The sequence below is a fragment of the Doryrhamphus excisus genome, chromosome 18 (genome assembly GCF_030265055.1).
Source record: "Doryrhamphus excisus isolate RoL2022-K1 chromosome 18, RoL_Dexc_1.0, whole genome shotgun sequence".
Classification (NCBI taxonomy): domain Eukaryota; kingdom Metazoa; phylum Chordata; class Actinopteri; order Syngnathiformes; family Syngnathidae; genus Doryrhamphus; species Doryrhamphus excisus.
The window spans coordinates 13,834,992-13,973,873 of record NC_080483.1 but is presented as its reverse complement, the minus strand read 5'-3'; the positions used below and the strand labels follow the sequence as shown (position 1 = coordinate 13,973,873).

At 41.3% G+C, this 138,882-nt stretch overlaps 18 protein-coding genes across 35 annotated transcripts in view; 9 read left to right on the top strand and 9 right to left on the bottom strand.

The window, feature by feature from the left end:
- Window positions 1-2,970, top strand: part of LOC131106182 (transcriptional regulator Myc-A-like) — a 3,554-nt gene extending 584 nt beyond the window's left edge. Inside the window, exons 2-4 of one of the 2 annotated variants that reach the window (XM_058055006.1) lie at window positions 18-92; window positions 575-1,003; window positions 1,081-2,970. In XM_058055006.1, coding sequence (XP_057910989.1) covers window positions 592-1,003; window positions 1,081-1,646 — 978 coding nt within the window. In that variant the 5' untranslated portion in view covers window positions 18-92; window positions 575-591 and the 3' untranslated portion in view covers window positions 1,647-2,970. Of the gene's footprint in view, window positions 93-574; window positions 1,004-1,080 lie in introns of both variants that reach the window. The other variant, XM_058055005.1, reaches the window with a different exon arrangement.
- A 1,652-nt stretch (window positions 2,971-4,622) lies between these two features.
- On the bottom strand, window positions 4,623-11,942 carry ergic3 (ERGIC and golgi 3). Of its 2 annotated transcripts, XM_058055701.1 has the most exons (14): window positions 11,756-11,942; window positions 11,115-11,185; window positions 10,780-10,867; window positions 10,590-10,709; window positions 10,296-10,392; window positions 10,043-10,208; window positions 9,082-9,139; window positions 8,290-8,304; window positions 7,815-7,846; window positions 7,138-7,234; window positions 5,963-6,027; window positions 5,752-5,888; window positions 5,577-5,632; window positions 4,623-5,507 (listed from the first exon to the last, which is right to left on the bottom strand). In XM_058055701.1, exons 1-14 carry the CDS (start codon window positions 11,841-11,843, stop codon window positions 5,428-5,430), a joined length of 1,170 nt encoding a protein of 389 aa, XP_057911684.1. In that variant the 5' UTR covers window positions 11,844-11,942; the 3' UTR covers window positions 4,623-5,427. The 2 variants fall into 2 exon arrangements, with proteins under 2 accessions (XP_057911684.1, XP_057911686.1); XM_058055703.1 differs by lacking the exon at window positions 8,290-8,304.
- romo1 (reactive oxygen species modulator 1) lies at window positions 6,175-7,035 on the top strand. The gene is made up of 3 exons (XM_058055704.1): window positions 6,175-6,333; window positions 6,586-6,716; window positions 6,796-7,035. Exons 2-3 carry the CDS (start codon window positions 6,586-6,588, stop codon window positions 6,902-6,904), a joined length of 240 nt encoding a protein of 79 aa, XP_057911687.1. The 5' UTR covers window positions 6,175-6,333; the 3' UTR covers window positions 6,905-7,035.
- A 536-nt stretch (window positions 11,943-12,478) lies between the features above and the next one.
- LOC131106616 (homeobox expressed in ES cells 1-like) lies at window positions 12,479-13,190 on the bottom strand. Its single transcript, XM_058055839.1, has 3 exons — window positions 13,041-13,190; window positions 12,851-12,952; window positions 12,479-12,770 (listed from the first exon to the last, which is right to left on the bottom strand). The coding sequence occupies exons 1-3, from the start codon at window positions 13,188-13,190 to the stop codon at window positions 12,621-12,623; spliced, it is 402 nt and encodes a 133-aa protein (XP_057911822.1). The 3' UTR covers window positions 12,479-12,620.
- A 1,434-nt stretch (window positions 13,191-14,624) lies between these two features.
- Window positions 14,625-17,520, bottom strand: LOC131106193 (B9 domain-containing protein 2-like). Its single transcript, XM_058055033.1, has one exon. It carries the CDS (start codon window positions 17,258-17,260, stop codon window positions 16,733-16,735), a length of 528 nt encoding a protein of 175 aa, XP_057911016.1. The 5' UTR covers window positions 17,261-17,520; the 3' UTR covers window positions 14,625-16,732.
- Window positions 17,521-17,777: 257 nt separating this feature from the next.
- pnp4a (purine nucleoside phosphorylase 4a) lies at window positions 17,778-20,352 on the bottom strand. The gene is made up of 7 exons (XM_058055007.1): window positions 20,312-20,352; window positions 19,728-19,891; window positions 19,550-19,653; window positions 18,858-19,033; window positions 18,595-18,785; window positions 18,229-18,308; window positions 17,778-18,153 (listed from the first exon to the last, which is right to left on the bottom strand). The coding sequence occupies exons 1-7, from the start codon at window positions 20,332-20,334 to the stop codon at window positions 18,007-18,009; spliced, it is 885 nt and encodes a 294-aa protein (XP_057910990.1). The 5' UTR covers window positions 20,335-20,352; the 3' UTR covers window positions 17,778-18,006.
- A 6,010-nt stretch (window positions 20,353-26,362) lies between these two features.
- Window positions 26,363-41,048, bottom strand: LOC131105962 (uncharacterized). The gene is made up of 7 exons (XM_058054542.1): window positions 40,687-41,048; window positions 38,836-39,267; window positions 33,476-33,702; window positions 33,175-33,277; window positions 32,989-33,084; window positions 31,830-32,344; window positions 26,363-30,684 (listed from the first exon to the last, which is right to left on the bottom strand). Exons 2-7 carry the CDS (start codon window positions 38,875-38,877, stop codon window positions 29,322-29,324), a joined length of 2,346 nt encoding a protein of 781 aa, XP_057910525.1. The 5' UTR covers window positions 38,878-39,267; window positions 40,687-41,048; the 3' UTR covers window positions 26,363-29,321.
- Window positions 41,049-41,132: 84 nt separating this feature from the next.
- Window positions 41,133-52,063, top strand: atrip (ATR interacting protein). 3 transcript variants are annotated; one of them, XM_058054545.1, is made up of 18 exons: window positions 41,133-41,442; window positions 41,757-41,995; window positions 42,803-42,885; window positions 43,110-43,280; window positions 43,350-43,462; window positions 43,786-43,925; window positions 44,003-44,101; window positions 44,864-45,002; window positions 45,110-45,280; window positions 46,661-46,886; window positions 46,962-47,012; window positions 47,831-48,024; window positions 48,214-48,350; window positions 50,577-50,668; window positions 50,836-50,922; window positions 51,012-51,093; window positions 51,174-51,368; window positions 51,443-52,063. In XM_058054545.1, exons 2-18 carry the CDS (start codon window positions 41,758-41,760, stop codon window positions 51,514-51,516), a joined length of 2,292 nt encoding a protein of 763 aa, XP_057910528.1. In that variant the 5' UTR covers window positions 41,133-41,442; window position 41,757; the 3' UTR covers window positions 51,517-52,063. The 3 variants fall into 3 exon arrangements, with proteins under 3 accessions (XP_057910528.1, XP_057910526.1, XP_057910529.1); XM_058054543.1 differs by having other exon boundaries at window positions 43,786-43,946; window positions 44,006-44,101; XM_058054546.1 differs by having other exon boundaries at window positions 44,006-44,101; window positions 51,443-52,062.
- On the bottom strand, window positions 52,062-56,862 carry LOC131105964 (tribbles homolog 2-like). The gene is made up of 4 exons (XM_058054547.1): window positions 56,515-56,862; window positions 54,248-54,514; window positions 53,872-54,164; window positions 52,062-53,167 (listed from the first exon to the last, which is right to left on the bottom strand). Exons 2-4 carry the CDS (start codon window positions 54,512-54,514, stop codon window positions 52,693-52,695), a joined length of 1,035 nt encoding a protein of 344 aa, XP_057910530.1. The 5' UTR covers window positions 56,515-56,862; the 3' UTR covers window positions 52,062-52,692.
- An 11,171-nt stretch (window positions 56,863-68,033) lies between these two features.
- LOC131105968 (transcription factor HES-5-like) lies at window positions 68,034-68,921 on the bottom strand. The gene is made up of 2 exons (XM_058054553.1): window positions 68,496-68,921; window positions 68,034-68,411 (listed from the first exon to the last, which is right to left on the bottom strand). Exons 1-2 carry the CDS (start codon window positions 68,547-68,549, stop codon window positions 68,034-68,036), a joined length of 432 nt encoding a protein of 143 aa, XP_057910536.1. The 5' UTR covers window positions 68,550-68,921.
- Window positions 68,922-71,322: 2,401 nt separating this feature from the next.
- Window positions 71,323-82,134, top strand: LOC131105966 (transcription factor HES-5-like). Of its 7 annotated transcripts, none has more exons than XR_009120035.1 (4): window positions 71,323-71,420; window positions 71,985-72,077; window positions 73,476-73,538; window positions 73,609-76,552. XR_009120035.1 is itself a non-coding variant. In XM_058054550.1 (4 exons), the coding sequence occupies exons 3-4, from the start codon at window positions 81,222-81,224 to the stop codon at window positions 81,747-81,749; spliced, it is 444 nt and encodes a 147-aa protein (XP_057910533.1). In that variant the 5' UTR covers window positions 71,323-71,420; window positions 71,985-72,077; window positions 80,213-81,221; the 3' UTR covers window positions 81,750-82,134. The 7 variants fall into 7 exon arrangements, 3 of the variants coding, with proteins under 3 accessions (XP_057910533.1, XP_057910534.1, XP_057910532.1); XM_058054550.1 differs by lacking the exons at window positions 73,476-73,538; window positions 73,609-76,552 and adding exons at window positions 80,213-81,275; window positions 81,360-82,134; XR_009120036.1 differs by lacking the exon at window positions 71,323-71,420 and adding an exon at window positions 71,435-71,831.
- LOC131105965 (transcription factor HES-5-like) lies at window positions 73,387-74,056 on the bottom strand. Its single transcript, XM_058054548.1, has 2 exons — window positions 73,985-74,056; window positions 73,387-73,896 (listed from the first exon to the last, which is right to left on the bottom strand). The coding sequence occupies exons 1-2, from the start codon at window positions 74,045-74,047 to the stop codon at window positions 73,507-73,509; spliced, it is 453 nt and encodes a 150-aa protein (XP_057910531.1). The 5' UTR covers window positions 74,048-74,056; the 3' UTR covers window positions 73,387-73,506.
- On the top strand, window positions 76,782-78,490 carry LOC131105969 (transcription factor HES-5-like). Its single transcript, XM_058054554.1, has 2 exons — window positions 76,782-76,926; window positions 77,011-78,490. Exons 1-2 carry the CDS (start codon window positions 76,873-76,875, stop codon window positions 77,356-77,358), a joined length of 402 nt encoding a protein of 133 aa, XP_057910537.1. The 5' UTR covers window positions 76,782-76,872; the 3' UTR covers window positions 77,359-78,490.
- Window positions 82,135-91,589: 9,455 nt separating the features above from the next.
- On the bottom strand, window positions 91,590-92,573 carry LOC131105967 (transcription factor HES-5-like). Its single transcript, XM_058054552.1, has 2 exons — window positions 92,377-92,573; window positions 91,590-92,296 (listed from the first exon to the last, which is right to left on the bottom strand). Exons 1-2 carry the CDS (start codon window positions 92,428-92,430, stop codon window positions 91,907-91,909), a joined length of 444 nt encoding a protein of 147 aa, XP_057910535.1. The 5' UTR covers window positions 92,431-92,573; the 3' UTR covers window positions 91,590-91,906.
- Window positions 92,574-96,709: 4,136 nt separating this feature from the next.
- LOC131105970 (transcription factor HES-5-like) lies at window positions 96,710-97,471 on the top strand. Its single transcript, XM_058054556.1, has 2 exons — window positions 96,710-96,917; window positions 97,005-97,471. Exons 1-2 carry the CDS (start codon window positions 96,864-96,866, stop codon window positions 97,332-97,334), a joined length of 384 nt encoding a protein of 127 aa, XP_057910539.1. The 5' UTR covers window positions 96,710-96,863; the 3' UTR covers window positions 97,335-97,471.
- A 766-nt stretch (window positions 97,472-98,237) lies between these two features.
- pank4 (pantothenate kinase 4 (inactive)) lies at window positions 98,238-108,921 on the top strand. 3 transcript variants are annotated; one of them, XR_009120033.1, is made up of 19 exons: window positions 98,238-98,382; window positions 98,677-98,759; window positions 99,091-99,299; window positions 100,199-100,382; window positions 100,517-100,609; window positions 101,218-101,371; window positions 101,633-101,814; window positions 101,890-101,971; window positions 102,048-102,148; window positions 103,007-103,162; window positions 104,278-104,390; window positions 105,332-105,419; window positions 105,554-105,705; window positions 105,769-105,839; window positions 105,924-105,973; window positions 107,046-107,155; window positions 108,178-108,278; window positions 108,357-108,425; window positions 108,495-108,575. XR_009120033.1 is itself a non-coding variant. In XM_058054541.1 (19 exons), exons 1-19 carry the CDS (start codon window positions 98,256-98,258, stop codon window positions 108,745-108,747), a joined length of 2,358 nt encoding a protein of 785 aa, XP_057910524.1. In that variant the 5' UTR covers window positions 98,238-98,255; the 3' UTR covers window positions 108,748-108,921. The 3 variants fall into 3 exon arrangements, 2 of the variants coding, with proteins under 2 accessions (XP_057910524.1, XP_057910523.1); XM_058054541.1 differs by having other exon boundaries at window positions 105,784-105,839; window positions 107,046-107,150; window positions 108,495-108,921; XM_058054540.1 differs by having other exon boundaries at window positions 107,046-107,150; window positions 108,495-108,921.
- Window positions 108,922-112,009: 3,088 nt separating this feature from the next.
- On the top strand, window positions 112,010-128,266 carry draxina (dorsal inhibitory axon guidance protein a). Of its 5 annotated transcripts, none has more exons than XM_058054763.1 (8): window positions 112,011-113,039; window positions 116,903-117,024; window positions 122,976-123,439; window positions 124,745-124,953; window positions 126,404-126,524; window positions 126,595-126,687; window positions 127,897-127,986; window positions 128,095-128,266. In XM_058054763.1, exons 3-8 carry the CDS (start codon window positions 122,995-122,997, stop codon window positions 128,205-128,207), a joined length of 1,071 nt encoding a protein of 356 aa, XP_057910746.1. In that variant the 5' UTR covers window positions 112,011-113,039; window positions 116,903-117,024; window positions 122,976-122,994; the 3' UTR covers window positions 128,208-128,266. The 5 variants fall into 5 exon arrangements, with proteins under 5 accessions (XP_057910748.1, XP_057910746.1, XP_057910745.1 ...); XM_058054762.1 differs by having other exon boundaries at window positions 122,973-123,439; XM_058054765.1 differs by lacking the exon at window positions 116,903-117,024 and having other exon boundaries at window positions 112,010-113,039; window positions 122,973-123,439; window positions 126,407-126,524.
- A 2,221-nt stretch (window positions 128,267-130,487) lies between these two features.
- agtrap (angiotensin II receptor-associated protein) lies at window positions 130,488-138,142 on the top strand. Of its 2 annotated transcripts, none has more exons than XM_058054767.1 (5): window positions 130,488-130,625; window positions 132,171-132,205; window positions 132,379-132,487; window positions 133,705-133,915; window positions 135,794-135,937. In XM_058054767.1, the coding sequence occupies exons 1-5, from the start codon at window positions 130,599-130,601 to the stop codon at window positions 135,865-135,867; spliced, it is 456 nt and encodes a 151-aa protein (XP_057910750.1). In that variant the 5' UTR covers window positions 130,488-130,598; the 3' UTR covers window positions 135,868-135,937. The 2 variants fall into 2 exon arrangements, with proteins under 2 accessions (XP_057910750.1, XP_057910749.1); XM_058054766.1 differs by lacking the exon at window positions 135,794-135,937 and adding an exon at window positions 137,747-138,142 and having other exon boundaries at window positions 130,495-130,625.
- The last annotated feature ends 740 nt before the right edge of the window (window positions 138,143-138,882 follow it).

Sequence of the window (138,882 nt, the reverse complement as noted above, 5' to 3'; positions counted from 1 at the left end):
AGAAAACTTCTTCCCAGATAGTTGTCATCATTTTCCTCATCTCTGTGGACCTTTAAGTGGAACTCCTGGGGACACTTTGTACACTTTTGCCGGTAAGGACGCTGCCCTTTTCTTTAACGTGTCTTCATGACGTACTCGCTGTCATAACATGCTTTAAATGGCGGCTGCACTGATCCTATAGGAAACGTTCACATTTTAAACCGCTTATTTGCACATGAACCATGTCAGTATATGTATTTTTTATATAAATTTTGTGTTTTTAATGTGTTAGAGAGTAGGTCGGCTTTAGGTAAAGTCTGGGAAATGGTAAAATAAATTACTTAAGGAGCCACACCGGTGTAAATGATGTCATGTTTGTGGACTGTCACGGTCCATAGAGGCGTTCTTGAACGCAGCACACATGGACAGTGTGGCTTTGTTCTGCATCACAACCTGCTATACATCCACGCACCATGTGATTTATGAATGAGTGCCAGTGTTCTTTTCTCATCAGCTTAAGATGTTTCTTTGTATATTACAGAAGAAAGTATGGAGGAAATTTCTTATATCTGCTCTTTTTTTTTTTGTGATGAAGTGTTCCGCTAAAGTTTGATGAAGGACCACCAGTCCCCACCAACGCCCCTCTCCAAGAGCGACCAGCTGAGCTACATGTCGGAGATCCTGCTGGAGGACCAAGACATGCAACTCAATTGGAACTGCGCCTTCTTCCAGTCGGATGGAGCCGAGAAGGACGCCGGATGGCCGCCTTCCCCTCTGGAGGAGAGCGGCGAGGACGGGCTGTGGCAGTGCCTGGCCCCGGATAAGACCCTGGAGGAGAAGCTGGTGTCCTCCATGCTGGGCTCCAGCCCGCTGCTGTCTGACATCGACACAAGTATCTTTGAGGGGCTAGCCGGGTCCACGCTGGACTGCCAGACTCTGATGGAGACCCAGGAGCACAGCGAGGCCACGTCGGACTACGGATCGACTGGCGGCGAGCTGTCCAATGAATCATCTAGCGACTCAGGTAAGATGAAGCACACACTTTTTATTACACTTTCATGCGTGTCAAAGGTCACTAATGTGTGTGCTTGTGTCTCGCAGAGGAGGAGATAGACGTAGTGACGGTGGGGCACTGCCCCCCCAGCACCTCCGCAGAGCGCTCGTCTCGCCGGCGGAAGCAAAATGAGAAGCAGCGTGCTCTCCAGCGCCACCACCTCGAGATCCAGCAGCAGCACAACTACGCCGCTCCTCGCCCGGCTTCTCCGCCGACTTCCTCATCGAAGAAGTTCTTGATCGAGCAAGGCAGCGACAGGTTCTCGCACCCGTCCACACACTACCACAACCACCACAGGGAACAGCGCTCTTTCAGGAGCTCTGCAGAGACGGATGATGATGATGATGACGACGAGGAGGAGGAGCGGCGGCGGACGCACAACGTGATGGAGCGTCAGCGGCGCAACGATCTGAAGAACTGCTTTGTACGACTGCGTGATAACGTGCCCGAGCTTTCGCACCACAATAAGGCGTCCAAGGTGGTGATCCTGAAGAAGGCCAGAGACTGCATCTATGGCCTGGAGGACCGCGCCTTCAGGTTGCGGGCCAAACAGGACAGACTTCGAGTAAAACAGGAAGAACTGAAAGCCAGACTGGAGCAGCTCCGCAGGTAATGGAGCCGACGGGAGGGGCCAGGGTAGACCATTTCCTGTGGACAAAAGTGACTTTTGGTTATTGTGTTGGTAACCTTGACTGCTGACTGTTGTAGGACGCACACACAAGCTCCGTTTATGATGTTTTCCTTCAGGATGCTAAACACTTGAATATATTGAGGATGTGTCGTAGCCATAGCAACCAATGATCCCTCATAAGATGCTTTTCAACTTCTTTGTTCAACTTGAGTTCCACCAGCCGGCAGACTCTCTGCACTTAAAACAGGGGTCTCAAACACACGGCCCGCGGGCCAAATGTGGCCCGCAGGACACTAGTTTGAGGCCCCCGCCTTGATATGAAAGTTCAATGTTAGTGCGGCCCGCGCAAGTTTGATATGGATGCTGTATGGTATCATGTACCCAGAAAAAAATATTACGTTTGATTAATGTTCATGTTAAAGGTTAAATAACTGCTAATAGTTATCCTCCCTATCCGTGTGGAAGTGGTAAGTTTTTGGCTTTTTGAGTTTAAAGGAAATAACTTGGAGGCTACCGTTTAGGTCGCTAGCTCTCTAGTTTGCGAGTTAGCATGTGTCTCAAGACCCTGCAGTTGCGCAATATGTTGTAAATAAAAAGAGTATAAATGTGACTATAGTCGTGTTTTGTCATGTCTACAGGGCTCTAATAATGCTTTGTTCATTTTAATCTTGTAAATTTTACAAAAATATATATTTTTTTAAAGTAAAAAAAGTATTAAACATGAATAAATCAAACCAAGAATCAATTAAGAATAATTCCATATATCAACTCCAAATATTTAAGCACTGATGAGTTTATGAACTCAAACATGAAAAAATGTGGCAACTGATTGCCTTACTTTTTTTGAGTTCTGCTAACTTATTGGGGTTTACAGTGTGGGGACCGGCTTTGTGTGTGTGTGCTCCACATGTTCCTCAGCGAGATCCTGTTTAGATCTTCAAGCCCCTTCCATCTCAAAGGTAGCCATCATCCTTATCTGACAGCTTGAACTCTGCCAAAGTTTGATTGTTGCCCCTTCAAAGTCCCGATGCTGCTTCCTCTTCAAGGACTTTTCCAGTTGCTTGTCAGCGGCTGGATGGTGTTTCCCAAGCAAACATGAGCTAAGGTGTGAAATATCACATTGGCTCTTCCCAAAATTCCCAGAATCTGCCTCCTGACCCCATTTCAGCGGGAACAGGAAGTTGATGCAAACCTGGACACTTTAAATGGGATCTTCTAGAACAGGGGTCAGCAACCCACGGCTCCAGAGCCGCATGTGGCTCTTCAGCCTCTTTGTTATGGCTCCCTTCATAATGCTCAAGTATTTAACACCCAAATGAGGAAAATACGCATCTCTGTAATGAGTTTTGAAAAAAAATCTGACTTTTTAAATTTTTTTACATTTTTTTTTTATTAAAAAATATTTTTTTGGATTTTTCAATTTATTTTATTTTTTTTTTTTACAAGGAAGTTGTAGCTTACACCTTACACCTTTCCTGACACAGCAAATCTGTTTAGCATGTAAGGGCATTTAGATCAACAATACTATCTGCCCCAATGGCTGGAGGGGACAAAAAAACAAAATCTGACTTTCTGTGAGACCATATACTAGCAAGAGTACTTGATCAACTTTGCTTTTTCTACTCCAAACTACTTTGATACCCCCAAATTCCCTCCAAATCTGGTAATCAATCCAAATTTTGAGAGAGTTGCAATTTGCTCTGGATGTGTGCATGTTGCTACACAATTCATCAGGCATCAGGTATTGAGGTTCAACCAAGACGATACTGTCATCACTCTATGAGTTGGCTTCCATTACACATGCACACTGCACTTCTATTTACTGTATTCTGCTGTTAAAAGTTGATAAGATATTGTTTTTAAATTATGTTTTGCGGCTCCAGTCTATTTTTCTTTAGTGAGCTAGGGGGGTAAAATGGCTCTTTTGATAGTAAAGGTTGCCGACCCCTGTTCTAGAACATTTGACAATGTTTTTCATTCATGTGCTGGTCTAAATGACCTCTTGTTTGGTAGCTGTCCTTCAGAATATGAAGTCTTATGCTATTTTTTAATAAATCTGCATAGACACAATAAAACAGTATTGCAGGTTGTAGCAGTAAAGAACATGATGGTTCCTCCATTGTCATATTATTTTTATGGTCATTAGCATAAATAGTAGACTACACAGTACAGCGTCACCAGCCTCATTTAACGCTCTTTCATTAAATGAAGCCTCCCACTGGGACTTAAAGGGTTAACAAAGTACACGAATAATACAGTGATGACATATCCAGTATGAAAGTGACACACCCACAGGAAGTTACATATTACACATAACCGTTTTCATTCATTTGTGGCCATTATACGGACATTGTCGCCATCTGGTGGCCGACAGCTGTCATTGCCAAAACCTTTTGTATTTATACTTTTCTATGGTAAAATTTGAGAATATAGTGAGTGCGTTACTGTAATGAAAATATGTTAGGGTAGGATTCCAGCTGGATTTAGAGTTTGAGCAGTGATGGGCGGTGGACCAGACAGAAGTTTAAGCATTTAGCATCGCTTAAAGCATTTTGCAATTAATATTTATCTCATAAAAAAATATTTTAAGTAAAATACATCTATGTTTGTAGAATAAAAACATGCTACAAAGTAAAATATTAACTGTTAAAAAATAGATACAATTATATCATAATACAACAGAATTAATAATGGAAGAAATACTAATTGAAGTTGTAAATGTAGGTCAGTGCTTCTGGTAGTGGTAAGGCCAGAAGAAGAAGCCTTGCTGACCCTATATCTATTAATATACATCTATGTTTGTAGAATAGAAACATGCTACAAAGTAAAATAATTAACTGTTAAAAAAATAGATACAATTATACCATAATACAACAGAATTAATCATGGAAGAAATAACACTCATCCAAACCTTAACTAACCTGCTGTGTGTGCAAATTAATTAGCACTATTCCAGTTGATAAGAGTCACGTTTATTGTTTATTGTCATTTAAAAAACCTGTGAGGACAATCAAAATATAAATACATATTTTCCCCCCCACGCACACACACACACACACACACAACCCCTGATTTTCACAGTTTAAAATGTACAACCACTAGACTTTATCATTCAGTTGTTCTTCAGACAATAGTGTGTCATAGCTGGAGGAGGTCTTCACTGAAAAAATACAAAAATGTGAGTGTGTCCTTATTAAAATGAAATTGTCCATCATGGAGGATTAATGACATTAAATCAACAGAACCCTTAAGAAGACTCCAAAAGAGAAGAGAAGCACCCCTCCTTTAAACAATTAACATATAGTGTTCTGGCACGCTGCCCTCGTTCTTCAGTGCAGCCATTAAAACAACTTTACAATTCTCATACTTTTCTTGGTAAGTGGCAATAAAAATGAACAATTTTCCTGTGCAAAAACATGTTGAGATGACCCCTGACGTCAATGTGACCACAAGACAAAGAACACAAAGAAAGGAACACAGCCGTAGGACGTTCCATGAGGATGAACTGAATTGGGAGCGCCATCCTGTGTTCGGTTAGTTGAGGTGCAGTTTCTCTGTCCCGTCATCCTTCCGGGAACCAGAAAGGAGGACGGAGAACCCGGCTGATGCTGAACATCTTTCTTTGTAATTCCGTCTCTATACCGTCTCTCAAAGATGTTCGGTCCTCTGCCTGCCGCTCGCTAGCCGGTCCAATCCATCCGCCGACCGGCGTTGCGTTCAGGGTTGCGCCACACAGAGGCCAGCAGGAGTGGATGGAGCGTCACTAGGAGGCTTTGCCCAGCTCTATCTTCTTCTGGATGGCGCGGGCTGAGTAGTAGATGAGTGAGTCGATGAGACCCGCCACTGTAAGACAACGGGGGGAATCCAAGTCACACGAGGGTGCGGTGAGGAAGGCGGTAGGCGGTATCTTACCTGTAAAAACGCCCCCGATGATGGCGCACACTCCAGTCAGGAAATGAGTGAAGGATCTGATGGAGAGGAACATTATTAAACCTTAAAGTTTTTTGTAGTGTTATGGGGTATAATTTCCCGTCACTATTATCCTTGTGTTTTGATTTAAAAATTCTGGAAATCTGGTATGTCCCACCTGTGTTTCTCCGTCAATTTCACCATCATAGGTGACAGCTCGTACAAAACAAAGACACCAGGCAAGCCCTGGTCGCCTATCAGGCCGTTGGCAACTTTTTCATGTCTGGTAACTGAGAACTGGTTGGTTTTAACAACCTATAAAAACAAAAAAAAAGCATATAAAGTCACCATAACAATGTAATCAAGCATATCACAAACATAGCACTCACCTCTCCATCTGTTTTCATATAAATGGTGGGAACAATTTTCACAAAATACTGGTACATCATTGAGGCTGTGGAGAGAAGAAAACACACAATTTAAAAATATTTGTAACCAATAAGATGATACTTTCAGTATCCCGTCACAATATTATATACGTACAAAACTTGCAATACTGAAATCATTCACCGTGTGTCGCTGTTGGTAACCCATGACAGCGAATCGGCCATCTTGGCTCGCTTTCCTCTGTCGCTCAACTTCCTACTTCCGGCTATGGAGGTCTGACAGATAGACATTTAAACGCTCCTAAGTTGAATTACGCGTTTACAGCCTCAATCGAAGACCAGCAGAAGTCTGTTCTAAATATTAAATTTAAAAGGTAATAATTTATTCGAGTGAGTATTTCCAACGTGTTGGTAACATTATTGTATCGTGTTGTTCCCGTTAAGGCTACAAGTGACATTAGCCAGCTCGCTAGTTAGCATGCTAAGCTAGCGCCACATACGATATAGTGTACTTTGCACCTTACCCAGTGTCTCTTAAACTGAAGTCCCAAACGGGTTGTGTACGGCAAAAAGCAACCAACAAATGTGTTCTCTTAATTCCGTCCTCCGCATATCTTCATTGTCAGATGCCTGTTGCTGTCGGACCATACGGACAGACCCAGCCCAGCTGTTTTGACCGGGTCAAGATGGGCTTCATGATGGGCTTCGCTGTTGGAATGGCTGCCGGTGCCATGTTTGGTACCTTCTCCTGTCTCAGGTGAGATCTCTGGTTTTGTCTACACTGCTGCAGACAATATGCATCTCTGTGCTCATGAGCGGATTCCCACCATCTGCAGAATCGGAATGCGAGGACGGGAGCTAATGGGAGGCGTCGGGAAGACCATGATGCAGAGTGGGGGTACGTTTGGCACCTTCATGGCCATCGGGATGGGCATCCGCTGCTGAGGAGCCAGAGAAACCTCAACGCAATCCAAATAAACCGATGGGACATTTACAATAGCAGCCACATCTTGGTGTCCACTCAGTCATGTCACACTGCAGTCTTGTTTCTTTCATTAAACCCCCCCAAAAAGTTGTTTTTAATGCGTTGTACTTTCTGACATTGACTTCCTGTTCTGCAGTCGGTGCCATACAACAGGTATGATAGAAAAGCCGTGAATGTTTCACGCTGAACTGACCTTGTGGTGCCGTGGCGTGTGTCCCGTCCAGGGGGTTCACAATGCCGGGGTAATCCTTCCCGAACGACAGGTGTTTGATCACATGGGTCATGTTGATCTAAAACACAGATGTTTTGATTGGACAATGTCAAATAAAAAATGTCTAATCTCTAAGAAACAATTCATTTAAATCCTTAAAGTCATACAATTAAAAATGAAGTCAGCAGTTACCGTATGCATCCTCACTTGTTAGCTAAATTAACACTCAAACTACTAACAATCTTCTTTTATACTGATAGCTAAGAATGTTATTAATTGCCTGTACAGTTAAATTATTTCCTGTGAGAACTTGGAAATGTAGGCTTGGATGACTGTTACATTAAATAAGTGAATTAATGGAGTTCCTACCAAGACGTTGCTGTCTATGTACATTATTTATATGTACATTATTTAAAAAACACAAAAAACCTTAAACTGTATTATGGAAAGCAGGAAGTGAACAAATGTAACAGTTACTGATTGTGGAGGGGTAGGATTTAATAAGCTTTGCTTCTTCCTACTCCTTTTGGACATGTGGAACTGTGAACTGATTATGGGATGCATTCAGTTGTAATCTGATGCATGTTCAAATGAAATAATACCATTACCATTAAATGTATATATATATATATATATATAGCACATAACGTATTACTTACATTGTCTAACCCAAAACTCTGTAGGTCATGAACTGCAAATACAAAAACAAAGCAACAATTAATTGGAAATGCCCCATGAATCACACGTATGTGGAGCACATGGAGGTCAACCTGTGTGAGAAGTTTCAAGTCAACCACAGGTTTGACACTTAATGACGGCGCCACCGTGTGGTTGACTTAGAAAAGTAATAGCACGGCACGCAGTGGGTACTTATGCTTTACTAAATCTCGGCGGTTCAGCAGGAGATAAAACCGGAAAAGGAAGTGGCCACTAGAATTACATTTTGTTTGTAATGCACTTACTTGCAATATGTAAAAAAATAAGTGACACTGACTAAAATAGCATTAGTTAAGCTTGGGTGAATACTCATTAGTACTGAAATGTCAACAGTAAAGGTTGTGGAAAAAGAGAAGCAAACATCAACAGCCATTGTGTGAAGGAATTTAAATAGTCTGCAAAGAAAGGAGGACTTACTTTCCACAGCGTGCACTGCAGAAAGAAGAGAGAAGAAACACCAAATGATGACTTTTGGAGACAACACACCATAGTCATGTACAAGCTGGGGCTGAACAGCACTTTTGTTATGGTTCACTTTCCTTCATTAGTGTGAGAAATGTTGCTTAAATTGGCCGTATGTCTAAAGTGTCAGTGCAGCCCCAGAGACATGAAGCAGGAGAGCAAAACGGGACCATGGAGGCTGGATGTTTTTTTTTTCCTCAGTGGTTCTTATCTCCTCATTTCTGCTGCTGTGCAAACTATAAGCGTTAGTATCAGAAAAAGCAAAACAATTCTCAACTCAAGGAACCTTAGTAGTAACAAATATAATAATAATATAATAATGGTGCCTGCTGAGGTTTGTTGTTCCTGTTGAAAAAATGAATGAAAAGTCTTGGTATATTCTCACTGATGTGATAAACATGTCTTGTTTTGTGTAATCCTGGTAACTAACAAAAGACAAACAGCAATGAGCAGAGGACAATGCCTTAGCCGAGGTAATGGATGAATGCATTAATTCACAATTTAGATAATCCTGTGTTATGGCGCCGATAATTTCTCATAAGGCAGCAAAACTTGCAGAGATGACGTTGCCCTTCCTTATCATATCGGTACCATTCACACAGAACAATGACACGCAGTAAAAAAGCGGTAAAATGCCAATAATTGGTGGTTATTAGAAATAATATCTCCACAAGCATGATTTAAAGAAACCTTTTACTGTGGGAGTGCATAAGCAAAGTGTATGACGGGCTGTGGGTCCTGTCTTACCGTGAACATGTGACTGCTGGAAACTCTTTCCTGGAGCAAAGTGGAAGTTTCCTGCCACCTGAAAGTCAAAGAGTTATGGTTTAGAGCAGGGGTCTCAATTTAGTCAATTTACTTGGGGGCCACTGGAGCTCGGGTCTGGGTGAGACTGGGCCGCATCAGGTTTTCAAAAAAACCCCACATTTATTAAAAACAGAAAAATATACAAACTTTTTCAGTGCTTTGGTTCTGACTTTCTACAATAAAAGCTGTGATAAAACATTCCACTGTTCTCAAATATCTTAATTTTTATTTTTCTGCACAAAATAAGATGAAAAATAAATAAATCAAGAATAAAGAAAATCAATCAATGAGTAATAAATAAATATAATAATAAAACGGCAAATAATAAAAACTTAAGAAACCACATATAGTTGGTGGGTAGACAAATTATTTTTTTCAGATTAAAATGAACAAAGCATTATTAGAGCCCTGTAGACATGACAAAACACGACGATAGTCACATTTATACTCTTTTTATTTACAACATATTGCGCAACTGCAGGGTCTTGAGACATATGCTAACTCACTAACTAGAGAGCTAGCGACCTAAACGGTAGCCTTCAAGTTATTTCCTTTAAAATTAAATAGCCAAAAACTTACCACTTCCACACGGATAGGGAGGATAACTATTAACAGTTATTTAACCTTTAACATGAACATTAATCAAATGTAATAATTTTTTCTGAGTACATGATACCATATAGCAATTATATCAAACTTGCGCGGGCCGCACTAACATTAAACTTTCATATCAAGGTGGGGGCCTCAAACTAGTGTCCTGCGGGCCACATTTGGTCCGCCGGCTGCGTGTTTGAGACCCCTGGTTTAGAGTGAATAATTACAACAACCTATTAGTAGAAGTATATATGCCCCTCAGACTTTTCTTACAGCAGGTGACACACACTTGGGTGTTATTTGGTACCTTGTTGACTTCCAGAAAGCCGTACACTTGGCAGCCTTCATTCTTCTGCTCCTGCATCTTCTGCGTGAAGCCCTCTCGTTTGCACTGCTCAATGGTGTCGGCGCTCTTGAAGGCCCAGCCTCGCCTACGGTACGCCTCTCGCACATCGTCGCAGGTGTTGCAGCATCTGTGGCATCAAACAAAGCCCAGAGGCGCTTTTTTAAAAAGGAGCCCTAAATGGACCAAAAGGCGCTGTTGGGCGTTGCCGTCTTACTTGAGTTCTTCCGTTTCTGCGCCAAAGCAGCTCTCGCAGCGATTTGGATCAAGTGTGCTGGGGTCAAACGTCACACCATCATCAGCTTGACCAAGTTCTATGTGGAAAATCAGCATAGTTAATAAAAACAATGATTTTCATAAACCATGATACAGTATATTTGCATTATTATGCCATATACAGGTATTATCATTACATTAATGGAAAATGGTCATTATTGGCAATGCGTACAACAGTTAGCGTGTTAAAACTGGCTGGCTAAAAAAAAAAATACAATTCAGCTAAAAAATTTACCGTGTCTTTCTGCCTCTTGGGCGACTGGCTTTAGGTCTTTGTCCAGCCGCTGCTTGTAAAGGTTGTGCTCGACGTCCAGCTGCTGCTCGCCTGCCACGTCCATGGCATCGATGCTGAGATCTGACAAGAAGAAAGGTGTCATCATCACTGAGCGCTTCAAAAATATTAGCAGTGCGTGTCCACTACTCACATGCGCAAGGCATGTGAGGGAAGATGATGTCGATGTTGATCTTCAGCTTGTCTCCTCGGGACGTGTCCACGTAAAGCTCAGGGTGAACCTGTGGGAAAGAGAACCGATTGTGTTCCATTTCTTGTGCAAACACAAAATTGGTTGTGAACGATAAACTGATGCGACCGGATATGCAATCTGACAAGCGAGCGACAGAGTTGCACGGGCAGAAACCTCCTGCATCGATAAGAATCAGCCATAAATCCTTACAATAATGGATTGTAGAGCACCGGGTGTCACAAGACCAGCACTTGGTTGACAACCCATCTCTTAAACAATATAAGACGCTCACTCACCTCTTTAGTAAGATAGTACTGCAGCTCCGAAATGAATAGGATTAACATGAAGATGCCACTGATGATTGTCACTGTAGAATACACACAAAGAGTCGGTTAGATTTAGACAGTTCGGTCAAGACACACCAATCACTCCTCAGGACACTAACTTAGTATAATACATCATGTACTAGCATTTATTATGTGTAATATACAACATTTACTACACAAAATAATGGAAGAGTATTGTACATGTGAAAAAAATGTCATTGTATGCATTTGTTGTGTAGGTTTAGACTACTTTTACTACTCATCTGCTGCACACAAAAGTGTATGTATCTGAATTAACTGCATATAAATAATAAACATATATCATTTCTATACAATAATGGCTGATAATGAGGTAACAATTCCTGAGAAAGTAAAATGTATTTCATGTCAACCACAATAGTATATTGAGGTCACATGTCGCGTTTTTAGCAGATTGCTGCAAACATTAGATTAATAATTTGAGCTCTGTTGTGCAAATGTTCCAATAGCGTATTGTGACTGACGTTAAAAACACTAACTTGACATTTTTCAATGGAACCGGTTCGCCTTGTTGTTGTTAGCCGAGGAAGCTAACTACTGTTTTCTCGCACAAACAGAAGGCAGCATCTCACCGGTCGCGCCGCCCCACGTCTTCACTCGGAAATCCTCCAGAGTTTTGGGATAGGCGTCAAATTGTTTCAGCTTGTTGAGCGTGTCCATTTTATTCAGGAAACAACAGGCGCCCGACGATACAAACAGAACCGCAGCTGGGCTCCGAACACCCACATCAGTCCTGGGGTATCACTTCCGGGATAGAAGTCAGGGCCTGCGTGGACCAATAAGCGCCGTACGCGTCAACCAAACTCCCGCCCTGTTGTCTTTTGTATGTTGATTGGCTGCAATTCAGTGCTTGTCAAATAAAGAACAAAAACAGCGCAATTTAAAAACACACGATTGTTATAATATACTTGATTGTTGGTATATTTATTTATTAAAAAAATACAATATTTTATAATTTAAAGAAGAAAGCGGTAAATTCTGGACCTGAAACTTCTAAAATATACCATGAAATTGTCTCATAAACACTTTCCATAATAGCTAATAATAGATTAATCATTGTTAGAGAGTCAAGAAGCCCGATCACAAGCCCATGTAAACGTACATTGAAACATTCCACTTGTTTGTATGGACATATTGGATTAGTCAAGCAAGACAAGACAAAAGCATGATTCAGATGCCTGATTTACTATGTTTATTTTGTTATAAATCAGAAAACAAAACATTTATATATATTCATATACACACACACTGATCCAGTGCAGAAAAAATATCAAAAAATAACATGGTGTCAACATTTTAATCATGGCAACATAACAATTTTACAACAATACAAATGGTGTATTTTAGTTAGCTAGGACAACAATGTGAATGTCACTGAGTCCTGTGATTGACAAGCCATGAGTCTAATATGAGCCCGCCCCTTTCTTATTTTCACTCTCATTCCTTCTCATCCTCCACTTGCAGATCATCGCTCCTCAACTGACCCATGACCTTCATCCTGAGGTCAGCAACGGCCGACTGTACCATCCTCAGTCTACTCTCTCTGAGGGATCGTTTTAGTTTGGCCCGCCGGTTCTGGAACCATATCTGAAGTGTTCAAGAAAATAAGTAAGAATACTGCAAAAACCCTAAAAGTTGCATCCCCTAACAGAGAATGAAGTGTTGACCTGTATGCGGTCCTCATCCAGATCCAGTCTCCCAGCCAGATGTTCCCTAAGCTGGATGCCTGGATAACAGTTGACGTGAAACACAGCTTCCAGAACATTCACCTGACACACACACACACACACATAATTAAGGCCCACTAAGATGCATGATCAATATACTCACAGGTTAGTTATTGATTTAATTGATTACTTGGTGATTAGTGAAGGCGGTTCGAGGTCTACGTCCGATATACCAGCTGGAAGTCGGACTCTGGATGTTCGCCCGGGAAGGATGATGTCCATGTTGTTGATGGTTCTCCTCGTCTGACTCAATGTCTGCATCTAAAAAGTCATGTGACATACTTATATACATCCATTTTGCTTGTCCTCGCTAGGGTGACGGGCGTAGCTTAGAGCCAATCACAGCTGACTTCGGGCAATGGGCGGGGTACACCCTGGACTGGTCACCAGCCAATCACAGGGCACATATAGACAAACAACCATTCACACTCACATTCATACCTAAGGATGATTTAGACCAGCGGTGGGCAAACTACGGCCTGGGGGCCACATGCGGCTCGTCAAGTGTTTAAATACGGCCCGCCCGTTCATTCCAAAGTATTTCATTGAAACATACAACCTGGTATCATGGCTTGAGCCAACCTTTTCATGGTTTATGGAGCTTTTTTTTTTAAAATAAATTTGGTTATTTGATGTGGTCTGCTGTTTACAAAGTGCTCCTGAATAAAGACACAAGCACATATAGTAGATTGCATGACACTTTTACAGATACAATAATTCCATGTGTAAAATATATAGTTTGGCCCCCCGTCAATTTTGTTAAATCAATGCGGCCCGCGAGTCAAAAACTTTGCCCAACCCTGATTTAGACTCTCCAGTTAACCTAACATGCATGTTTTTGGAATGTTGGAAGAAACTGGTGTAACCGGAGAAAGCCCCCCCCCCCCACACACACACACATGCAAAACGTGCAAAATCCACACAGAGGTTCTTCCCTATCTCATGACTGTGTGGTCAATATGCTACACTCACACTATACGCAGCATAAAAGAAAAAATAACGCGTGAAAGACCTTAACGGACTGCAGGTTCAGTTTGAAAAAATGAGGAAACCACATAGGGACTGTAAATCACATTTGTTGTGTCCCCTATGGGTTGTACTTAACATATTTTGAATACATGCTAGCATAATACAAAACTTAAAGTTTCATAATCTTAAATTAAAATGTCAAATTTTACAGACATGTGTTTGTCAGTCCCATAAAGGTGTATGCCAAATTTCTTGGTGATTCAACCCTCAACCTAAAGTGGGTGTTTAAGTAGAGTACATTCAGCTGTGTGAGAAATTTCAAGTCAATCCCACTCATGGGATTACATACATACAGAGTACCGGTACCTCTTTTTTTTTCCAGACTTCCAGGCTTTATTGTCAAGCAGCAAATCAAATATTAACTGTATAATTTGCTTTGAATTGTGACACAGATCAATAAATATTTTTATACGGTTTTGTACAGGTTTATGTGTTTAAATGTCAGAGTGTTATGTGTTCATTTTTTTCCCAATGTAACTGTTCAGGTAATGATATTTGTACAGAAAATGCAAAAAATATGGTATAGTATTGCTAGCATCATAGTTGCCAATTAAGAATGAATGAAACCCTTTTTTTGCAATGCATGGAAGTACATCTCATTTTGACTCACCTGTTCGATCCCAAGGCCTGTGGAGTTTTAAACAATTTCTGGGGTGTTTCTGCTCCAAGTCCAAAATCCGCTCAATGGAAAACATACTTTGGTTTGCAAAAACTTCGGCTTAGTATGAATGTTTTTTTTAACTATGAACTACAAAATAAGCTCTCCTTTCCAAAAGGTACACATTGAAATGTGTATGTTGAATGAGATGTTCCTGGCGTCTTCAATGTGAGCAAATGTGTGAAGCAGCAGGTCCACACCGCATGTTTAAATGAGAGCCAAGGACTTAATGACACCGGCTACCAATGAGAAAGAAGACGTGCTTCTTTTCCATGTGAATGAGATCCCCTGAGGTTCCAAACAGCAGCTAATCTGCTGCGTGTGTGTGTGAGAGAGAGTTTTAAAGACAACACGTTTGAATTCTTAGTGGGGTTAGTTCAACAAAATAATGTCACAACTCTGCAGGACTACAGGGGCATGCTAATCTGCTTTCATTTTAGTTTATATGAAATGAAATTAGGTTTTCTACTATCTAATCCATCTGATATATAAGACATACATCAAGACAGGTATCAAAAACTCCATTGTTTTCATTTAAGTATTCATTTAACAATATGTTTACTATTGTGCTTGTAGTTTGCAAGTTATGGTGTACTGTACTGCAAAATATAATATAAAGTAACCCTGCTTTTGAAATGGTCTAAATCACATAATTAGGGTAAATTAATGTACACCACTGAAAAAAACAAACAAAAAAACAAAACAAACAAAAAAAAACATGTTCTTGTAGTGACCAAAGTACAGCCCGGGGGCCATTTGTGGCCCGCAGTGACTTTTTCAATCACTCTCGGCATATTGTAAACATAAAATTAAACAGGAATAGTACAAAAAAACACAGGAAATATGGAAGAAAGAGCAATCATTGTATGAGAGTAAGGTCAAAACATGATTAAAGTAATAACATATAAAAATGGTAATCTTACGAGACAAAAGTTGTAATGTTATGTATTGCATTATTAGGAAACAAATATTTTAGTTTTTTATAATATCATGAGAAAGAAACAAAACAAAAAATACATTAATACTTAATTAATTTAAGTGTAGTGAGTGAAATGCTGCATCGAAATTAAACAAAAATATTGACAAAAGTTGTTGAGGTTCAGTGTCTTTGGGTCAAGATGTGCATAAGTTGCTGCACAACACAAAGCAGAATCACCATCCTTTCTTCAAAACTGCCAAAGTAGAAAATGAGCCCAGAAGAAGCCACGGTGATAAAGACGGCAATAATAATAATGATCCAGATTAATGCTAAGGCTATTAGTGTAATCTGTGTCACGTTGTCATGCAGATGAAGCGCATAGCATCTGAATACAGGTTGAAGCAGCGGGGAGGAAAAACCTTTTCAGGGGAAGATTAGTTCCTAATGAAGGCCCGGAGCAGCTTTAAACCAACAGCACACTTGTTTATTTAATCCCCCCCAGTCTGTGATGGGATGGCTGGCTCTCGCTAGATGAGCCCACCAGTGTAGGCTGACACACCCACCACTGACACACTGGTGGACAGCTTTGTAAAGAAAGCAGGCTTTGCTACACATCTTAAAATCATTAAAATGTGACACTATTGTGTGATATTTGACTTTAAATTGGTCAGAATTATTGTATAATGATAGTAGTAATAAAAATAATATATTATATCATATTATTATATGAATATTAACAGTAATAATAATAATAAATATTGTATGAATATAAAAGTAAAAAATAAGTACAAAAAAGACACATCTTTTAGTCCATTGGTCAAAATTATTGTATAAAAATAATAATAATATTAGATAATACATTATTATTATTATATAATATTATTATTGTATTCATATAAATTAATATTAACAACAACAACAATAATAATAACAATAATAAATATTGTATGAATATAAAAGTAAAAAATAAGTACAGAAAAACACACATTTTAGTCCATTGGTCAAAATTATTGTATAAAAAAATAATAATATTATTATATAATATATGATATAATATTATTATATACTATTATTATTATATTAATATAAATTAACATTAACAACAACAATAATAATAATAATACATATTGTATGAATATAAAAGTAAAAAATAAGTACAGAAAAGCACACATCTTTTAGTCCAAATAAAAAATCCGAATGGGAAATGTGATCAACATTAAGTGTCCACGCCATATTTGTCAAAGTGTCTCATGATGATGTTAAGCTCCAGCTCCACGGTCCCCATGGCGGCGGTGTGCAGTCTATACCTGTCCGCCTCCCCGTAGATAAGGTCCGGGCTCCTGAGCTGGAGTCCTCCGCCGACAAACATTTGCGATAGCTGCTCCTGCCAGGAACCGAGAGGTCTCCAGGTGGCACAGCTTATTCGATGGTGTCCCGGGCTGGATGGGACGTGGCAGTAACCGTACCCGAAAAGCTGGCAGCGGCCGAAGGAGTCCTGGTTCCATACCTGGAGGTGAAGCTTGGGCCAGCCTTGGAGCCCCTTGGTGGCGTAATGCACGTCAATGGGGTGGCTCCAGTACGCCATGTCTCCTGTTTGAGGGTTGTCCACTTGAGTCTGACCGTGCTTCAAGCCGGAGAGAAGACGCCATGCTCCTCCGGTGTGGACACCCCATTTGCAAAAGAGGCTGCTCTGAGGGAAACCCGAAGCACCGACGAGCTGACCGATTATGTGAAGCTCCGCCATGTCAGATAGGAGTTAGCGTCTAACTGCTAGCATCACAGCTAACGTCTCCTTGGTAACCCCGCCACTGTTTACCTGCACTCACTTAATAGTTCCTCTTGCTCCTCGATTCAGAACTCAATACACACTTGTATATAATATTTTTATATTTATATTAAATTATATTTTTATAGTTGGGATGGAGTGCTGAAGCCACCCCAAAACAAACAAAAAACACAAAAAAATGCTCCCTCATTCGTATCTTCTTCGGTGATTAAAGTCAAATCCAAGCTCTGCAGCGCCCTCATTTGGCTGAAGGGCGCAACTGCATCTTCACAGGTACACCTGACCTATTTACACTAGCTGCTTTAATCATTATTTAGCTAAAATACTTAAAATTGTGTAACCTTTATGGTGTTAGTGAGGGACTGCATTTGACAGAAGTGACACAAGTGGTTTATGTTTGTGTTTTAGTGAGATTAAATCAGATCAGGAATATGTACACAATAAAATCATACAACATATGATATGCTTGGCTGTTTTGTATCAAACCACAAATCTTATAATCTAATACATATTTGTGTTTACAATAACAATACACTACGGATTAATTCCTATAGTCTAATTCAGCATCTCCGTCATATTACATAAATCATTTTTCAGTTCAACAAAATTAAATATTAAATTACAGAGGTTGCTTTAAAAAATAAAAACTAAGTTAGCAATAAAATACTTCATCTATACAAAAAAAAGAAAACTCTTCTCAAATCTCAAAGAGTATTCCTGCTGTTGTTGTTGATCTCCATCCTGGAAATAAACTCAGTCACAAATTGCTGCAGCGTATGTGAACGCAGCCGGCCCACCTCCAGGACACCCTGGTGGTCCACGCTTTCCGTGTCCTCGTAGCTCTTCACCACCTGATGCAAACACAGGAAGTTGTCAGCGATTCACCAGGAAGTCAACTATTAGTGTTTGTTGTATGTTTATTTTACCTTGTTGGTGATGAGGGAGAGGCCAAAGACTCTCAGTCCGCAGTGAGTCGCTATGACGACCTCGGGAGCTGTACTCATGCCTGTAAACAGAAGACAATGCGGTTATGTATTTTTTGGATATATTTGACAGTTTTTAGTGAACATTTTTGGAATATGTTCCTTAATTGTGAAGCATCAAAACTCAAGACCTTTTGTTTACACATCAGTCAGAAGTCAAAATGGCCCTGTTATTTCCTATTGTCCTCCAAAGGTCTTAATGGCCCATAATATCATGTAAATCAATCTTTAGCATTTGTCCTCATTAGGGTCACATGTGTGCTGGAGCCTACCCCAGCTGACGTGACAGTGTTTAAATGTATGCCTTACCTACAGCATCTACGCCCAGTCGGTGCAATAGTCTGGCCTCTGCAATGGATTCAAAATTAGGTCCGCCCACCATAGCGTACACGCCTTCCTGCATGAGACCGGCCACGCCCATCTCCTTTGCGATCTCCCTCGCCAGGAAACGTAGTCCTTTGTCGTAGCATCCCGACATGGCCGGGAAGCGTGGCCCGAATCTGGAAAATAGGAATGTTAGCAAAGAAAAAAAAAAACAACAACAACACAAATCAACTGAACTTGCACCTCACTTGTCATCGTTGGGTCCGCAAAGCGGGTTCAGGCCCACCAGTCCGGGGAAGTTGACATGATCCTTGATGACCATGATGTCACCGGGCCGCAAGCCGTCAGCCAATGAGCCGGCTGCGTTCGTTACGATCAATGTCTCCACGCCCAGCAGCTTGAAGACTCGCACGGGAAAGGTCGTCTATAGGACACAGTGACACTTAGAACGTCAAGCAGCTTGTCATGGAGTAGCCAAGTAGTCATGTGACGTCAAAATCTCAGCTCAGTGAGCATCTAAAACAGTTGGGATCACTAACACAGACCCAAATACCAGACCTGGACCTCTAGTCAAAAAAGTATTATAAGTTTTAATGGGGTTCTTTTATTTATTCACTCATTCATTCATTTTCTACCGCTTTTCCTCACGAGGGTCGTGTGGGGTGCTGGGGCCTATCCCAGCTGAGAGGCGGGGTACACCCTGGAGTGGTCGCCAGCCAATCACAGGGCACATATAGACAAACAACCATTCACACTCACATATCAGGAAAATCCAGGAAATCCACTGACCAATTGCATTTAAATTAAGACATCACACATGATGCTACTCAGCCAATCAAATCTATGCATTCCAGGTACTCAACCTTTCAACTATAAATACAGAAACAGATGAAATAGGAAAGAAAAGAACAAGCAAGACAATAGAAACAAATTGTGTTACCTTGCATAGCGAATGTCCTTCATACATATGGAAGCGACCTTGCATGCACACGCATGTCTTTCCCTTCAGCTCCCCGAAAACCAGCCGACCCGCGTGACCTTGAACTGCAACACAACAAAAGGGCGACATCATGAAACCAAAACATTTTTGTTTGTTTTTGCTCCAAACCTGCGTGTACCTGTACTCTGCGGGAAGCCCGGGATATTAGCATAAGCGAAGGAGTCCTGACACTTAAGAGCGTCAGCAAGCATCCCCAAGCCGGAACCGCAGATGATGGCCACCTGGGGACGGTGCTTGGTGTGAGACATCAGCCAATCAGCTGACTTCTGGTATTCATCGTGACTGAGGGGAATTGTGAGGAACATTTTAATAATAAAACAATAAAACAGTGGATAAAAAGTATATCTGCATGCTACTCAATGCTAACCCTCACTGTCAGGTGACATAAGACAAAACTAAAATGTTAGGAATGTGACTAAATGTCAGTCAGGGGGCCTCCAGGCTTTAACGTCAATGCTGATGATACGGCATCACGAGACGAAGAACGTAAACATGGCATGTCATATGATAAATGTTATTTTTCCTGATGGATAAAAATCTTATATAAGCTGTGGAAGAACTAAATGTAAACATTAATAATTAAAAAGATGAACTACTGTCAGAAAAATGGAATACTGACTAATCAACTGAAAACGCAAATATTGCATTATTGTACAAACCACACACATTAAATAATATAATAAAAATGATATTTTCTCTTACCTGATCTGTTCTTTGCTGTGCATGATGGCTGATTGTTTATGTGTGAGAGAATGTTTGTGAGGCTGCTGCTGCAACTCAGACTACATATACACCAGTCACATGCCATGTCACCTGCCATTGGCCGACAAGCCATCCATTCATCGGCAGCAGCCAATGAATGAAGGCGCAGTGTGTGCGTGGATTCCTATCTAAATCAGAGTGTGGGAGACCATTTTCTCATGTTGTTAAAATGTGGTCTTTTTTTACGTCACACAAGATTTATTAGTTGTAAAATGAGTCTACACATTTCAGGAGTGGTTTTATTATACTATGTCAGGGAATAATACTAAGCTGGGATATGCTGTAATGGTAATGGTTTAATTTCATTTGAACATGCATCAGATTACAATTGAATGCATCACATAATCAGTTCACAGTTCCACATGTCCAAAAGGAGTAGGAAGAAGCAAAGCTTATTAAATCCTACCCCTCCGTCTGGTAATTTTACAATCAGTAACTGTTATATTTGTTCACTTCCTGCTTTCTTAATATAGTTTATTTTTTTATTTTTTTTATTTACATTTTTTTTGTCACGTACCGAAGTACGAGGGGTGATATGACCATCGGGTACCATGGGTACCATAGTAAGTGTCAATATAGTGATATATATAGCACATGATGACTGGTTCAAGACTCTTCATCCTTGTATTTAGCAAACATCAACTAGCTAATTGGTTATTTTTAGCCTTATGCATTATTTTAGCTGTTTGAAGATGAACTATATCAGCAAGTTGAAGTATTTTAGAAATAAGGAGTTAGTATGTTCTCTGTATGCGGCACTATGAATTATCCTTACTGACCTTTTTTGCAGTACATTTAGCGAGTGAAGATTGCTTTTATAGTTATTAGCCCATATTTCCACACAATAAGTAGAGTGTAGTGATTTCTTATTGAGAACAAATGTTGCTTTGTTCAATATTGAAATATACTCTAACTGTATTTTAGAGTAGTCAGTGTACAGCTTATATTTTCATTGCAAATGAGTCAATATCCATCCATTATCGTCTGCATGAGTGCTTCCAGCTGGAGGATGCTTCACAGGTGATCAAATGAGTTTGGTCAGTAGGAGTCATACAAATACTTAAGCACCCTTGACACTTGTTGGAGATGTATTTGGACTCGGAAAAAGCAATACTATACCTCCGCCATGCATACTATATAGTACTATACAGTTTTTAAACGCATTTGTGCCGTGTTACGACCCCTTCAGTCCCACAAATGAGTTGCATAAGGATCATCTGCACTGTCTCCACGTGCCGCCACCAACTTAACTCGAGGCAGCTCGTCGTTCTCTTCTCCCCTCAATCACATTCTTGTGTCTCCTGACCGCTAACGAACTGCACATGCTCTTATGATCAGCTGATCTAACGAGGCTGGCTGACCCCAAATGTCAGGGCGCCTTCAACTAGTAAATGTGACAAAAAAGAGCGGGATGACGGCAATAGAGCTCTCTTTTGTCTTTTTGGACATGCTACATCTGTACGCTATTATTATATGGTATATATCATTTATTATAAGGGCAGGGGCTAAGCAGAAGTTGCATTAGCTGCTTAATAAGCAAAGCGCTGCTGGTGGTTACATGCAAATTGAAGGCATTGCCGTATTAACAAGTCCTGTTGGCAAATAAGAAGCACATGTTTAACATTTCCAAGGGTAACATTTTGATTTTTTTAAATTGTGAGTAAAAAAAGACCGAATTGTGTTGAAAGTTCAAGCAGAAATCATCATCAAATTACTTCCAAAATGTACAATAAGATATTACAGGGGCTGCACGGTGGCCAAGTGGTTAGCGCGCAGACCTCACAGCTAGGAGACCAGGGTTCTGATGTACTAGCTTCTGATCCTATCCATCCTGGTCACTCCCAAAGAAATATGGCCTATTTAAATAAGGCCGGTTAGCGCACAGACCTCACAGCTAGGAGACCAGGGTTCTGATGTACTAGCTCCTGATCCTATCCATCCTGGTCACTCCCAATGAAATATGGCCTATTTAAATAAGTCCGGTTAGCGCGCAGACCTCACAGCTAGGAGACCAGGGTTCTGATGTACTAGCTCCTGATCCTATCCATCCTGGTCACTCCCAATGAAATATGGCCTATTTAAATATGGCCGGTTAGCGCACAGACCTCACAGCTAGGAGACCAGGGTTCTGATGTATTAGCTCCTGATCCTATCCATCCTGGTCACTCCCAATGAAATATGGCCTATTTAAATATGGCCGGTTTGCGCACAGACCTCACAGTTAGGAGACCAGGATTCAATTCCACCGTCGGCCATCTCTGTGTGGAGTTTGCATGTTCTCCCCGTGCATGCGTGGGTTTTCTCCGGGTACTCCGGTTTCCTCCCACATTCCAATAACATGCTAGGTTAATTGGCGACTCCAAATTGTCCATAGGTATGAATGTGAGTGTGAATGGTTGTTTGTCTATATGTGCCCTGTGATTGGCTGGCCACCAGTCCAGGGTGTACCCCCATATGCAATATATTTATGTTTACATGTAAATTACCTTTTTTACAGTACCCTCATAAGGATCTAGAGGTGATCCAGTGTTCCACGATGGACGTCATCAGGCTCTAAAAGACTCATAAAAGCGTCATGCATTTTAAACATCAAAAATCCAAAAGTTAAGGCGTTATATTACGCATTAATCAGGAGTCACTTGACTTATAAAATGTTGCTGTCACATGATGACTCCTCCATGCCACGATGAATTGTTGTCTGCATTTAGACATGTGAACAATGTGACCCTGAAGGACCCAGTCACATATTTGGGATTGTTGGATGTGAGTGACAAGCATTCATGCTTTCCTAACGGGTTTTTGTTGTTTATGTATTTAACACACCAGGAATCCTCCATGCCATCAGGAACTCATAAGAATGTCGTAGGAATTAGGACAATAACGACATTTCATCTTTGCCTCCAGGATGCTTTAGCAACAAAATGTCATGTTATGTCCTCCTTGTCCTATTTTGTTGAGGCCTGGCACATCAAGCAAGGAAGAAACCATTACCTTTTTGGTGTTGTTGTTTTATTTTAGTTTATTTTTAGAATATGCCAAAGGCCAATAAAAATACAGCTATGAGCTGTAAAAGGCCCCCAGGTCACACTTTGCACACCACTGTATTTAAGCTATATTCATTCATTCATTTTTGACCGCTTATTCTTACAGGGGTTGTGGGGGTGCTGGAGCCTATCCCAGCTGTCTTCTACACCCTGGACTGGTCGCCAGCCAATCACAGGGCACATATAGACAAACAACCATTCACACTCACATTCATACCTATGGACAATTTGGAGTCGCTAATTAACCTAGCATGTTTTTGGAATGTGGGAGGAAACCGGAGTACCCGGAGAAACCCACCAGCACGGGGAGAACATGCAAACTCCACACAGAGATATAGCCGAGGGTGGAATTGAACTCGGGTCTCCTAGCTGTGAGGCCTGCGTGCTAACCACTAGATCACCGTGCAGCCCAAAGACAAAACAAAGAAGCCAAAAACGTACCACTTCCACACGCAATAGGAGGAGAACTTCTTTTCACTCTATCATGTTTTTGGAATGTTTTTGGAATGTGCAAAGATGTGCATCGTTACAAACAAGCGTTTAACTCCATCCTATAGTGTAGGCCTTTACTTAGGAGACAGCTTACTAAACATTTAAAACAATTTCATTTTTGTGACAGTAATACTGTCTTTGTCAATAAAGTATAATTTGTGAGAAATTCAATAATTCAATAATAAAATGCGTGTCAGCAGGATGGATTTACTGCAGAACTGTCGCAAATCCTCTGTAGGTCCGTCACTGTCAGAAATAAATAACTATTCATCTACAACGTTGTCTAATGACAGGCGTAAAATAAGTTGAGTGGGCTTACAGTCACAGCGGATTATGTGTTCTTTATTCCTCTGTTTTAAGAATGGCTATTAAACGGCTATGCTTGACTGAGTTGATGTACTGTAGTTCCGCTGCTCAGCAATTGCACGGCACATCCACAGACCAGACCTGACTCTGGGGCGGATTTAATAAATGACTTTTATGTTTACATGCTAAGGAAACACACCTTTGCTAGCACACACAATCACTTGATTCATTCTTTACATCAAGCTTGGAAGAACCATTACTTTTTTGGTGTTGTTGTTTTATTTTAGTTTATTTTTAGAATATGCCAAAGGCCAATAAAAACACAGCCACGGGCCATAAAAGGCCGCGGGACGTGCTGGAGCCTATCCCAGCTGTCTTCGGGCGAGAGGTGGGGAACACCCTGGACTGGTCGGCAGTCAATCACAGGGCACATATAGACAAACAACCATTCACACTCACATTCATACCTATGGACAATTTGGAGTCGCCAATTAACTTAGCATGTTTTTGGAAAACAAAGAAGCCAAAAACGTACCATTTCCACACGCAATAGGAGGAGAACTTCTTTTCACTCTATCATGTTGGACATGCTGGAGCCTATTCCAGCTGTTAATTAACCAATTAATTAACCTAGCATGTTTTTGGAATGTGGGAGGAAACCGGAATACCCGGAGAAAACCCACGCATGCACGGGGAGAACATGCAAACTCCACACAGAGATGGCCGAGGGTGGGATCGAACCCTGGTCTCCTAGCTGTGACGTCTGCATGCTAACCGGTCTTATTTAAATAGGCCATATTTCATTGGGAGTGACCAGGATGGATAGGATCAGGAACTAGTACATGGTACTGAGATGGTTGGGACATGTCCAGAGGAGAGATAGTGAATATATTTGTAGAAGGATGCTACGTTTAGAGCTGCGTTTACAGCTTCTAAAGTTGTGTTGTCATGGTAACCCCAAGTGAAATGGTGATACGTTTGGGAAGCTAGAAAGTTTTTAATGTAGTCTTGAGGAGGACAGAAAATTGCGTGATAACAGAGATTTTCTATATATAACTATTTTAGAGTCTTCTATGTGTACTATGCTGACTCGTTGCCCACCATGTGTTGTTAGCGGCTCAGTGAACACAGAACAGAACCAGCGTCTCGTAGCTAATTAATCTTCATTACATCCACATGTGCATCATGGTATTCCAGAAGGTTTGCCATGCAGATGCTGCAGGGGAAAAAGTGTGCCTTTGCCCGGCAGCGGGACTCTCCGCTCCAGTGTGCTTTAAATTTCACATGGCATGAGGACACGAGCGCTATTTTCAGCCTTCTGTCCTTGTGGAAGCAAAGACAATGAAGGGGCGCAAAAAAAGGCATCCATTATTCAGAGTGTTGGCGTCACATCGCTGGCTAGGGAAGACGTGGTTGCTAAGCAGGTGGGAGTCCGCTTCATAGTCTTCTATCTAGAAAGGAAAATTCCTTGAAAAGGTGTAAATAGAGGGGCCAAATGAGTGAGATTAAATAGACAAACACATATAGACAAACAACCATTCACACTCACATTCATACCTATGGACAATTTGGAGTTGTCAATTAACCTAGCATGTTTTTGGAATGTGAGAGGAAACCGGAGTACCCGGAGAAAACCCACGCATGCACGGGGAGAACATGCAAACTCCACACAGACATGGCCGAGGGTGGAATTGCACCCTGGTCTCCTAGCTGTGAGGTCTGCGCGCTAACCACTCGACCGCCGTGCAGCCTGGTTGGAGATCCAGTACCATATAAATGTTATATAGAATAGTATTAACTATTCTTTTATCGCCAAGTCTCCATACTTGCCAGGTCAATTGGCTGTTTGGATTAATCCGCGGCATAGTTTTTTTAAAATTAACTTTTAAAATTTTTTTAATTATTAACTCCACAAGATGGCAGTATAGCTGCAGTTGAACTATCCATCCATCCATTTTCTATACCGCTTATCCTCATAAGGGTCACTGGCATGCTGGAGCCTATCCCAGCTGTCTTCAGGCGAGAGGTGGGGTACACCCTGGACTGGTGGCCAGCCAATCACAGGGCACATATAGACAAACAACCATTCACACTAACACATTCATACCTATGGACAATTAACCTAACATGTTTTTTCATTCATTTTCTACCGCTTATCCTCATGAGGGTCACGAGGTGCTGGAGCCTATCCCAGCTGTCTTCGGCTGAGAGATGGGGTACACCCTGGACTGGTCGCCAGCCATTTTGGAGTTGCCAGTTAACCTAGCATGTTTTTGGAATGTAAAAAAACCCACACATGCACGGTGAGAGCATGCAAACTCCACACAGAGATGACCGAGGAGGGGAATCGAACCTGTGTCTCCTAGCTCTGTGGCCTGCACGCTAACCACTCACCCACTAGTGTATCATTAATCTACCTCTACATGCGCTTTATAATGGCTCATGGCTATTACACTTACTATTGTGTACAACCAATTCTTTAGCAGTATTAATACCGGCTAGGCAGTTTGCTTCTTGCTGCTATTACAACATTGGTTCTGCTGCTGCTGTGGTGTGTGATTTGTTGTTTGTGTTACACTTTATCACGTGTTCCAAATCATTACTAGAGTAAAAAAAAAAAGGTGTTACATTCATGTTTACTTTAATATCTGCTAGCCATTGCCCCTGTATTTGATTTTTAGCACTCTGTAAAGCAATAAAAAAGCATAGATTGGGCGTGACATGCATTGTTTTGGCAGGCCTTGACTTTGACACCAGTGAACTGATACTATGGAATCAAACTTTAAACCCCACCTTTGTTGTAGGAAATATGCCAACAAAATCAACATGTACACAACCTGTGACACAAAACAACAGTGACATTTAATTTAGCCTTTAAAGAGACAAGAATATTCACAATTTGTTTTCACTTAAAAAAGCTAAATCCAAATAAATCACCAGCTTCCGGGTAACATATAAAAAAAAAAACAAAAAAAAACTTACAATAAAAATATTGAAATGTATTCAAACACATTGACAATAAAGATTTGTTTTCTTCCATAAATAACTATAATAGCTGATAAATAAAACATCAACATCAACACACACTGTTGTTCTATCTACAGTTGTTCCACTGGCCTCGGTCCCTGGGAGAGAAACACTTTGTATCAAAATGAACTGCAAAAAATTGTTTGTTTTCTTGAGGTCCTCTCTTATAATATTCATATTCAAAGACTTGTCCCGTGTTAACTTCATGGACAGTTAGTGCCTTCAACACTGAGACTGAGGTATTATTGCACTTGAACCCCTGGAGTAGACCTGGAATTTGGGCATATATATATACGTCACGAAAGCTGACGCGGTCACGATCCATGCAGCGGTTTTCGACCACAGTCTTGAGGCATATCTTTCTTTCGGTTAGTAAACACGTGGGCAGGTACGGTGCATTTGTAAACAACTAACAGCCTGTGGGAAGAGAGAATCACGTGTGCTGCGTTCATTGCATGCATCTCAGGCAGAATCCTCCGTAGTACTCATTTGTCTAGTACAGTAAACCTCGGATATATCGGATTCAATTGTTCCCACTGGTTTTGTCCGATATAAGCGAAATCCGTTATATGCCTATACTGGAAAATGTCCGTTTTACGCATATATCGGATTTATATCCGGTATACGCGTAAATCGGATTTTATCCGTTATAAAAAGGCACTTCCTTGACTATGTTTCCAATGTACCTGGACGCGCAGTCAATGCTGCAAACGCTGCAAATGACGTCGTATAGCGGCCTGTCACAATTCGGCGAATCAGAGCGCCACGATGCGGCCATCCGATATATGCGAGGGAAATTTAATGGAAATGCATTGGAACGGGACTGGAGATTTTGTCCGAAATAGGCGAAATCCGTTATAAAAAATCTGATATATGCAATGAATTTTTATTGGAAATGCATTACAGAAAAATCGGTTCTTTTTTAACTGTCCGTTGTGAGCGAATTTCCGATATATCCGAGTCCGATATATCCGAGGTTTACTGTACTAATTCTCCGCCGTTATGCAATTCCGATGCATCAAACCTCAAATCAAACATCATTGTCGTATCACATGTTACTTACTGTACCTCTGACAGGCTCTTTTCTATTGTTTGTTTTCATACGTGTCATAGCAGTGCTGTACAACGGGCCCGCACATAAAGCTATTATTGAATGTGATGAACTGCGGTCACAGTGAAACACACACATTTAAATCATAGGAAGTCCATAATCTTGCGCAAATTCTCTCTCATAAAACAAATGAGAATATTATGCCTTATTTTTAAACAGAACCCGGTGTGAAACGTTTGTGGAATCTAACTCTTCTGCTGCTGAACCGCTGCACGCAAACAAGCTAACAATGTCAACACCCTTTTTGTGTTGCCGTGTTTATTCATTTTCTGACAATCACACACCACACGGTGGCGCTGTTATTAAACCCCCCCTAAAATATGGCACCTACAAATCACTTGACTTGAATGACTTGAAATTTCTCGCACACGGCTCATCACGCTCTACTAAAACTCAGCCTTAGGATGTTTAGCCTATTCACGACAACATTTGGCACACACTTGAGGCAACTCACAAGCAAGGTTGATTGAAAAACATGGCCGCCGTTAAGCAAATGATTGTCCATAAGTCATTGATGATTTGTGTGTGTGTATGTGTGTGTGTGTAAAATACTGACTTATCTGGCAACACAACAGGGCGACAAGTGAGTGTTGGTGTTAAACTCCGTCTTTCCGGCGTTCCCTTACGCACAGGCGCATCTGTTCCCGAGCCGATGCTGTAAAAGACGCTTCCTAATAATAATACGTTGTGCACTTTTCTGGTACATGGGACTCAAACCCGCAAATAGTGGCGACACAGAGAAAAGATGCACCCGTTTTGTGTGTTTTTAACCTATAAAAAGGGCTTAAAAGTGACATCAGATGTTGGGTAAAATATTGTAACCTCCAGCCCCATCATAAGGATCATGATACGGTGAGAAAGTGTTTGATAGAAATATCTTTACGCCGCATGCTTCCAGGGTTCGAGTCTTTGACGCTGATGTGTTCTGTCTGAACAACGACCAGCAACGGTGAAGTGTGCGTCCATGCGGTTAGACAGTGGTGACCGTCAGCAGGGGGCTGGGACAAAGCATCGGGTGGTCCTGGCTGTCCAACCTGGTCCCGTGAGTCAGCAACTCTTCCACCGTCGTCCAGTCGTCCAACATCTTCCGATTCCTCAGCCGACTCAGCTTCCTCTGACTCAGCTCCAAAACCGTACTGCATCGTCCTTCCGTGGAAGCACTACTCGCTCGACCATCCGGCCCGCTTCGCTCCACCGCGGAGGCGCCGGCGGCTCTGCCGGAACCCTCACGTACCGCGCCTCCTCTTGCCTGTTGTTGCTTCTGCTCACGAGCTAGTAAGAAGTGTTCCCGTCTTTCTGTTCTGCTCCAGTAGCGACCCAAAAGCATGTCCGTGTTGGTTTCATCGTCGGTGCTCATGCCGCTGCGTTCGTCAGCAAGCTGCGAGGCCCGGTCCCTCAGGAACTGGCTCCTGGAGATCCGGGAAGTCATATTGGTTTTGGAGCAAGGGTTAAGTTTGGGGTTAGGGCTTGGCTGTGCATCCAGTTGTTCTTTCTTTGTATCCAGACCAGCAGAGCCGGTCCCAGTGTGGCCCTCCAGGGTGCTGTAAAGACCTCGACCTCCTCCACCGCCCTGAGACTGGCGACTGGCCGGTTTGGGCCACGTGTCATTGACGTCGCCTGGCTGGGCCGGGTGGACCATGCTCTGGAGGTGCTGCTGCTCTCTGGCTCGGTTCCTTTGCAGTTCCTGCTGTCTCTCTCGGTCCAGTTCCTCCTGCATCTCTAGATTCCTCTCCATTTGCCGGGTCTGTTCCAGTTCCCGTTCCAGTTCTTTGTCCCGCTCTGCCTCCAGTGCGTCTGGGATCAAGCTCCTTTGTTGCGCGTGCCACCAGTCGTGGTGGGTGAGCTGGCCATTCGGGTTGCTGTTGTAGCAGGGACCCCTGATGTGGCCCAGAGTACCGGGGTGCTGCTGCGTGGACAGGCCGACATCTGCTGGGTGGGAAGCCATCACGTCCGCCACCAGCTCAGTTTCTTCCGGCAGGCCTGGTTGAAAGACGCTATGAGACGTGACCCCTCCACAGTGGTGCAGGGTGGCCGCGCAGTAGGAAGGGGACGCCGGGTGGCTGGCCCGGCGCCGGTACTCCTGTGGTGGAGGACGATGGTGCAGCGTACGGCTTCTCCTCAGCATCCCCACTGAGTTGGAGCCCTGGTAGTTCTGCTGCATCGGGGCGAGCGGCCTCCGGTGGCTGGAGGGGGTGCTGCAGGTGGAGAGGACAGGGCCGCTCATTCGTGACACCATTGGGTGCGTGTGGGAGGGGTTAAAGAGGGCTCCGCTGCTTGAGCTGTGACGGTTCAGACAGGGTCGATCTGCTTTATGGAACTGGACTGACGACACCCTGGGAAAACAGTTCATGTACAAAGTTAGAACCCCTTAGAGCAGGGCTAGGGAACCTATGTATTTATTTTATTTTTTCGCTGACAGTAAAACTTGTAAAAAATTACAGAAATCAAAATATAAAACTTGAATTTTAAATATTAAAGAGTATTCATTCAGAGAGTTATTATATTCTAAAACTGTTGGTCTTGCATAAAAAGGTACGTATTTCGTTGTAAAAAAAATGCATGGCTATCATGGATGTACATTTGTAAATAAAGGTACACATGCAAGGACACATTACACAAGTTGACATATCCTCCTATAATAATAATAATAATAATAATAATAGTATAAATAAATAATAAAGGATAAGTCATGATAATAATAATAATAATTTTATTTTTTTCTTATTATTATTGTGAATAATAATAAGTATTTTTTATTATTAATAATAATCATTACTATTATTATTATAGTAATGATTATTATTATGAATAATATTAATAATTACTTATGATTCACAATAATCATAATAATCATAATAGTTATTATTATGATATTATAGTAATAATAATTATTATTAATAATATTAATAATTACTTGTTATTATTCACAATAATAATAATAATAAAAATAATAATAATAATTTTATTTTTTTCTTATTATTGTGAATAATAATAAGTAATTTTTATTATTAATAATAATAATAATTATTATTATTATTGTGAATAATAATAAGTAATTATTAATATTATTATTAATAATTATTATTACTATAATAATAATAATTCATTCATTCATTTTCTACCGCTTTTCCTCACGAGGGTCGCGGGGGGTGCTGGAGCCTATCCCAGCTGTCTTCAGGCGAGAGGCGGGGTACATGCACATGCAAACTCCACAAAGAGATAGCCGAGGGTGGGATTGAACTCGGGTCTCCTAGCTGTAAGGTCGGCGAACTAACCACTGGACCGCTGTGCAGTCCGAGACAGACATTTTTCAGCTGTTTCCATGGAGACGAGCTCAGTATTAGGTGACCCATATCAGCTTTGAATTAATCTTTTTTGTGATTATCTGCTCTGGTTTATCTGCTCTGGTTTCATGGACTTGGATACTGTGGATCCAATTACATTCCAACTCGTCTGAATTTTCCCCACCATCACATACCTGACAAGTCCTCGGGTCGGGAGGTCCAAAACTGCCCCGCTGGCCTCTTCCATCCCCAGCTGCATGCGCTGACACGGTGGCTGCATGCTCAGTGTCTCCGGGATGGCCTCCAGCAGCTCGCGGTGGCTCATGGGGCAGCTGTCGCGCCGTTCCCGTCTCTCGCATGTCTCCCCCTGATGCTGTAGCCGAGCGTTGTACAGACGCATTCGTTTCTCCAGCATTCTCTGGAAGTGCCGGAACTCCCCGGTGCTCACGCTGTAGAAACCTGAATCGCTGAGCTCTGATGAAATGAATGACTCCGAGGATGGGGAGCCGCCACCTCCAAAGGCCCCACAACCCCCTGGGCCAAGGGCCCCGTGGGGATGGCAGTCGTCCAGGCCTGCCTCTTCAGTCTCCAGGCCTGAGAGGTCGCCCTGGTGGAGAGAGCCATCTGTCCAGCCGAGACCGCTGTCCAGCTCATGGTGGAGCGGCAGGTAGCCCAGAGGCTTTTCCAGCATGAAGTCATCTTCATCCATCTGCAAGACCACACATCAGTCATTGCATATTTTCATAGTTACAGCATATAAAACCTTTTTATGACCTTCTAAATGCAATTTTTCATATTCATTAGAGACCTGTAGGCATGAAATAACACCCCTATAGTCACCTTTATATTTGGTGACTATACCCACACTATCAAAAGTTTGGGATCACTTAGAAATGTTTTTGTCCAGTCCAGTTTGACGGCTACTATTTAGTACAGCTGCCAGGTGACGACCTGTGAGGCGTCTTTGTCTTAAACTCCACACTCTCAGATATTTGTCTTCTTGCACAGTTGTGCAGCGTTTTTCTGTCCTTGTTAGACCCAGTTTGTGCTGCTCTCTGAAGGGAGTAGTTAACAGCATGGTAAGAGATTTATTAAATCCTACCCCTCCATCTGGTACTTTTACAATCAGTAACTGTTACATTTATCCACTTCCTGCTTTCCTAATATAGTTTAAGGTTTTTTTTTTTTTCATATCACATACCGAAGTAGGAGGTGATATGACCATACAATGACATAATGGTTACCACAGTAAGGGTCAATATAGCGATATATATATAGCACTGGTTTCTTCTTGGTTTAGGCCAAGAAGATGTACAATTTGTGTAATACTCAGCTCCAACACGGCCTCGTTACCTGGCTGTGATAGCCTTTGGGCTCATCCAGGTTGACGTTGCAACATCCCATCAGGCAGCTCTGGTCCTTGGCTCGATGGTTGCTCACTTCTGCATCCTGAGTCAGTGGTAGAGTGAACATGAGAACGAGGACAAAGCTTCTGTATTGTATGTAAACAGAACAGTGACAGTGGGCTGCGTGCATCACCTGGTGACTGATATCCACGGTGTCTCTTGGGGAGCTGGAAAGGTAGCCGTAGTGTCCTCCATCACAGTGATCTTGTGGCAGAGAGAGGTGGCTGTAGTAATGCCTGAAAGGAGCAAGTACAGCGGTTATGTAGACATTTACAGTACTGGTCATGGTTATAGTACTGATTGATCTTTTTTTTTTTTTTTTATTAAAAAACCTAACAAAACTTGGAAAAATTCTTGGAACTTGAATGTGTCCATAAAAGCAGCTTTAAAAAAAATAATCAGATTTGTAATGGAGTAATAAACATGCTTCTCACCTGTCCTGATAGGAGGGGCTTGGGGTGTTAAGCCCCGCTCCCATCATCGGGAGGGGCAAGTTGAGGTGTTGCAAGTTCAGGGGCAGGGGCTCCCAGGCTCCCCTGTCCGTGTCGGAACCGCGCCCCCTCAGACTTTTGACCTGCATGGTGACAGGAAGCTGACTCGCCGCCAGAATTCGCAGGGCGTCACGCTGGCTCAGGTGCGCTAAGCTCCGCCCACCAGTCAGCTGAAAACAAGCAGAGAAGAGGCAGAAAAATGAATAAAACACAATCATAGCAGAGTGGGCGTACCTAGAGGAGGGTCAGGGCTGGAGTAAATTAAACACACTGTTTCTATCAGACACAAGTTCAATTCCAGTCTCGGCCATCTCTGTGTGGAGTTAGCATGTTCTCCCCGTGCATGCGTGGGTTTTCTCCGGGTACTCCAGTTTCCTCCCACATTCCAAAAACATGCTAGGTTAATTGGCGACGCCAAATTGTCTGGTATGAATGTGAGTGTGAATGGTTGTTTGTCTATATGTGCCTTGTGATTGGCTGCCGACCAGTCCAGGGTGTACCCCGCCTCTCGCCTGAAGACAGCTGGGATAGGCTCCAGCACCCAGTGCGACCCTCGTGAGGATAAGCGGTAGAAAATGAATGAATGAATGTTTCTATCAGAAGTCCATGGAAAACAGAAGAGGGTGCAGAATCTTGAAGATCTAGAAAGCTTTCTGTGCGGGTTATTGTGTGTAGCTGCTCTATAGGAATCCACAACTCAATACAAATACTGTCATACTGTCCCCTTTAAAGAGTGGGACAGAACATAAATGTAACACTACAGTGCTCACATTCCGTGCATTCCGTTTTATTCCGCTTATCCAAGTCTGGGTTGTGGGGCAGCATTCTCAATACGGAATTCCAGAATTCCAGAAAAAAAAGAAAGAAAAGAGAAAGGGGGGGTACATCCGGATTAGATGTCCGACCCACCTCAGCTGTCTTCTCTTGATGTGAAGGAGCAGCAGGTCTACACTGAGCCCCTCCCTCATGACCGAGTTCCAACCACCCAACTGAGGTAATTCATTTCAGCTGCTTTTATCTACAATCTCTTTCGGTCACGACCCAAAGCTCATGACCGTAGGTGAGGGTGGGAACATCGGTAAATTGAGAGCTGTGCCTTCCGGGCTCAGCTCTCTCTTCAGTGGAGTACAGTTACTGTTCCTCCCAATCACGGCCCCTCCAGGTCACGCTGTCATTGCCCAAACGGGCGTTGAAGTCTCCCAGGAGAACTACTGACTCACCAGCTGGGGTGCTGTCCAGTACTCCGAACTGCCGTATGACGCATACGCACAGACGGTAGTCAGAACCCTTTTCCCAACCCGAAGGCATAAGTCACTGGGGATGACTCCCAAGGAGTTTGGGTCCAGAACCTAAACTTCCACAGCTTCACAAGTAACCGTTTCAACGCCTCTAAAAATCGGAGTAAGTAAGTGAGGAAAATACGGCGGCACGGCGGTCGAGTGGTTAGCGCACAGACCTCACAGCTAGGAGACCAGGGTTCAATTACACCCTCGGCCATCTCTGTGTGGAGTTTGCATGTTCTCCCCGTGCATGCGTGGGTTTTCTCCGGGTACTCCGGTTTCCTCCCACATTCCAAAAACATGCTAGGTTAATTGGCGACTCCAAATTGTCCATAGGTATGAATGTGAGTGTGAATGGTTGTTTGTCTATATGTGCCCTGTGATTGGCTGGCCACCAGTCCAGGGTGTACCCCGCCTCTCGCCAGAAGACAGCTGGGATAGGCTCCAGCACCCCCGCGACCCTCGTGAGGATAAGCGGTAGAAAATGAATGAATGTAATGTAGGGGGGCTGCATGGTGGTTGAGTGGTTAGCGCACAGACCTCACAGCTAGGAGACCCAGGTTCAATTCCACCCTTGGACATCTCTTTGTGGCGTTTTTTCCGGATACTCCGGTTTCCTTCCACATTCCAAAAACATGCTAGGTTAATTGGCGAATCCAAATTGTCCATAGGTATGAATGTGAGTGTGAATGGTTGTTTGTCTATATGTGCCCTGTGATTGGCTGGCCACCAGTCCAGGGTGTACCCCGCCTCTCGCCAGAAGACAGCTGGGATAGGCTCCAGCACCCCCGTGACCCTCATGAGGATAAGCGGTAGAAAATGAATGAATGTAATGTAGGGGGCTGCACGGTTCGAGTGGTTAGCGCACAGACCTCACAGCTAGGAGACCCGGGTTCAATTCCACCCTTGGACATCTCTTTGTGGCGTTTTTTCCGGATACTCCGGTTTCCTCCCACATTCCAAAAACATGCTAGGTTAATTAGAGACTCCAAATTGTCCATAGGTATGAATGTATGTGTGAATGGTTGTTTGTCTATATGTGCCCTGTGATTGGCTGGCCACCAGTCCAGGGTGTACCCCGCCTCTCGCCCAAAGACAGCTGGGATAGGCTCCAGCACCCCCGCGACCCTCGTGACGATAAGCGGTAGAAAATGAATGAATGTAATGTAGGGGGGCTGCACGGTGGACGAGTGGTTAGCGCACAGTCCTTGCAGCTAGGAGACCCGGGTTCAATTCCACCCTTGGACATCTCTTTGTGGCGTTTTTTCCGGATACTCCGGTTTCCTCCCACATTCCAAAAACATGCTAGGTTAATTTAGAGACTCCAAATTGTCCATAGGTATGAATGTGAGTGTGAATGGTTGTTTGTCTATATGTACCCTGTGATTGGCTGGCCACCAGTCCAGGGTGTACCCCGCCTCTCGCCCAAAGACAGCTGGGATAGGCTCCAGCACCCCCGCGACCCTCGTGACGATAAGCGGTAGAAAATGAATGAATGTAATGTAGGGGGCTGCATGGTGGTCGAGTGGTTAGCGCACAGACCTCACAGCTAGGAGACCCAGGTTCAATTCCACCCTTGGACATCTCTTTGTGGCGTTTTTTCCGGGTACTCCGGTTTCCTCCCACATTCCAAAAACATGCTAGGTTAATTGGCGACTCCAAATTGTCCATAGGTATGAATGTGAGTGTGAATGGTTGTTTGTCTATATGTGCCCTGTGATTGGCTGGCCACCAGTCCAGGGTGTACCCCGCCTCTCGCCCAAAGACAGCTGGGATAGGTTCCAGCACCCCTGTGACCCTCATGAGGAAAAAGCGGTAGAAAATGAATGAATGAATGAAAGTGAGGAAAATGATAGATTGTTATCATATTTGGTGATCATAAACACATTATTGTTACAACATCATTAATAAGGAACTCTTGCATAACAGGAGAGCTACGACCTGACCAGAACTGTATTTATACCACAGGCCTTTGTGGTTCTTTGACGCCATTTGATGACTGTGCTCACTCGGTACAAATATAGTTTAGCGAACAGCAGGTCTTCCCTCCTCTTCTTATTTCACACATGAAAATGAGCTTGAAATGTTCGCAGCCGTCAGAGCTGAGAAAAGAACCCTGCTGATGTCATCATGATGTCAAGCTCGGCTCAGTTCTGGCTGCGACAAATACGAAGTGATTATCAAGTCAAGATTGGAGGCTGCTTGCTGTTTTGTTTGCTTGCCAGCCAATGTGTGAGAGTCCCACATTTGTACATTAACGCCATCGCACTGCAGCTTCCATTTCGACAACGCTCTACGGTCTACGCGCAGCGGAAGCTCTAAGCATCGACATTATGCAACTGGGTCAGAACACGCCGTTCTGCCTGTAGACACACACACACACACACACACACAACCTTCTTTCTGGGTTGGATGCAACCGTATAACGGGGATAAGATGGACGTGGTGTCTTTGAACCGGACCCCCGCCCCCCCCAAACACACACACATACACATCAATTAAGACATGCAAGCATGAACTGTGTTGTTAAGTGCAGCACATCACATCATATGAGTCACACTCTGCTACATTCTAGTGCACATATACACACAAACACACACACACACACACACACACACACACACTAACCACGTGAAGAGTCTAATGAGGTCCAGTGCCGTAGATAGTTTAGCCAAATAAGGGGACGGCATATTTACAGACCACTCTCAGTGGGATGTAGAGTAGGGATGAGCATTGGGCTAAATTTCTAGAAGAGTTTTTTATTGATCATGAATTGATCGCGGGCTGCACAGTGGCCTCACAATCAGGAGATCGAGGGTTCTAATCTCTAATATGTGTGTTTTATACGGCTTCCTCCAACATTGCAAAAACAGGCTAATTGTAATTGTAGACTCTAAATTGTGATGATGATGTAGCCCTTTATAATTGTCACTTATACAGAAGTACAAGTAAAATAGTGCAATCATCCGTCCATACTATGCAGTGAGACAAGGGGTGACAGGACGGGGTGATTGGACGATGAAGGGGGGGGGGTTCAACACTAGGAGAGGGGAGGGAAAAAAAAAACAACCACTCAAAACTAGACTCCTAAATGAAGCAGCACAATGTGGGACTGTTAAAAAAATGTAAATGTTTATATGTATAAATTGTCTCCAAATTGTGCATAGGTATGAATGTGAGTGTGAATGGTTGTTTGTCTATATGCGCCCTGTGATTGGCTGGCCACCAGTCCAGGGTGTACCCCGCCTTTCGCCCGAAGGCAGCTGGGATAGCCGCGACCCTTGTGAGGAAAAGCGGTAGAAAAATAATGAATTAATGAATAAATAAAATAAAATAAAATAAAATAAAATAAAATAAAATAAAATAAAATCAAATAAAATCAAATAAAATAAAATAAAATAAAATAAAATAAAATAAAATAAAATAAAATAAAATAAAATATGACCTTAATTAGGGCAGATGAATGGACAGATTAATTGATCACAATAGCTTCCTGCAGCCGCCTTTACGGTCGCCTTCTTTAGACAGCAAACTAGTTGAAACTGAAGAAGCCGTGTCTCCGCTGGATGGTCTCCGACTTGTACAGTCCATGCTACGAAAAGTCCAAGAGTATACCAAAAAATGCAACCCCAAAAATAAACATAGTGTTAAATTAACACCGTTATGATCTTTGCAAAGGCAGAATTTTTAATTAGATCTCCTGTGACAGTGCAGGTGTACCTAATGTTGTGTCTATAGTCAGTGTATATAGACACACAGATACACACGCACGCCCACACACACACACACACACACAGACTGAGCTGAGAAGCACAAAATGGCTGACATTTCTTTGGCACACACACATGAATACATCCATCTAGGTACATGAAGGTCTCACGTGCACACGCTTTAGGTTGATTATGATAGTAGACACAAAACTGCATAGAAATGGACCGTTTTGGCGTGTCAACCAGGAGAGGCACAGAATGGTCCTATTTAAAGCACACATGCATTGCAAGATTTGGGCTCGGTGGTACTCACCGCTGGATCACCCACCCACGGTCCAGAGAGCCAGCAGCCCATGGTGGCAGCTGCCGTGGCTACCGTGAAAATCAACAACTGCTCCTCTCCTCCAGTAGCTCTCCTCCTCCTCCTTTGTCGTTGATGCTGATATCTCCTCACAGCGCTATCGTGGTGCTCTCTTCTCCTATTTCCTCATCATCTCCGCATGTGCTGGTCGCCCTTCCCCCTCCATCACGGCTCCAAGCCTCATACACACGATGATCTGACATGCATACATGCGGCACTGCAAGCTTGAAAACGATGTGCAGGCGCTGGGAGTCAGGGAGGGAAACACGCAGCCAGGAAAGAGTCCGATTGGCCGCCTCCAGAGGCTTGGTAGCCAATGGGGAGCCCGGGATGCTGCGGGTTCCCTTCGGATGTCACCGCCTCTGAGTGTGCAAAGGGGGTAGCCTATATGCAGAGGAAATACATGATGTAGCTTCCTGCTGCTGCACAATGTGTTTGTTTTAATGTTCGATTGCTCAGCGTCAGTGCTAGCACTTTCAATTATTGCAACAATGAACATTTGAATAATAATTTGGAGTGCATGAGAAAGTGGAACAGTAATGAATGCTGTTTCTTAACAATATTGCACAACACAGCAGCAACAGATATATAAAATATATATATTAAAATAGCATGAGAGGTCACATATATTAAAATGCTATATTAAAATAGCAATAAGATGCAAACGTTTTTAATTAATACCACTGATGATGTTAATTGTAAACAACAGTACAGCAAGTGTCACATGCATGGGTTTCACACCAACAGCTAAGTAACACAATTAACATAGCGCACGCAGACGTTGATAAAGCTACTTGTTGCTGACTACTCATGATACTTGAACTACAGCTACTACTATATTGTTGAGTTAGTAAAAAATACTATATATCAGGATGTGGGTTTTTTGACCCAGCACTAATTATTTGGTAATTTTCCTTTGTAACCGACTTGGCTTCTAATTGAATAGAGGTGCTGGTTACAGCATTGATGGTAATTAAAGGATATCAGAGTCAGTATTTGGTGTAATGGACAGTAGACTTGTCACAGAGTGACCATTGTTTTAAATTCAACAAGGCGGGAGAAGCGTGTCAAGGGATAAGCTACCCGTACCAACATTCCCTCATACATCATATTCATCTAAGGTGGAAAATTGGGTACATTTGGGAAACCCCGGTCTACATCTACTTCCTGCCTTGACAATATGAACACAGTCACGTTCTCGCCGTTACACCTCACACTCACGTGCATCAAGAATTCCATCTAATTCACTTATGATTCCGCCTTCCCCGGTGCCTCAGTTACTATGGTTACCAACTGAGTATGTGTATGTGCTTTTGTTAGTTCACTCAATTTCCTTCTCTGCATGAAAACTGGGAGACTGTGGCGCTGTAGAATGGTCACTATGATATATATATATGTGTGTCTGTGTATGTATGTGTATGTGATGGGTGCAATGCATCATGACGGCTTTCGCTGAGATTTGCCATTTCTATGTATGAAGAACGGAGGCGGGGAACGAGCATGCATGTCTCTCTCTCTAACACAAACCTGCCTATGTTTAAAAATGGAACAGCACACTTTCTGTTGCTGAGAGAGTAGCTGCAGAAATGCTGTCCCATAAGAGGATGGACGGTAGCATCCAGCAGTCACTATTGTAATGACAACTCATATGTGGCTTGTCAAAATCTACTATTTTCCCCTACAAAATATACTATTTTTTTTAAAAGCATCGGACCGTGGAATCCCGTTGGGACAAAATGTACTGTCACGGCCTCATGGCTTCGTCTCCACAGTAGCTGATGTTGTTGCACTTCTGACACTTACCGGTAGATGGAGCTGCTGAGTGATGACCAGCGATTGGTGTAACTTCTGAAATTGACCATTATTACGAGACTTAAATTAACGTGTGCCTTGTTTTGTTACACATTATGTCAAATATATTTCACAAACCAAGAGTGAAAACAACTATCCCGTGTTTTACTCTTGTTCTCAAGAACTGATAAATGTCGGCTAACCTAGCATGTACGGCTAGTTAGCTAAGCGGATCCAAGTGGTTACAAAACTAGAATGTTTAAGGAGTAAGAATCGTTACTTCATTGCTGGACTCTAACAATGTTGTCCACCAACTGAAACATGCGTCATGTTATAAAATACAAAAAAGAAATAAATATATGCCCTGCTTGTTTCACACAATTTTCTAGCGCATTTTACAAATGTCCTAACCAGCGACCCGTAGTAAAACTCTCCTCTGATTGGTCGAAACGTCAGCACTGTGTTTTGATTGGTCAGAGAATCAGCGTCACCGAAGCGGCTTGAAAACACAACTTTTATCCCTGCTGGCTTTACCTTCTTTTCAAAAATTATTACTTCAGCAATGTATTATCTTACTACACAGATGCTTAGTAGTTAAGTGATGCGGATACATTCCCTTTAATAACCTGTTTGCACGCCATCCAAACCTGAATATTGATGCAATAAGTACCGTTAGCTTAGCAGGCTAACCTCCCATCGAATAGCAGATGGTAACTTTTTGGTGTGCTAACCTGCAGTTAATTGGGGCAACAACCCACCGGATTTAAGGTAGAACAAACATTTATCTGGCATTGTTACAATTACATTTACTTTAAATGTTAAACAAGATAAAAATGAAGTTAGCTAGAATACATGGTCATTTCAAGCATTTGAAGTGACCTTTAATGCATCCATGCTGACGCTTGTTAAATTAAAATATACAACTAGACGCTTGTCTTTTCCAGATAATCCACAAACTGTCCTCCCAGCTCTACAATAAGTTACAGAAAACTGCATTTATATAAATAACCGCCATTAATCTCCTATAAGACTGTGAAGGAGGTTAACATCTGCCTTGCCCTGTCTCTTTAACCCACATACAGAATGACCTGCCCTCCAAGCAAGCGCCTCAGAGGTCTCAACCAGGACGCCTTCGATGATGACGACTTCACTCAGGATGACCTGGATGAGATTGACACCATCGCCTCGCAGGCCATCAACTCAACAGCTGCATCATGTTTCGGGTCCAAAGCGGGGGAGCAGCCCCATGGGTCAGGATTCCGCTCATCCACCTGGCCGAACAAGGCCGGCGCCAAAGGAGGACATTTGGGGGACCCTCCAGGTGAGTGAATCTGCTTTCCCTTCCATACAGTCAGTAACACTCCATAGAAAGACTTATTACATAGTTGTGTCCCAACACTCCAATACAACTAATATCGTTTTGGCACTGTGAAAAAATAAATAGCAGGTCACCTGCAAGTATTAGCAATGTTATTAGTTAGGGTTCTCTTTCACTGATGTATGAGAGGGAATGGATTCCTGCAACTTTACTATATTGCATATTTTGCTATTTGCACTTTTTGTCTCTATATTGTTGATTCTTAAGATAATATTCACCTTGAATTTAGTTTTTTGTTGTACATTTAAATATTAACACTGTGCATTGTTAATTGGCACAGAATTTGCTGCTTACACGACGTTAAAACACTGTAATACGCTTTGTAAAACATGCTATTTGCACTTTTTGTCTCTATATTGTTGATTCTTAAGATAATATTCACCTTGAATTTAGTTTTTCGTTGGATTTTTTATTAACACTGTGCATTGTTAATTGGCACGGATTTTGACGCTTACACGATGTTAAAACACTGTAATACGCTTTGTAAAACATGCTTGGAAATAACTAGAATGTTCTCCTTGATGGGCCATGACATAGTGACACTAAAATGTAATGTTATATTGTTTTGCAAAGTAATAGCTTACCATGGTATAAAAAAAATGCAGTTTCTTTGTGTGTGTGTCCACATAACAAAAAATATACTGTCCTGTTTAAGCAATACAGATTTCTATGAGAAATATATCTAAATCTTTATTTTATTCTGTTGTGTTCTTTTTAACCCCCCAAAATATTAACATAAATTGTGTTCAGGAAACAGGCAACAGCAGTTTGGACCAGAGGGAGAGGACTCTTACAGCCGTCTGGAGGCTCAGCATGTAGAACTCAAGAAAAAGGTGAGCAATGCTGACTCGGAAGCAGCTGACACTAAAACTACAGATTTATAATTCCCTGAAAGTGTAAAGCAAATTGAATAACTGCAGAAGATTGTTTGCTTGACTTTCTGCTTTTGCTCCCGCAAGATCATCTCACTTTGCTATTGGTTTGATTCTGATTATGAAAATGAATCAATGTGGAAAAACGTAGTGATGTAGACAGTGAACAACTATGTGTTTGCCAGCTGAAGGAGGTGGAGGAGGAGATAGTGTTGAAAAACGGGGAGATCCGGGTCCTGAGAGACTCCCTCAGAGGAGCCCAGCAGGAAAAGGAGTCCCAGAGACAGAACCTTGTTCTGCTGGAGACGCAGAAGCAGAGAGAGCAGAGCGACAGGGAGAAGGAACTCAACAAGAAGGCAAGACCGCAAACACACGTGACCCTCAGAACGTCACGTGTCAATGAGCCTGATCGTGTTTGCGTACAGGTTCAGTCTCTGCGTTCGGAGCTGCAGTTCAAAGAATCTGAGATCATGGAGATGAAGAACAAACTGCTGAGCGCAGACAGAAACAAAATGGCTTCTCCACTGCAGAGAAACAGGTGAGAAGTTAGGGTAATGGTAATGGTTTAATTTCATTTGATTACAATTCAGATTACAATTGAATGCATCACATAATCAGTTCACAGTTCCACATGTCCAAAAGGAGTAGGAAGAAGCAAAGCTTATTAAATCCTACCCCTCCATCTGGTACTTTTACAATCAGTAACTGTTACATTTGTTCACTTCCTGCTTTCCTACAGTTTAAGGTGGTTTTTGGGGTTTTTTTTTGTTTTTTTTAAACATTTGTTGACTTCCTGCTTTCCTAATATAGTTTAATTAATTTTTTGTAATAGTAATAAAAGTCTTGTCTCGCTCTGCTTAGCCCCAAAGTGCTCAATGGCCAGCATCACAGGAGTGGAAGCAGCACCTCCTCTCCAACAGGAAATGGTTTCATCACCAAGGAGATGTTCGCAGCACAGGTACCAACCCCCGTGAAGACATCGGGAAAGACACGCACTGACAGTGAGTTCCATGACTTACGAGGTAATGGTAAGGATGTCAATGTGTTTTTTTTTTTTTTAATTGGAACTCTGTTCCAGCAGACAGACCGGCATCCTGTGGTAGATCGGTTGACAAACGGGAAGTAGCCCACCCCGACCCATTCCAGGCTGTCAGAGCCGCATACCAGCAGCATAGAGGTCAGTGAGTTTTGGATGTACGGCGTAATATGATTGTACTGGACTCTGCTTGCTATTGACAAATATACCCGAGAGTACCCGGCCTGTTATGCGCATTATGGTATCATTTGGGTTAGAAATAGTAACAATGGCAATGGTTTTATTGCATTTGAACATGCATCAGATTACAATTGAATGCATCACATAATCAGTGCACAGTTCCACATGTCCAAAAGGAGTAGGAAGAAGCAAAGCTTATTAAATCCTACCCCTCCATCTGGTACTTTTACAATCAGTAACTGTTACATTTGTTCACTTCCTGCTTTCCATAATACAGTTTAAGGTGTTTTTTGTGTTTTTTTTGTGTTTTTTTTTTAACATTTGTTCACTTCCTGCTTTCCATAATACAGTTTCAGGGTTTTTTTTGTTTTTTTTAAAATAATGACATAATGGGTACCATAGTAAGTGTCAATATAGTGATATATATAGCACATCATGACTGGTTCAAGACTCTTCATCCTTGTATTTAGCAAACATCAACTGCTTGTATTGTTACAATAAACATGCATGCTAACAGTGGCTTATCCTGGAGGCCTCACTCCACCCTTTGTTCCCTTCCACCTATTGTCAACATGTCTCATTCCAAAAGCATGTTTTTTATTGCAGTTTTAAAGCAGTGTTGTTTTGAAAAGGCAAACTAAGGTGATTAGAGTCGTTTGAGTACGGTGTTAGATGACGTGTATTGAATATGTGAGAATAATGCTTCCTTTTGTTGTCTCCAAGGTGGTGTCCTTTTGGGCTTGTTGCTGCAGAATCCTTTATCTCCCAGCAGCCTCTGCCTGTCTCACCTGCTGTCTATGAGCCCGACTGATGTTTGCTCCTTGGCTCGGCGAGACGTCGCTGAAGCTCCATGGGACTTGAGGTAAAATGCACACAGGTTCTTTGGAATTTGGATATGTAAAAAAGAATTAGAAAAGAATTATTTAGTGAAACTGACAAAGTGTTATCCTTTCACGTACTGATGTCCAGGGGACGCCCATCCAGCTCTTTGCACCACAACACCAGTGCAGCCAGCATCAATGGGAGTAGAAGCGGAGCTCCCAGAGCTGCCCTCAGTCCGGTCCAGAGTCTGGCCATAACAGGACTTAACATGCTGAGTCAAAGTCGAGCTGGAGCCTCAGTCAGCAGCAGGCAGCGCAGGTGAAATACAGCATCCTCTTGTGGGACTTGTTGGTCTTGTGGACCAATGATGTACACTCACACAAAACACACTCACAAAAATGTAACAATGGAAAAACTGTGGTTTTGTTCCTGTTCTTCATGAGCTGAACTCAAAGATGTCAAACTTTTTCTATTCTATTTATACACAAAAGGCCTATTTCTTTTTTTAGCATTTATAGTTCATCCCCTGGCATATCAAGATGTGGATTAGACTCCATGATTATTGAACACTTGTGCCTTACCTCGAATTCACTCCTGACACATGGCATCACACGGGTGTATCAGTACGCTTTTATATCACTTCTATTTTAATAGAAGTCTGGCAATTCACACCAGCCGACACACATCTGACGCACGTCGTGTTTTTACGCGTTGCAAAAGATCGACTTCAAGTCTATTTTTGATACGTTTACACGGAAATTCAGCAGCATTCTCGTAGGCGAAAACAGCCTCTGGTGTCAAAATAAACCTGCGCTTTTTAACAAAATAAAAGCTGAACAGACTAATTAAGTACACATAATCACATGCCCTTTTGTTTCACTAGCACGAGTACCCAATGCTACGTCTATCTTGTTTATCTTCTTGATGCTCAATGCCAAATAAGCCCCTCTACCTGCCCACACGCATAACCAAAACTTTAAATGATTGTTATTTATTCGAAATTATTTAAATTATTTGTACAAATTATTGTTTATGCTGTACATTGTTCATATTTGATATAATATATTTATTCTCCGCTTTATTATTTATTATTTATTATTTATTATTTATTATTTATTATTTATTATTTATTATTTATTATTTATTATTTATTATTTATTATTTATTATTTATTATTTATTATTTATTATTTATTATTTATTATTTATTATTTATTATCTATTATTTATTATTTATTATTTATTATTTATTATTTATTATTTATTATTAGGCAACAACATTTGTTGCCAATTTCACTGCTGTTTTATTGTGCAATGACAACAAAGAAAGTCTATGTATTTTATTGTATTAATGAGTTGTAGCCTAAATGTAAAAGTAGCTATAGAGCTGCACTATAATGACGCTCTAATGTGAATTGAGCTTGTAAAATCTAGTATGTGCATAAAACTATGCAGACGTGACATACACCATACTGGTGTGAATTCGGGGTTAGTTTGGCTACGATAAAATGTGCAGTTTAACTAGTTAAAACGACACATTTAGAAGTGGCTTTTTATTTTAAATTGTGTATAAACCGTAGATGTTGATATAAAAACAAGTTAATTTGAAAACTCACTCCTCAGGGTGCACATATCACTACACTCTTTAAGATTTAGTCTGTAGAAAATATGCAAATGAGTTATGTGTGTGTATGCGTAGGTGTCCCGGAGCCGTGCTTCTCCTCCCCCTGCTGGACCTGCACTTATCTGGCCTCTGTCAGGCTCTGGATGCTCCAGGAGTTACCTCTGGTACCTCAGAGGCTCTACGGGAAAACCGTACCCCTGGTGTGGTACCGGGGAGGCCGGATGAGGCAGGCTACAGCCTGGAAGACGCCGGGCTGCTGGCGCTTAGGCTCTTGTACCTGCTGCTGGCCCACAGCGACGAGGTGTGTGTGTGTGTGGGATATATGTGGGATATGTGTGAAGATCTATTGTCTGATGTGCTTGATGATGCTTTGCAGGTCGTCCAAGCGGTTCTGTCAACACAGTGTGAGAGTAGCACGGAAAACAAGGTACTTCAAAACAAAACATCCTTGACTATGTTGAATAATTATAACCAGAGTGTTTATTTACAAATAAAACACTGGACGTTAATTGGAAGCAGGCAATAATGGCGGTTATTTCCTGAATTAATTCATTCATTCATTTTCTACTGCTTATCCTCATGAGGGTCGCGGGCAGTGCTGGAGCCTATCCCAGCTGTCTTCAACGGAGAGGCGGGGTACACCCTGGACTGGTGGCCAGCCAATCACAGGGCACATATAGACAAACAACCATTCACACTCACATTCATACCTATGGACAATTTGGAGTCGTCAATTAACCTAAGTTGAAATATTAAAGAAGTTGCCATAAAGTTGTAATATAATGATAAACCAACTCAATCTAGAATTACAGTAGCTTTGGGAATGATAATTAAATATTAAAGAAATATTATGGAAACAAAGTCCAAATATTACAAGAAGAACATGTAGTATGAAGATTCATTCATTCATTTTCTACCGCTTATCCTCATGAGGGTCACGGGGGTGCTGGAGCCTATCCCAGCTGTCTTCGGGCGAGAGGCGGGGTACACCCTGGACTGGTGGCCAGCCAATCACAAGGCACATATAGACAAACAACCATTCACACTCACATTCATACCTATGGACAATTTTGGAGTCGCGAATTAACGTAGCGTGTGAACTCATGAATACATTTAAGTTAACTGTAGTTAATTGAATAGATCATTCAATTAACCCCCCACATGTTACGGTATCTGCCCGTGTAAGCAGGTATATATTGTGATTATTTATTTATTTACAATCAAACATTCCTATTCTGGCCCCAGGCTGACTCATCAGCAGAAAGTGAGGGTCCACACTCCCACAATGCTTTGCTGCAGTCAGTGTTGCGCCTTTGCCGTCCTGGAATCGGAGCCAATATCAGTGGCGGCAGCAACCCACAGTGGGAGGAGCTCGTCATCAGCGCCCTCAAGACCGTACGCGTCCTGACCGAGAGAACTCCGAACACACACGCCGACCGGTACGAAGTTGTGGCAGACATTTTGATACAGCTCAGCTTAGGCGTACCTAATGTGGTGTGTGCTTAGTGTACATTTGCTAACTTCTATATGCTCAATGTTATAACATTATTATAATAATAATTTCATTTTGAAAATGCCAAATGATGAAGTATTTTTTCGGATAAAGACTTGTTGCTTATGTCTTTCAGGCTGCAATGTGTCTTGCAGGTGATGTGTGCGTCCGTGTCAGCTGACGCCAAGCCACCCGCCCTCATGGCGTGTGTTTCAGTCCTGGTGTCCCTGTGTGACCACGCCTCCCTGACTCGCCAGCTCTGCTCTCAGCACGGTGGGATTCAGCTTTTACCGGGATTATTTGCATATTCTTGGGAATATTTCATTCAAGCTGAATGAACTCAACCCAGGCCTGGAGTGTGGTGCCCTCTGCTGGTTATTGTCAAATAGTGCATCCTTGAAAGGAAAATGCACTTTTTCACAATTCACAATGGAACATACAGTATGTATTTCTCTTTTCTGTGCGTTCTAATGATATAAAAACAGATAAAATTACTTAGCTAAGAATGCACATAATAGGAAACACCCAAAAAAACACCCCAAAAGTGCCAACAACAGCAACATTGTTATTATGCATTCATTCATTTTCTACTGCTTATCCTCACGAGAGTCGCGGGGGTGCTGGAGCCTATCCCAGCTGTCTTCAGGCGAGAGGCGGGGTACACCCTGGACTGGTCGCCAACCAATCACAGGGCACATATAGACAAACAACCATTCACACTCACATTCATACAAACTCCAAACAGAGATGGCCGAGGGTGGGATTGAACTCGTTGGGGTTGCCTAGCGGTGACATTTGCGTGCTAAACACTCGACCGCCGTGCAGCCCAAAGACAAAACAAAACAGCCAAAAACGTACCACTTCCACACGCAATAGGAGGAGAACCTATTTTCACTCTATTGTGTTGGACATGCTGGAGCCTATCCCAGCTGTCTTCGGGCGAGAGGTGGGGTATGATACCCTGGACTGGTGGCCACCCAATCACAGGGCACATATAGGCAAACAACCATTCACACTCACATTCATACAAAACTCCAAACAGAGATGGCCGAGGGTGGGATTGAACTCGGGTTGCCTAGCTGTGAGGTCTGCGTGCTAAACACTCGACCACCGTGCAGCCCAAAGACGAAACAAAACAGCCAAAAACGTACCACTTCCACACGCAATAGGAGGAGAACTTATTTTCACTCTATCATGTTGGACATGCTGGAGCCTATCCCAGCTGTCTTCGGGCGAGAGGTGGGGTACACCCTGGACTGGTTGCCACCCAATCACAGGGCACATATAGACAAACAACCATTCACACTCACAACATTGTTATTGTTTTTATTATTATTATGATTATTTTAAACATTGTTACACCAATGGAGCTACGTTACTAGCGTATTGACACCACAATGACTAGCGGGCATTGGCATTGACAGCACGTCAGCACCGCGCTGTCAATGCCTCAGGCCACTGCCAAAGGGTAACGCTACATTTTGGACCTGCAGCTACTGCTGCTGTTTTTTGATTTTGGAAAAGTTAATGCTAGTTGTAGGCGTTTGCTATGTAATTCTTTACATGACCAAAATACCATAAGTATTACATGTTATCATTAATGTACCTGTTACTACATGGTTACAGCATGTATATACAACCCTAAGATGCTGTTGGAGGTTTTAGTAGGCGGTATAGGTGTGTACCATTATGTGCAATAATGAGCTGCCTCTTTTTTTTATCTGTTTTTTTTTTATCTTTGGAGCTGCACAGCATCGGAGTGGTTAGCGCGCAGGCCTCACAGCTAGGAGACCCGAGTTTGATTCCACCCTCGGGCATCTCTATGTGGACATTGCATGTTCTCCGGTACACATTCCAAAAAACATGCCAGGTTAATTAGCGACTCCATATTGTTGTTATGTGTCTATATTTGCCCTGTGATTGGCTAGCGACCAGTCCAGGGTGTACCCCGCCTCTCGCTTGAAGACAGCTGGGATAGGCTCCAGCACCCCCCCACGACCCTCATAAGGATAAGCGGTAGAAAATGAATGAATATTATATATTTTGGAATGCACAAAAAACAGAGAGACGTATTTTCATACATAAAAGTGGACGATTGGATGAAACAATTTTGTGGTCAAATGATCACGGTGGTCTAGTGGTTAGCGCACAGACCTCACAGCTAGGAGACCAGGGTTCAATCCCACCCTCGGCCATCTCTGTGTGGAGTTTGCATGTTCTCCCCGTGCATGCGTGGGTTTTCTCCGGGTACTCCGGTTTCCTCCCACATTCCAAAAACATGCTAGGTTAGTTAGCGACTCCAAATTGTCCATAGGTATGAATGTGAGTGTGAATGGTTGTTTGTCTATACGTATGTGCCCTGTGATTGGCTGGCCACCCCGCCTCTCGCCCGAAGACAGCTGGGATAGGCTCCAGCAACCCCCGCGACCCTCGTGAGGAAAAAGCGGTAGAAAATGAATGAATAAATGATCACTTGATCCAATGTGCGCTTCTCTGCAGAGCCCTGCGTGATCCTGAAGCTGCTACAATATGTCCGAAACAGACCAGCCAAGCAGACACGGCATGCAGACCTCATTCTGCTGGACCTGCAGGTGACATATCCAAATACATTTTAGCTGTGGAGGGCTGCTTTAGAATCTCCTCAGTCAACCCTCATATTGAATATACGAATGAATACTTCTACTACTACTAGCACTGCAAAGCTGTCTTCATAATTACCGTACCGTTTGTATGAGTGTCATTTCTGTTTTTTGTTCAGGTGGTTCGATTCTTGACGCGACTCACACAATCAGCAGAGGACTGGATGAACAGGCAGTGCAGCAGCAGCTGTCAGTGCTACACTGAGGTAAATACTACTAGTATAGTAGTACTGCAAATGTTTGTTCACATACATTTTCTGAGCCATCATTGCATATCAAACCATATGTGTGCTAGCTGGTTCAGACCGTTGTGATCGTCTTACATCGTCAGTGGATGGATCTCCAGGGCTTGCCGGAGCTGACGGACATGTCGCCAGGTCAGCCCGTTAATAAAGCCCCTTCACCTCCTTCTGGTATCAGGCAATAAAGTGAAAGTAAAGTGAACTCTTCCCTCCAGACCACAGACCACGCCTTGATTTCCGTTCGCCGGCGTGGTCTCTGCTTAGGGAATGCATGCAGCTGCTGCACTGGCTGCTCCACCATCACAGCGGCTTCTCGGCCAGCTGCCGGCCCCTCTTGCACATGTACGACCAGGTGATCCCGGCTCTACGGGACACACTGAGGAAGATCCCCGAGCTGAGCGAGAGTGAAGGTGAAGCATTTAAAAATTCATGTTGCATCAGATTCATGTTGTTTTTTGACGTTTTCTCGTTTCATGTCCATCAGAGTTGGCGTTGGAGGAAATCTGCCGCCCAGAAGGTGATGACGTAGATGACATGGATACGGATTTTGGCTCCTGAGTGATTGACTGACAAGCAGCAGTGATAAGACACTTGTGATGCTATTACTGTATTGAAGCCAAGCAAAACAAGCAGAAGACAACTCCTGTCAATAAAACATCAAGATACATTTAATCCACAATTGCCTAGTTACTATGAACACTTCAATGACCCAAAAGTGGTACAATTTAGAAAAAAGTCAAACAAAACTTCATCATGCCTTACCCGAGAATCTGAAACATTAAATCCACAATGAGCTTTGCTTTTTTTCTTTGGCTTTTTTGTGACGCCGCCACACAAGCGTGTTCACGGCAAAGAGGAAAAATATGATGATGACAACCATAGAACCAGACATGGAACAACAGCAGAATCTCATACGTGTAGCATATAAGCTACACTGGTCATTCAGATCGATGACTATCAGGGCATGCCCAGATGTTGCAGTGAGTGCATACACGCATATGGAAGCCATACAGACTACTCCACATGTGATCAATGGTCACTTTGTCTGTCTCTACTGTGCAACATTACTGTAATAATAATAATAAAAGTACACAAAAGCAAAGTATCTCTGGAGCGGTTTGTGAAACATGTTTATTCCTCATGTCGTTCAAATCAGAAGTAGGTCTCTCACGATTGGTTGGTTCCAGGTGGGTCATTCATCAATCTTTTTTCGTAAAACAATAGTCAAAAAGATCATCTCCACACAGAGGTTGTCATGTTCACCGTCCCTTTAAATACGTTACATCCTCCAATGCCTTAAAGCTTGTAAAATCGGGAGGTAGAACACATTTTTTTTTGGGGGGGGGGACTCAAAGCAGTTATTTTCATCCTGCAGAAGTATTCCTTCCGTTAAGTCAGGTTTAGCGTTGGCGTTTTTTTTTTTTTACATGAAGTTTCTGCTTCCTGTCCGTTCATAGAGGAAAGGATTTGCATGTCGATCTTCTGTGATTGGCGCATTTCAGTTATGCTTGTCACCTGTGATCGAGAGGTAGAGTACTATATGCTTGACATAATATTAGTGGGTGGTAGTTAAGATGGTTAAATGTACAACATTTAAATTACTACAAATGTGAATAGAAGAATTGATTTTGAAAGCCAAACGGAACACAAAACGATCTCGGAGGTTCCACTGTCTTTATTATTGAAGGCACTTGAGGCTCAAGTAATCCAGGAGGTGTTTGTTGTTTTTTTTTTTTAGTGTTCTTTGGTGAACGTCGGCACTACCTGGTCGTCATCTTCTTGTTTCCTCTGCAACGCTCTGCTGGAACCACGCTGATCCACACGGAACCAAGTGCACTGGCTGCTCAACCAAGGATGCGCCAACAGCTCAGAGGCTTCCAAACGCTCTGCAGGTGACTTCCTGAGCATGCAGCCGATTAGACATTTAGCTTGTGGCGATAGCCAACCGGGTAGACTGAAGGATCCACGGCGGATCTTGGCGAACAGGGCGGCGGGGCGCGTGTCCTGGAACGGGTATCGTCCGATGAGCATCGTGTACAGGGACACGCCCAGGCTCCAAATGTCTGCCGCCCGGCCTGAATAAGACGCCTTGTTGCTGTCCAGCAGCTCCGGGCCAACATAGGCGGGGCAGCCGTGTCTGTCCGTGAGGGAGTCGTCGTCACGCTGAAGGACGACACAGTCGTTGAGGCCGAGGAGGGCGACACGGGTTCTGTAGGGAGAAGAGGGGTCACTTTTTGGAGTCTTCAGGCGAAAAGCGGGGTACACCCTGGACTGGTGGCCAGCCAATCACAGGGCACATATAGACAAACAACCATTCACACTCACATTCATACCTATGGACAATTTGGAGTTGCTAATTAACCTAGCATGTTTTTGGAATGTGGGAGGAAACCGGAGTACCCGGAGAAAACCCACGCATGCACGGGGAGAACATGCAAACTCCACACAGAGATGGTGGAATCGAACTTGGGTCTCCTAGCTGTGTGGCCTGCATGCTATCCACTTGATCACCATGCAGCCTATAATGAATTATTCATTCATTCATTTTCTACCGCTTTTCCTCACGAGGGTCGCGGGGGGTGCTGGAGCCTATCCCAGCTGTCTTCGGACGAGAGAGGGGGGGTACACCCTGGAGTGGTGGCCAACCAATCACAGGGCACATATAGACAAACAACCATTCACACTCACATTCATACCTATGGACAATTTGGAGTCGCCAATTAACCTAGCATGTTTTTGGAATGTGGGAGGAAACCCACACATGCACGGGGAGAACATGCAACTCCACACAGAGATGGCCGAGGGTGGAATTGAACCCTGGTCTCCTAGCTGTGAGGTCTGACCACTCGACCACCGTGCCGCCCTTCATTTTATTTTTTTGCTCTTAACACACAAACATAAAAACGGACTCACCTGAATCTGTCGGTAAAGACAAAGCGACGGAGCTTCACGTCCCGTAAGACCACGCCGCGGCGATGGCAGTGCGCCACAGCATTCAGCATCTGTGCAAACAGAAGCTCCGCCTCCTCCTCACCCAAGCGCTTACTGCTACGCAAATGAGCGTGCATGTCACCGTGGTGAGGTGGCAGGAACACGTGCACGCTGTCCGGCCCGATCACCGTGTCCTGCAGGCTGCAGATGTTGTCGTGGCGACCCAGCCGGGCGTAGGCGGCGAGCTTCTCCTGGTAGCCGTGCAGAGGCAGGATCTGGCAACAATGGAATTGTTTTATGTTTTAAATTATGTTTTAAATTATGGAATTATGGCGACACTAAAGCAGTGGAAAGTTACCTGGCAGGTGAACTCCTGCTGCGTGTCTGCATGCACCGCTCTGTACGTCTCCTCCCCTTCATAGCGCTCAAACAGGAAGTAAGACCCAACACGGACCTTGGATTGGCTCTGGCTGGGCTTGGGGGAAGGGCTTCTGGCTTTCAGGTGGAGTGACGGGCTCGTCTCGGGAGGGGGCGGGGCCACACATATTCTTTTAAATTTAGGTAAGGCGTCCTGCGGCTCATCCAGTAATCTCTTCAGGCGCTGCCGAGCCACACCCTCACTCATCTGTTATTGGAGGAGACAAATGATAGTGTTTGATCACCTCTAAGCACTGTAAATAGAAGCAGTTAACTAATTAATTAATCTGAGTGGGGCGGCATGGTGGTCGAGTGGTTAGCGCGCAGACCTCACAGTTAGGAGACCAGGGTTCTGATGTACTAGCTCCTGATCCTATCCATCCTGGACACTCCCAATGAAATATGGCCTATTTAATAAGGCCGGTTAGTGCACAGACCTCACAGCTAGGAGACCAGGGTTCAAATCCACCCTCGGCCATCTCTGTGTGGAGTTTGCATGTTCTCCCCGTGTATGCGTGGGTTTTTTTCCGGGTACTCCGGTTTCCTCCCACATTCCAAAAACATGCTAGGTTAATTAGCGACTCCAAATTGTCCATAGGTATGAATGTGAGTGTGAATGGTTGTTTGTCTGTATGTGCCCTGTGATTGGCTGGCCACCAGTCCAGGGTGTACCCTGCCTCTTGCCCGAAGACAGCTGGGATAGGCTCCAGCACCCCCCGCAACCCTTGTGAGGAAAAAGCGGTAGAAAATGAATGAATTAATTAATTAATCTGAGTGGGCGGCATGGTGGTCGAGTGGTTAGCGCGCAGACCTCACAGCTAGGAGACCAGGGTTCAAATCCACCCTCGGTGTGCATGTTCTCCCCGTGCATGCGTGGGTTTTCTCCGGGTACTCCGGTTTCCTCCCACATTCCAAAAACATGCTAGGTTAATTAGCGACTCCAAATTGTCCATAGGTATGAATGTGAGTGTGAATGGTTGTTTGTCTATATGTGCCCTGTGATTGGCTGGCCACCCCGCCTCTTGCCTGAAGACAGCTGGGATAGGCTCCAGCACCCCCACGACCCTTGTGAGGAATAAGCGGTAGAAAATGAATGAATTAATTAATTAATCTGAGTGACAGTTAACGTGCCTCAGTAGGTGCTGTTGTTTTGGTTAACATTCATATGTTTAAAAAGGAGACAATTACGATTACACCTGAAGAAGCATCTCGGTTTTCGCACAACAATCGAACATTCAGCTCGACAGCGCCCCCTTGTGTCCCCCCCTTCCCTCTATAAATACTAATCCTTACAGTAAAAAGGCGGAGGCGCGCGTGAATGTCATGCCCAAATGTGCTCCTGACATGTTAACATGTCTATAGGCTCCATGATGCAACTTCCTGTAAGCTGACAGCCGCTTTCAGATTGTTGCATCAGAGCACAATGCTTTATAGTTTTAACCGTTTTAAATGACAGAAGCCACCGACCGCACAGGCGGCCGACCACACACGCCAACAAGTGTGCACTAAAGTTAAATTCATGATTTTTTTTTTTATTATTATTCTTGTTGGCTGAAAGCGTTATGGTGAAACAACCTGAGTCATTGACACACGACCACGTCGCCATGGTTACACCATCCCATGAAACACACACTGACATTTCACAACCAACACCATCATCAATAATAATAATAATAATAATAATAATAATAATAATAATAATAATAATAATAATAATAATAGTCAATGTCACTAATAGATTGTCAGTTGAGAATCTTTTAAATGCTTGAATATTATTTTTCTGGTTTATTAATTGTTTCAACTCTACAACGGATTGTTTATAATAAGTAAACAAGGAGTGCTTGTGTGAGTTTTTATATTAAAACTCAAAAATCCTTGCAGCCACGAATGCAACCAAGTTCACTTCAGTTGTATTGGTTTGGATTAAACTCTTGTTTTCTTTTAAATAATAATTCTACAACTTTTACTTTTTACTTTAGTTTCACTTAATGGAACTATGTTTTTTTCAACACTTTCACGCAAGGTTCTATCGTTCACTGTACCACTCCTTCACAACACTTTTAAACTTTTAAAAACAAACGAAAAAACTTAGTGCCCGTGAACTCACCAGTCACCACTTTTGACACAACTAGCAAAAGCCTTTAGAATACAAATATTTGAACTACTTTTCTTTCAAAAACAAAAAAAGACACACAAATACTGTCTTACCTTGCAGATCCAGAAGAAGAGGAGAGACCGTGACACCTAACAAGCCACAGCGGCCATGTCACCAGTTATGCTAGCGGCCACACTTGCACTCCACTGACCAGCGGTGACGTCTCCTTCTCGGGTTGCGCAAACAAGCGACAGAGGCGGAAAAACAAAGCTGATGCAACGAAGCCGAACGGCTTTTTTTTCACATCCGGAATCGTCCCGAGCAAACAAAAACACAACCCTACTGACTTTAGTTGTGACTTTGTTCGAGATTTGAACCCGTCCAGAACTTTCCGGACGGACTGACTGAGGCGTCACTTCGCCTTTGTTTGGTTTCCTCCGATGTGACGTCACCACGAAAGGCGGGGCTTAGATGTTGCAATCCTGAGCTGATCGGTCGTCAGACAACAAGAACGTACAGGTTGGCTTTATACAATATGTATCGAATTATCGGTTTTATTCCTTCATTTACTTTTCTAACAACATTTTAAATCGAATGTTAATAAATTTCACATAAGAAAACAAACTTATGAATACAACACTTTCCATTTCAGAGAAGCCCTATTCTGTATTTAAATGATTTTTGCCTTAGTGTTCATATTTTTAAAACAAATATTTTATTTAAAAAAAAAAATTAAAAATAAAAAAATATTTATTTTATTTTTTTAAAAGAAAATATATAAATAAAAATAAAAAATATTAAAAAAAATAACACTTCACTTCCCTCTCATAAGCACTGGTCTGGCAGACTTCCAACTGAAGTGACAAAACCTTTTACCGGCATGTACAAAATATATTTGTATATGCATAAACTCCATATAATGTTTACAATAATAACAATGCGTGTTTGTCTATTTTTGTCACAGCAAAATCAATAAAGAACTGCTGCTGTTCATGTGATTATGCGTTCAAGCGCACTGGCAATTTTGAGTGTATGGCCGTCTGTCAGATATCAACCAATCAGGTTGGAAAAGTGCTGTGGGTGAGAAGTGGATCTGAAGTCTGATTGGTTCAATAAACATTGCTAATACCTAATATATAATATACTTAAAAAGTCGTACTTTTTACCCTAGTGAGGATTAGTGATGGGAAGTCGCACATTTTGGCTGACACACAGGGCCGCACAGTGTACAAGTGGTCAGTAGATTGGGAAGACCTGTGTTCGATTCTCCGCTTGACATCTCTGTGTGGAGTTTGCATGTTCTCCCCGTGCATGCGTGGGTTTTCTCCGGGTACTCCGGTTTCCTCCCACATTCCAAAAACATGCTAGGTTAATTGGCGACTTTTTTAACACTATTAGAGCTCTCTAGACTTGAAATAGCAACCCTATAGCCACCTTTATATATTATTCATTAATTCATTTTCTACCGCTTTTCCTCACGAGGGTCGCGGGGGTGCTGGAGCCTATCCCAGCTGTCTTCGGGCAAGAGGCGGGGTACACCCTGGACTGGTGGCCAGCCAATCACAGGGCACATATAGACAAACAACCATTCACACTCACATTCATACCTATGGACAATTTGGAGTCGCCAATTAACCTAGCATGTTTTTGGAATGTGGGAGGAAACCGGAGTACCCGGAGAAAACCCACGCATGCATGGGGAGAACATGCAAACTCCACACAGAGATGGCCGAGGGTGGAATTGAACCTTGGTCTTCTAGCTGTGAGGTCTGCGCGCTAACCACTCGTCCACTGTGCAACCTACACAATATTATATTAATTCATTTTCTACCGCTTATCCTCATGAGGGTTACGGGGGGTGCTGGAGCCTATCCCAGCTGTCTTCGGGCGAGAGGCGGGGTACACCCTGGACACATTCCAAAAACATGCTAGGTTAATTAGCGACTCCAAATTGTCCATAGGTATGAATGTGAGTGTGAATGGTTGTTTGTCTATATGTGCCCTGTGATTGGCTGGCCACCACCCGAAGACAGCTGGGATAGGCTCCAGCACCCCCCCCCCCCCCAGCGACCCTTGTGAGGAAATAGCGATAGAAAATGAATGAATGAATGAATGGCTTCCTGTTTGTGTCATGTGTCCCAATACTTTACTCTATCAATATCCAAGGTTGAAGAGCGGCGAGCTACTGAAGCGTTGCCATGATGACATCATCATCAGTAACATTGTCATCATTTGTGGACACCGATGAAGCCAACCTTGCAAGGATTTGGTCATATCTGGACAGAAGAGAAACACGATTTGTCTTGGGAGAAGTCATTCAAACATCTGGTGGTACACAGGAAATGACATCGAAATGTCCGTGTTTGGTCATGTTTGGACAAATTCCAGCGGACAACATTGGATTGGCCTGGTTTAACTCACACACACACACACACACGCACACACACACAGCAGGTTATCTCCACATGGTTAGCGTGTTTTTATGCCACATGATGAAATATTGAAGAAACAGAGGAGTGTATGCTGTGTGTAAAGTGTATGTGTTAAACTTGACTCTTTTTCATAAGCAATGTGATGAAATCAAAGGCCAAGTGTCTGACTTAACTATGGCCTGAGCGACACACACACACACACACACACACACACACACACACACACATACACACACACATATACACACACAGAGCCAGGATTCCTGCACCACCTGCGCAGCTTTGATCTCCACCTGATGCCACTTCCTGTGATTTTAATCTACTTCCTGCAGTCGGCTCTAGTCTAGGCAGCAGCTCCAGGGCATCCTGCACCGACGCACCCCCCCCACGAGGATCTTTGCGAGTCGCTGAGCGACGCCTCAGGCTGCGGAGAAGATAAAACATCCCCGAGCAAATTGTTCATGTAAGCGAGTGCGCCTCCTCTGTGTTAAACGTCGATGAGATCAGCTGACAGTCGAGAGTCTTTCATTGATATGCTTTGCGGAAGATTCATTTCAATCTTAATTATAAAAAAATAAACAAAAACATATACAATAATGAGGTGTGTTACATGTTAAACATCTCCCAGTATAACCATTACAAGAAATGTTATTACAGTATCTCTTCTCAAGGAATAATACTGGTTTATCTCTTTTGTGAACATGGGCCACTATGCAGCTGGACTAGCTAAAGTCAGAAGGTCAAGCAGTAAATAACATTTAACGTTTATCATTGTCCTAACTGTGTTTATTTCATGTAAGTCATGGAGTAAAAGTGCTTTATGTATAGCATACAGGAAGTGAAGTTACTAATAGCCTTTTCCCACCACAATTAGTGGCTTTAATTGTTTTTTTTTACACATTAGTAGTCCCGCAAAACACATTAAACGCTAAAATTTAACATTTTAGCTACTTAACATTAAGAGACGTCTTGAAGAAACCTCTTTTCTTGACAAACTTTGGATTGTTTATTTATTATCAACTGCTATACCATTTGCAGCTAGTGGCACAAACTGGAAGTCCTTTTAAGTACTCGCAAATGTGACTAATCACACCGAAGTAGGCGTGCCTGGAGGCGGGTCGTGGGTGGAATACATTAAAACAGACAGTTTTCACCAAAGAAATACAGCTGAATAGGTGCAGATTCTGGAAGATCTATAAACCTACACTACCGCTCAAAAGTTTGGGATCACTTGCAAATGTCTTTGTTTTCCAAAGAAAAACACATTTTCATGCATTTCACAAACATTTTTATGCATTTCACAAACAATTTAAAATTAATTTTCAAAGAAGGATCTCTTTGGTTATTTATTATCAACTCCTAGACCGTTCGCAGCTAGTGGTACAAACCGGAAGTCTTTTTAAGTACTCGCAAATGTGACTAATCACAGCAAAGTAGGCGTGCCTGGAGGCAGGTCGTGGGTGGAATACATTAAAACAGACAGTTTTCACCGGAAAAAAATCTAAAGAAATACAGCTGAATAGGTGCAGATTCTGGAAGATCTGTAAATTTACACTACCGCTCAAAAGTTTGGGATCAATTGCAAATTTCTTTGTTTTCCAAAGAAAAACACATTTTCATGCATTTCACAAACATTTTTATCCATTTCACAAACATTTAAAATACATTTTCAAAGAAGGATCTCTTTGGTTATTTATTATCAACTCCTATACCGTTCGCAGCTAGTGGTACAAACCGGAAGTCCTTTTAAGTACTCGCAAATGTCACTAATCACAGCAAAGTATGCGTGTCTGGAGGCGGGTCACGGGTGGAATATATTAAAACTTTAAAACTTTAAAAAATACATTAAAAACGGCGACAGTTTTCGCCGGAAAAAAATCTAAAGAAATACAGCTGAATAGGTGCAGATTCTGGAAGATCTATAAATTTACACTACTGCTCAAAAGTTTGGGATCACTTGCAAATTTCTTTGTTTTCCAAAGAAAAACACATTTTCATGCATTTCACAAACATTTTTTTTTCCATTTCACAAACAATTAAAACGAATCAGATGATTTTCAAAGAAGGATGTACATTTTTGCATAGAGGCCTACTATCAACAACTGTCAGTCCTCTGCATCAATCTCCTGGTATGGCTGCTAATCCAAGTTCATCATTTTATAAGGCTAATAGATTATTAGAAAAGCCATCTAAAAATCTAAAACTAAAACTAAACGGTAGTGAGCGGTAGTGTAGGTTTATAGATCTTCCAGAATCTGCACCTATTCAGCTGTATTTCTTTGGATTTTGTTTCGGGTGAAAATTGTGTGTTTTAATGTATTCCACCCACGGCCCGCCTCCAGACACGCCTACTTCGCTGTGATTAGTCACATTTGCGAGTACTTAAAAGGACTTAGGGTTTGTGCCATTAGCTGCTAACGGTATAGCAGTAGTGTATTTAACACACACACACACACACTATTTTATGCTTATAATTTTTCTTAAATTATTTGTCTAATATTATCTGTAAAAGTGTTATACTATCAGCTGTATTTTCTCATTTCCACTTTAAACATTTTTTTTAAATTAATCATTTAATTTTACAGTTGTTTTTTTTTTTTTACTAAATAAGACATCCGACTTGCAAGTCATGTTCCCAGTTTGTATGTTAAAAGTTGAAATACTTAGAAAGCAACTGGCAGGGCTGGACTCAAACGCTTGGTTGGCCGCATGTGGCCCCCGGGCCGTAGTTTGCCCACCCTTGCTGTAAGTTTCAAGTATACTTTCTCTAGTGCTTCCAGTCAATGTTGGCATCCTTGGAAGCCAGGGTGTTACTTGTGCAACAACATGAAACCGAAGTGGAAAGACAAGGCTTTTTTTTTTTTTTTTTTTGACGAGTGTGTGTGTGTATTTGTGTGTATTTATGTATGTGTGTGTGTCGGAGGTCAGCTGACCGACACTGATGTCAGAATGGTGAGAACAACCACAGAGACGCTCTCCTTCCTTAATGAGTCTTTTGTGGCAGCGGATGTAACCATGCCGCTGATGCAACCCACCTGGGGAGACGCGTGAAGACGTGGGCTGATGCCATGCTTGTGTCTTTTCAATAAAGCCCGAAGTGGCAACATTGCAAGACTCCACTGATTGAGCATCACACTCAACATGATTGCACATTATTGCAAATGCTATTTGTTATTTCAGGACTGAGCGATGCGTGTCAATGGTGTTTATTTATCTGGGCCCGAACCCCCCCACCCCCCCTCTGATGAGCTGTTTGACCCGATAGGCGGACATAATGCAACGTGCTCCCAAGTGCTGCCATTACAGTGCAATTAAATCATATTCATTGATTGACAAATAACACATTTTTATTCATTTTGTCGACTACAACACACCAATTTTGCAGGTCTGTCCACAAAAAAATTACCCCTTGAAATGTCCATCATGGGTCGTCTCAAGAAACAAAACCCAAAAGGACACAGGAAGTGGGTTGTTGTTTTGATTTGATGCAACCATCATTTCGCCATTTGCAAGTGTGATTAAAAACAAAATGGCGCCATAGAGTGGGACCAAATTCCATTTACGGCCCACTGCTGTTTTTGTATGGCCTGTGACATATTCTAAAAAATAATATTATTCTAAATAATAATATAAAAAACAAGTAATAATAAATATATAAATAACCAAACAAATAAATCAATAAATAATCTAAAAAAAACAAGTGGAATTTTCAGATGAAAGTTTAATAGGATAAAATCAAAATATCAACAGAACAGTTTTCTAATGAGAAAAAAATATTATAGACAAGCATAGAGTTGTATTGAAATATTATTGAAATTATTATTATTTTTTAATATTAATTTGTAATATTCATTATTTTTTAAATATAAATTAATTATTATATATTATTATTGAAATAATATTGAAATATTAAATAATTATAATTAAATAATTATATTAAATAATTATAATTAAATATTAAATAAATATTAAATAAATAGATATTAAATAAAAAGCAAATTCGTCATATATAATATTAGAGACAGACAGACAGACAGATTGATTAGCATGCAGGCCACAGGAGACCAGAGTTTGATTCCAGAAAATGAATGAATATTATGAGGGTCAAACAAAATACTGTAATATTGTATGTAATTTGGAAAATTAGTTTAGAGTTATGTCTCAGCTGACCCGCCTGCTCCATGCTGTGTTAAATGAAAACATTATGGAAATAATGTCAATATTGCAAAACGGAAATTTAAAGTATTTAAGAAAAAAAGTTGAAACATTTATAAAATAAAAACAAAAACAAAGTTCATACTAATCACCGATATCACAAACTTAATACGCATGTACAATATGCATGTGTAGCCTTTGCCATCCAATTTTTTGATTGCTATTATAACGGTAATATTTTTTACTGCTATGATGAAATACAACTGAATACACCATGAAATTAATCTTTGTATATTTAATCTTGCTAGATGAGACAGAAACATTGTATGCAAACATAAATTGGGGTACACCAATGACAAACAGACTCACATAATACTAAAATAGTAATACTAATAATAATACTAATATAAAGTCATGTGAGGCCTGCACTTCTTTGGATGTTGTTGTGGGGTCTTTTGTGACCTCTTGGATTACTTGTCGCTGCACTCTTGAGCTCATTTTGGTTGACCAGCTACTTTTTGCAAAATTCACGATTGTTCCATGTTTTCACGATTTGTGAATAATGGCTCTCACTGTGGTTTGCTGGAGTCCCAGAGCTTTAGTAATGACTTTTCCAGACTGATACTGTAGCACTCAATTACTTTCTTTATAATTTGTTCCTGAATTTCTTTAAATTTTGGCTTGATATCTAGCTTTTGAGGCTTTTTTTGGTCTTTTTCACTTTATCAGTCAGGTCCTATTTAAGTGATTTCTTGATTGAAAATAGGCGAGGTAGTAATTAGCCATGGGTGTGGCTAGAGAAATGGAACTCAGGTGTGGTCAACAACAGTTAAGTTATATTTTAAAGCAGGGGGGCAATCACTTTTTTAAATAGGGCGATGTTATAGAAGACAAGTATTATTTTAAGTTTTGCAATATGTGTCAATTAAAAAATGTGTGTACAATTTTGGAGATTTGAATAACATTTGAATAACTCAAACATCTTAACTATAAGAAAGTTCAATCCTTAGCGAGATGCATTTTTATGATATTTAGGATCGACTCAGACCACGGATGAGTGTGGTGTACAAAATATTGTAAAAATTGAATTTTCATAATGATCATTAACACACAAAAAAAAAAACAATTTGGTGACGTCAAATATAAAATCTCAACCACGGAAACGAGAAAAATTCTCATTTTAAATTTAACGTGTGTTTGTCCATGCTTTGATTGCTCTCCCTGTGTGCCCATCAAATGCAACTGCAGGCAATAACCTTCACACACTCACACACACACACACACACACACACACACACACACACACTAACTCTGACTGAAACAAACAAAACAAAACACACACTCACTCCCTCCATCACCATCAGACTCCTTTCTGTCGTAATGATGTGCAATCAACACGCAATGCTGACCAACACACACACACACACACACTTACGCACATGCACTCGCATACACCGACACACACACACACACAAATACAGAGGACTGGTTGAAGGATGAAGTCAGCCTGTGATTGCAGAAGAGTTACAGTATTGACTCATTCCATTCACTTGTATGTGTGTGTGTGTGTGTGTGTGTGTGTTGTGTCGGTACCACTTCATTAGTAGCACAGTGCCAGTAAAGCTAGTAAATTATAGTTGTGGTATGAATTACATTTTTTCTTGATTGCTTTCATGCAGCAGTCAAATCAAACTGCACATTTTCAAAAGGTTTCTCACACACACACTCATGGTCAAAAGATCACTTTTTTTTGCTTTTGTTTGCTGGCCTATTCATAGCTGTCATGCTGCTTTTGCCTTTTCTTTGTTTTTGTTGGACCGTGGCTTTATTTCATTCATTTAATGAATTAGATGAATTAAATCTTTTAGTATAATTAAGGCATACACGTCACGGCCAACCTGGTCATGTGAGCTGTTAAATTGAGTCATGACCTCCTGGAATTTCCAACGGGTTGACAAGCTTGTCATGTGTTTTTTTTTTATGGCTCAGGATTGGCTCTTGTTAAATAAAGAGATGCCTGTTCCTCACGGACTTGTGCGTGCGACAATATGCCATTCATTCAATTTAGTGGGAATGACTGATAGACCGGAATGCACGGTAAACATAATTCCAAAAAAAAGTAGCCATAAAATTAAGTAAAACAAAACATTTTGAGGCTGCACGGTGGTCGAGTGGTGAGCACGCAGGTCTCACAGCTTGGAGACCCAAGTTCAATTCCACCCTCGCCTATATCTCTGTGTGGAGTTTGCATGTTCTCCCCGTGCATGCGTGGGTTTTCTCCGGGTACTCCGGTTTCCTCCCACATTCCAAAAACATGCTAGGTTAATTAGCGACTCCAAATTGTCCATAGGTATGAATGTGAGTGTGAATGGTTGTTTGTCTATATGTGCCCTGTGATTGGCTGGTGACCAACGACAGCTGGGATAGGCTCCAGCATGACCCTCTTGAGGATAAGTGGTAGAAAATGAATGAATATGATGCAAATTGTCCATAGGTATGAATGTGAGTGTGAATGGTTGTTTGTCTATATGTGCCCTGTGATTGGCTGGCCACCAGTCCAGGGTGTAGAAGACAGCTGGGATAGGCTCCAGCACCCCAACAACGCTCGTGAGGATAAGTGGTAGAAAATGAATGAATGGATGAATGAATGTCTGTTCATCCATCCATTTTCCTGGGCTTATCCCTCCAGCATGTCCTAGGTCTGCCCCAGGCTGGGTGTGCCCTGAACACCTCACCAGGGGGTGTCCTGGATCTAGCCCCTCTGTAGGAGTCTGGTTCCAGAACCCAAACTCTGGGTGAAGGTGATTCCGACTTTATCTAGTCAGAATGTCTCAATTTCTCGCACTAGTTTGGGCTCCTTCCTTTGGACGGTGAAGACCAGGTTGCCCAGGCGCCCGCCTTCGACCGCCACCAAAAACTCAATGCACCGGATCCTTATACTTGCCCCCACAGGTAGTGGATCCCCTGTGGCTTCTTTGGGCTCCAATGCACCAAGGTGATGAGGTGCGTTTTCTCCTTTTGCTTTTCTTCATGAGGGTTACTCACCATTCCTTTCCACTTTTCTGGAGTTGGCCAGAGATTCTCATCGACATCCCAGTGTATATTTCTCCCCCTTGCCAGGCATGCGGGGGAGAATCACCTGGCATGACCAATCCAAGCCTGACATTGGTCTACCGTTACATGTATTAACTGGATCATGGCAGCAGCTTCACTCATCGTCATTCCCCCATTGATGACATGATCCTAAATCATTGCTCTTATTTCATTGGACACCCTTTGCTGTTTCTGTCGATTCATCCAGACAGTATTTGTTGTCATATGTTTTTCTTTTCCTCGTATAACAAACTCAAACAGTGGAGCTCCATTACTTCAGTTCTGCTGCCAACTACTGGTCGAATACTGTATGTCATTTCAGGGTAATGTCTAAATCCAGATATCATATTAAATTAAATTAAATAGCAGAATTAAAAATATATATATGTATTTTATGCTTACAAATGAGAAGGGCCCAAAGTGTTGGGTGTGATTCTTTACCATAGAATGTGCCGCGACCCAAACTTGTGCCTCAAGCGCCACTTTTTGCTAGCTGCTATGCTACTCTGTTATCCATGAGACGCTCAGTTACAATACAGCTTCCGACCAGATGGTAGCGGTAGTGTGTCAGTCAGTTGTTTAACAAGCTAACAGAAAATCAGAGGAAGACATTCAACTACACCTAGCAATGGAGACGTTATTAAAACGAAAAAATTAAGACAAAAATGGTGCTAATCCCCCCAAAAATGACTACATTATTACGTAAGTACAATCCTGACTTCAAGAACGGCTTTTTATCACTACCATTTTTATTGATTGATTGATTTTATAGATTTTTATGAATATTAATACTTTATTAATTTTTTATTAATAAGCCTAACGTCACATTTTTTCTTGTTTGATTTGTTCCATTAATTATTAAGACAAAACTAATGAAAATATTTGTGATTATCACATTTTATGATGTCATTATTCATTAAACTTTATTCAGGTATTAGCTTGTTAGCTTGTTAAGCAGTGAGTGGATTTGATTATTGAAAACATGAATAACATCAATTAAATCTATACAGTGTTAATATTTAATGGAGACCGGGCCACTCTCATCATAAAGGTTAAGAACCCCTGGGTTAGTACTTCTGGTAATAGTAAGGCCAGCAAAGAGGGCCTTGCTGGCCCTGACTGAACACCACTGACATAAATATACATACACAATATTTTCATTTCACGTGCAGTTTATTGAACAATAATCCATCCTAAGTTTGTAAGCAAGTGATGATGCATCACAACAACAACTTGTTAGATTTCCACAAGACACATTTTGCACTCAAAAGCGAGTGGAGGATATCATAAGTCTTTACAAAAGACAAAAATGAATGGGCATAATAAAATAATTGGTACATTGAAACAAAAGCAGAAAGTACAAAGAAGCATGAAACCACAATATCAGATACTGACTTGAAATCAGGTCATGTCTTCCACAGGAAAGACACAATGACTGACCTGACAAATTGACATCATTATGATATAAACATGGAGGATACAGGATGCTCATTTGAATTCATACATTGTGCATGATAATTAAATATTCTTTCTTAATTTGAAAGGTATTTTGATTCATTTCTTGAAGAAATAACACATAAAAACTTCCGATGAACAGGAAAAGATGACTTCAGCTGATCAATATCGTCATATATCAACATAGTTTGTTACCATGTTTCATACAACATGCATGACAAGATCATATTATTGCTGTTGTTTCCATAGGAAGTCAATCAGCAATTAAATCAATGTGATCAATATGATCAATAATATTACACATTAATATAATTTGTTGGCATTTCTATGAAAAATACATGAAAAAGTAAACACTGCAAATGCAGTCAGATTTGATTCATGCATTATGCATGACTAAATAATAGATTTCTAATAAGAAATAAAAATATAACTTCTGTCTGAAGAAGAAATCAGTGAAGTTATTTTTGATCGACATGTTCATGTCAGTCTGTCTGTGTCTACCAGGGCCTCCAGGGGGCGCTGCTCTCCTCCTTAGTGATGCTGCTGTGAACTGCAGAGCTCAGAGGAGAGAGGGCCTCCTCTCCCAGCTTCTCCTCACAGGAAGACTGAAGCTGCTGGAAGTTCATCCTCGCACGCTCCTCCGACATAAAGTCGTCCACCTCACGAGCGCAACTGGAGTAACCCTGATGGACAACCAAGCCGTCCAAAGACTTGAGTCGTTTCAGGAAGCAGACGGTCATTTCCAAGATGTCTGCTTTCTCCAGCTTGGAGTCCGGCTGCTGCGTGAGGAACTCTGGAGCCAGGAGAGACCTGAGCTGCTCGATGCTGCTGTTGATTCTCTCTCGGCGTAACTTCTCCACCAGAGGCTTTCTGAGCTGCAGAAGAAGAAGAATACACTGATGAAGACACTTGTGGAGTTGGTGAGGAGAAGATGAGGTGATGAGGAATCTTCAACATACCTTGTGTGTGAGTGTCACATGCTGCTGAGAGTTTGTAGAGATTGTAGGTGCCATGGCTGGATGTGTGTGCTGTCCACAATGTGATCTCTACTGGCTTCATGCCTCCTATTTATAGTCCTACATCTCCATATGAATGTGTGCCTCTGGCTCTGGCTGCACTTTCTCACAGTGGCAGCCAATCAGAGAGCTGGATGACACAAAACACCATGCGGCATGCTTCATGCTTGGGGGGGGAACAATAGCTGCATCTCAGGGGAGCAGCTGGACCACTGGGAGGGGGTGGTCACAGAGCTCTGTGTGAATGTGGGAAAATGGTGACCCTGCAGATCGCAGACCTGCTGCCTGATGTTGCCTGATGCTGCCATCAATGAGACCCAGAACACTACTGTACTACAATAAGATGCATGCTGACATGGAACCATGAGTCCAAATTTAAAATGAAAGTGAGACTTGAAGAGAAGCAAAGTAGAAGAATAAAGTGAGAAACCTTCAACTCATGTGAAGACCAGTTGTGCACACCAAAATGTTCATGAAGACAACATGAAGGTTGATCCTGACTTTGAAGGTAGAAGACCCCAAAAGAGCACCAATGCTACCTGAACAAGCCTCCTCGGGGGGACAACATGCACATGTCAAGTCCCCAATAAACATGTGAAAGTGAAAGTGAAAGTGTGTGATGTCACACATGGATTTTAGAAGCAAGTCCCACGTGTCTACACATAGCATCGTTTTGTGTCTTGGTTTGAGTACTAGTAACGTGCCACTTTCCCACACAGACTCATGGTTCCTTGTTGCTATAGAAACGAACCATCTGGCTGGAATAAACGTTCTTTGGACGCTTTAAACCACCATCAACAAACTACATAAAAGCATCATATCTTCAACTATATCTCTATTCTTCTGATACTTTGTTTATGTTTATGAACCTAAAGCAAAATAACAACACGACACAAAGGAATTTTACATCCTAAGCTTCAGTTCGCCACATGTGGGCGGGGAGGTCAAAGGTCAGGACTTTCTTGTGAAGTGTGCCGAATCCCTTGGAGGAGCACAAGGAGAAAGCAGCTGCTGGTGGGTTGAATGGATTCCCTCTCAGCCCTGCTCTACACGACTTACCCACACTGTGTCATTGAATGCAACACTCTTATGTGCTGAACTATATTTTTATGCAGCACTCTCACTATCGATACACTTATAGTGGACATTTAAGCGTATCAGTCTAAATATAAAACAGTGGAATATGACAGTGTGTGTTAAAGTGGGTCCCCAGGGTTGCACATGTGAAGCTTTTGCCCCAGGGGGCTATCTGAGGGAGTGCCCCCTCCTTAAGTTCCCACACTGACAACAATGCAAGTGTGTCCCATTAGCGTCTAAACATGCAAACAGTGACATGTGGAAGGAGAAACTATATTGATGTCCAAATGAGAGAAGTTATTTTTAGTGTTGCAATTGTGGAAAAATGTGTGAAGGTGACTTGTAGTGTATTAGTGAGATAGTGGACAACCTGCAGGAAGTGTGTACTCAGTGTGAGGAGAAGCTCGATTTCACTTTCCCACACACACTCTTTGAATGGTGCTGTCCATCAAGCACAAAGCCACCATGAATGGAGCCTTTAGATGAATAGTGTTGAAACACACACACACACACACAGAGGATGACATCAGCAGCCATCTGGAGGGAAAGCGTGCTATTGGTTGACTCTCGGGCTTGTGATAGTTTTGAATCATCACAAGGATTCCAGCAGCAAGCTAGCAACTGTTTCCTGAAGTGTGCCAAATCCCTTTGGAGAATAGTGGCCTGCTGGTGGCGTCCTCCATGCAAATCAGGGTCCACTTTCACATGCTTATCATATCATATGTAACACGGTACATACATACAAAAGTATGATGTCATCATGGCTTGCTGAGAAGCAGCAATATTCACAACATTTATTTATTTTTTTTAAATAATTATTGCCTGATAATAAATTGACATTTTAATTCATGCAAATATTATCTGCTAGATTAATTGAACTAAATTACACTCACTTAATGTAATTCTTCATTTTTATGTAAATCATTTGAATATATCATTCATTCATTCATTTTCTACTGCTTTTTCCTTAAAAGCTATTTACTACATCCCAGTCAAAGTGTATTTCTTCTTCTTCTTTCAGCAAGCAACGTTTAAAGTTTAAACCTCACACTGACACACGTCTATGTCTTCAGGTCAAAGGTCAGCATCAATTGTCCCACAGGACTCTGAGAGAGACCAACCTTTGCTTTCCCACAGCAGCAACAATAGAAGTGTGTCTCATTATGCAGCACATTAGACACTCTGTGACCCCCCCGACACATCCATCATGCCTTTATTTAGAAGTCCTTAAAGTCACATGATGTTTCACACACACTGAGCTGCATCACGTGATTCAGTGATACACTAAATATTATCTCTCAACATGTACCATTTACCATATATGAAGTAACATAAGACAATGATCAGGACATATAAGAATGTGTTATATGTGTTTGTAGAGCAATATATCATTTAACATTCCCTCTACTCTTATTACTTACATTGATGGAGTTCACTTCAAAATCCATGTTTTAATCAACATTATTGCAAGTTTCTGAGATTGCGATTACCTTGAAGGGGTCATTGAATTGTCTAAAATATTGCTTTGTGTTATTATAATCCGTCCTTGTAGTTCGATTTTTTCCCTGCTTCCTTAATTTGTGTGCTTTCTTGGTGATATCAGTGTACAATAGACTTTTTAGTAGTGCCCATTCTCTTTTTTCTGTGAAGTTATACGTGTATCTAAACGTAGCTCAAAATTACTACGCTAAATGGGCACCTGAATGTATCACGGCGGACGTGTAGTTTGGGGAGAAGTTGTTTTAACACACCTTTTTTTTACATTTTAAGTTGCAGTGTACGTCTATAAAGGTGAGTAACTTGTTTATATCTCGCTTCTTTAATGTTAAACGCTCTTTGTACCGTGTTGTAGTATTGTATTGTGTGAGTTCCTTTTACACCGAACCACCGAATTGGTTGCTAGCTTCTGGGCTAGTAGTTGGATTGTTAGCTTGCCCTTTCAAGGTGCTTATATAGTGTACTGCTAACATCTAATGTGTTGTGTTGCTGTGCATTTTTGTTCATAAAGCTGACCTGTGGTTTTATAAGCATTGCAGTAAGACGTGCTTCTGCTTGTTTCATGTTAGTTTGTATGCTTACTAGCACGGTTTTTGTATGTTTTGTTCCCTTATAAACACACACACCTACCTGCGGTGTCACGTGACAACAAATAAGACGCCATAAATCTGGATGCGGATATTCCGACCTTTGGACTGCACACCTGTAAAGAATTGTTATCATTACCCAACATTCTGTAGTTGTGATATATTATTTGTGTTGCAAGGTGCTCACTAAAAAGAGTTACATCTATTTAAAATTGATTTACAATGCACTCTGAACCAGTTAATCGTGGATCGATTGTCTATGTCTGCTAAGGCCGAAAGGGGAGCTCATGGCGGCGGCACTCCATTCTGGATGAGGATGCCATCTTGTCCGGCCGTCCTTATTCACATATTTCCCCCTTTTCAGGTATGTCACTGGCATTTTATGTACTCGTTGATGTGCTGCAACATGTGAACATTTTTGAGCATGTTTGGTGCATTTTGGAAACTTTTTGAGACAGTTTGGTACCACGTTGTAGACGCCACATGGTACTGTAAGCTAGCTAACCGACGTCAGTTAGGAGGATAATGGCACGGTTTATATTTTATGTATTTGTTTAGGTAGACATGTACAGTATATGTTTTTTCTTTAGATGTTTAAAATAACAAAAATGCTTTGTGTTTGAGTTGTCTGAAAAAGTAGAAAGGGACACTTTTGTTGATTAGCTGTGCAGCTCTACTTGTGGGAAACAAAATGGCGACTGTGTGCTTGACATACATGTTTTTTGTGTGTGTGAAATAACATAGTTCAAAACTCTAGTAGCAACAGCAGAATGTCCACCACAGAAAACAAAGAGAGCAGAGGCCACAAAATTTGTGAGTGATGTCGTGTTTATTGACGCAGAGAACATGACATCATGTGATGATGCATCACAACAACATGTACGACACGTACAAGACATTGCACTTACAGCAAGTGGAGGATACATTCACATATACAAAAATGTATATATCAATAACACACATCAGTCTTTAGACAAGACCAAAGAGCGACAGGAAGTGAGCGCTCACTCCTTCCAGGAATGGACCTTACAACAGATCACATTATTCTGAGGACTCGAACATTAGTCCGAACATGACAGTGACATCATCACTGAGTGAAGAAAAGCACAATGATCTTAAAACAGATCATTTTTCAGTCTTTACATTAATGAAATTAATCAAATGTCCATTTATAGACACAATCATATGACAATACAACATATTATCATAAAACAATAAAAGTTGTCATTGCATCATATTTATCACACATCCATGCTGAATGCACAAACCATCCAAAAAAGGACTTTTAACTTGGAACAATGAAAACCATAAGTATTTAAACACGTTATAACATATCATTATTACTGATGCAGTCAAATGTCAGTCATGCAACATGCATGACAAAATACAACTTATTTCACCTTATTAACGCTCTTTTCTATGAGAAAATATCAAGCAGTTTGGATCAATATGATCAATACCAGCCTGAAGTAGCATTATTGGTCATCATTTTCATATATAAAAAATATATGAGTAAGTGTTAGCGGTGAATGATAATGATTGCAAAAGCAACCCGACTGTTCATGCAACATGCATGACAAGATCATATTATTGCTGTTGTTTCCATAGGAAGTCAACCAGCAAATTAATCAATATGATCAATAATTTTTACATACATTGTTAGCATTTCCATGGAAACATAAAACACACGTGATTTATGCATGACTAAGTATATTTTCATTTCTAATAAGAAATAAGAAATTAAAATATAACTTCTATCCAGGAAGAAAGAGAAGATGTGACTTCAATAGAAATCAGTGCCAGGGCCTCCAGGGGGCGCTGTGGGGTGAGCTCTCCTCTTTGGTGATGCTGCTGTGGACTGGAGAGTGCAGAGTAAAGAAGTCCTTCTCTGTCAGCTTCTCCTCACAGGAAGACTGAATCTGCTGGAAGTGCGTCCTTGCTTGCTCCTTTGACAGGAAATGCTCCACCTCATGTGCACACCTTGAGAAACCTCGATGCACCGGCGAGCCATCCAAAGACCTGAGTCGCTTCAGGAAGCAAACGGTCACCTCCAGGACGTCTGCTTTCTCCAGCTTGGAGTCCGACTGCTGCGTGAGGAACTCTGGAGCCAGGAGAGACCTGAGCTGCTCGATGCTGCTGTTGATTCGCTCTCGTCGTAACTTCTCCACCAGAGGCTTTCTGAGCTGCAGAAGAAGAAACATGATGAATATGAAGACACTTCTTGTGGAGTTGGTGAGGAGAAGATGAGGTGATGAGGAATCTTCAACATACCTTGTGTGTGAGTGTCACATGCTGCTGAGAGTTGCTGATGGCTGCAGTGATTGTAGGTGCCATGGCTGGATGTGTGTGCTGTCCACAATGTGATCTCTACTGGCTTCATGCCTCCTATTTATAGTCCTACATCTCCATATGAATGTGTGCCTCTGGCTCTGGCTGCACTTTCTCACAGTGGCAGCCAATCAGAGAGCTGGATGACACAAAACACCATGCGGCATGCTTCGTGCTCTTATTGCCTGCCTTGGGGGGGGGACAATAGTTACATCTCAGGGGAGCAGCTGGACCACTGGGGGGGTTAAATGAAGCGGAGGGGCTCCCAGTGCTCTGTGTGAATGTGGGAAAGTGGTGACCCTGTCGAGTGCAGACTTGCTGTTTGATACTACTTTCACCCAGCACACTCCATTATTATTATTGTACGGGTGGTGAATGCTTCCACTGATGACGTAAAACAGTGAAAATAAATTCCTCTGTCCTCCATCTGTCTAGAGCAGGGGTGGGCAAACTACGGCCCGGGGGCCACATCCGGCCCACCAAGTGCTGGAATACTGTTCTTTCCAAAAGTATTTTATTTAAACTCAACATACAACCTGGCATCATGGCTTGAGCCAACCTTTTGACCTTATCAATTTTGTTATTTGATGTGGTCTGTTGTTTACAAAATGCTCCTGAAAAAAGGGACACAAGCACATAATAATATTAATAATAATAGTACATTTAATTTAAAACACACTTTACATCAAATAAATGATCTCAAAGTGCACATATAGCAAATTGCATGACACTTTTACGTGAAATATGTGTAAAAATATGCATGTAAAAATGGACTGTTACATGTAATATATTATATAGTCTGGTACCCCCGTAAATTCTGTTTAATCAATGCAGCCCGCGAGTCAAGAAGTTTGCCCACCCCTGGTCTAGAGCATCCCACCCCAAAATGTAGCTTCTAGGCTTCTTTCCCATGTGCCACCCCTTCAAGAAAGTGGTGGTGGAATCCTGCTAATTGTATAAATGCTATACTGTTTGTCTAAAGTCCATTATAAAAAGAAAAACAATACATTTTTAAAGTAGCAGCTTTATAGAATGGCTGTTTACTCCCTACTCTAGCAGGATACTAATATGAATATAAAATATCACATATTTACGTCAATCCTAACAAACAATGCGGTATCAATAATCTGAGCATCTATTTGATACTATATTTGTTCTTTATGATAATTACACAATTATAAAAATCAACTATCAAGTCATACCGCGAGTAGAACATCCAACATTCCAGCATAGTGGATTTAATCAAATTCACTATTAGCTCAATATGTCTCTCACTTGTTGCCCACCATCCGTTTGGTGGGAACTACTCATGCACCAAAGGGTGAAAGGTCAGCTGACATGCAAAACGCTCCCAGTTAGTCGTGGCTATCGCAGAGTGTGTTGAATGCGCCGCATAATGAGACACACTTCTATTGTTGCTGCTGTGGGAAAGCAAAGTTCGGCCTCTCACAGACTTCGGCGGGACAATTGATGCCGACCTCTGACCCGAAGACACAGACGTGTGTCGGCGTGATACTTAAACTTTAAAAGTCTCTTTAAAACGATAAGTTTGAAAGTGATAACAACATAGAAATACGCACACAAATTAAGAACATTAAAATAAAGAACATTAAACAACAACATTAAAATAAAGGATTCAATTAATCAGAATCAGAAATTGTTTATTGCCAGGTATGATCAAACACATACTAGGAATTTGTTTTGGTGAAGTAGGTGCAGACACATCTATTAAAAATGAAAATACAAAATATACAGAATTATAATATTATATAATTCTAATATATTATATTATATAATTATATCAAATGCAATTCAGTAAATCACACAGAAATACAATTAAACATTTGTAGTATCCACTTATCATCAGATAAAGTACTGCATATAAAAATGATGTTAATGTTGCTGGTTTCCAACAAGCTATGATGACTACACACTTCCATACGTATGTACATATTATGTATATGATGAGTGTGTGAAAGTGCACCCTGATTTGCATGGAGGACGCCACCAGCAGGCCTCTATTCTCCAAAGGGATTTGGCACACTTCAGGAAACAGTTGCTAGCTTGCTGCTTGGGTCCTTGTGATGATTCAAAACATCTAAAGCCTGAGAGTCAACCAATAGCGCTCTCTCTCCATTTCCTCCAGATGGCTTCTGACGTCATCCCGTGTGTGTGTGTGTGTGTTTCAACGTAACGTAATTCATCTAAAGGCCCCATTCAGAGTGGCTTTGTGTTTGATGGACAGCACCATTCAACGAGGGTGTGTGGGAAAGTGACATGGAGCTTCTCCTCACCAGCCATCACACTGCTGCTGGTTGCTGCTGTCTCACTGATCTTTTTGTTGTAATGTGATGCTGCAGTTCTGTCTTAAATCAATGCTACCTTCCACAGCAGTTAGCAAGGGAACAAATGGAGATAGAAAACACAAACACTAACAACACTAGATCGATCATATTTTGGTGAAGATCTAGATCTTGAATTAGTTTTCATAATGGCGTGTGCTGCTTGAAAGTCATTGATGGCAACATCAGGCAGCAGTTGTGGTCTCTACAAGGTCAACACATTCACATGGAGCTCTGTAAGCGAACCCCTCCTTTCCCCCAGTGGTCCAGCTGCTCCCCTGAGATGTAACTATTGTCCTCCCCCAAGGAGGCAATAAGAGCATGAAGCATGATGCATGGTGTTTTGTGTCATCCAGCTCTCTGATTGGCTGCCACTGTGAGAAAGTGCAGCCAGAGCCAGAGGCACACATTCATATGGAGATGTAGGACTATAAATAGGAGGCATGAAGCCAGTAGAGATCACATTGTGGACAGCACACACATCCAGCCATGGCACCTACAATCTCTACAAACTCTCAGCAGCATGTGACACTCACACACAAGGTATGTTGAAGATTACTCATCACCTCATCTTCTCACCAACTCCACAAGAAGTGTCTTAATCAGTGTATTCTTCTTCTTCTGCAGCTCAGAAAGCCTCTAGTGGAGAAGTTACGCCGAGAGCGAATCAACAGCAGCATCGAGCAGCTCAAGTCTCTTTTGCCTCCAGAGTTCCTCACTCAGCAGCAGCCGGACTCCAAGCTGGAGAAAGCAGATGTTCTGGAGATGACTGTTTGCTTCCTGAAGCGACTCAAGTCTTTGGACGGCTTGGCTGTCCATCAGGGTTACTCCAGTTGCGGCCTTGAGGTGGAGGATCAGGCTTCCTGTGAGGAGAAGCTGAGAGAGGAGGACTTCTCTCCTTTGAACTCTCCAGTCCGCAGCAGCGAAAGCAAGCAGGAGAGCTCAGCCCACAGCGCCCCCTGGAGGCCATGGTAGATGCGGACAGACTGACATGAACATGTGCACAGATTTCTTCACTTCTTCTGTTTGGACAGAAGTTATATGTACATCTTTTTTTTTAATTTCTTATTGGAAATTATGATGAAAACGCATTTAATCATGCTTGATGCATGAATCACATTTGATTGCATTTGTAATGCAATATCTAATATTATTGATCATATTGATCACATTGATTAATTTGCTGGTTGACTTCCTATGGAAACAACAGCAATAATATGATCTTGTCATGCATGTTGTATGAACTGTCAGATTGTTTTCGCGATCATTATTCACTTCTAACACTTTTTCATATATTTTTATATGAAAATGATGGCCAATAATGTTACTTCATATTGATCCAAATTGTTTTTAGGTTGATATTTTCTCAAAGAAAGAGCAGCAATAATGTTTTTGGTGCTCAGAAAGATAATGTATGTTGTCATGCATGTTGCATGAGTGACATTTGATTGCATCAGTAATGATGATATGTATCTTGTGGTTGTCATGTCAAAGTTAAAAGTCGCTGATTGATTACGAGCACCTTCAGATCAGGTGGAAGAACAATTGCATGAATATGACGCAATGACAACTTTTATAGTTATATGATAATATGTTGTGTTGCCATGTGATTGTTTGTGTGAAATCTTAGATGTTCTATCCATGGACGTTTGATGACATTCACTAATGTGAAGACTGAAAAATGATCTGTTTTAAGATCACTGCCGTCGCTCAGTGATGATGTCACTGAGTGTGTCATTAATGTGATCTGTTTTAAAGGTCCATAATTCCTGCTTCCTGTTATGAGGAATGCTCGGAAGAGTGAGCGCTCCCTTCCTGTCCCTCTTCAGTCTTATCTAAAGACCGATGTATGGTATTAATGTATACATTTTTGTGTATGTGAATGTATCCTCCACTTGCTGTGAGTGCAGCGTGTCTTGTACGCGTCTACAAGTTGTTGTTGTGATGCATCATCACGTCATATTTCCTGCGTCAATAAACACATGACGTCACTTGCAAACTTTGTGTGCTCAATATATAAACGTTGGTATCAATATTGATCAATACCAATGTAAAAATATCGATACTTTGACTTCAGTTGGTTTCCTGCCCAACTGCAGAGGTTTCATCCAAGATTAACTGATAGATTCAGATTGATGATGCCACATTAATTTTTAAAAAGTATCAATATCAGTGATACTGGCCTTGTGTTTAATTGTATCGGATCAATATCAAATCTAGCAGTATCACACGCAATTACTCTTCAGCACAAAATGCTACTTAGCGACTATTACATATGCACAGCAGTCATGTGACTAGATAGAATATTTAGTGTATGACTGAATGATACGCAGCTCAGTGTGAAACATCATGTGACTTTAAGAGCTTCAAAATAAAACCAGGATGGATGTGTCAAAGGTCACAGAGTGTGTCTAATGTGCTGCATAATGAGACACACTTCTATTGTTGCTGCTGTGGGAAAGCAAAGGTTGGTCTCTCTCAGAGTCCTGTGGGACAATTGATGCTGACCTCTGACCTGAAGACGGAAAAGTGTGTCGGTGTGATGCTTAAAGTTGAAGAGTTCCTTTAATATAAGAACATAGAAATACACTTTGATTTGATGGAACTAACTTTTAAATGACATATTCAAATAAATACTAGGGTTCGATTCCGCTCTCGGGCATCTCTATGTGGATGTTGCATATTCTCCCGGGTACTCCGGTTTCCTCCCACATTCCAAAAACATGCTAGGTTAATTGGCGACTCCAAATTGTCCATAGGTATGAATGTGAGTGTGAATGGTTGTTTGTCTATATGTGCCCTGTGATTGGCTGGCCACCAGTCCAGGGTGTACTCCGCCTCTCGCCTGAAGACAGCTGGGATAGGCTCCAGCACCCCCTACGACGCTCGTGAGGAAAAGCGGTAGAAAATGAATGAATGAATATTCAAATAAATATTAAGAATTACATCGCACATATGTCACACATACAAAACACAAAACATATCATGACATAACTTCATTTCCTATTTAAAACACAACCAATCAAAAGGCCACACTTATTTATAAGTGCCTCAGACTCTACTCTTACATGTGCAATAAATAATTGCTTTACTGAACACCAACAAAACACTGCCTGTCACTGGCCTATAAATAGACCATAATGCAACACTTGGCCCATATAACATATAACATTTCTGCATAAACTTCAGCAAAATGTATGATCGCCATTCCTATGCCTCCCTGCCACGAATCCAGGCAGTGGAGGAAGAACGTGATCACATTGATGCTGCCCAGGTTCCATAAGCCACACAAAGATGTTGTTTGTGTAACATATGATATGATAAGCGTGTGAAAGTGCACCCTGATTTGCATGGAGGACGCCACCAGCAGGCCACTATTCTCCAAAGGGATTTGGCACACTTCAGGAAACAGTTGCTAGCTTGCTGCTGGAATCCTTGTGATGATTCAAAACTAGCAAAAAGCCTGAGAGTCAACCAATAGCGTGCTTTCCCTCCAGATGGCTGCTGATGTCATCCTGTGTGTGTTTGTGTGTGTGTGTGTTTCAACACAATTCCTCTAAAGGCTCCATTCATGGTGGCTTTGTGCTTGATGGACAGCACCATTCAAAGAGTGTGTGTGGGAAAGTGAAATTGAGCTTCTCCTCACACTGAGTACCGGTCATCACACTTCCTGCAGGTTGTCCACTATCTCACTAATCCACTACAAGTCACCTTCACACCTTTTCCACACCTGCAACACTGAAAAATGATGATGTGATTTTGCTTAATTTGTGTAAATAGTGTCTAATGAACACAGCCCACATTAAACACACCTCCTCCTCTTGCCCAGGGATTCGGCACACTTCATGAGAAAGCTGTCCTGACCTTTGACCTCCCCGCCCCCATGTGGTGAACTGAAGCTTAGGATGTAAAATTCCTTTGTGTCGTGTTGTTATTTTGCTTCAGGTTCATAAACATAAACAAATTATCAGAAGAATATGGTTGAAGATATTTTGATGCTGTTATGTAGTTTTTTGATAGCAGTTTGTCCAAAGAACCAGATGCAGCCATCGGTGTTCTTTCCCTCCAGATGGTCCGTTTCCATAGCAACAAGGAACCATGAGTCAGTGTGGGAAAGTGGCATGTTACTAGTACTCACACCAAGACACATGTCCAAAGACGATGCTATGTGTAGACACGTGGGACTTGCTTCTAAAGTCCATGTGTGACATCACACACTTTCACTTTCACTTTCACATGTTTATTGGGGAATTTGACATGTTTACACGGAGGATTGTTCAGATAGCAATGATGCTCTTTTGGAGTCTTTTATTTTCAAAGTCACGATCAACCTTCATGTTGTCTTCATGAACATTTTGGTGTGCACAACTGGTCTTCACATGAGTTGAAGGTTTCTCACTTTATTCTTCTACTTTGCTTCTCTTCAAGTCTCATCACTTTCATTTTAACTCCTTAAAAGTTTATTTGGACTCATGGTTCCATGTCAGCATGCATCTTATTGTAGTACAGTAGTGTTCTGGTCTCATTGTTGGCAGCATCAGGCAACATCAGGCAGCAGGTCTGCGATCTACAGGGTCACCATTTTCCCACATTCACACAGAGCTCTGTGACCACCCCCTCCCAGTGGTCCAGCTGCTCCCCTGAGATGCAGCTATTGTTCCCCCCCAAGCATGAAACATGCTGCATGGTGTTTTGTGTCATCCAGCTCTCTGATTGGCTGCCACTGTGAGAAAGTGCAGCCAGAGCCAGAGGCACACATTCATATGGAGATGTAGGACTATAAATAGGAGGCATGAAGCCAGTAGAGATCACATTGTGGACAGCACACACATCCAGCCATGGCACCTACAATCTCTACAAACTCTCAGCAGCATGTGACACTCACACACAAGGTATGTTGAAGATTCCTCATCACCTCATCTTCTCACCAACTCCACAAGAAGTGTCTTAATCAGTGTATTCGTCTTCTTCTGCAGCTCAGAAAGCCTCTGGTGGAGAAGTTACGACGAGAGCGAATCAACAGCAGCATCGAGCAGCTCAAGTCTCTTTTGCCTCCAGAGTTCCTCACGCAGCAGCAGCCGGACTCCAAGCTGGAGAAAGCAGACATCCTGGAGGTGACTGTTTCCTTCCTGAAACGACTCAAGTCTTTGGACGGCTTGGCTGTCCATCAGGGTTACTCCAGTTGCGCCCGTGAGGTGGATGACTTTCTGTCGGAGGAGCGTGCAAGGATGAACTTCAAGCAGCTTCAGTCTTCCTGTAAGGAGAAGCTGAGAGAGGAGGCCCTCTCTCCTCTGAGCTCTGCAGTCCACAGCAGCATCATAAAACAGGAGCGCTCAGCCCGCAGCGCCCCCTGGAGGCCTTGGTAGACACAGCCCAAATATGTTGTTTAAAGATGACTGCATTGAGTTCTTCACAATGGAAGCCAAGTTATATATATATTTTTTTTTTATTTCATTTTAGAAATAATTACTTTTTCATTTATTTTTAAATGGAAATGTTAACAAATTATGTTATTATCTAATATTATTGATCACATTGATCATATTGATTAATTTGCTGGTTGACTTCCTATGGAAACAACAGCAATAATATGATCTTGTCATGCATGTTGTATGAACTGTAGGATTGCTTTTGCAATCATTATTCACTGCCTGCTCTTTTTCATATATTTTAATATGAAAATGATGATTAATAATGTTGCATAATGCAGCAACATCTTTCACACTCAGAAAGTTCTATTTGATTGCATCTGTAATGATGATGTTTTATAACGTAAATACTCTGATGACATTTGTCATTATGTGGTTTTCATTGTTAATAGTCCTCAATTTTGAGGTTGTTTTTTTTTTTGCATAAATATGATGCAACTTTTATTGTTATATGATAATATGTTGTGTTGTCATGTGATTGTTTGTGTCAAATTTTAGATTTGATGACATTCACTAATGTGAAAACTGAAAAATGATCTGTTTTAAGATCACTGCCGTCGCTCAGTGATGATGTCACTGAGTGTGTCATTAATGTGATCTGTTTTAAAGGTCCATAATTCCTGCTTCCTGTTATGAGGAATGCTGGGAGGAGTGAGTGCTCACTTCCTGTCCCTCTTTAGTCTTGTCTAAAGACCGATGTATGGTATTAATGTATACATTTTTGTGTATGTGAATGTACCCTCCACTTCCTGTTTGTGCAGCGTGTCTTGTACGCGTCTACAAGTTGTTGTTGTGATGCATCATCACGTCATATTTCCTGCGTCAATAAACACATGACGTCACTTGCAAACTTTGTGTGCTCCGGTCTCTTCAGTACAAAACAATGCTACTTAGCGACAATTAAATGTGTACAGAAGTCATGTGACTAGAGAGAATATGATGGTACAGCTCAGTGTGAAAGGTGGCTTCAAAATAAAAGCATGATGGATGTGTCAAAGGTCACAGAGTGTGTCTAATGTGCTGCATAATGAGACACACTTCTATTGTTGCTGCTGTGGGAAAGCAAAGGTTGGTCTCTCTCAGAGTCCTGTGGGACAATTGATGCTGACCTCTGACCTCTAGAGTAAAAACTCTGTCATCACTTTGAGACATGCTTGGTATTTATTCCTTCAACATTCATTCATTCATTTTCTACCGCTTTTCCTCACGAGGGTCGCAGGGGGTGCTGGAGCCTATCCCAGCTGTCTTCGGGCGAGAGGCGGGGTACACCCTGGACTGGTGGCCAGCCAATCACAGGGCACATATAGACAAACAACCATTCACACTCACATTCATACCTATGGACAATTTGGAGTCACCAATTAACCTAGCATGTTTTTGGAATGTGGGAGGAAACCCACGCATGCACGGGGAGAACATGCAAACTCCACACAGAGATGCCCGAGGGTGGGATTGAACCCTGGTCTCCTAGCTGTGAGGTCTGCGCGCTAACCCCTAGACCACCGTGCAGCCCTATTCCTTCAACATGTTGAAGAAATTGTATTTCTTGTGTGTCAATATTGCAAGATTTAAAAAGCAGACGTTCAAGAGATAAAATGTCGTAATGAAAATCGTTGCAATGACATTTCCCCACTGTGTGAGTGCGCCTGAATGCAACAAGTCAAAGACTCAAATGGCAAAGATGGCTGAGAAGTCTTGCAAAGGGCTTGTTTTAGGAAAACTGCAATATTGGGGGAATTTTGCCCATAGTACAGGCAAATAACCTTACTTTGACGCGTCCTCTCGCAGGGCATATTTTGTCTGACTTGTGCTTTCAGTAGATCCGTAATTATGTGCATTCTTAGCTGCATCTTTTTCTAATGTTTTATATCTTTAGAACACACAGAAAAGAGAAGAACATGTTATTGTGGATGATGGGCAAAATTCCAAAAAAAAGTACAGTTTTCCTTTAAGACGTATTGAATGGCGGCTCATTTAGTGTACCCTGATTTGCATGGAGGACGCCACCAGCAGGCCACTATTCTCCAAAGGGATTTGGCACACTTCAGGAAACAGTTGCTAGCTTGCTGCTGGAATCCTTGTGATGATTCAAAACTAGCAAAAAGCCTGAGAGTCAACCAATAGTGCGCTTTCCCTCCAGATGGCTGCTGATGTCATCCTGTGTGTGTTTGTGTGTGTGTGTGTTTCAACATCTAAAGGCTCCAATCAGAGCGGCTTTGTGCTTGATGGACAGCACCATTCAAGGAGTGTGTGTGGGAAAGTGACATGGAGGTTCTCCTCACACTGAGTACCTGAGTCCACTATCTCCCTAATCCACTACAATTCACCTTGCACTCCTCTTCCACACCTACAACTCTAAGAATAACTCCATTGACATCAATATAGTTTCTCCTTCCACATGTCACTGTTTGCATGTTTAGACGCTAATGGGACACACTTGCATTGTTGTCAGTGTGGGAACTTAAGGAGGGGGCACTCCCTCAGAAAGCCCCCTGGGACAAAAGCTTCACATGTGCAACCCTGGGGACCCACTTTAACACACACTGTCATATTATTTTCTTTTACACATGCAAACATAACTTTGCATTAGTAGTGAAAGTGATGCATCCAAATGGCTACCCAGTGCATCAGCGGTGAGTGTTGTGTTCAAATGTCAACTAAGTGCAGTAGTGCAAAAGCTGAGTGTGTTTAAAGGACAGAGTGTGGGAAAGAAGTGACGAGCAGCTGCGCCTTTTCTCCTTTTACTTCAAGGGATTTGGCACACTTCTCAAGAAAGTTGATCTGACCTTTAACCCGCTCAACGCCAATATGGCGAGCTAAAGCTCCGGATAGAAAGTTCCTTTTTGGTGCGTTTTTATTTTGCATTTTTTTTTGACTCATGGTTCCATGTCAGCATGCATCTTATTGTAGTACAGTAGTGTTCTGGTCTCATTGATGGCAGCATCAGGCAACATCAGGCAGCAGGTCTGCGATCTGCAGGGTCACCATTTTCCCACATTCACACAGAGCTCTGTGAGCCCGGTCCCCCCCACGTCACTCAGTGGTCCAGCTGCTCCACTGAGATGCAACTATTGTCCCCCCCTCCAAGCAGGCAATAATAGCACGAAGCATGCCGCATGGTGTTTTGTGTCATCCAGCTCTCTGATTGGCTGCCACTGTGAGAAAGTGCAGCCAGAGCCAGAGGCACACATTCATATGGAGATGTAGGACTATAAATAGGAGGCATGAAGCCAGTAGAGATCACATTGTGGACAGCACACACATCCAGCCATGGCACCTACAATCTCTACAAACTCTCAGCAACATGTGACACTCACACACAAGGTATGTTGAAGATTCCTCATCACCTCATCTTCTCCTCAAAAACTCCACAAGAAGTGTCTTCATCCGTGTATTTTTCTTCTTCTGCAGCTCAGAAAGCCTCTGGTGGAGAAGTTACGCCGAGAGCGAATCAACAGCAGCATCGAGCAGCTCAAGTCTCTCCTGCCATCCTCACGCAGGAGCTTAACACCAAGCTGAAGAAAGTTGACTGTCTGCTTCTTTACGCCGCTGCAATGATTGCAATGACTGCCGGAGGACTTCTCTCCTCTGAGCTCTCCAGTCCACAGCAGCATCACCAAGAAGGCGAGGTCACCTCACAGCGCCCCCTGGAGGCCATGGGAGACCCATACAGACTGACATGAAGATGTTGGGTCGATGATGACTGAACTGATTTCGTGACTATTGAAGTCAAAGCTTCTTCTGTTTGGACAGAAGTTTATTTCTTATCACAAATGTGGGCTAAAGTTTCCTGTCATGCAGTTTTTTAAATACTCATCCATCCATTTTCTATGCAGCTTAAACTCATTAAGGTTGCAAAGGTAGGCTGGAGCCTATCCCAGCTGACTTCCATATTATATTCATGGAAATTATAACAGACTGGGCAATGGTATTGATCATATTGATCAATTGTCGTCAACATTCATTGATTATTATTTTTTTTTATTGTTATTTTGCTGAAAAAACAGCAGTGATAGTTTTCACTTTCGGCATGAAAACATTTTGTCATGCATGATGCATGGATCATATCATTTGATTGCTTTTGCAATCGGTAGTTTGTGAGGCTATTTTTTTTAACCATTTTTATGGTTACTTTGTTTGTAATCATATTGATTATCCTTGACAAACCACAATGTATTTTTTGTATTTTGTTAGATGGAACAATAGCAAAAAAAATATGTTTGCTATCATGCTTGCTCATACATTATTTGGTATGTAAATTTGAAAACATTGTGTTAAATCATGATGTTATTGATCACATTGATTATAATTTTCCATTCAGTGGACATCATTGTATGTGTAACAAAGTGTAAAAAAAAACTATTGAATTTTACCTTTGTAAAATTGTGATTTGCTCACCAAAGTTCAACTGAGCAGTCTTTGCATGGATGTTATCATTCTGTGACAAAGGAGAATTATTTCTGACAAATTAATTGTCTTTACTTTGTGTATTTGAACAGATTTTGTTCTTATATTGTGTCTTTTATAAAGACAAATGTTTGTTTCCAGCTACTTTTGTGATGGATCATCACTTTATTAAAACTAAATGAATCATAAAATATATATATATATGAAATATAAATACTTTGTGTTGCCGTCTGATTTCATATCACAAATTAATGGAGGAATAACTTAGGAATTTAGTATGTTATTACGACATTCTGCACATTAGTTTGTTGTCAGTGATTTGCCATATTTTTTAAAAACAGATCTACATTGTATTAGTTGTAAAATATATCCAGGCAAATATAATACTATGTATGACAACATCATTTTAATATGTAAAGTCAACTGTATAATGTATTTTACGGACAGGCAAATAGAAGGCAGACTCACCCGGAACTAATATGAGACCAACACACCTCTACGGAACATATATAGTAATGCACACAACAAGAGAGCAGACTATAGTGTCTCAACTGTAACTTTAAACCGAAAATCTCCACATAGTATTAATAATAATATTGCAGCAATTTTATTACCATGTAGGGGAAGTCTTTTACAACATGAATGGCAGCCAGTAGGAGTCGGGGCTTTAATTGAGGCTTCTGTGTGAGATAATCGTTGGTACCCGCTAAGCTAACGCTGCTACAAATCAATACTGCGCATGCGTACCGAACTTTTGATACTATTTACGGCACTTCTATGGGGACAAAATACAACGAATTCAAAGTGGCACAACATTTCTTTAAATTATAAACAATTGAAAGTACCGAATTGTAAAATGAATCACTAGAATGAATATAAACGACACTATTTGTTGTGCCAATCAAAATATGGTAATGATGAATGATATCCATCCATTCATACTCATGTTTACCTTATGTGCTATATACCACTATATGTACCCTTTTCTACATGCAGCTGATTGTGTAATTATTTTTATTATTATTATTTGTGATTTGTGAATAACTCCTTCACGATGCTAAAATGTTATAAATAGTTAACTTAGTGTTGATGCAGTGCGGCTCTACAACTTAAACAAAACCAACTAACAACCTACTGTTAGAGACAGCGTACATTTGTAACAACTAAATAGCTATAACAGCTATAAGCGACTCCATCTGTGTGGAGGTTCAGGTTTCCCTCCAGTGCATTACTGAACATTCCCCATCCCGGATTGGCGCCTCCCTCCATTCATACAGGGATCTGGGAGCCGCGTTGACACACGACTTCCCACACTCCTGAATGGTGTTTGAACAATAGAAGTGTGTCTGCTCCCACAAAGCCTCGGCCTGCTTCTCAGGCCAGGAGGCCACTTGACTTGATCCACCATCTGCCATGGCTGGGATTCTCTGCTGGGAAGCACACGGCGGCCTGGAAAGTCGTTTTATTGACCTTGGAAAATTTAGATGAGTACAAATAACAATCATGTTGACGTTTGATGATGATGATGATTTTTCTCTCACGGTAACAAAACCTGTTGACAAAGGAAGGAAGGAAGGAAGGAAGGACAAAGGAAGGAAGGAAGGAAGGAAGGCAGGATAAAGGAAGGAAGGAAGGAAGGAAGGAAGAATCGAGCAAGTGTCTCATTCCATGATTTCCAGTAAAATCCATTCATAATGAATTGAGTGAAGGAAGGAAGGAAGGAAGGAAAGGAGGAAGGAAAGAAGGAAGGAAGCAAGGAAGGAAGGAAGGAAGGAAGGAAGGAAGGAAGGAAGGAAGGAAGAATGGAGCAAGTGTCTCATTCCGTGATTTCCAGTAAAATCAATTCATAATGAATTGAGTGAAGGAAGGAAGGAAGGAAGGAAGGAAGGGTGGAAGGAAGGAAGAATGGAGCAAGTGTCACATTCCGTGATTTCCAGTAAAATCCATTCATAATGAATTGAGTGAAGGAAGGAAGGAAGGAAGGAAGGAAGGAAGGAAGGAAGGAAGGAAGGAAGGAAGAATGGAGCAAGTGTCTCATTCCGTGATTTCCAGTAAAATCCATTCGTAATGAATTGAGTGAAGGAAAGAAGGAATGCAGGAAGGAAGGAAGGAAAGAAGGAAAGAAGGAATGCAGGAAGGAAGGAAGGAAGGAAGGAAAGAAGGAAGGAAGGAAGGAAGGAATGCAGGAAGGAAGGAAGGAAAGAAGGAATGCAGGAAGGAAGGAAGGAAGGAAGGAAGGAAGGAAGGAAGGAAGGAAGGAAGGAAGGTAAAATGCAGGCATGGAAGAATGGAGCAAGTGTCTCATTCCGTGATATCCATTCAAATCCATTCATAATGAATGAATTAATGAAGGAAGGAAGGAAGGAAGGACGGAAGGAAGGAAAGAAGGAAAGAAGGAAGGAAAGAAGGAAGGAAGGAAAGAACGAAGGAAAGAAGGAAGGAAGGAAGGAAGGAAGGAAGGAAGGAAGAATGGAAGGAAGGAAGGAAGAATGGAAGGAAGGAAGGAAGAATGGAGCAAGTGTCTCGTTCCATGATATCCATTAAAATCCATTCATAATGAATGAATGAATGAATGAATGAATGAATGAAGGAAGGAAGGAAGGAAGGACGGAAGGAAGGAAGGAAAGAAGGAAAGAAGGAAAGAAGGAAGGAAGGAAGGAAGGAAGGAAGGAAAGAACGAAGGAAAGAAGGAAGGAAGGAAGGAAGGAAGGAAGGAAGGAAGGAAGGAAGGAAGGAAGGAAGAAAGGAAGGAAGGAAGAAAGGAAGGAAGGAAGGAAGGAAGGAAGGATGGAAGAATGGAGCGTGAATGGAGTGTCTCATTCCATGATATCCATTCAAATCCATTCCTAATGAATGAAAGTCATGTGACTCTCAGGTCATGAGAAGGTGTTATGTCTCTGAGACTTTCTACTACGTTCTTCTCTCATGTCCATCAAACTCATACGGGCCTCATCTGTTCTCTGGGGGTCGTGTCGCGTGGAGGAGGAACATTTTCCCACTGACCTTCATGAACTGTAGAGGGGGGGGGCACACCCCATGAAGAAGCCCACCTGCTCCGTCTGACACCCTCTGAATTCACACCATATTCCCCCTCCCCATCCCCAAATTCACTCCGCTGATTGGCTGCTTGGGAGGCGGACAAGGAGCATAAATGCCTTCCCAGTGGACGCAGATATCTCAGCACACTTTGGACTCTAAAAAGGCAACATGTCTCTGTATGTGGACCTCAGTCTTCAAGACAGCGTGAAGGAGCAGCTTTTTCGGTGAGTTTCACAACATTAGGTACATCGACACTATCCGATATTGTGTTTTTAAAATGATATTTAACCATTTTCTACTTGTTTCAGGTGTAAGCTCCACACGTTGGAGAAGAAGTGCAGCAACGGCGTGGAGAAGCTGCGTGCTCTGGTGGAGGAGCACCTGCAGCACGGCCTCCCTGTGGGCGACCTCCTGGAGAAGACCAAGTCCTTCCTTACTTTAAAGCGAGTCCTACTGTCCCACCACGGCTACTCCAAATATGCTAGGGATCTCCTGCGCTTGTTTCCCGACGTCGAGGATGACGTGACGCCGCTGTGCTGCTAGTCTTCAGCTCCGGTGGAGCTCACTGATGGATCGTCAGTGATGTTCTAGAGACTATGCCTTATGGATGACGTTTGGATGTGAGGATGCTGATGCTGCTGGTGATTCACCACATTGCTGCTATTTTTAAAAAAATGCCTTAAGGTTGCGTTGCTTTGCGACCACATTAATTATTTTTTTTGGTAGCAATCTATTTTATTTTTAGATTGCTTATATTTTTATTTTAATTCAATGTGAACCTATAAATGAAAATGTAGCCTCCTGCTATTGAGTGGCTACATTTTACAAAAACACCCTTGCCTTGTTTCAAGGTATTATATTTTAAAACTTCATACCTTTTATTTTTTTAAAAGGAGCTTGGCTATTATTTTGTGTATGCTGTGTATGCATATGTTTGTGGGTTTATGTTTGTTTTGTCACTGCAGATTTAAAATGAATACATGTCTAAAATGCATAAATGTATTTGCGTGTCATTATTATAGATTATAGTAAAACATATTTTGACCACTGTCGGAATAAAACTAAGTATATACTGTAAATCAACCTGTGGCAAGTTTTATTTAGTTTTAGTCTTTATGTCTGACCTTTGACCCCTGATGTTGTATGTCAGTATTACAATACATTATATAATACTGCTTTTGACTTATGTAGTGCTTTTTAAGCTACTCAGAGATGGTTAACAATAGTTAATAGTAAAATGGCAAAATACTAATTAAAGTAAATATAGATGTAAATCCTTCACACTGGATGAGTAGGAGACCCAGGTTCGATTCCCCTACAGACATCACTGTGTCAACTTGGCATGTTCACTCCATGCATGCGTGGGTTTTCTCCGTGTACTCCGGTTTCCTCCCACATTCCAAAAACATGCTAGGTTAATTGGCGGCTCCAAATTGTCCATAGGTATGAATGTGAGTGTGAATGGTTGTTTGTCTATATGTGCCCTGTGATTGGCTGGCCGCCAGTCCAGGGTGTGCCCCGCCTCTCTCGTCCGAAGACAGCTGGGATAGGCTCCAGCACCCCCCGCGACCCTCGTGACGATAAGCGATAGAAAATGAAATAATATTACAACTTCCAATAGCCAATTTTTTCTTGAATATTTCAATGTTCAGGTTGCACGGCGATCGAGTGTTTAGCGTGCAGGCCACACAGCTAGGAGACCCAAGTTCGATTCCACCATCTCTGTGTGGAGTTTGCATGTTCTCCCCGTGCATGCGTGGGTTTTCTCCGGGTACTCCGGTTTCCTCCCACATTCCAAAAACATGCTAGGTTAATTAGCGACTCCAAATTGTCCATAGGTATGAATGTGAGTGTGAATGGTTGTTTGTCTATATGTGCCCTGTGATTGGCTGGCGACCAGTCCAGGGTGTACCCCGCCTCTCACCACAAAGACAGCCGGGATAGGCTCCAGCACCCCCACGACCCTCGTGAGGATAAAAATTAGAATTTTTTTTTTACTCACCTGAACTATTTTGTTGCCCACAGCTGTTTTTTAGTATCCCTAAAAATTATATAAAATCATTATTAATGATCATTATTAACCTAGCATGTTTTTGGAATGTGGGAGGAAACCGGAGTACCCGGAGAAAACCCACGCATGCACGGGGAGAACATGCAAATTCCACCGAGGGTGGAATTGAACCCTGGTTTCCTGGCTGCGAGGCCTGCACGCTAACCACTAGACCACCGTGCAGCCCATATTCAGCTTTGTTGACTTTATTTATTATTCAATAAAGTAGCAGAAGAATGTGTTGTTTTTTCATGATTGTTTTAATGCGAATGCCTTGGCTTGAAAGGAATACATTCATCATCATTCATTCATTTCCCCTTCACTGAAGGTGTGTGTGCTGTCAATCACAGAAGCAGCACATTTAAACATCTGGCTAGAATGCAGATCACTCTTAAAGGAACTAGAACATGTTCAACATGTAGAAGAAATACTCCTGAATGGAGGAAAAACAACAAATACACCATTGAACGATGTAATGCAGAAAATATAAAATATACATTGGACATTCCCATTGGGAATAATTCTATTTACTACACGGAGTAACATTTGAATACAACGTGTAAACCTTTATAAAAGGCAACTCAAAAGTCCTGATGTTCTACCATGGCCTCCATGGTGCACTGTGGGACGGAGTCTCCTCCTTTGTGATGCTGCTGTAGTCTGGAGATCTCAAAGACGAGATGTCCTCCTCTCTCAGTTTCTCCTCACTGGAAAACTGAAGTTTCTTGAAATGTGTCCTCGCCTGCTGCTCCTCCGACAGGAAGTGTGCCACCTCACGGGCACACCTGGAGTAACCCCGATGAACGGATGACACGTTCAAAGACTTGAGTCGTCTCAAGAAACAAACGGTCATCTCAAGAACGTCTGCTTTCTCCAGCTTGGAGTCCGGCTGCTGCGTGAGGAACTCTGGAGCCAGAAGAGATCTGAGCTGCTCGATGCTGCTGTTGATTCGCTCTCGCCGTAACTTCTCCACTAGAGGCTTTCTGAGCTGCAGAAGAAGAAAAATGATGAATATGAAGACACTTCTTGTGGAGTTGGTGAGAAGAAGATGAGGAATCTTCAACATACCTTGTGTGTGAGTGTCACATGTTGCTGAGAGTTTGTAGAGATTGTAGGTGCCATGGCTGGATGTGTGTGCTGTCCACAATGTGATCTCTACTGGCTTCATGCCTCCTATTTATAGTCCTACATCTCCATATGAATGTGTGCCTCTGGCTCTGGCTGCACTTTCTCACAGTGGCAGCCAATCAGAGAGCTGGATGACACAAAACACCATGCGGCATGCTTCATGCTCTTATTGCCTGTTTGGGGGGGGGGGGGGGGACAATAGCTACATCTCAGGGGAGCAGCTGGACCACTGGGGGGTGGGTGGTGGGGGGGCTCCCAGAGCTCTGTGTGAATGTGGGAAAGTGGTGACCCTGTCGGGCGCAGACTTGATGCTGCCACCAGTGACTTTAACCCAGCACGATACTGTACTAGAAGAACATGGACGTTTTGAGAAGTTCTTCTTGGGACCTGCTGGCTTGATGTTCATTCTACTCATCTTCTCATTACTGGTTTGGTGGGCTTCTTCTGCACCTAAATCATCCAACCATGCTTGAAAATGTCTCACTCCTGATTGACTTATTCATTTATTAATATGGGGCGGCACGGCGGTCGAGTGGTTAGCGCGCAGACCTCACAGCTAGGAGGACCAGGGTTCGACTTCACCCTCGGTCATCTCTGTGTGGAGTTTGTATGTTCTCCCCGTGTATGCGTGGGTTTTCTCCGGTTTCCTCCCACATTCCAAAAACATGCTAGGTTAATCGGCGACTCCAAATTGTCCATAGGTATGAATGTGAGTGTGAATGGTTGTTTGTCTATATGTGCCCTGTGATTGGCTGGCCACCAGTCCTGGGGTGTACCTCGCCTCTCGTTCGAAGACAGCTGGGATAGGCTCCAGCATGTCCAACTTGATAGAGTGAAAAGAAGTTCTCCTCCTATTGCGTGTGGAAGTGGTACGTTTTTGGCTGTTTTGGTTTGTCTTTTGGCTGCACGGCGGACGAGTGGTTAACGCGCAGACCTCACAGCTAGGAGACCAGAGTTCAATCCCACTCTCGGCCATCTCTGTGTGGAGTTTGCATTTTCTCCCCCGTGCATGCGTGGGTTTTCTCCGGGTACTCCGGTTTCCTCCCACATTCCAAAAACATGCTAGGTTAATTGGCGACTCCAAATTGTCCATAGGTATGAATGTGAGTGTGAATGGTTGTTTGTCTATATGTGCTTTGTGATTGGCTGGCAACCAGTCCAGGGTGTACCCCGCCTCTCTCGTCTGAAGACAGCTGGGATAGGCTCCAGCACCCTCTGCGACCCTTGTGAGGAAAAGTGGTAGAAAATGAATGAATGAATGAATTATTAATATGTTTATATTTACAGTAAGTCTACAAATGAGATGATAGAGCTTCTAGTTAATGAGCAATAAATACAATCACAAATAAACAAGCACTGATAGAGGGGTCTCAAAAATCCTGAGAACGTCTGAAAATCCCGCGCATGTCTGCATTCCTGCTGGCCCTTTAACAAAGCCAGGAATGCCCATTTAGGAATGGTGGGAGAGAAAGCGTAAAGTGACTCTGTAATTAATGTGATGTGCAAGCAGACACACTTCTTTTGTTGTGGGGAGGTGCAGTGAATGGACCGAGTGTGGGAAAGCAGAGAAGAGCGACTCACAGCCCCAAAGGCACAATAGACGAGATGTCTGAAGGGGAGGGCGGCTGGAAGGAGGGTTTGGGGGGGGGGGGGGGGTCTTTTTAGATGCTTGTGTCAAGCAGATCATTGTAATCTACATTTACAACTGACACCTACTTTAGCTTCATGCTATAATTATTGTTTTATAGTATAATATTATATATTACATGACTGAAGTACATTCATTATTGTCTTTTTCTGTTATTCTTACAAATTGCGGAGAGGGAAACAGTACTCTGATTGTCTATAAGGCTGCTAATGATGTTTCATTAATTAATTGACACAATTTAATTGTCGCTATTAAGTATAGTCAACCCTGTGATTGGCTGGCCACCAGTCCAGGGTGTACCCCGCCTCTCGCCCAAAGACAGCTGGGATAGGCTCCAGCACCCCCGCGACCCTCGTGAGGAAAAAGCGGTAGAAAATGAATGAATGAATATATGATATAATAATAATAATAGTTTTTAAGTATAGTCAAAAATATTATATATTATATAATAATAATATTATTATTATTATTATTACTATCATTGTTATTATATATATATATAATTATTATATATTATTATATATAATATTGAATAATATATATTATATATATAATGTTATTATTATTATTATTACCACCACTACTACTACTATTATTATTGTTATTATAAAATATATAGTTATTATATATTATTATATATAATATTGAATAATATATAACATATAATATATATGAATATATTAAATTTATTTAATAATAATTGTTGAATGAATATTTATTTAATAATAATTATAATTCATAATTCAATAATAATTACTGAATTATTATTTATTTATTTATTATTTATTAATTTAATTTATTACATATATAATATTATTATCATTGCCACTATTATATTATTATTATTATTAAATAATAATTAAATCACTATTATTGCATACATTTAATAATATTAATATAGAAAGATATTATATTATCTTATCATAATCTTATATTAGAAGCAGGTTCCCTCCAAAATGACTACTTTTCAAGTTCATTCTAAAAGCAAATTTTAGTTTTTATACATCATATAGAAACACAAATGTATCTTTATCTTTAATATGGTAGAAATGCTGAATGAAAAGATGAATAGACTTGGATTGAACCAATCAGAGCCTTTGGGGGTGCATCCTTAGCAGGTCAACATTAGCAGGTTTATTGCTGTTTCCAAAACCAAAAGTTACCCAGCAAATCCACCCTAAAAACATCTTGTATTGTATGACATTACAGTACGTCACCATGCATCCAGTCTAACTATTTGACCACATTTGTCTCTCTCCTCTGTGCATCCACACACAAGCCTCAGGCAACACAGGGAGGGGGGGTCCCTTGAACGAGGGACGAATTAGCATTTAACGAGGCACATGTCTATTGAGCGGGCGCCGGCTCAATAATGTAAGGACTGTGGGAAAGCCGTGAGCGCAGAGTCACAGTGGAGTGTGATTAACATCCTCCTGCACCGCTCGACCCTCCACCCTCCACCCGACCCCCTCCCTCCCCAAGGAGATTTGGCACACTTCACAGGGAGGCTGTTGTTTTGTTGGCACTCTTGTTCCCAGTCTGGTGCCATGTCTCGTGTTAACACGTGTCCTCCTGATGTCTACTTATTCCTTGGTCCTTCATGTGTCTGAATACTCTTTAACTATACTACCAGATATATTGTAGTATAGTATAGTATAGTATAGTATAGTATAGTATAGTATAGTATAGTATAGTATAGTATAGTATAGTATAGTATAGTATAGTATAGTATAGTATAGTATAGTATAGTATAGTATAGTATAGTATAGTATAGTATAGTATAGTATAGTATAGTATAGTATAGTATAGTATAGTATAGTATAGTATAGTACAATGATGGATGTATCAAATGGAATATTTCTCAATCCTGAGGTATTCATGTAACAATTATTCTTGCACTTTTATAGCTGATACTATTGTGCTGTCTCTTTAATATAATGTCTCTTTAGTGTAATGGCCTTTTGTGCAAAAGGCACGGGTTTGATTCCCAGCCAGGCCCCCAGGCTGGTCCAACACCTTGTGAAATTGGTGAGTTGTGTCAGGAATGGCATCTAGCATAATAAAATAAGTCAAACTAAATAATGTGTGGCTGCACGGTGATCGAGTGGTTAGCGCACAGACCTCATAGCTAGAAGACCGGAGTTCAATCCCACCCTCGGGCATCTCTGTGTGGAATTTGCATGTTCTCTCCGTGCATTTGTGGGTTTTCTCTGGGTACTCCGGTTTCCTCCCACATTCCAAAAACATGCTAGGTTAATTAGCGACTCCAAATTGTCCATAGGTATGAATGTGAGTGTGAATGGTTGTTTGTCTATATGTGCCCTGTGATTGGCTGGCCACCAGTAGATTTTCTAGTTAGAAAATGAATGAATGAATGAATGAATTATGTGATTGAATCAAACTTTATGTGTGATTTCATATTCAAGGAATATATTGTTATTGTGTTATTCTAGTACAGTAGTGTTTTGGGTCAAAGTCACTGATCAGGTAGCAGGGTCACCACTTTCCCACAGAGCTCTGTGAGCCCCTAGCCCCCCACTACCACCCACCCAGTGGTCCAGCTGCTCCCCTGAGATGCAACTATTGTCCCCCCCAAGCAGGCAATAAGAGCATGAAGCATGCCGCATGGTGTTTTGTGTCATCCAGCTCTCTGATTGGCTGCCACTGTGAGAAAGTGCAGCCAGAGCCAGAGGCACACATTCATATGGAGATGTAGGACTATAAATAGGAGGCATGAAGCCAGTAGAGATCACATTGTGGACAGCACACACATCCAGCCATGGCACCTACAATCTCTACAAACTCTCAGCAACATGTGACACTCACACACAAGGTATGTTGAAGATTCCTCATCACCTCATCTTCTTCTCACCAACTCCACAAGAAGTGTCTTAATCAGTGTATTCTTCTTCTTCTGCAGCTCAGAAAGCCTCTGGTGGAGAAGTTACGCCGAGAGAGAATCAACAGCAGCATCGAGCAGCTCAAGTGTCTCTTGCCTCCAGAGTTCCTCACTCAGCAGCAGCAGCAGGACTCCAAGCTGGAGAAAGCAGACATCTTGGAGATGACCGTTTGCTTTCTCACACAGCTACAACAGCAGAGAGGAAGATTGCTAAAGCGTTTCCAGAAGAGTCAGTCTTCCTGTGAGGAGAAGCTGGGAGAGGAGGACTTCTCTCCTCTGAGCTCTCCATTACACAGCAGCATCAGCAAGCAGGAGAGCTGGGCCCACAGCGCCCTCTGGAGGCCATGGTAGACATGGACAGACTGAAATGACCATGCTGGTCAGATGTTATGATTCTATAATTATTCTTTTGGAGTGTTTTTAATTCTTTCACTATGAAAGCATCGTCTATTTTCTTTATAGGAAAGCAAGGAGCACTACTGAATGATACTGTGCTTTTTTTATTTTTTTTATTTTTTTTATTTTTACGATGTTGTAAAAGAAGTATGATCCATATTGGATTTTACTATAACCTGTGCTCACTGTGTTCTCTCCAATAGAGTTCTAAAATTGTTCAGCTTGTTTTAAAAGCTATTTCTGTCTTTTGTAAAGATGCTCAAAATGTTCTGCCGTTTACACTCATTTTGAGTATAATGTCTTGAATTACAAATATTTGTTGTGATGTGTCATCACCACCAGTGGCTGGAAAAGGGATGTATAATGGCTAATTTATTCTGTTTGAATAAAAAAATGGCCCTGAACAGAATCTTAAAATGCGCATTGTCATTTTTATTTACCAAGACAATTTTTTCCACAACTTTAGTAGAAATATATTAGTATTTATTATTTATATTAGTATTATTATAATATATTCGTCTGTGCTTGTAATAGTGTAATGAACACTACTACCCTCTAGTGGTCACATGCACCACACACATGCAACAGGGCTATTCTGTCCAGTATTTTGTATATAATAAAATGTTTTACTTTAACAAATGACTAAAAATCGTTATTAAATAATAAATTAAAGACTTGTATAAAGTACAAAGCAGTCAAATATTTCATAATATACAATCAGACATTTATTTGTATTTGTAAACTTAACAATTGCCAATACAGGAATAGCACGTGAGCAAGCAGCTTTTGTGACACCCCGCCCACCAAACCGTTGCGTCTACGCTGATTGGTCGGCGGCCCCACGCACACGCGTTCAACGTCATGACGTCATAGACTATGGCGGAATGTAGCCAAGTTGACAGCAGCAAGGCGAGTCGTCATACGATGGATAAAAGCATCACTCTCCCTCCAGACGAAATATTCCGCAATCTGGAGAACGCAAAGCGGTTCGCCATTGACATAGGTAACTGTACATGTGCATGTTTACTTTCACTCTACCGCCATTCGGCTGAAAAATAGACAATCTTTGCGTTTAAGCGGCACTGGTTATGGTGAGAAAACACCAGAGCACAAGTGAAAGTCAACAAGCAGCTTGTCTGACAGTAGAGTCGTTTCATCTTAACTGACGGTGTCTTTTCATAAATGTCCTCATAAATGGAGGTTGGCTGATTTAGCTATCAATTTTGAATGATATAGTATTCCTTTCTTCATTATGCATTTATTCAACTAAATGACACACCACTGTTTACTTCTACAGGAGGATCTCTGACAAAGCTGGCCTATTATTCCACTGTACAGCACAAAGTGGCCAAAGTTCGATCCTTCGACCACTCTGCGAAGGTAATTTATGTTTATCTATCATTATTTGCTTTATCTACTGGCTTTATAAGCTGCTGTGAACATTCCCAGCACAGATTGAGCCATGTTGTAAGTATTGACATTCCCAATTGCATTGGGTTTCTGCTATTAATGATTGAAGTGAATGAGCAGTTTGTACATATGTACCTAATAAAATGGATTACATCACATTCTTGCAGCAATAATACACTTCCAATGACAACATGATTTAAAGTCCAAGGTGCATAACGGGCTGTTGCAATGCATGCAAATGTATATTTAAGTATGTATTGAACACACCAGCTCATGTTTTTTTGTGTGTTTTTTTTTTCAGGAGGCAGCCAGTGACAAACTCTATGAGATATCTGTGCAAGAGGAAGTGACCGCGCGCCTGCACTTCATCAAGTTTGAGAATGCGTACATTGAAACGTGCTTGGACTTCATCAAAGACCACCTGGTCAATACGGAAACCAAAGTTATTAAGGCCACAGGTGGTGGGGCACATAAGTTCAAAGAACTCCTGGAAAGGAAACTGGGACTCAGGTGCGTGCTGTTTTCAACATTCCTAACATTCCTAATTGTCATACAAGTGACAAGATGACATGTGACAGGCTCGCACAGGAAGGATTATCATATATGACAGTGGGGGAGACCACCCAGCTTACTTTGTCACTTTGATCATTTTAGCCGTGTGCGATTTTTATTATTTTCAAGCCGATACTGAACCTGCTTTTCAACACAACAAAATATTTTTTAAATTTATTTAATTTATTATTTAAATTATATATTTAATATTATTATATTATTAATTATATTATTATTTATTTATTTAATTTATTTAATTGAAAATAACAAATATTTGACAAACTGTAGTTATAGATTTCTCACCAAATATCATGACATCACTACTATTAACAAAACACAAAACGTCAGCTCAGGAGTACAAACCGTGGATCCAAGGGGTTTATTGGCCAACAAATCCAATATCTTCTACGATGGTAAAGGGTTGGTCGTCCAGCGCCATCTTTTCCAGTTCGCTTTAAGCCTTGGGTTGTCTCTGGCCAACTTTTTTGCACTTTTAAAATGCAGCGGTGATAGGAACAAGCCCCCGGCCCCGGGTGTCACCGCGATGCTGGCGTTTAAGGGAACTGATCAGGTTTGATGTGTTGAAGCCTCATCTGGGAATGTTTGCAGAGCATTTGGAGAAATAATAATTAATAATAATTATTAATAATAATTATTATTGGGCTGATAATTATAGTGCACCTGTATAAACTTACAACACAGTAAGTTCAATTTTTAGGTACATGGTCATCTCCACACAAATAGTAAGATCAATATTTATATTTTTAATTTGAAAAAAAAAATCATGAAATTGTATATGTTTCACACTCCTGTACTTCTTAACCATGACTAGCCGAACTCTTTGTGTTTGATGTCAGAGTGGACAAGGAGGATGAGATGACGTGCCTCATCAAGGGCTGTAACTTTGTGCTGAGGAACATTCCTCATGAGGCCTTCGTCTACGCCAAACACGCCGATTCCGAGTTCCGCTTTCAGACGACTCACCCGGACATCTTTCCTTACCTGCTCGTCAACATCGGCTCTGGGGTGTCCATCGTCAAGGTAATGGACTGGAGAATAGACCATAGTGATTGGTCGTAGAACGAAACAACGGCAGATTTTTACAATTAAAAGTGTTGCATACATGTATTTACCTACTCAAGGAACATCTTGCCTGACTGTAATTCTCCGAGCAGGTGGAATCAGAGGACAAATTTGAGCGTATTGGAGGAAGCTCAATTGGCGGAGGGACATTCTGGGGCCTTGGGGCTTTGCTCACCAAAACGAAGGTATTGGACCATAAATGACCTTAAAAGTCCATCCATCCATGCATCCATCCATCAATTTTCTATGCCGCTTATACTCATTAGGGTCACAGGGATATGCCAGAGCCTATCCCAGCTGACTGAGGCGGGGTACACCCTGGAAAGGTTGCCAACCAATCATATAGAATAAACATAATAGAATCAGAATCAGAATGCCCTTTATTGTCATTTTACATATATTAGAATGAAATTGCAGCAGCTCCATTTTCAGTGCAAGACAGTATGACAGTACAAAATATAGAAATTTGAATAAATAAATCAAGAATAAATCAAAGAATTACAAGATTAAACAATAAATAACGAAGGGTCTACATTGTAGAAGACAATTGGTTGCCTTGATTACAAACAACCATTCGCACTCACATTCATACCTATAGACAATTTGGAGTCGCCAATTAAGTCCTTAAAAGTCAAGTCAAGTTTATTTCTATAGCCCTTACTCACAAAAACATCTCAAAGGGATTTACATGCTGGCAACAGGATGGTAAAAAGATGGATATCATTATTGTGTGATAATAAACGTCAATAATACGTTTATTTCATCTTCATGGACTTGATTTTTTTTTTTGCAGAGATTTGACGAGCTTCTGCAGTTGGCCTCCAAGGGGCAGCACACCAGTGTTGACATGCTTGTCAAAGACATTTACGGAGGATCCTATGGATCTTTGGGTCTCACCGGGGATCTGATTGCAAGCAGCTTTGGAAAGTCTGCCACTGCTGACAAAGGTGAAACATGGTTGTTTGCTAAAAAAAAACACCCTTTCTACTGCTCATTACCTACACAGCTCCCCTCAGCTCACTTTGCTACTTACACATTTCCACTATCCAAACCAAGAACTACAAGTACTAGTTAGTTGGTTCCAGACCTGTCTTTCATTGTGATTGTGAGTTTATGTGATGTCGGATTCCTTTTCCATTTATAAATTGTGTATATGAGTATTTTCATATTTAGAGCATATAAAACCTTCTTATGATGTGGCATTTCAGAGTTCTCCAAAGAAGACATGGCCAAGAGTTTACTCCACATGATCAGCAACGACATCGGGCAGCTGGCCTGCCTGTACGCCAAACTCCACAACCTGTCGCGAGTTTACTTTGGCGGTTTCTTCATCAGAGGACATCCTGTCACCATGCACACCATCACCTACAGCATCAACTTCTTCACCAAGGCAACACCTCTTCTTCTGCTGTCTTGAAACAATCAAGTCTGTGTATTACTATATGATATGTTGTACTTTATGCAGGGGGAAGTTCAGGCCTTGTTTTTGAGACACGAAGGCTATCTGGGCGCCATCGGAGCGTTTCTCAAAGGAGCAGAAGAAGACAGTAATACATGACATTTGTACTGTGCTGTGTGAATTATCAATAACAGTATTAATCATGTAATATTTTTTATGTCCAGATCCAAACCAGTACAGCTGGGGAGAGAATTACGCAGGAAGCTCAGGCCTGATGAGTATATCCCCCGATATGAATCCCATGCAACGTGCGCGTAGCGGAACGGTGAGCCTACCAACACGTGTCGAACACCAACCTTGTGTTAGCTGCTCATCAGGTTGTATCTTCTCCCCTCTTATTATATATACATCACATTTGCTTTTTAGTCCTTCTGTGGCTGCTTTGATTGACGTTACCGTAAAAGTCCCATCTGTTCTCATTGCCGCCATTCTGATTTTCTTTTCATTTCCTCCCTGAACATTCTTCTGTCTCGCTAACCTTCAGTTTGCCGTAAGTACCTTCACCCACGCTTCACTTGTTTACACTTCTGACTCACCTCCTTATGCCTTGTTTTGAGAACACTGTATGCCAATGCCAAATACAGTATTACTGAGTAGACCAGTGAGAGTTATGACTAACAGCCACTGTATGTAATACTGGGAAGCTATAGATTGACGAGTGGTTAGCGCACAGACCTCACAGCTAGGAGACCAGGGTTCAATTCCACCCTCGGCCATCTCTGTGTGGAGTTTGCATGTTCTCCCCGTGCATGCGTGGGTTTTCTCCGGTTACTCCGGTTTCCTCCCACATTCCAAAAACATGCTAGGTTAATTAGCGACTCCAAATTGTCCATAGGTATGAATGTGAGTATGAATGGTTGTTTGTCTATATGTGCCCTGTGATTGGCTGGCGACCAGTCCAGGGTGTACCCCGCCTCTCGCCCGAAGACAGCTGGGATAGGCTCCAGCACCCCCGCGACCCTCGTGAGGAAAAGCGGAAGAAAATGAATGAATGAATGTATTGAATTGTTTTGTGTAACCATAGCACTAAACAGCACTAATGTAAACTAACGATTATCAATTGTAAGTTACATTGACAAGAGTGCTTAAGCATCTGCCCCCCCCCCTCTGCGTTGTGTTCCAGTTTGACATGCTGGAGATGGACCGACTAGAGAGGCAGCTGGTGAATCTATCTTTACTACAGGATCCCTCGTCTTACATCCCTGACACGGTGGACCTCACAGAAGACGCCCTCGCCCGCGAATATTGGCTCGACTGCTTTGAGGAGGCGCTAGACGGGGTGAGACTGCACACTTCATGCTCTTTGAGTCCGAAACCTGCTTTGTAAAATGACCACTGATCAACAATTCATTATTTGACAGATATTAAAAATGTAATGGTAATGGTTTTATTTCATTTGAACATGCATCAGATTACAATTGAATGCATCACATAATCAGTTCACAGTTCCACATGTCCAAAAGGAGTAGGAAGAAGCAAAGCTTATTAAATCCTACCCCACCATCTGGAACTTATACAATCAGTAACTGTTACATTTGTTCACTTCCTGCTTTCCATAATACAGTTTGTTTTTATTTTTGTCACCTTATTTTGTTACCCTATTTTTGTCACCTTAGCCTTATGCATTATTTTAGCTGTTTGAAGATGAACTATATAAAGCAAGTTGAAGTATTTGTGATTTTAGAAATAAGGAGTTAGTATGTTCTCTGTAGGCGCTGTAGTTTTTTTTTTTTAAATTAATGTACCTCATACCGAAGTAGGAGGTGATATGACCATACAATGACATAATGGGTACCATAGTAACTGTCAATATAGTGATATATATAGCACATCTGAACTGCACATCTCAACTGCTTGTATTGTTTCTTGAATTGGCTCATCGTTGTGCATTGTTTGAGTTCCTTACTCAATCCATTCCATAGTTTGATTCCACATACTGAAATGCTATGGCTTTTTAACGTAGTCCTAGCATATAAGTGGTTCACATGTAGTTCTTCCCTGAGATCATATTTCTCCTCTCTTGTAGAGAAGTATTGGATGATATTTTTAGCTCATTGGTTATTTTTAGCCTTATGTGTTATTTTAGCTGTTTGAAGTTGAACTATATCAGCAAGTTGAAGTATTTGTGATTTTAGAAATAAGGAGTTAGTATGTTCTCTGTAGGCGGCATTATGAATTATCCTGACTGACCTTTTTTGCAGTACATTTAGCGAGTGAAGATTGCTTTTATAGTTATTTTAGTAATGTAGATATATAAATGTAAATGTATACCAAAGGTTGTAGCCGATCAAAGTTTATCACGTATAAGTTTTTGGCTTCTCGGTGCTACAGTCACACAGCAAACCATATTCGTGTGATGTTCCATCAACTGAGTGTTCCTGTTGTCCCGAGCAGGTGGTGAAGAGGGCAGTAGCAAGTCAACCCGACATGCCCGAGTCGGTGGAGCGAGCCGAGAAGTTCCGTCAAAAGTACAGACATAAGCTTCAGACCCTGCGCCACCAGCCCTTGTAAGTACTCATGCATACATCATTTGAATGTTTACTGTTTTTCTGCATGGTCTGCGGTAGCTCTACTTCATTACTACTTTAAAATGCCTCCATGCTTTTTTTATACTAGGTAGCAACAACGCTTAACGCTTCTCAGGCATACAATGTATACAATATATTTAAATATATATTTAAAATTTATATGTATTGGGGTTGGGCGATATGGACCTTAGCATGTATCATGGTATTTTAGATGTATCTCAATATGATGATATAAAACATTTAAAATTTAAATTCAGCAGCTTTAAAAAGCTACAAACCTTAAGCCACATACACGCTTGTCTCAAATTGTGAAGCACATGTATTTATTGGTAACAAACTGGCTAACCTTTCTAATGGGATGTCAGCATCTTCAAAAATTGCTAGTAAATCTTCAAGAAACTGTAATTCCTGTGCTTGTGATTAAGGAAGATGTAGTCACCCATGCAATTCCAATTGCATATGGAAGATATTTTTATCTTTGCATATGGAAGATATGTTTACGCAGACATGGGGCAAACTATGCTCTTATTTTGAAGGACGGTGACGAGGACTGTGTTGTATTGAATGTATGTACACGGCGAAGACGAGCTACGTTCAAAAATAAACGTGCTTGTTTTATTCTTGTGAGAATGGAAGCTAGGCAGCCAGCTTTTGCCGGGTTTTATCTCCAATTCAACCCGTCTCAGTCGGGAGGGGATTGTTCAGTGTTTGTTATGATTTGTTGCAACGACTGAGCGGTTCCACACACGTTACGTCAGTCATCTTGTATATCAACCGTGGAGCGAAGTCATCAACTCGGCTTGTTGATGCTTATCATTTAAACCGGTCTAAGTCGTTTTTTTTATCACGGGAAGAATCTATACCGGTTTGTGTGTGTGTTTTCTCTCTGGCTAACATAGCGTGCTTCTCTTCTCACCCAGTGCTTACGGATCCCTCACTGTCAGAAGTCTGTTAGACACGAGGGAACACTGTTTAAACGAGTTCAACTTTCCTGATCCCTACTCAAAGGTCTGAGCGCCATGTGTTCAACACAACTGTTTTTTTCATGGTCATCCTATCACATGTTGTTGTTCCATCACACTTCATTCAATATGATGTTTGTACACACGTGACACCCTTCCCTCACTTGGATTTGTTTTCAGATTAAGCAGAGGGAGAACGATGTAGCTCTCAAGTTCTACCAGAAGGCCGTGCGGACTCTGGAGGCACTCAGCTGGGAGGAGCGACAGTTTGCGCTGGTCAGGGGCGTCCTGGCTGGGAATGTCTTCGACTGGGGAGCCAAGGCCGTGTCTGAGTCAGTAGACTTGGCTCTTTAAGTTTCTGTCAGCTTGTAACAATGCAGCATGCTTTTATGTAGCCTTCTCATATGCAGCGTCCTGGAATCAGACCCAGAGTTTGGCTTTGAGGAAGCCAAGAGGCAACTGGAAGGTATCTCCGTGCATATTCATCAAGTAATGTATTACACAAATGCACCTGGAAAAACACCAAACTTTTATTTCTTTCTACTTTCAGAAAGACCCTGGCTTGTGGATTCGTATGACCAGTGGTTCCACAGACTTAAGGTTGGTTGTTGTTGTCATGTCAAACAGTGGAACCTTGGTTAGCATCATGAATATGTCTGACCTGAACCGGAATGTACTCATTCATTCATTCATTCATTCATTTTCTACCGCTTATCCTCACGAGGGTCACGGGGGTGCTGGAGCCTATCCCAGCTGTCCTCTACACCCTGGACTGGTGGCCAGCCAATCACAGGGCACATATAGACAAACAACCATTCACACTCACATTCATACCTATGGACAATTTGGAGTCGCTAATTAACCTAGCATGTTTTTGGAATGTAGGAGGAAACCGGAGAACATGCAAACTCCACACAGAGATGGCCGAGGGTGGAATTGAACTCTCGGTCTCGGAATGTACTCTTATCTGAATAAATGTATACATAAAAAAAAAAAGAAATAAATAATATAACTCCCATTAATCTGTTCCAGAAAGTCAAAAATGTTAATACAAAACACATGTTTATGGAGATTTTGGTTTATTTTACTTTTATTGAGTCTTTTCTGAATGAATGTTTGGATATTGTATTTTAATCCATCTTTTACTGTTTTTACTCAACTCTATTTTTATTTCTTTTTCTCTACTGTAAAGTGTCTTTGAGTACTCTGAAAAATGCTATACAAATAAAATGTATTATTATTATTATTATTTACAAAGATACAATTTGGCAACAATATCAACACAGACACCGCCTTGGTGTTTCACCACGAGGTATCGCTTAAATTCAGTAGTGTTTCTCAGATCAAATCTCTGCTTTTCTTTATGGCTGCCATATAACCCAAAATGGAGCCAAAGAAAGTCGCAAAATATTGTGAGAAATTGAGATTAATAGTGTTCATGACAGCACATCATAAATTAGCGATGCAGCTGACTTGTCTGGATGCTTTGTGATAAGAACGTAGTTACATTCATTCGTGTATTAGTAACACAACAAGAAGTTCGCCATATTGTACAGTAACCGGATCATATACACAAACTGAGGTTCCACTGTATATGTTTTTTATTTATTTGTTTTTATTGCCGCTGAGCATGAACTGCCTGAACACAATCCATCTTGCTCGTGTCTTTCAGGGGCGTCCTCACAAGTGTGCCTTGTTTTTCGTAGATAATAGTGGAGTAGACATCATTCTAGGAGTGATGCCTTTTGTCAGGGAGCTTCTCTCTCGGGGAACGGAGGTAAGGTGAACAACAGCTTTATGACCACTACATGAACAGAAGTATTGGGACACAACGCACTTATTTAGTCTTGTCTTCTGGAGAATTGTATATGTTTGGCTTTTTTTCTGTTCCCGCTTGACAAAGCAAGGTCCTTAGAGGCATTCTTGGGTGGCTTTGGTGTGGAAGTGACCTCCCACAGATACAATATACACTATAGTGTAGAAAGTCTTTTCTCTCATGGTTAATTCCTGTAGGTGTCCCAATGCAATTAGTCAATATGAGCGATGGCATACTTACTACTAAATAAATACATGTTTTATTCAACATCTTACAACAAGGTAAAATGTATTCATATCTTATGTGATGATGATACAGCACTCTACAAGAAGCAATGAAGTGTGTAAAATAAAATAATTAATAAAAATAAATCTTGTTACAACTATAATGATGAAAGTTGTAATATTAATATTGATTATAATAATGGTGATAATAATAATGGTAATAATGATAAAGATTATAATTCATTCATTCATTTTCTACCGCTTTTTCCTCACGAGGGTCGCGGGGGTGCTCGAGCCTATCCCAGATATCTTCGGGCGAGAGGCGGGGTACACCCTGGACTGGTCGCCAGCCAATCACAGGGCACATATAGACAAACAACCATTCACACTCACATTCATACCTATGGACAATTTGGAGTCGCCAATTAACCTAGCATGTTTTTGGATTTTGGATAAAGATTATAATAATAATTATAATAACAATAATAATATTACAATGATAATAAACAAGACTGTAGCATGAACATGATTATATCTTGCAAAGGGGGGTAGGCATTTATTAGCTTTTGCTTCAGCCTACTCCTTTTGGGCTTGTGATCAGATAGTTGAATACAAATGTAAATAATGGAAAGTTATATTTTGATTGATGTAAGAAATGCACTGTAATGTTTCATATATTTGCCCCCCCAAAAAAAACAAAAAAAAATGAAACTGAACTCAAATGATATCAGATCTACATTTAAGTATTTTTTTCTTTGTAATAGGTTGTCCTGGCCAGCAATTCGGGTCCAGCGCTAAATGACGTCACTAACGGAGAACTGCAGATTCTGACTGAGAGAATTGCCGCCATGGATCCAGTCATCCAGTGAGCAATTTTTTTTTAATGATCATTATCCGCATTCTTTTATTATCATTATTTGATCTTCTTGTATTTGTTGTTCAGGGCCGGGCTGAAGGAGGACAGGCTGACTTTGATTCAGAGTGGATCCAGTTCTCCCTGCTTGGACCTGAGGTGGGTCATTTGTTGAGAATTAGAAAGACCTGCTTGTCTAGACATGTCTTTGTCTTGGGTCTTGTTCAGCCGTTTGGACAAAGTTCTGGCCATGGTGGTACGGGAGCGGAACACGGACCTTGTGATTATCGAAGGAATGGGCCGAGCCATCCACACCAACTACTACGCCACACTTAGCTGCGAGAGCCTCAAAATGGCCGTCATCAAGAACTCCTGGCTGGCTGACCGTCTCGGAGGGAAGCTGTTCAGCGTCGTCTTCAAGTATGAGGTGCCTGCAGGGACGGGCGGTCTGACGGAGGCTGCTGCGCCGCCATCGCCGTGAGAACAACAAGGCTTTTGGACTGAAACGCGGGGAAGAGGCGAACAAAATGAATGTAAAGGACGATGAGTGAATGTTTTAAAGGCAATCAAGCACAGGGAAGTATTACTTTTATTTTATAACAAAATGTATTTTTTTTTTTGGTGTGATCTAATTTCATAAAGATGATTTACTTCTCCCGACAGTTTCTTAGTGTCACTCAGCATCTCGGAAGTTTGCATGCAAACTTTTGCGTGCCATGTCCTCACAGCGAGACCGCAAAAGCTATTTTCACTCAGCACTTTGTAAAGTTGCATTCAATGTGCAAAGAAAGAAGAAATTCAAATGGATCACTTTTAATGAACCGTGAAAGCTCTGCAGCAGGGGCGCTTTACAAAGTGTTAGAGTCGGGAACGAGGGTGGCACGGCGGTCGAGTGGTTAGCGCGCAGACCAGTGTTCAATTCCACCCTCGGCTATCTCTGTGTGGAGTTTGCATGTTCTCCCTGTGCAAGCATGGGTTTTCTCCGGGTACTCCGGTTTCCTCCCACGTTCCAAAAACATGCTAGGTTAATTGGCGACTCCAAATTGTCCATAGGTTGTCCAAATTATTATACGCTACATCCAAGTGAAGTTAATGGCGCATCAGTGTAACATTATTGATGCACTAGTGATCACTACATATGAGTTGACTGACTGCACGGTGGTCGAGTGGTTAGGATGTTGGCCACACAGTCAGGAGAGTGAGAAGACCTGTGTTTGATTCTCTGCTTGGGCTTGTGTAGCGCTTGCATGTTCTCGTTGTGTGTGTGGGTTTTATCTGTTATGAATGTATGAATGTTAGTGTGAATGGTTGTTTGTCTATATGTGCCCTGTGATTGGCTGGCCACCAGTCCAGGGTGTACCCCGCCTCTCGCCGAAAGACAGCTGGGATTGGCTTCAGCATCCCCCTGCGACGGTAGAAAATGAATGAATGAATGAAGAGTCGGGAACAGTTGTCAGGAAGCACAAGCTGCTATGTGTATGCTCCTCCACTAGGTGGGAGTGTTCTTCCGTGAAGAATATTTATTATAACAGTCCCAGTTTTGCCTTGAAGCAATGTTTGTGCAATGTTTATGTTTTCAAGTGAGAATGACATCAGTTTGACTTCAGTAGTCTTTATAGTCAACTATGTATCTCAGTACTTGCAACATTACACTGGACTACACTGTGTTGCAGTCATTTTTAGAAAGCAAATTTGTCACATTATTGTGTTTTCTGTTAAAAACACATGTCCATTTGATCCATTTTATGTCTCCATTTGTGTATCTATGTATGTGAGTGAGAGAGTAGAAAATAACTGAAGCTGCCAGGCTGCTCCATCGTCTGTATTAAAGCTTGACATCCGGGAAACGAGGTGCTTGCTACCTGCTGAGGAACTGAAGGCTGCGGATGTATGAGGAGGCCCACCAGGGGGTCCTCCCTCTATTCATCTTGCTACACACACACACACACACACACACACACACACACACACACACACACACACACACACACATTGCCTGATGCATTTAACGTACCTTACTAACTTGTAATTCGACTCAGAGTTTACATCATGTAAAGTTATAGGTGAGTATGCAATGTCATTGTTCTTGTCGTGAACTGTGTATAACTTATTTTTACACTTGCATGATAGTTCAAAAGTGCAGTGAAAAAAAAACAAGTGATGCATGAAGGAAACTCGGTTCTCTGCGATCCTCCACTTCTCTCCATCCTTTCAAGCATCATCTAAGGGTGAGTAGTTTTTATATTAGTGTAGTTTTCTCAGGCATTGGTTAGCTTCTTTTTACACTTTTATGTTTTTCACATTGACCTTGATAATGGGGTGAGACGGATCACAAAAGCAGAAACAACTCCTAATTCAACCAAAACCTAATTCAAGGAGAAGCTCCAGAACAGGGCGTAATGTCTGTTTTGGTCAAGTAGTTTGGAAAATAAATTACCCGCAAAAAATGCGACTTATACTTCCATGCGACTTATGTATGTTTTTTTCTACCTAATTATGCATTTTGACTTTGTGGGACTTATAGTCCAGAAAATACGGGAATTGGTAAGTAATCACAAGACTTTTTTTTTTTCCAACAAGAAATCTTGTCAGGTTTTAATCTTGTGATACCACTAGTAGATGCAAACTAATGTTTATTTTTAAAGACAAATAATAATAAACTAATACACTGTAATAGATTACACTGTAATAGATTATGTAATTACATTTATATTATATTATTATATATGTTCAGAGGTCAACCAGTATTCTATATGCGCCACTATTTATTTTGGTTTTTGCAGATTCAATACAAACTAAAGTTTAAATGAATTTCTCTCCCTTCATGATGATGCAAACACAAATATGTGCTCATGGCTTGAAGTTTTTCAGAGTGGCGCTGCTGACAGTAAATACGGAGCTTAATATGCACTTCAATTTGGAATACGAGAACCAAAACGGATAATAAGCAGTCTATGGCCTAATAAGTAAATACATGACGAAGAACCCCCTTGAGTGCACATTGCATAAATACACACAAACCATGCACATCACACATGCGCTATTTCTTACAGCATTAGGGCTTGCAGCTGTTATCTGTTTCCAGCAGACTGGTGTGTCGCACTCCACACTGCGGATTTATCACCATTATTCTTGAAACCGAATGAGCACAAAACTCCTCCAATGGTTTCAATAATGCTTACAAGTATTCCTTTCAGTTGGACACTCATCTGACAGGCCGCATTGGAAATGTCATACAATGACTTCAAATGCAGTCATTCATGTGAGTGATCCAACTTGCTGGATGTTCACTTCCTCCCAAAGGAAGCATGGCAGCCACAATAGTTTGAATGTTACAGTGTTACACATTAGCGGTACTACATTACGAAAACTTAAATAGAAGCAATATTAAATATCTGATATCAAGATTTAAAAAAAATTATATTGTTTTTATGATTTTAAGTATTTTTTCCAGGTACTTCAGAAAGGACACGCACCACAAATACAAATAAATTTCTGGGGATCACAATAAATGAAAATATGAGCTGGAAACCTCATATTACAAATATACAACATGAAGTGGCCAGAAATATTTCAATATTGAACAAAGCAAAATTTGTTCTCAATCAGAAATCACTCCACACTCTTTATTGCTCTCTGGTTCTACCATATCTCTTATTGTGTGGAAATATGAGCTAATAACTATAAAAGCAATCTTCACTCGCTAAATGTACTGCAAAAAAAGGTCAGTAAGGATAATTCATAATGGCGCCTACAGAGAACATACTAACTCCTTATTTCTAAAATCACAAATACTTCAACTTGCTTTATATAGTTCATCTTCAAACAGCTAAAATAATGCATAAGGCTAAGGTGACAAAAATAGGGTAACAAAATAAGGTGACAAAAATAAAAACAAACTATATTATGAAAGCAGGAAGTGAACAAATGTAACAGTTACTGATTGTAAAAGTACCAGATGGAGGGGTAGTATCTAATAAGCTTTGCTTCTTCCTGCTCCTTTTGGACATGTGGAACTGTGAACTGATTATGTGATGCATTCAATTGTAATCTGATGCATGTTCAAATGAAATTAAACCATTACTATTACTTCGGCTTCCCCCCCACATCCCAGAAACATGCATCTCAGTGTCATTGAGAATATGAATTATTGTTTTTTATTATTATATAGTGACCAATCCAAGGTGTAGCCCCATCTCTGGGATAGGTTCCAGCTCATGCATGACCTACATAAGAACAAGCAGTATAGCCGCTCTTCTCTCTATTATCACCTGATCATAATCTATTTACTATTACAGTACATCGAAAGTGTACATATATAAATATGTATCTAATACTTAATAATTTTTCCATAGACAAAGTCTTTTTGTACATTATGACCAACTTTCCTTTCCCAAACGAGGAGGCGGGACCAACCGTGACGTCACGTAGAGTGGCTTCTATCACCTTCCTGTGATACATACCGGCTACATTACAACGCTGTGACGTAATCGATACTGAAAAAATTCGATTCCGTCTCTCATGTGACCACAATTGACAAGTCTCGCTCAGTCTCCTCCCCTCCTCTCTCCTCCTCCCCACCTCTCTCCTCCTCTCCCTGGTGCGAGGACGCGCTCCTCCCGGGGGCGAGCGCTGCTCCGAGCGGGTAACTCCTCATAAGAAGCCGCTCAGTGTCGATGCTCGGACGGACAGAAGACCCGCCGCTGCTCGGTGCCGCTTGGTTACACATCACCCGAGTGCTACTCTCAGCAGCCAACAAAGCAACCAACGCTGGTGAGAAACGTTGTTTTGAATCTTTACGTTTGTTTTTGTATAATGTTTGTATGTTGTCTGCTTTGAAATGTATTTATCGGACCCAAATCAACTATGAACTATAGTGTGCTTTTGTCATAGTCTTGCTGAATGGACCTTCTGGAGCCATGCTATTATTGCTCCTCACTCATATTGTTAGTGTTTTAAATGCAACTACCTGATGATTAGTTGAACTTGTGGGTGCATTTTGCTGATGAGAAATAGAATAGAATAAAGAAAGTGCGTTTCATACGTACATCACTGCATATCATAGCAGTCTGTAGGCTGTTTTCCTCCATAGGGTGGCTGGACTCGGAGTAAAGCCGCTGCTTCTTCACATGGAGAGGTGCCAGTTGAGAGGTGAGGTGGTTAGGGCATCTAGTCTGGATGACTGCCTGGTGAGGTGCTCCGGGGCATGCCCAATCGGGAGAAAGCCCCAGGGGCGGACCTAGGACTGGAGGGATTATGGCTCACAGCTGGCCTGGGAACACCTTGGTGTCCTCCTGGTGGAGCTGTAAGAGGAAGAGGAGGTACTTATTGGAATTATTTAGCACTTTAAAAAGTATAAATAACCTAGCCACCTATAATATAGGGCTGCACGGAGGTCGAGTGGTTAGCGCAGACCTCACAGCTAGGAGACCAGGGTTCAATTCCACCCTCGGCCATCTCTGTGTGGAGTTTGCATGTTCTCCCCGTGCATGCGTGGGTTTTCTCCGGGTACTCCGGTTTCCTCCCACATTCCAAAAACATGCTAGGTTAATTGGCGACTCCAAATTGTCCATAGGTATGAATGTGAGTGTGAATGGTTGTTTGTCTATATGTGTCCTGTGATTGGCTGGCGATTGTTGTTATATTGTTCCATTTTTTTAGTTTAACTTTATTTCTACAAACGGGCGGACTTACACAGGTAATTGCATGGGGCCCCCCGAAATGTCTCATAAAAATTGATTATTGATTTTTTTTGTACTTAAATTTAAATTATATATTGCTTTATTAGTCTTAAATGACATCCTTAAAACAACATCAAAATTCATAACCTTTCATAAGCGTTTCAACCACTGCCCCTCCCTTCTTACGCTATGTGTGAATGATTGTTTGTCTATATGTGCCCTGTGATTGGCTGGCCACCAGTCCAGGGTGTACCCGGCCTCTCGCCTGAAGACAGCTGGGATAGGCTCCAGCACCCCCGTGACCCTCGTGAGGAAAAGCGGTAATGGATGAATAGTGTATAACATGTGTATTTATATTGACATGTAATTGACATCATATTCTACTGAGGAGTCAGACATTGTTCTATTTCTAGTTCTATGGTTATCATCATCAGGATTTTCCTCATTTCCAACACTTGCATTCTTCTGTGGTGGCTTCACAAAGGAAAGGATAAAGTGAGTTCATCCTGCTCACTAAGACTTATGGTGTCTTGTCTTGAGGCATAGTGAGGACACGGATTGTTTTGGCCCTCGAGTGGAGAAGTGACTGTATACTGTATGTATTTTTAAATGATTCTTAAATGTTATCATCTTCATAGTTTTTGTCTTTCATCCGTTCCCAAAAAAGCCCCAACACAGAGGAGATCTGATAAGTGCTTTTGGACTTGTAACAGTAATAACGTAGGAGTCCCAGAGCGGCCATGCTGTTTGCATTGGTTTTGTTGCAGCAGGATTGGATTAGTGTGAAACTTTAATACTTGGCTCACGCCATATCATACAGCAATGTGTGTGTCTGTGTGTGTGTGTGTGTGTGTGTGTGTGTGAGATGGAGAGATAATGGGTAGAGGGTTGTGGAGGATGCTCAAAGGCAGGCTAGATTCCCACTGGGAGTAGACCAGTCGGTCTGCATCCACTATTGAAGGTGAATTATGGCAGAAGCAGACAATAATTCATGGATGCAGTGGTCTACAAAAGGATGAAAAATGGAAAGTCAAGTGTGGAAAAATATTTAGGTTTCCAAGACTCTTATCACTTTTCTGTAAGGTATATTTTAAATAACTACGTGAATTCCAAAAGACATGCATACATGTTAGCTTAATTGGCAACTCCACAGGTATGAATGTGAATGGTTGCTGGTCTATATGTGCCTTGCCATTGGCTGGTGACCAGACCAGTATCCTGCCATCTGGGATAATGGCATACCCATGCACAATAATGAAAATCATTCATTCATTCATTTTCTACCGCTTATCCTCATGAGGGTCACAGGGGGTGCTGGAGCCTATCCCAGCTGTCTTCGGGCGAGACGCGGGGTACACCTTGGACTGGTCCAATATTCATTCATTCATTCATTTTCTACCGCTTTTCCTCACGAGGGTCGTGGGGGGGTGCTGGAGCCTATCCCAGCTCTCTTCGGGCGAGACGCGGTACACCCTGGGCTGGTCTAAAAATGAAAATCAAATTTTAATTCCATAACTTGTTTACATGATGCTAGGACTGCAACTAACCATTATTTAGTTAACTGATTAATCTAAAGGTTGTTGTTTTGATTAATCAAGTAATCAGTTAGATCCTAGAGGACCAAATCAGTGTGAACCAAACACAAAGTGTGGTTTTGGTCAACATTGAAGCGACAAAAATGTTGGTCATTGTTTAGAAGAGTCAAAGCTGATGTGTGTGAATATCCTGTTTAGCCTAAAACATAAAAGATGATAGGTCAGCTTTCATGAGTAACTAAGGAAATTTAAAAAATATTAACCCAACACCTTAGCAACCTTATAGATTGATGTTTAGTTCAAAAAGGATCAAATAGTATGGTTTGCTTGTGTGTCCAAGCTGCAGATGATGATTTATCGCCTTTTGGCACATTTAAAAATTACAATGCATTCATTATTAATATGATGTATTATTAGAAATCCCACCCTCGGCCATCTCTGTGTGGCGTTTGCATGTTCTCCCTGGGTTTTTTCCGGGTACTCCGGTTTCCTCCCACATTCCAAAAACATGCTAGGTTAATTGGCGACTCCAAATTGTCCATAGGTATGAGTGTGAGTGTGAATGGTTGTTTGTCTATATGTGCCCTGTGATTGGTTGGCCACCAGTGCAGGGTGTACCCCGCCTTTTGCCCGAAGACAGCTGGGATAGGCTCCAGCATCCCCCGTGAAAAGCGGTAGAAAATGAATGAATTAATGAATGTGTTATTAGACATTGCATCTATAACACAAAGCTAATAGGTGTATGTTTTGTTCATATAGCTTAGCATTCAGTAGATTGACCTACATTGGATTGCTTTTAGTATCAAAGTGGCGCCTCCGTCCTTTGATTTTTTTCAAGTTCGTGCACCCTTGATTTTCATTTTTTCACAATTTTGACACAGATTATGAAAACCTCAGAAAAACTGTTACTAAAAGCCTGCAAACATTTAAACCACATTTTCATTGTTTATCATATTTAACATTTATTTCATTGTTGCATTGTATTTTTTCATCAATTTATTATGGACCCTGATAATAAAAAAAAAAAAAAGGCCATTCACTCGTTCCAAAACATTGCTGGTCAACTCCCACTTGGAGTGTAACAGCAGGACATGTGCCACCCCTTTGTAGAGTTTAGTGGACATTTTTGTGGTGTTTTTTCCTGTGTAATCCTTCTAACAAACAAATGGCGATTAAAGGGACGTCTCTCACTTCCACAATTTGGCAGAGCTGAGTTTCCATGCTGGCAGCGCTGGTCCAGGTGGTGAAATTACACAGGCAGCGGAGCGCATAGTTTGTAATGATATAGAAAGCCAAAAAATCTTCCATAGACACTTTGTTCTTATTAAAACGTGTTAATGCTTCATCTCACCATCCTCGGTTTCATCAAATGACTTCTTATTTCTCCGTCCTCCTCCACCCTTTTGTCTCTCCTACGCAGTTGGCTCTGCGGGGCGCCGCTGGTATCGCTTGTGTCTTGGAACTTGTCTTCAATGTGGGTGTCTGCAGGAGGTCCCCCTGCTGTGCATGTGTGTGTGGAGAAGGCTTGATAAGGGCCCCATGGTGAGATGTTGCTGATGTCAGCATGCGCCAGACACAAAGCTCCACATCTGTTGTACCTACCACCAAATTAGACTCTTCTTACGGAACGAATACGCTCTGGCTTGGTTGGAGACAATGTTAGACGCATTCAAGTCTCTTAGGTGAATATGAATACTGTATTTTTGTATAAGTATACTGTATAAGTTGCTCCGGGGTATAAGTCACACAAGGCCATAAATTTATGAGAAAAAACATGTAATATTACTAGAATAAAGTCATAAATTTTTGAGAAAAAAATCAAATTATTAAATCAAATTATTCTCTCGATTTCTGATTTTTATTATTATTATTTATTTATTATTATTTTTTTCTCAATGTGGCCCAAGTACTTTGTCGTAAAGACCGTATTTTCTGGACTATAAGTCGCTCCAGAGTATAAGTCGCACAAGGCTATAAATTAAAATAAAATCATACATTAATGACAAAAAACATGTATTATTACTAGAATAAAGTCATAAATTTATGAGAAAAAAATCAAATTATTACGATAATTTACAGGAAAAAAATGGTTGACGTGGCATACATGTTAGGCAAGCTTTTATTTATAACACGGTACCCAAGGCCAAAGGTCACATAAGTCCCTCCTGTTAATAGCTATCTCATGCTATTTCTCTCGATTTACGACTTTAATCTCAAAATTTTCCGATAATTTTTTTTCTGGCCTGAGTACTTTGTCGTAAATACCGTATTTTCTGGACTATAAGTCGCTCCAGAGTATAAGTCGCACAAGGCCAAAAATGCATACTAGGTAGAAAAAAACATACATAAGTCGCACTGGATTTTTGCAGATAATTTATTTGAACTACTTGACCAAAACAGACATTACGTCATATTCATCTTAACCATCAATGGTAATTCATTGATTATTATTATTATTCACAAAAAATAAACATGAACAGAAAAGATGTCCAGTGTTTATGTAACATAAACACTTTTTTTTCATTTATAAGTGGCAGGAACAGCCAACCTATGAAAAAAAGTACGACTTATAGTCTGGAAAATACGGTAATTACAGCATTCATTCGCTTCGGTGGTGTCCAAACTTTTTCCAGTGATTGCTGCTTATATAAAATTGGAATGATGCGGGAACCACTTGGATGCATTTTGTGCATTAAAAGATTCTAAAAGTAATCCAATGCAGGCCACCATATTGGAATAATACAGCTGCAGTTTAGCTTTGTATTGTAGCTGACAGAACAGATTAGTGTAGTACTAATGTATGTAATCATACATCTCACTAATAATAGATTCATTTTCTTTTTATAATATACAAAGGGCCAATAAAAATCCAAAAATCAATGTCAGGTGCATTGTTGACTTCATTGTCGCTAATGTTTACAAAAGCATTCACGGTTACTACGTATACAGTTATTTGTTGTTGTCTCTGCATCTCGTCTGTAGCTATGGCCTTCCCGATCTTGAGGGTGAGGGGACGTAATCCTTTTGCCCCCGCATCCCTTTTCATATGCTGCATCCTTGTGGCCAGGCTGGTTGCTAGGAGAGATTCAAACAAGAAGAGCAGATTGCTGTTGGAGGGTTTGTCATCACAGCAGGTGTGTTTTTTTTTGTTGTTTTTTTTGTTTTACCACCGCTTTCTCATCCACGCTTGTTGTCCTTACGCTCCTCTAAGTATATTTTTATAAGGCGTGTGGCATTAAAGCGGCGGCATGCGTGAAGTACCGACTGGATGCGGAGGTCTCTGATCTCATCAGAGCTTCATCATCTTGCTTCCCTCCATTGAGTCCCTATTGCAATTTCTTGCAAGATTAGCCATCGCTTCACACGTATGTGCGTCTCATTGTGATGCTTCCCCGGAGGTTTCGCCACGCTTTGCTGCTTATGTTGCCTTTTCAAGCAAATATGAACCGTTTTATCATCCAAGCGCTGCTGCTTCAGTGATATAGGATTCATTACCATTGCAGCAGCGTACACATCCTATCCATATGTATATACATATGGACATAAAGATATACACTTTTTTTTACAATAGAAATGAACGCTAAAGGAAACCCCTGAAAGATCAGTGGCTGTTGCACTGATGGATAAACTCAGCAGAGAACCAAAGTCATCAGTTCCAGACCAGCGCGTTGGCCTCGCATCCTAGTGACAGATGCTCAACCTGCTGTGCCCCCCCCCCCCCAACCATACCATACCTACAGCATGGAAGCTGAGAAAACACATGAGACGGCGTGCTTAAAATCTACAGTGCAGTTTTTTTTCCCCTCTCGGCAGTCAGCTGGTCTGGGAGTCACTGAAAAGTCTTCTATTTGAGTTTCAAAATGAATTTCTTAACAAGAAGGTTAAGGAATTCAGGAAGGAGGTGTTTGGATGGAAGAATATATAACGGATTTTTGCTTTACGACTCAGTTGGTAAAATGTCAGCTGATAGAAATTACACCAAAGCACATTCTATGTAACCCAGAAGAGGCGTGAGTAACGTGGACCAATGTACACGTTGTGTACAACCAACGAATGTCATGAAAAAACATGAGTAATTCATACGCCCATAAAAATGTATATATTTGACACATAGGTCGCCCCTCTAATTCAATCCCTCCTCATAACTTGACGTTCCCCTCTGATTTCAGATTAACATTTGCATTAAAAGTGTCTGTTCTAATTATTAGATTTGATTCACCTACAGAAATTTCCACTTCTCTCTTAAATTGCCATTGTTCATTGAAAACACAATCCGGATTTAAGCCTCAAACGCAAGTATTAAATGTATATGTACTTAGCATCAATGAATAATAATGTAATATAATCCACAAACACTGGTCGAGTGGTTAGCGCGCAGAGACCAGGGTTCAATTCCACCCTCGGCCATCTCTGTGTGGAGTTTGCATGTTCTCCCCGTGCATGCGTGGGTTTTCTCCGGGTACTCCGGTTTCCTCCCACATTCCAAAAACATGCTAGGTTAATTGGCGACTCCAATTTGTCCATAGGTATGAATGTGAGTGTGAATGGTTGTTTGTCTATATGTGCCCTGTGATTGGCACACACATTGGTCCAGGGTGTACGAAGAAAGCTGGGATAGGCTCCAGCAAACCCCGCAACCCTCGTGAGGAAAAAGCGGTAGAAAATGAATGAATGAATGACTTTAACTCGAGATCATGGTGTAGCCTTTAGCCTGGTCGTAGGCAAATGCTGGTGGCGAGTGGGTTCGAGAAAGCATTTCTCGGAGCTGCGTCTACATAATCCACACTGATTTAGCCAGACAAAATTGCACACGGCTGATTTTCTGAGAAAAAAATATATAATTTCACCAAAAATTAGTGTGGGAACCACTGTACCACTTTTCTTCATATTTAGTGAATAAGGTAAAAGTAGACCTTCATTAACGTCTGCTTATTTTGGTGCTATTGCACTAGTGATGCTTCCTTTTATTTCTAGAAATGTCTGAAGTGAAGTGAAGGCAGACATTGAAACGGAACGCTTAAGTGTTCCCACAAAGTTAGAAGCGTACAATTGTGTGAAATGTAATAGAATTGGTTGAATTCTCGGAATGAATGTGATGTACTCGTGCATGAAAAGCTGCATCATTGAATGTTTACGCACAATTTTTAAAAAATTAATGACGTGGACAAAACTGTACCTTTTAGTTTTACATTATAGGACCAACAACATCATATCAAGAGTAAAATATGGTGGCGGTAGTGTGATGGTCTGCGGCCGGTTTGCTGCTTCAGGACCCGGAACCATGAATTCTGCTGTCTACCAAAAAATCCCGAAGAAGAATATTGTGTTAACGCACAATTTTTTTAAAAATTGTGGTTTTCCTCGCAAAAATCCCAAACCCCTCTTGTGTAAACGTCATAAAAAAGTCCTTTGTGGAGGTCGCAGACATCCCAGCTGGTCCAACTCCCATGAGGTCCTTCCCTAAGGAACACTTAGCATCCTCCATTCTCTACCCCCCACCCAGAAAAATACAACACAGAAACGGCTGCCAAGCAACTGATAAGCAACTGTTAAAGACACTTGATGTGTTCGTGTCATGACCCCCCCGCACCCCCCACCATGCAGACGCAATGAACACACACAAGCCATCAGCTGCGGATCAATACTTCTACGGCATTGATTTTCCACGCAGTCGTTTGTCTTTGAAACACAAAGAAGAAGACGATTTGTGTGTCGCCTGAGTATTGCATCGCCGTTTAGATGGAAATTTGCAGCTCAAAGTGGACGGAAAGTCTGCAGATTAAAGTGGAAATTGAGCTCTCTGTCCCTTTCGGATACAGAGGCGGGGCCCTTAAACGCAGACATACTGAGCTCATTTCAGTTCTGTCACACCTCGCTGTTGTGTTGACTCTTGTAATGAAAGGTGTGTAAAGGATGTGTGCACTGTGCTGTGTCCTTTTGGAGGGGGAAGTCATTTGTGAAAGGAAGTGTGGAGCCATCTCTTTATCACCTCCGACAAACCCTCGAAGTTAAGATAAAACTGGGAGACCCAAGCTGGGAGCATGTGAGGGAAAGCGTAATGAACACATGGTGTTCTCTAAGATTTGGTAATGGTAATGGTTTAATTTCATTTGAACATGCATCAGATTACAATTGAATGCATCACATAATCAGTTCACAGTTCCACATGTCCAAAAGGAGTAGGAAGAAGCAAAACTTATTAAATCCTACCCCTCCATCTGGTACTTTTACAATCAGTAACTGTTACATTTGTTCACTTCCTGCTTTCATAATATAGTTTAATTTTTTTTTTGTTTTTTAAATTTTTTTGTCACGTACCGAAGTACGAGGTGATATGACCATCCAATGACATAATGGGTACCATAGTAAGTGTCAATATAGTGATATATATTATTATATTATTATTATTATTTGTTCACTTCCTGCTTTCATAATATATTTTATTTTTTTTTCTAATTTTAATATTTATCCTAATATAATTGAAGTTTGTAATTTTCATTTTATTTTTTATTAATATATAATAATAATAATATTAATAATAATTAATTTATTAATTACATTTTTTAATCACGAAGTACGAGGTGATAGTAAGACACATAGTAAGTGTCAATATAGTGATATATATAGCACATCATGACTGGTTCAAGACTCTTCATCCTTGTATTTAGCAAACATCAACTGCTTGTATTGTTTCTTGAATTGGCTCATCGTTGTGCATTGTTTGAGTTCCTTACTCAATCCATTCCATAGTTTGATTCCACATACTGAAATGCTATGGCTTTTTAACGTAGTCCTAGCATATAAGTGTTTCAAATGTACTTCTTCCCTGAGATCATATTTCTCCTCTCTTGTAGAGAAGTATTGGATGACATTTTTAGCTAATTGGTTATTTTTAGCCTTATGCATTATTTATTTATCTTTTTTTAAGATGAACTATATCAGCAAGTTGAAGTATTTGTGATTTTAGAAATAAGGAGTTAGTATGTTCTCTGTAGGCAGCATTATGAATTATCCTTACTGGCCTTTTTTTGCAGTACATTTAGCGAATGAAGATTGCTTTTGTAGTTATTAGCCCATATTTCCACACAATAAGTAAGATATGGTAGAACCAGAGAGCAATAAAGAGTGTGGAGTGATTTCTGATTGATTGAACAAATTTTGCTTTGTTCAATATTGAAATATTTCTGGCCACCTTATGTTGTATATTTGTAATATGAGGTTTCCAGCTCATATTTTCATCTATTATGATCCCCAGAAATGTATTTTCTTTCACCCTTTCAATGTTTACATTGTCTATTTGTATTTGTATTTGATGTTTGAATGGAATATTTATTACCAGGAGATGCATTTATGGTACTTAGGAATGCACAGTGGTCATTTCAGTCCAGGGTGTACCCCGCCTCTCGTCTGAAGTGAGGTGGCTCACCGGTTAACATAATGAGGTCACTATAGAAAATGGTTGAATTTATTTCTGTTCTTCCTCCTCTCAGCAGGTGCTGTTGTACCATCAAAATGATGGCGCCCTCCTTGATTGTGTTCCTGGTGGTTCTGTTCACCGCCGTGACGCTGTCACTCACCTCCGATCTTGGAGCTCCTCGCAGCAAGAGGAGGCACAGCTCAGGAGTTGGCGGAGACACCGAACAGCGCTCACTGCAGGCTTCACATCGTTACAGCAAGGACCGCTTTGCCGACGGGAGCCGGGCGAGTAAAGCAACACGGGGGAGACGCGGGCCCGGCTCCCGCAGGTCGTCACATCCCCTGGCCAGACCCGAGGACGACGGGACGGGCTTGGAGGGTCTGCATCCTGTGCGGGTGGAGATGGGTCCTGGCCGAGCTGGAATGAAGAAGCACCCTGGAGGGAACCACCTTATGGTGGCACGAAAGGGGAGGGGTCACGAACACCAATCTGACTTCAGGAGACAAGGGGGGCGACGGCACAAGGTCCAACATGGACAAGGTTTGCTTTGGCATCACGTATACATTTGCATGAAACAACAAGTAGGGCCTTCAAAATAAAAGAAGCAGTCTGGTCTTGAAATTCTGGTAGAACTTCTAGTGGCAGGCGGCACGGTGGTCGAGTGGTTAGCGCACAGACCTTACAGCTATGAGACAAGGGTTCAATTCCACAATTACTGCTTTTTGTAAGAAAGTCCATGCATGTAGAGACACAGCCTGGACAGGATGGCATTTTTTAATTTCAGGCCTTCAAAATAAAAGAAGCAGTCTGGTCTCGAAATTCTGGTAGAAATTCTAGTGGCAGGCGGCACGGCAGTCAAGTGGTTAGCGCGCAGACCTTACAGCTTACAGAGACAAGGGTTCAATTCCACCCTTGGCCATGTCTGTGTGGAGTTCGCATGTTCTCCCTGTGCATGCGTGGGTTTTCTCCGGGTACTCCGGTTTCCTCCCACATTCCAAAAACATGCTAGGTTAATTGGCGACTCCAAATTGTCCATAGGTATGAATGTGAGTGTGAATGGTTGTTTGTCTATATGTGCCCTGTGATTGGCTGGCCACCAGTCCAGGGTGTACCCCGCCTCTCGCCCGAAGACAGCTGGGATAGGCTCCAGCATGTCCAACATGATAGAGTGAAAATAAGTTCTCCTCCTATTGCGTGTGGAAGTGGTATGTTTTTGGCTTCTTTGTTTTGTCTTTGGGCTGCACAGCGAACAAGTGGTTAGCGCGCTGACCTCACAGCTAGGAGACCCGAGTTCAATTCCACCCTGTGTGGAGTTTGCATGTTCTCCCTGTGCATGCGTGGGTTTTCTCCGGGTACTCCGGTTTCCTCCCACATTCCAAAAACATGCTAGGTTAATTGGCGACTCCAAATTGTCCATAGGTATGAATGTGAGTGTGAATGGTTGTTTGTCTATATGTGCCCTGTGATTGGCTGGCCACCAGTCCAGGGTGTACCCCGCCTCTTGCCCGAAGACGGCTGGGATAGGCTCCAGCACCCCCGCGACCCTCGTGAGGTAGAAGCGGTTCCTTTATTTTGCCTAATTTTCCTGTTATTTTTCCGGAATGTGTTTATAATAAGTGTTGACAGATATGCCGGTTCTACCTCCAAAGGGGGACGGTTGCCAGATTGACTTCGTCCCCCTCATTCCTCGTCTGTGCCAACAGTGACACATAGAAACGTCAGGCAAATTCGGGCTCTTAAAGACTGTGTGGCAGACATCCAACCCAAGATGACAAAGTTGTTATTTAAAAAAAAAAGTGAATAATTAATAATAATCACTATATATCCCCCCCTTCTGTTCTCCAGGCTTTCTCCCGGCTCCCCAGCTTAGCGATCTGCTTGACGACCCCCTTCCCTCTCCCTTCTCTTCCTCCCACTCCCTCGGCGTGGCCCCTCCCAGTGACGCCGCCACCTCGTCCGCCAACGCTGCAGTTTTTGGCTCTGGCTCCTCCATAGTTGCCACGGTGATGAACGAGCATCCCCCAACGCTGCCCCCAGCCTCCACCAAACCCCAGGTAACCCCCAACAGAACACTGGGTGCTTATTTAGGGTGGCGTCTGTTGTGTCTCAGTATAATGGGGGTGTAGCGGAGCCATAATAGACCCCCATTGCTGACATTATGTCGCCTCAAAGCTCAGTGCTCATCTTAGTAATGACATTCCGGGTCATAAAAGTATACCTTAGGGATCCAGGTGTACCTGATTGGTTCTTGCGATACCGTGTTGTCACATCTATTAACGTGTCGATGTGGTTCAGTTCCAGTCAGATACTTTCATCAAGGTGCTGACACAAGTCTGGATTTGTTCCTCAGAAGGACTTTTGGCTTTTTTTTAACCTTTGCCTTTTATCTAATGGTTATTTTATACTTTATACCTTTTGTTTTGGATCTTAACTAAATGTTTTTTTCGTTTTACACATGCTTATTTTATTCTTATACAGGGGTCTCAAAGTCAATTTACTTGGAGGCCACTGGAGCTCGGGTCTGGGTGAGACTGGGCCGCATCAGGTTTTCCAAAAAAAAAAAAAACTCATTTATTAAAAACAAAAAAAATTAAAAAACTTTGTTTTGGTTCCAATTTTCTACAATAAAAACTGATGAATGATAAAACATTCCACTGTTCTCAAATATCTTACTTTTTATTTTTCTACACAAAATAAGATGAAAAATAAATAAATCAAGAATAAAGAAAATCAATCATTCAGTAATAAATAAATATAATAATAATAATAAAATGGTAAATAATAAAAACTTAAGAAACCACATATAGTTGGTGGGTAGACAAATTATTTTTTTTGATTAAAATGAACAAAGCATTATTAGAGCCCTGTAGACATGACAAAACACGACTATAGTCACATTTATACTCTTTTTATTTACAACATATTGCGCAACTGCAGGGTCTTGAGACTCATGCTAACTCGCAAACTAGAGAGCTAGCGACCTAAACGGTAGCCTTCAAGTTATTTCCTTTAAACTTAAATAGCCAAAAACTTACCACTTCCACACGGATAGGGAGGATAACTATTAACAGTTATTTAAACTTTAACATGAACATTAATCAAACGTAATAATATTTTCTGGGTACATGATACCATACAGCATCCATATCAAACTTGCGCGGGCAACATTAAACTTTCATATCAAGGCGGGGGCCTCAAACTAGTGTCCTGCGGGCCACATTTGGCCAACATTTGGCTAAAGAATAAAAAGGCACAGCGTCTTAATTAACATTCGATCTTGTGTTGATGTTTTAACGAGCAGCCATACTCGATCAATCCTTCTAAGTGATATTCCCTCATGAGGTGACTTCCCGAGGCTGGAAAAACAGGAGGTTTATTTATGATGTATGATAGATTCCATTGGGAGCTGTGATATGGGTTTTATGGATGCTCATGTCCGCTAACGAGTACTGTCTTTCACCGGAACAGAACACCAAGCTATGATCAGCTGCTCTCTCTCTTCAGAAGTCAGGGCAAGGGAAAGGGCAAGGCGAGGTGATGCCCACGTTGGACATGGCGCTCTTTGACTGGACGGACTATGAGGACATGAAACCTGTGGACACTTGGCCGAACTCGAGGAAGAAAGGTATGCTGGGACATAAATGTGCCGTTAGAGTCCAGCATAGACATAACTTTATTGTTTTCCTCTGCGACAGACAAGAGGAGGAGTAAGAACCTCAGCACCGGAAACGCCACCGTAGATGCCGATATCATCGAGCCATGTGACCATCATCTGGACTGTCTTCCTGGTCAGTCAGCATCATACATGTTGCTCTTAATCTTTAACGGCATTAACTCTTAACAAAAATGTCAGGCTTCACTACACATTACGCAGTGTACTTGAACACCTCTTTGCAAAGTGGAAAGGAGGAAGAAATGAGACAGATACAGAGTTGTTAACTATTATATATGTAATCATTTAAACAGACACACACAAAGATGATTGTAAGATTCTCTGGCCGGAATCTGTCTATAGTGCCCCAACGCTCTATTCTTCACAGAAATCGAGTCACCAATGGATCAATGCTTTGCTTGGCCCGTTGGTTCAGTGGAAAAGGCGAACTGATTGGACATGCAATAGCTGAGACAGCATACAAGAACATATACATATTTTTATTAGCAATAATTTTGGCATAAGAAAACCAATGTACCAGTTTACGTGTAAAAAGTGGATGAAGTCGTTAGGTCAGGTTTCTTATAGTGAGAAATCAAAAGATGCAGTTTGATATTTTTTTATATGTATATATTTTTAATATATTTTATATTTTTTTAAAATATTCTTTTCCTTAGATTATTTATTTTGTAAAAAAGTTTAAAATAAAAATTTTTAATTAAATTAAAAATTCAAGGCCAAACACTGTGTTATAAACACTGTTTTTTTTTCAGTTTTTATTATCAACAGTTTAAGGCTGCACGGTAGTAGAGTGGTTCGCACGCAGGCCTCACAGCTCGGAGACCCGAGTTCAATTCCACCCTCGGCCATCTCTGTGTGGAATTTGCATGTTCTCCCCGTGCATGTGTGGGTTTTCTCCGGGTACTCCGGTTTCCTCCCACATTCCAAAAACATGCTAGGTTAATTAGCGACTCCAAATTGTCAATAGGCATGAATATGAGTGTGAATGGTTGTTTGTCTATATGTGCCCTGCGATTGACTGTGTGACTGGCCAATCACAGAGAGTGATGAGTGAATACATTACTTATTTATTTTTAAATAAACTTTATTCCTAATAACCGGCGGAGAAGTGGTTAGCGCGCAGGCCACACAGCTAGGAGACCTGAGTTCGATTCCCCGGTGACTCCGATTTCCTCCCACATTCCAAAAACATGCTAGGTTAATTAGCGACTCCAAATTGTCCATAGGTATGAATGTGAGTGTGAATGGTTGTTTGGATAAGCGGTAGAAAATGAATGAAGATTAAGCTCTTCTGGACCTTACAATCTTTGTTTCCCCTCTGAAGGTTCTTGCTGCGACTTGAGGCAACACGAGTGTAAAGCTCACAACAGAGGCCTCAACAACAAGTGCTACGATGACTGCATGTGTGAGGAAGGTGAAAAAGACCCCCGTACTCGTGTCATGCGCCTTCCATCCCATCTTTATATACCCCAACGTCCTGTCCCCCATGATCCAAAAAGTCAATATTTGTGTTATCTCTCAGGCTTCCGCTGTTACGCCAAATTCCACCGTAAGCGTCGCGTGACGAGGAGGAGGGGCCGCTGTGTGGTCCCTGACTCAGTTAGCAGTGACCAAGGAGGCTTCATCACCATTTGAAAAGGAAGACAAGCGCCGTGACCACTTAACTTGGACACAGGCTACAGCACGGCCAAGATGTCCCATGCTGGAGGGAGGGGGGGGGGGGGACGTGCCCACATTGCAGAACGGGAGGAAGGTGAAACCCGCGCCCGTCTGTCAGGTGGACATTTTTAAGAACATGTGAATGCTTTGAATGTTTTTAGTTATCATTTTGCTTGTTTATAATGTCTCAACATCTGCTTGATGTGTGTATATATGACTAGAACTACCGTATATTTCAGTGTGGAAGCCGCGCCCACTGAATTTAGAGAAAAGATTTGTTCTGATACAAGTCACATGTGTCCACGTGCGTAGCGTGCACAAGTCCATGAGAACTAGTCAGCTCTTTATTTGACACGAGCCAATCATTAGCCCTGACAAACTCATGATTAGCATGTCGGACTCACAGTTTCATCTTATAAACATGAAACTCATCACACAGCAACTTAACACTCAAATGTTATACCTCGGAAATATAGAAACATGTATCAATATAAGTTTAATATGAAAAAAAAAAACATTTTTTATTTTTTTATTTTCATTGGAGGCGCACAGAGAGCATGGAAAATGGTGCTGCAATTCTGCTTCTGTCCACCAGAGGACCTGGATCCCAAAGCCAAGAGGGAAGCTGACGTCATTGCAGCACCCCAATTAATGTGTTGCTCAGATGCAATGCTTTACGGGAAAACTTAATTTCTTTTCAACTCATTGGGACGTGGTTTGTATATTTGGATATGCACCTTTTGAGTGTACTGTGAGACTATTATGTTGTTTTAGTGATTTAGCTTGTTGTGAGTCTACAGATACTGTAGCTCGTGATTGGCTATCGTTTCCTCACTGACTTGCAAGCCCCAAAATATTTAGCAGTAATAATTAATAAATTATAAATAATTAGCAGTAGTTCTGAAGTAAAGAAGATGTCACAAGATGAGAATTTATCCATAATTTAGAGAATTTAGCACGGTTTAAAGTTTCATTAATAAGTAGCGGCTTATAGACTGGAATTTACGGTATGTGTTTTTTTCGTAGTTTGTTCATGTGCCCTTATAGTACTTCAAGGTTGTTGTCATTCATCATGCACAGACGTTACTGATAAAAACATATTCATGCTGAATATCATCTACAAAAGCAAGGTGATGCTTGTGTAAATATGAAGGAGTCAAATGACAAACACATTTTCTTTCGCCAGCCGTCGCAGTTTCTTGCTATTCGTCTGAATATATTGAAATATATTGTTTATTTATTACTGTATTGTGTTTTTAAGACTTTCGAGATTAAACTATTGGTTGTGTAGCAAATTACCACCACTAGTTTTTTTCGATACAGTGGATCATCCAAAGTATGATATTGGTTGACTTACACATTGTTCTAATTCTAATTGTTCGAATTTTTCCCCACAATAGGAAATAATATGAAGTCAATTCAGGCGGCACAGCGGTCTAGTGGTTAGCGCGCAGACCTCACAGCTAGGAGACCAGGGATCAATTCCACCCTCGGCCATCTCTGTGTGGAGTTTGCATGGTTTTTTTTTTTCCGGGTACTCCGGTTTCCTCCCACATTCCAAAAACATGCTAGGTTAATTGGCCACTCCAAATTGTCCATAGGTATGAATGTGAGTGTGAATGGTTGTTTGTCTTTATGTGCCCTGTGATTGGCTGGCCACCAGCTTCGCCCGAAGACAGCTGGGATAGGCTCCTTGTGAGGAAAAAAAGCGGTAGAAAATGAATGAATGAATGAATGAAGTCAATTCAGCCATTTTTGTTCCTCAATAACAGTTTTATTTCAGAAAATATTTATGATATATATAATATATAATATTTATAATATAATATTTATAATATAATATTTAATATATATAATATGTCTGTTATACTGTATAATGGAAAACAATTCTAGTAAGTGTGGTAGTAAGTTCAGTTTCTGGTTCTATGGTTATTATCACACTTTTCCTCTTTCACATTACAGGGTACCTTCTTCACAAAAAATCACACAATGGACCAGCTGACATTTTTAGCTTAATTTGGATTTTTTCCAGAACATTTTGGTTGAACTCTAAATTGTCTTGCTTTTGGGTAATTCACCATGCAAGAGTTTTTTTGACTAAATGTTTACCAAATGTTTCTGATTGGTCATATCCAAATTCAGTGTTGAGGTTAAACAAGCTGACTTTCTTTTCAAGTGTGCTTGGTCATGTAGGAGGGGAGGAGGAAGGAGGAAGGAGGAAGGGGTGAGGGTGTGCGAGTCACATGGGAAGTAGTCAGGGTGCCGTCACATGGTTTGTGTTTGCAAGCTGAGGCGAGGAGGCAGCTTCCTTCGGTTTGTGTGCTGTACCTTGGAAAGTCTCCGCCAACTTTCACCAGACGGCCTGTTATGGAAATTCCTGCCATCAATCTGAAGGTGAGGCTGATTATTATTTTTTTTTTAACTCCATTTTCAGGCGCTTGAAGGCCACTTTTTGAACTTTATTACACAAAAACTTGCTTCTGTTTGAGTAATTGCTCATGTCTACATTCCTTTGTGTTAAAATGTACGTCACGAGAAGACAAATACCTTCATAGTGATTATGGTTTTAATTTATGACACCTTTAACATGAATCGCATGCAGGGTTTACCAAACTGAGGGGCGAGACCCAAAATGGGCAGCATTTGGCAATAAATACAACAGAGGGCGCTGCTCCTGACTACATTTCAACAACAGAGAGGGTATTAATAATGACCTTATTAATTATAAGAATGTAAGCATTTAGAATATTAGCATAGAATATAATAAATAGCAACCACCGCTTTATTTACTTAACTGGTTCATTCGAAGCAGGCGATAATTGGATGCTATTTCCGAAATGTAATGTATTTGATATAGACAAACCAATGTAAATATTCATCAGTAACAACAAAATGTTTTTTTTAAAATGAAATTTGTATTATTATTATTACACCGTGGAGGAATTCGGGCTCACTCGTCTTTGCAGAATTGTTGTAATTCCGTCACATTGGAGGCTTTTTAAGCATGAGTCACCTTTTTAAGGTCATGACACAGCATCCGTTTATCACAGCGAGTCTTCCAGGTCCTGAAACACCAAAACAGCCCCAGACCATCACACTACCACCACCTTATTTTACTGTTGGTTGGTTGGTTGGTTGGTTGGATGGATGGATGGATGGATGGATGGATAGATAGATACACAGCAAGTCTTCCAGGTCCTGAAACACCAAAACAGCCCCAGACCATCACACTACCACCACCTTATTTTACTGTTGGGTAGATAGATGGATGGATGGATGGATGGATAGATAGATACACAGCAAGTCTTCCAGGTCCTGAAACACCAAAACAGGCCCAGACCATCAAGCTACCACCACCTTATTTTACTGTTGGATAGATAGATGGATGGATGGATGGATAGATAGATAGATAGATAGATAGATAGATAGATACACAGCAAGTCTTCCAGATCTTGAAACACCAAAACAGCCCCAGACCATCACACTACCACCACCTTATTTTACTGTTGGATAGATAGATACTTTATTCATCTCCAGGAGAATTTTTTTTATGATGATGTATTTTTACATGATGAATTTTTTACTTTTAATAATTATTTGGAGTGCATGAGAAAGTGGAATGGAAAAAAACAGTCTCTGGCCACATGGTCATTTATTACCAGGCATGCTGCATAACACGGCATAACAGAACCAATGTTGTAATAGTGTAAGCAACATTGCAGCAAGTGTTTACCTGCATTTTAAAGCACAGCTTCTGGGTGCAGATCACTCAGAAGATACAAGAAATGCAGTTACTGGCATTGTTTGGAGTTCATAAAAAATACATAAATTCATGAGGTTGCCTACAGCGATTCATTGAATTTTGGTTTGAAGTGGTAATATTTCTTTTACTGTTGAAAACTCACATTTTTGTATTTTTATCCGTGTTTTCATTGTCAGGCCATCGTTGTGGTTCACTGGCTGCTTACAATTTGGTGAGTCTCTGCGCCTTTTTTTTTCACGTTTCATAATTTTCTTCACAAACCTGAGGAATTTCTCCCCCACTCCCCCCCCTCACCCTCACCGGCGACCTCCAATAGGTCAGCTAGTAGTCTCACATACACTGACCGCTGTGTATTCCGTGTTGACGATGTGCGTTTTGTGACAGGGGATGCATGGCGTGGCTTCCCACCTCCTTCGCCTGGAGTAACTTCAGTGTGTTGGCCATCGGTGTGTGGGCCATCGCTCACAGGGACTCCATTGACGCCGTCCTCATGGTGAGTCTTTGCTGTGTCATGTCATCGTTACTGTCAAGTGACTGTCAAGAGTCCATGCGTCTATCAGGCGAAGCGCTACATCGCTTTACTCTCCTTGATGCATTTTTCAACTTCAAAATAGCGTGGGAAACTGTGAAAACCAAGCCGCCTTGAATGCATCAGTCAGACACAGCAGAACATGGGTATCCTGCACAGTCCTTCTCGGCAAGGACGTATTTATTCTAGAGGAGACTTAGGGCAGTATTCCACCAAAGTGGAGACTGTGGAGCATAGTACTGCTCAGCAACAGACAAGCTAACATTAGCATTAGAGTTGTCATTTCTAGCCAAATGACGCAGTATTTGGTAGTACTGTATAACAGGTTATAAGGGACAATTTTCGGGAATTTAAACAATTTGTTTAAGAATATATGCTTCTTTGAAAAAACATGAAAACTCTTTAACATGAAAAGGCAGAATTACATTTCAAACATTTTCCCCAAAATTGTCCCATATTACCCCGAAAATTGTCCCTTATTACCCCGTTTTACAGTACCTTCTTTTGGAAAAGCAAGGGGTTTGCACCCTTGCTGGTTTCTTATTTTTGTGCATGTGTGTCACATTTAAATGTTTCCCATCATAAAACTAAATATTAGTCAGTGACAACCTATGAATTTCTATTGGAGATGAATGAAGTATCTATCTATCCATCCATCCATCCATCCATCCATCCATCTATCCATCTATCCAACAGTAAAATAAGGTGGTGGTAGTGTGATGGTCTGGGGCTGTTTTGGTGTTTCAGGACCTGGAAGACTTGCTGTGTATCTATCTATCCATCCATCCATCCATCCAACCAACCAACCAACAGTAAAATAAGGTGGTGGTAGTGTGATGGTCTCGGGCTGTTTTGGTGTTTTTGGACCTGGAAGACTCGCTGTGATAAACGGATGCTGTGTCATGACCTTAAAAAGGCGGCTCATGCGTTAAAAACCTCCAATGTGACGGAATTACAAAAATTCTGCAAAGACGAGTGGGCCCTAATTCCTCCACAGCAGTGTAATAATAATAATACAAATTTCATTTTAAAAAGACATTTTGTTGTTACTGATGAATATTTACATTGCTTTCATGACATGAAACATTTAAGTGTGACAAAAATAAGAACTCAGGACACTTTTTCACACCACTGCGTATGTCACAAGGTTAAATCACTACTCCACTTTTATTCCTGGCCAGTTTCTGATCAGCTTGGCCATCACCATCCTGACGGACATCATCCACTTTGGCATCTATTACTCCCTGAGCGACCTGGCCACGGACAATGGTCGGGACGTGTTCCGCTTCAGCGCCGGCATGGCCATCCTCAGCCTGCTGCTCAAGCCCGCCTCCTGTTTTTTCGTCTACCAGATGTACCGCGAGCGAGGAGGCGACTACAATGTCAACTTTGGTGAGTCCAAGACCAGGTCGCCCTCGAGGGAAGTGTCTGCTATTGGGCAATAATGGGGCAGATTACTATTAAAAAGTCATTAGTTATAGTCACTGCTTACTTTCCCAACATGGAATGACTCCTTCATAAATGTAATGTAAATAAATAAATAAATAATAATAATAAAATAATAATAAATAATATAATAAAATAATAATAATAAATAATATAATAAAAATGGAATAAAAATAGAATAACATAACAATAATAATAATAATAAAATGATAAATAATAAGAATAAATAAAGTCTATATGTGCCCTGTGATTACCCCGCCTCTCGCCCGAAGACAGCTGGGATAGGAAAAGCGGTAGAAAATGAATGAATGAATGAATGAATGAATAATAAAATAATAATAATAAATAATATAATAAAAATAAAATAAATAATATAATAAAAATAGAATAAAATAACAATAATAATAATAATACAATGATAAATAATAAGAATAAATAAAGTCTATATGTGCCCTGTGATTACCCCGCCTCTCGCCCGAAGACAGCTGGGATAGGAAAAGCGGTAGAAAATGAATGAATTAATAATACATAAATAAATAATAATAAATAACATTAATAAATAACATTAATAAATAAATAAATGTAAATGTTAAAAAAATGCATTAATATATGTCAAAGAATTGGGATTATTGGTAAGTGAAATGTCTTCTCTTGATTGATGATTTAATCTTGGGTGTTGCAAGAAAAAAAAGGACAAAAACCTGACAGGAATGTAATGCTTTTATTGAGCAGCTCTGCAAATTGAATACTATAAAATGATTTGCAAGGGGAAATCGTTATTGATGTGCTGCACAGATTATACTGATGAAGTATATCTCTGTGTGGAGTTTGCATGTTCTCTCCGGAATTTTCTCCGGGTACTCCGGTTTCCTCCCACATTCCAGAAACATGCTAGGTTAATTAGCGACTCCAAATTGTCCATAGGTATGAATGTGAGTGTGAATGGTTGTTTGTCTATATGTGCCCTGTGATTGGCTGGCCACCAGTCTAGGGTGTACCCCGCCTCTTTCCTGAAGACAGCTGGGATAGGCTCCAGCATATCCAACATGATAGAGTGAAAAGAAGTTCTCCTCCTATTGCGTGTGGAAGTGGTACTTTTTTGGCTTCTTTGTTTTGTCTTTGGGCTGCATGGCGGTCGAGTGGTTAGCGCGCTGACCTCACAGCTAGGTGACCCGAGTTCAATTCCACCCTCGGCCATCTCTGTGTGGCGGTTTTCCGTGGGCGTATGAAGCTGAAGTGCAGTAGAAAGGTGACTGAAAATTTAGTTTGACCCAAATAAAACACTGAGTTCCTCTCTTCCTGCCTAATTGTAAATAAGTCCATATTGATGTACGTCTATTTGAACGTCACCTAGCCTAACGTTATGAATAGCCGTGTAGAGACAGGCGTCTTTTAATTGCAGTCTAAATGCATCCGTCAGCCTCCCTGCGGGCTGGAGCACTTTAACACACACACACACAGACACACACACACACAATCAGGCTTCACTAGCCTGCAAAACAAGACTGCGCTGCGCTACTTGGTAGTCAGGCGCCGTTTTCACCCATCTGAAACCTTAAAGCACCATCAGCCACCTCAGTCCTGCATTCTGACATTTGTCATTACAGAGATGACGTGTTTATTACATGGATGTGTCACTCAAGTGGGCTGTAAACGGCGACGAGTAAAACCTGCAATGCACCGGCATTACGTGTTAGTTCATTAGCTTCCCATTTCCTGAACTTCTTGTTGTTTTTTTCCTGCATGCCGTGTTGCTGTCCTGTGCTGTTCGTGTTGTGTTCATGTCCTCATGTGTCTTCTCTCTTCTGACCTTTGACCTCTTAGACTTAGAGACGTCAGTGGACAGTCGCTGCACTACGGACAGTGCCGACAGCGCGTTTATCGGCCGTCGCTATTGAGCCCATTTCCTTGTCTGTCCTGTGTTAACTTCTGCACAGGAAGTGAGGTCATAAACAGGGAAGAACAAGAAGGACATTTTTATTTTCTTGGGAATTCTTTTTTTTTTTTTTTTTTATTATTATTTATAAATTTTTCTTGTTGTCCATCTTTGTGTGTTTGTGTCTCGCTTGTGTGTGTTTTTCTTATCATATGTTTGCATGTATGTATTATTCATACCTCGACTCTCCAGACGCCTCGTTTGTGTGTTTGTGTCTTTGCATAATAATAAACACTGAGCAGCATGATGGCGCACATTCTCAAATCAGCCTCATTAATTGATGAAAGACGCCTCATAAACACCCCACCCCCCCTCACCCCCCCACTGTTAAACTTGCTGATTCAACGTGTGTCCAGACCAACCTTTGTGATAATATTATTATGACTATTACTAAAAATGGTCCATGTCAATGTAATAATAAACAGGATTTCATAACAACGTCTTATTTATTTAAAATGGGTCTTAAAACAACATAAATATAAATATAATAAAATATATATATACAGTGGATCCCCAGCATTAGTTATTTAGTTATTTTTCTCCAAAAATAGGCCATCTTTTCCATAGAAAACACATCTCATTCACCATAAGCTGGTCATTATTTTTAAATATGAACTATACAGCATTCATGTACCGATGTCAGAAAGCCAAATACATTTTTGTGGCCGTATCACTTTCCACACGGAAATAATAAGTAACATGAGGATTGTTTATATCTTGTAAATATTCTTCTTCTTTTTTGTTATTACTATTATTATTATTATTATTATTATTACCATTTCTAAAAAGGTTGCATCTGAATAATAACAAAAGAATGTAGCAGATAAAATATGTTTTATTTTATGACAAAGTACTCGGGCCACATTGAGAAAAAAAATAATCTGAAAATTTCGAGAATAAAGTCGTAAATCGAGAGAAATAGCATGAGATAGCTATTAAAATTATTTAAAGGGGGGACTTATGTGACTTTTGGCTTTGGGTATGTGGAGGGGGCGGGGTAAGGAAGTGTGGCTCGACATGCTAATCCGTTTATGCGCAACTACTACTTTTACTATAAATAAAAGTTCGTCTAACATGTATGACACCTCATCCATTTTTTTCCCGTAAATTATCGTAATAATTTGATTTTTTTCTCGTAAATTTATTACTTTATTCTATTAATATTTCACGTTTTTTCTCATAAATTTTTATTTTTATTCTTGCAATTTTATGATTTTTTTTTCCTGGTAAATTTACAACTTTATTCTCGAAATATTTGATTTTTTTTTTCTTAATGCAGGCCTTAATACTCTGTTGTACCCTGTTTTAATTTTAGTCAGTGTACTATACATACCTTGGCCCAAAAAAGGTTCAAACTGTTAAAATGTTTCATTAGCGTTGCAAGTGTCAGTTATTAGCTGCATCCGCTCTGACGAGGCATTCGGGTGTATATGTCGTTTAAAGACGTCGTACATTTGCCTCAATGTGCAAAAGAGCCAGATTTATTAACAAATATATTTTTGAAAATTCCAAACGCAAAGTGACGGAGGATGGCTGTGTAAAAAAATGATGCAAATTTTAATTAAACCAACAGGTGGCACCCAATTGAGTGAAAGCTTTTCTTCCTGTCACTCACACACATACACACACGAGTGACCTAAGACATGTGGCTGTGACACAAAAAAAAGTGGAAAAAGTATCTTGAAGGGAGTTGACAAGTACTAAAAAAAAGTACTTCACGGACTAAAACATGATTAGTAGATTTAAAATATGTATTGTCTTGAAAAATCCTACTATTTTGGGAGTAATTCTTGGGGGAGGGGTGTTATATGTTGAAGATGTCCCACTTGTTCCCCCTTCAGGTTTCCCCTCAATGACCCGAAACAGAGAAGCCTACCAGTCCATGGACCAGCAGGACGGCTCCACCAGCCCTGCCAACCCCTTCAACCAGGCTCAGGACAGCAAAGCACCTCGCTCCTACTAACCTTGACCCTGACCTTGACCCCACACCCCCATCTTTGGCCTCTCATATAACGTGTATTTTTTGGGGGGATCAGATATATCTTTCATTACTGTTTTGTCACACATCTGCTGTATTTTTGTTTCAAAGAAATGTCCATTTTAATACTAAATGTAGCACTTAAATTTGCTCTTTTATGTTCAAAACATGTATGTATGTACAATGTTTGACAGTTTATGAGGTACTTCTACGTTATAATGCAGCATCATGGCAATAAAGCATTTTTTTTTTAGCACCATGTTTGTTTTAATGTCATTTATTTGAAGTGGTGCATTTACATGACATAAAGTACCTAGCATGAATGTGAGTGTGAATGGTTGTTTGTCTATATGTGCTCTGTGATTGGCTGGAGACCAGTCCAGGGTGTACCCCGCCTCTCATCCCGAAGACAGCTGGGATAGGCTCCAGCATACCCACTCGACCCTAGTGAGGATAAGCGATATAGAAAATGGATGGATGATTATGAGAATACATAAAAAGTATCTATGTCGTGTATTTAGGTCTGTTTATGTGTTTTAATGTATTTTTAATTTAAATTTAGGCTAGGGCGCGCCGGGTGTAAGTGCATCAAAAGATGTACTTTGATATATTTTTTTAATATATATATATTTTTTGAAATATATTTTATATATTTTTTATGATAGATTTTTTCTTAGATTATTTATTTTGTAAAAAGGTTAAAAATATATATATTTCAAGGCAACACTCTGCGTTATTTTTTTTTGTTATTATTTCAACATTTCAGTCTGCATGGTGGTCGAGTGATTAGCATGCATGCCTCACAGCTATGCGACCCGAGTTCGATTCCACTCTCAATCATGTTCTCCCCGTGCATGCATGGGTTTTCTCCGGGTACTCCGGTTTTCCTCCCACATTCCAAAAACATGCTAGGTTAATTAGCGACTCCAAATTGTCCATAGGTATGAATGTGAGTGTGAATGGTTGTTTGTCTATATGTGCCCTGTGATTGGCTGGCGA

Bases quoted from the DNA above. Each gene is read 5' to 3' on its own strand.
- pank4 (XM_058054540.1), top strand. From the start codon at position 98,256: ATGGCGGAATGTAGCCAAGTTGACAGCAGCAAGGCGAGTCGTCATACG. The intron at 107,151-108,177 runs GTAAGGTGAACA...TCTTTGTAATAG, and splicing joins TTCTCTCTCGGGGAACGGAG to GTTGTCCTGGCCAGCAATTC. The intron at 108,426-108,494 runs GTGGGTCATTTG...GGTCTTGTTCAG, and splicing joins TCTCCCTGCTTGGACCTGAG to CCGTTTGGACAAAGTTCTGG.
- LOC131106616 (XM_058055839.1), bottom strand. From the start codon at position 13,190: ATGTCACATGACTTTTTAGATGCAGACATTGAGTCAGACGAGGAGAAC. The intron at 12,953-13,040 runs GTAATCAATTAA...TGTGTGTGTCAG, and splicing joins CCGCCTTCACTAATCACCAA to GTGAATGTTCTGGAAGCTGT. The intron at 12,771-12,850 runs GTCAACACTTCA...TGAACACTTCAG, and splicing joins TGGATGAGGACCGCATACAG to ATATGGTTCCAGAACCGGCG.
- LOC131105970 (XM_058054556.1), top strand. From the start codon at position 96,864: ATGGCACCTACAATCTCTACAAACTCTCAGCAACATGTGACACTCACA. The intron at 96,918-97,004 runs GTATGTTGAAGA...CTTCTTCTGCAG, and splicing joins ATGTGACACTCACACACAAG to CTCAGAAAGCCTCTGGTGGA.
- atrip (XM_058054543.1), top strand. From the start codon at position 41,758: ATGACCTGCCCTCCAAGCAAGCGCCTCAGAGGTCTCAACCAGGACGCC. The intron at 44,102-44,863 runs GTCAGTGAGTTT...GTTGTCTCCAAG, and splicing joins CGCATACCAGCAGCATAGAG to GTGGTGTCCTTTTGGGCTTG. The intron at 45,281-46,660 runs GTGAAATACAGC...GTGTATGCGTAG, and splicing joins GTCAGCAGCAGGCAGCGCAG to GTGTCCCGGAGCCGTGCTTC.
- LOC131105968 (XM_058054553.1), bottom strand. From the start codon at position 68,549: ATGGCACCTACAATCTCTACAAACTCTCAGCAGCATGTGACACTCACA. The intron at 68,412-68,495 runs GTATGTTGAAGA...CTTCTTCTGCAG, and splicing joins ATGTGACACTCACACACAAG to CTCAGAAAGCCTCTGGTGGA.
- LOC131105965 (XM_058054548.1), bottom strand. From the start codon at position 74,047: ATGGCACCTACAATCACTGCAGCCATCAGCAACTCTCAGCAGCATGTG. The intron at 73,897-73,984 runs GTATGTTGAAGA...CTTCTTCTGCAG, and splicing joins ATGTGACACTCACACACAAG to CTCAGAAAGCCTCTGGTGGA.
- LOC131105966 (XM_058054550.1), top strand. From the start codon at position 81,222: ATGGCACCTACAATCTCTACAAACTCTCAGCAGCATGTGACACTCACA. The intron at 81,276-81,359 runs GTATGTTGAAGA...CTTCTTCTGCAG, and splicing joins ATGTGACACTCACACACAAG to CTCAGAAAGCCTCTGGTGGA.
- LOC131105964 (XM_058054547.1), bottom strand. From the start codon at position 54,514: ATGAGTGAGGGTGTGGCTCGGCAGCGCCTGAAGAGATTACTGGATGAG. The intron at 54,165-54,247 runs GTAACTTTCCAC...CATTGTTGCCAG, and splicing joins AGCAGGAGTTCACCTGCCAG to ATCCTGCCTCTGCACGGCTA. The intron at 53,168-53,871 runs GTGAGTCCGTTT...TTCTCCCTACAG, and splicing joins GTCTTTACCGACAGATTCAG to AACCCGTGTCGCCCTCCTCG.
- LOC131105967 (XM_058054552.1), bottom strand. From the start codon at position 92,430: ATGGCACCTACAATCTCTACAAACTCTCAGCAACATGTGACACTCACA. The intron at 92,297-92,376 runs GTATGTTGAAGA...CTTCTTCTGCAG, and splicing joins ATGTGACACTCACACACAAG to CTCAGAAAGCCTCTAGTGGA.
- LOC131106193 (XM_058055033.1), bottom strand. From the start codon at position 17,260: ATGGCGGAGCTTCACATAATCGGTCAGCTCGTCGGTGCTTCGGGTTTC.
- LOC131105969 (XM_058054554.1), top strand. From the start codon at position 76,873: ATGGCACCTACAATCTCTACAAACTCTCAGCAGCATGTGACACTCACA. The intron at 76,927-77,010 runs GTATGTTGAAGA...CTTCTTCTGCAG, and splicing joins ATGTGACACTCACACACAAG to CTCAGAAAGCCTCTAGTGGA.
- pnp4a (XM_058055007.1), bottom strand. From the start codon at position 20,334: ATGCACAGCAAAGAACAGATCAG. The intron at 19,034-19,549 runs GTAACACAATTT...TGTGTCCTATAG, and splicing joins AAGGACATTCGCTATGCAAG to ACGACCTTTCCCGTGCGAGT. The intron at 18,154-18,228 runs GTAAAATAAACA...TGTTTGCATCAG, and splicing joins TCTCCCTCATCACCAACAAG to GTGGTGAAGAGCTACGAGGA.
- romo1 (XM_058055704.1), top strand. From the start codon at position 6,586: ATGCCTGTTGCTGTCGGACCATACGGACAGACCCAGCCCAGCTGTTTT. The intron at 6,717-6,795 runs GTGAGATCTCTG...CACCATCTGCAG, and splicing joins GGTACCTTCTCCTGTCTCAG to AATCGGAATGCGAGGACGGG.
- agtrap (XM_058054766.1), top strand. From the start codon at position 130,599: ATGGAAATTCCTGCCATCAATCTGAAG. The intron at 130,626-132,170 runs GTGAGGCTGATT...TTTCATTGTCAG, and splicing joins TTCCTGCCATCAATCTGAAG to GCCATCGTTGTGGTTCACTG. The intron at 133,916-137,746 runs GTGAGTCCAAGA...TTCCCCCTTCAG, and splicing joins CGACTACAATGTCAACTTTG to GTTTCCCCTCAATGACCCGA.
- LOC131105962 (XM_058054542.1), bottom strand. From the start codon at position 38,877: ATGGGCTGCTGGCTCTCTGGACCGTGGGTGGGTGATCCAGCG. The intron at 33,278-33,475 runs GTGAGAAGCATG...TGCTCCTTTCAG, and splicing joins AGCCCCTCCTATCAGGACAG to GCATTACTACAGCCACCTCT. The intron at 33,085-33,174 runs GTGATGCACGCA...CCACTGACTCAG, and splicing joins CCGTGGATATCAGTCACCAG to GATGCAGAAGTGAGCAACCA.
- ergic3 (XM_058055701.1), bottom strand. From the start codon at position 11,843: ATGGACACGCTCAACAAGCTGAAACAATTTGACGCCTATCCCAAAACT. The intron at 10,710-10,779 runs GTGAGTAGTGGA...TCTTCTTGTCAG, and splicing joins CCCTCACATGCCTTGCGCAT to ATCTCAGCATCGATGCCATG. The intron at 7,235-7,814 runs GTAAGTAATACG...TCTGTGTTTTAG, and splicing joins AGAGTTTTGGGTTAGACAAT to ATCAACATGACCCATGTGAT.
- draxina (XM_058054764.1), top strand. From the start codon at position 122,995: ATGATGGCGCCCTCCTTGATTGTGTTCCTGGTGGTTCTGTTCACCGCC. The intron at 124,954-126,403 runs GTAACCCCCAAC...CTCTCTCTTCAG, and splicing joins CAGCCTCCACCAAACCCCAG to AAGTCAGGGCAAGGGAAAGG. The intron at 127,987-128,094 runs GTGAAAAAGACC...GTTATCTCTCAG, and splicing joins TGACTGCATGTGTGAGGAAG to GCTTCCGCTGTTACGCCAAA.